Source organism: Helicoverpa armigera, chromosome 21 (genome assembly GCF_030705265.1).
Source record: "Helicoverpa armigera isolate CAAS_96S chromosome 21, ASM3070526v1, whole genome shotgun sequence".
NCBI lineage: Eukaryota > Metazoa > Arthropoda > Insecta > Lepidoptera > Noctuidae > Helicoverpa > Helicoverpa armigera.
The window spans coordinates 4,555,262-4,661,369 of NC_087140.1; the positions used below are offsets into that span (position 1 = coordinate 4,555,262).

At 34.8% G+C, this 106,108-nt stretch overlaps 2 protein-coding genes across 7 annotated transcripts; both read right to left on the reverse strand.

Annotated features, from left to right (window-relative positions):
- Positions 1–979: 979 nt before the first annotated feature.
- LOC110379181 (sodium-coupled monocarboxylate transporter 1) lies at positions 980–26,623 on the reverse strand. Its single transcript, XM_021338724.3, has 10 exons — positions 26,477–26,623; positions 14,035–14,249; positions 6,854–6,996; positions 6,303–6,505; positions 5,395–5,526; positions 4,873–5,232; positions 4,500–4,630; positions 3,984–4,234; positions 3,475–3,608; positions 980–3,108 (listed from the first exon to the last, which is right to left on the reverse strand). The coding sequence occupies exons 2-10, from the start codon at positions 14,243–14,245 to the stop codon at positions 2,706–2,708; spliced, it is 1,968 nt and encodes a 655-aa protein (XP_021194399.2). The 5' UTR covers positions 14,246–14,249; positions 26,477–26,623; the 3' UTR covers positions 980–2,705.
- Positions 26,624–34,691: 8,068 nt separating this feature from the next.
- On the reverse strand, positions 34,692–73,831 carry LOC110379175 (dedicator of cytokinesis protein 1). 6 transcript variants are annotated; one of them, XM_064040254.1, is made up of 39 exons: positions 73,655–73,831; positions 64,939–65,113; positions 62,669–62,771; positions 60,955–61,100; positions 60,303–60,426; positions 59,831–60,040; positions 59,209–59,303; positions 58,740–58,880; positions 58,376–58,499; positions 57,911–58,120; positions 57,522–57,620; positions 57,042–57,218; positions 56,503–56,692; positions 55,996–56,144; positions 55,536–55,705; positions 55,034–55,217; positions 54,607–54,737; positions 54,020–54,194; positions 50,038–50,142; positions 48,638–48,826; positions 48,078–48,298; positions 47,444–47,682; positions 46,961–47,113; positions 46,571–46,874; positions 45,996–46,167; positions 45,352–45,600; positions 44,888–45,023; positions 44,346–44,489; positions 44,064–44,165; positions 43,476–43,640; positions 42,833–42,982; positions 42,378–42,490; positions 40,502–40,623; positions 40,207–40,263; positions 40,040–40,121; positions 39,605–39,793; positions 38,652–38,699; positions 37,966–38,074; positions 34,692–37,230 (listed from the first exon to the last, which is right to left on the reverse strand). In XM_064040254.1, exons 1-39 carry the CDS (start codon positions 73,698–73,700, stop codon positions 36,983–36,985), a joined length of 5,946 nt encoding a protein of 1,981 aa, XP_063896324.1. In that variant the 5' UTR covers positions 73,701–73,831; the 3' UTR covers positions 34,692–36,982. The 6 variants fall into 6 exon arrangements, with proteins under 6 accessions (XP_063896324.1, XP_063896325.1, XP_063896323.1 ...); XM_064040255.1 differs by having other exon boundaries at positions 39,623–39,793; positions 40,040–40,124; XM_064040253.1 differs by having other exon boundaries at positions 40,040–40,124.
- Between the last annotated feature and the right edge of the window lie 32,277 nt (positions 73,832–106,108).

The window sequence follows — 106,108 nt, forward strand, 5'->3', positions numbered from 1 at the left end:
AAACTACTTAAACTGGTGCTAACAAATTGATACGATATACTAAAATAACTGTTTGTGAAAATTCAAAATAAAAACAATGTCAAATAAGTACAGCTTTTGTTACATTTTAATACAATTTTATGATAAAAAACTGCAACAATTAATGCTGCAGTAGTTTATGGGAATAAACATCATCATCGGCTTCCAGTCTAACCGGATTCAGCTGAGTACCAGTGCTTTACAAGAAGCGACTGCCTATCTGACCTCCTTAACCCAGTTGCCCGGGCAACCCGATACCCCTTGGTTAGACTGGTGTCAGACTTACTGGCTTCTGACTACCCGTAACGACTGCCAAGGATGTTCAATGACAGCCGGGACCTACAGTTTAACGTGCCATCCGAAACACAGCCAATGGTGTCTAAGATATACTTAGAAAGTACATACAAACTTAGAAAAGTTGCATTGGTACTTGCCTGACCTGGGATCGAACCCGCGCCCTCGTACTTGAGGTTGGTCCTTTACCCACTAGGCCACCACGACTTCTTTATGGGAATAAACAAAGTTATATTTTTATTAGAAAATTTTACTTCGGCATTAGATTTCTGAGCCAGAAAAATTGAATTATTTAGTAAAAAGAATTCTTAGAAAGAAAAATATTGAGAGCCAGTGATCGAAACAAATGTAAAGCTTGATCGAGACATTTGTGTTTCGGGGTTTTTCGGTTGGCAAGAAAAATAGGTGGAAATTTTTACTGAAAATCCCTACAGTACCCATACGAAATTGGAAACATAATATATGGGCTGAAACAAGGCATTAACGGTTGTTTTTTGATATAACTGACATTTATCCGACTAAACTTCATCATGGATTAAATCAACAGTCAAAAAATAAAAATACAAATAATCAAAACTGGACTAATTTTCAACTTTTTTTGTATTTTTTCTTCTTCTTTGCATTTTTGAATGTCGATAATATAGTATAGGTAATAAAACCTCATAAATCTATTTCATATTTTTATATTTTTCATGTTTATATTCGGCGATTTCTTAAATTACTAATTTTACGCAGTCCACGTCACAATATTTTACAAAAATATCATAATACTGTCAAACATCACGATAGTATTAATATCTATTATTTAAATTATAACTCAATTCGAACAAAATTAAAACCATAGGTATTTTTAATATTTTTCATAACGAATATCCATTACTCTATCACAATAATTTGCACGCAGATTTAAGAACATTAATAGGAGCTACATTAAACAAAAAAAAACTAAAGAAAAAGACGAAAAACTAACATTACGGGATTTTTTTTCATTAATGAGATTAATTATTTGTACAGATGTCGAATACAAAAATAAACTTAAGTACAGTAACAAAATAAACACGATTATAATGTAAAAACTAGAATAATAATCAACAATAACATGCTTATTTTAGAATATTTATTAATTTACGCACTCTTACGACACTTTATAATAACATTAACTTTTTATAACTAATTTAATTCATATTTACAGTAATACTTGCTATTATCACATGGATAAAATTCGTTAATAGGACAATTACATATTTCACATTTAATAAAATACAATAGATTCATATTTCACTTTTTGTTATTAATTTGTTTAAGTTATAAACCTAAATACAAAAAATAACATGATTGTATTTCACTAAATGCTATTATCATTAAAATAAATTATATTTTTCTACAGTCTTACAAATATCTCGTCTCTTTTAAATTAATTGAAACTTTTAACATAAGATGTTTCATTTCATTTATTTGGATCTTTTAGATATTATTATCATTAAACTCTGATTCATATTGCAGAAACTTTACAAGGCACGTCTTATTATAATCGTTAAAAAATTATAAACTTTCTCTAGGTTTTCAAAATTATAACAAAATAAAATCTACCAGTATTAAATAATTACAATAAACATAGAGGCAAGTTAGAATAAATGACAGAAATGTTCTGCTAATGATACGTAGGCATAATATGTGTTTTAACAGAGATATACAGTTACAGAAACAATCTCACAAATTAATACTAATCATATTTTAAGTACTATATCATAAAAATATAGTCGAGCTTAAAACCATCCATTACGACTTTATCTAACACCAAAATAAATTATTTAGATATGTTTTACAATTTTAAAAAGAAATAATTTTGGAATAATAAATTATGACTGCAAAAATCAACGTCAAAACTAAAGAAATAAAAACATATCTAAATAATTTGACATTATACAATTAAATGCCTAAAGCCTACGCCCTGTATTCCCGTTCAATATTAATATTTTTTTCCTTTCAAATCTGCCAATCGTAGATCAAAATAATTGAAGATATTTTGTGACTGATAACAAATGTATCGTCTGGTTTTCTCAATGTCATTAAGAAATTTTGCTTTTTTTTCATATATTTGATCTAATTTAAATTTTTGTTTAGTTTGATCCGCATCGCATTTTCACATTTGTATTTTTATTGCACGCACTTTATGGGTCAATTTCAACAATACAAGTACGATCTTCAACCATATAAAAATCATCTACATATATCTCATACATAGTCATAATCAGGCATTCTTATAACAATTGACTGCTTCATAAAATTGCAGCATAATCAAAGGTTACACTAAAATGGCACTCTTGTGCACTTAAAACTATATAGTCCTCCTTATCGGTTTTAATTAAAACTACGTTTAAACTTAACTAAGATCACAACCGAGTTCTCACAAGCGATGGTGTCGGCGACCTTCTTACGTCATACACGTCAAACAGTCGACTACCAGTCGTACAAAACACTGCTTGCTTCGGTTCTAAAGTCTCATTAGGCGTTGTATCCGTAACTGTTTCTTCTGTCTTCTCAGAAGATTCTTTTTCATTCTCAGCTTCTTTTTCTTCTGTAACCTGAGGTTTCTCTGTACTGTAAAATCTTTTCGGTCCTGGTAGTTTTTTGGCGATTTTGACAACTAGGGGATGTAGTAATCGTTCATCGAAGGCATCACTCTTACTGCCTGTGATGATGCCTATAATGTTGCCGAGGGTTACGCAAATGATGGTCCCGATGACGGCATACCACATATAAGATATGGAGTAGAATCTATGAAGTTCGAACATTCTGGAAAAGAGAATTTGTTTATAAATATTTAGGATCTGCAGTTTAAACCTAAGAATATTAGGAGAGTTGGATAATCTTGGGCATTAACTAAAAAATCATGAAAATACTGTAAAATACTAATAAATTTATAAGATAGATATCTTTGTAAACGCTTTTGTTTGATAGTGTCTCCACAAACGTGCGCGATTCTGTCTTAGAAAATTTGTCATGTCTTGTCAAGTTGTGCTCTTAAAATAAACACAAATTATAGAAATCTAACCACTTTTAATTAAAATATTGCCGAATCCCAATACATTTCATGATTTTTTTGCAATATTTATGACTTTCATGAAAATGAAATTTCCTTAGATATTAAAAGGTACTTACACAGGAGACTCCGTAGGTGTAGGATTAGTGAAGTTAAGGGTTTGCAGCAGTGGCGCAAGGTGGGTCAATGTTTGGTTCACTTCTACTGGTAGCGGTGGGTGCTTGAACGTTGATAGTGTTCCGTTTGGACATTGCTGGAAAGAAAAAGGTTAAAATTTATAAAAATGCAATAAAACTGCCAGTTTGATCACCTAACAAGCTTATGTCGGAGATTTTTTGAGTTCGCTTTTCATCCAGTAGGTATTAAAAAAAATAAAATAACGAGAAATAGCTTCAAGGTAGCAACTCCAGATGTCAGAATCACTGGTCACCATCAAAAGCTAATTATTTTGAAAACCGTAGATATTTCGATGAAATAGAGAAATAACCCGTATGTATGCATTTACCGAAATATACCAATAGGAAACTGTACATCTAAACTTCTTATTGAGAGACCTAATTTTTAATACTTCCCTAAATTACAAACAAATTACAACTGATATACCATACAAGAAACCTTGAAATCTTACCTCAGTAGACATAGGCAGCATAGCAACTCCTTTATTCACATACAACAGCCTCCCAGCCGCCATCCATGTGGTCACCACATGAGATGCGATCATGCCCCATAACGCCCCCTTCCCATTGGCTAGAGGACAGAGAGCTGCTAATATGAAGACTCCTAGTAAAGCTCCTGATGTTGCTGAGGTTACTAGTAAGGACCCTTCGACAACGCCCCCTACAATCCCCACGCAGAGTGATAGGCACATTATGATGATTGCTGAAAAGAAGAAAAAATAGGATGTCAAAAATATTGCTGAATACATAATTTTGTAGCATGTTTCTATTAAAATGATCCAATATTATGAGCAAATACATTTATATCTAAAAACTTTAGTCTTCGATCTACATAGGTTTTACTATCACGTAACGTGCATTTTACACTGTAAAACTCCGTAAATCTTAGATTTTCTTCTTTGATCCTTTATATGGATGACTTGATGTATGTAGCATAAGCTAAGGTCGTACTAAAAGGGAATTCTTACCATAAATAACACCAATAATCTTGATGACAGTCAGCTGTTGCTTATCACTGATGCCCTTGAAGGCTGGGGCGAAGGAGACGAAGTCTTCCCAAGTCACCGTCGATAGAGAGTTCACATTAGAAACCAGGAAACTAGAATATAAATAATGTCACTGTTAGCCCTTAAAACACCAGAAACTGGAGAATATGGTAAGATTTGAAGATTGTAAAGTATGAATGAAATGAACGAGGTCTTTCTTTTTCGACAAGGTCAAAAATTTAAAAAAAAAAGAACTTAAATAAAACGAAATGAAAATAGTACAAATCATCAGGTTAAAAGAAAGATCCTAAAACCTAAATTAGGAACATACAAACAGATTCAAATAGGTACTAACCTCAAAGCACCATTAAAGAGACTTCCCAAAAACAGTCCTAGCATCCCAGGCAAGAAACTGAACTGATCTTGTACATAAAATGGCAAAACTTCATCGGGAGCAGCGATCCGATGAGAGGCCAAAGGATCGCAGTACTGATACATGGCATATAACGTCATGCCGACGACCCAAGATAAGCTGAAGAGAACAGCTACGGCGGGTACGTTGGAGAGGAGAGTCCTTCTGACTCGAGCCTCACTGGACATGGAACAGTATCGTTGGACAAAGGTCTGTTGACAGCCGTAGATGGAGAGAGACATGAAGAGCTGCCCAATTATTGCAGAGAGGGTGTCGACGCGAACTGTTGGGTCTCCGGTGAATCTGGAAAAAGAAAAGATGATGTTAGGAAGTGACGAAGAGGTCTTTAGAAATATTTTTTTTTAAATGTTGATTAATTCCATAACTGTATAACTAAAAGTTACTTTTAGTACACGAGGTTGCAAAAAAATTTTTGAATATACTTTTTTTACTATCTATACTCACTGAAAGAATTTCATCCTTCCTCCTTCAATATTGTCGTTGACAACCTTATGTGGTCCACCCGCCGTGATAGTAGCCTGTATTATGAAGGCTCCGCTCACTATTATCATAGTTAGAGTTTGAATCACATCAGCCCTGGAAGACAGAAATAATTCTATTGAATACGAAATCATATATAAAATGAGTAAATTATATAAACTTCTAATGTGAAAGACACAGGAAATTATGAAATAAATTATTACAATGCTGGGTGATCGATTCACCCGGTATTGCAATAATTTGTACACACAGCATCTTTAAGGCGAGGAAGTGGTCAACAATAATTCCATAACCGGCACGCGCATCTAAGGCGCCAAAAGGGGTCGGAGCGTCTGAGCGGGGCGAGGATAACAATACGCGCGATAGCTTATAACTAAAAGTCGTAAGCGACAAAATGGTTTTGTAATTTTATTATTTAGAAATGATAATTTGATAAAAAATCCTACTACAATTTTAAAGAGTATGTATATACTCAACTACTAAAAAAGTTAAGAGGCTTTAATCGGTCCCGTTTGCCCATAATATGTGAATCTCTTTTTAAAAAGAGGTATGTTTGATATATTTTTCTCTGTTATAAAAGTTACCTAATCATGTTTCTACAACTAACAAAATAAGGTTTATATCATGAACTTTCAGGTAACCAAGTTTTATTTTGATCCGTTTTGTATTTACTGAGAAAAATTGACATCCTTGGCGCCAAAAATTCCAATTCGTCCTCTTAACTACTGGTAAAAGTTTCGTATCTTGTTCACAAAATGCATTAAAATACATAGTAGGCAGTCCGACACAGCTATAAGAGTCAATATTTTCATGACAAAATCATTTTGAATTTGGAACAATAAAAAAATGATGATGAATTATAAAAAAAATACCTGATTGCCGCAGCCAATCCTCCAAGCAGATTGAACACGATCCCTACTATAGTTAACGCTGCAGCTGATGCCCAATGGGGTAATGCCAGTACAGCATGAAGGGCCACAGTTGGCGTATAAACAGTCACTGATAAGTTCAGGACTTGACGGAGAAGGAAGGTCGCTGCAGCCATACGACGCACCCATCTGGATCCGAAGCGCATCTGGAAGTGACAATGATGAATTTTAAAAATGAAATAGGTCTTTGGGGAAAGTCAATAGCGATAAAGAATATTGATAACTGCAACCTCAAGTTCACTATGCCAAATAAAAGTTTTTTTTTTCATTTTGAAGTGGAAAAGGCCTTTTATGGAAAGTCGGAATATGGTGGCTGGATAGACCACCACAAACAAAAAAAAACATAAGTTATTGTATGTCGTATCCAGAAGTGGTGGTTACTCTGTCAAGCGTTTTTTACCGCAACTAACGAGAAACTTTAGATGCGGTTCACCGACATGGCTGACTTAGCAGCATACCTAATACTACAAATTTAATTTTCCCACATTATTTACCTGCAAATACTCATACACGGAGTTAGTATGAAGCCTGTAGTACACAGGCACGAAGATCCAGCAGACTAGAGGGAAGGCGATTATAATGCCGTACAGCGTCTCCCACATCGCAGACCCGTAGTAGACCAGCTCTGATGGGAAACCTGGAATGGGAGACAGTTTGTTAGTAAAAATTTGCTAGAATAGAATAGAATATAGTTTTATTTGCTTGAAATATGGTTACAGTTACAGCCTTTTACCATCCCACTGCTGGGCACAGACCTCTCATACTGAGAAGGATTGAGCATTAATCACCACGCTTGCTCAATGCGGGTTGGTGATTTCAGACTATATAGTCCAGGTTTCCTCAAGATGTTTTCCTTCACCTTTTTTTCAGACAATGGTGTCATACAACACTTTTATTTTTGAGTAGGTTTGCTTTCTTATCTAATTTTGAATTATTTAAGTTTTTGTTACTGTTTGATAGAAGGATTTTGTTAAAACAATGCAAGCGACACGCGACACGGACATAAAACTGCAGTGATTTATTTTGTTTTACAGTAAGTATGAAATAGCGATGAGTTGTATGTGGTTTAACATATAAGTATTGTAACAAAAATAGATTTTAAATCGTAAGTGTAAATAATAATGCATTGCTGAATATAAGGATACCACATCCTACATAAGTAATAATAATAACTCGATATATCGTTTGTATTTTATTATAACTATCTATTGTGGTGGTTTTATGAATTGGTAGACAGATTTATATTCTAAGCTATTTAATAAGATGAAATGGAGTATAACACATTTTTGACTAATCACATCATAGGACGTAGACGCAAGAAACAGCGAGTTTTCACAATTTTTTTAGGTCTTTCATAATTTGAGAAATATCTAAGTATAATAATAAATTCCGAAACAAAGAAGATCTTTAATTTAATCCATATTCCTTTTCTTGTTCAAAGAAAAAATATATAATTTAAGGAAAATCCACAAATAAACATGAAAAGCTAATTTCAGACTTTTGCCAAATATTATTTTGAATTCGTTGACTAATCAATCGTTTCAAAGAAGCGTGTTTTCCCAATAATAGTATTTTTAGTTTTCCACAAAATGCATATATTTATTGTGGCATTCATTCAAAGATATATTTTTAGCTAATAAATAATGTCGTTATGTACTGGTTTTGTCGTATAAAACAAACATAAAATCAGCAAAAAAAACCGGCCAAGTGCGAGTCGGACTGGCGCAACGAAGGGTTCCGTACAATTATTCATAAAATCGCATCTACCAGTTGCCGTTATAGTAACAAAAATCACGTTTTTTGTATGGGAGCCCCCCCAAAATATTTTTTTTATTCTAGTTTTTGAGTATTTGTTGTTATAGCGGCAACAGAAATACACGGTGATAATTTAAACTCTCCAACAATAACGGTTCATGAGATACAGACTGGTGACAGACGGACGAACGGACGGACAGAGGAGCCTTTGGGTACGAAACCCTTTAAAAGAACAGTTTGTTTTGTTTTAACGGTGGTTATTTAAGTTTTTTATTTAAGGCAAAATAACCTACAATCGTGATATTTATCAGCGCCACAAAGTGCTCACTCAGTACTAATAAATTACGCTATAAAGTGACTAACAGCTATTTATATAAAAAGTCTATAAAACTTTTTATTTGTCCCACACGGTTTCCCTATAAAAACTATTACTCAAGTTTATTTTATAGTTACTAGGTTAACGATGTTTATGTGTCATTTACACCTTGCGTGACAGTCTTAATAAATATTTATTTTCGTCGCATTTAAATTACCCTTCAATATTCAAAAGTCATTATTTATTTTTTAAAGTGGTCAAAACTTAAGGATATGTATGTGGTTTCAGTAGATATCATATAAAATTCTTTTAGAATGATTTATGTGCATTCTTTTATTTCTTAGATTATTAACAATCATCAGGTATTTATCAATTGCTGAATGACTCAAAATGTGACGTAACTGACCGTACGGTACCGTAGTACTATATCCTCACGCTCTTACGTTCAGACAAATAAAGTGAAATAAATAAAACCAAAAAAAGATAATTTTACAAAATGACTCATGAAATTGGCGGATATTTCAAAAGAAAATGTATGATATAATCACATAACATTTTATAAACAAACTTCAAGTTGCATCGGCTCAGGTGTCAGTCATCAGAGTTATTATTTGGCATCAGAAGTTCCAAGTCACGCCGAGAAATGCTTTACATTGCGGGGGGCGCCTCTTACGTTACTTTGACAGACATTCAAAAATAGAACAAGTCGTGTGATTTCAATTGAAGCAAAGTCTAAATTGATTTAAGCGCCACTTAAGATCGTGCATAGATCGATAATATTGTACGATCGATTTTCAATGTAAAAATATTGTGACTTAGTCATTAGTCATATTTTCACATTTGTTTGCATAGTGACTAAATATGCATCAATTAACATAATTCCCAGATGGATATGAACGTCAATTACCGATCAAGCTGCAATAACATTAACTTTTCTTTTAAGAAAATATTAATTTTACATTTACAACACATCATTAGTAAAATATTTACCCCTATAAATATGCATATTTGTAAGAATAGTAGATAGAATTATCAAGAAAAATTACTAACAAGTCAACTTAGATTTTTAGGCTTGATGATAAAGCTGTTTACACACTGAAGAGGTCACGGCTTTGTAAAGACAAGATGGAGAATTCAGCGCTCACGGTCAGTATGTCGCTTGCCTTAGAGCGCGTGTCCATTTTGGCTACCAAATAATTATCGTGCCGTTTACAACGATATTCCGTGACTCTTTAAAAATGTATGCATAAATTATTTATGGTTTTATACCTGTTTTATAGTATTACTTAACTATATATCCACTTTTTAAACAAAATATATAAAAAAATAGGTCACCATTTTTTTTGCATGAGAACGCAACAAACTATAATAATAGTGATTTTATAAGGTATATACATTAGTTACTATTGAAATATTGACATATAGGGACCCTTGTATACAACAATATTTTACTGTTGAGACATAAAGTTACAATATAGTGGGAACAACTAGTAACAATAAAATAAATTGTCTTGGTGTTATGGAAACGCGTATTATGAACATTATCTTTACAAGATTTACACATAGCTTACAAAGACAAACAGTAAATTACTAGCAGTTTTTATTCAAACCTCAACCGGTCAATCTTACATTTCCACTAATGACGGTAAAAGGAATTAAAGAATTACTTTAATGTGACCAAAAAATTTTACAAAAGGAATATGTCATGTAATTTAATATTTATTATGATAATGACTGTATTGAAGGAAACAAAAAAAATGTTGTACCTACGTCATTAAAAAAATATCTTGTGATATCAAATTTTATTAGTATGAAATTATGAAACTTAATCATAGTTTGAACCAATCCTAAACGATTGTAACCTATCTGCTCACGGGATTTTTTTTTCGATGACAAAAATCATCAAATGACCCCTCCCGCTGTGGGTTAGCAGCGGTGAGGGAGTGTCAGACTTTTACTGACTAAAAATCCATCGTGTTCCTTCGTAGACCTTTTACGTACCAGGGCCGCGGTAACTCTTTCGAACAATACCGTAGCCCTGCTCAAGTGATCCGAATGCTTTAACTATGTATATCAAACTAATCTAAGCGGCTGGTTGACGCATCCCGTGGCCCACTGACTGGTGGACTTCAGTTGATTTTAGATGGATTTTCAGACAAATTGCAACCTCCAGCCGACGAAAAGATCTCGTGTTTGTACACATTAAGGAATAGTTACTTGATCGTGAGTTCACGGTCATACGTTTGTAAGCCAATTAGGACTACGGCTTACAATAATCGAATTCCTTGTAATTTGTTGTCTTAAACATTGGCAGTTAATATCTTCAGTAGAAATTTCGGTAAAAATGTTGTATTTGGATGTAAACAAAATGGTTACTTAGCTGAAAACTTTAGGCTAGATTAATGTAAGTAAGGATAGTTGTAAGACAATTGCGGTTGTCACTCAATATTACACGGTCACATGGGAGAAACCATGACTTTATTACTATTATTGCTCTTCTGAAATTATTTACATTAACTTTATATTATAAGGTTATTACATAATTAGAGTTCTGTGTGTAGTGTTCGGTATGGTGGATGTTTAGGATAGATTCAAGTAGCCTTGTTTCACTCACGTTCCGAGGAAACTATTACTCATTTTCCTTTCCCTGCTTCCCTAATCACGAATAGTGCTCAGTATAATTGTATTTAAACCAATCGCCAACTTTTAAATGAGTCAGGTATGGTGAAAATGATTTAATAACGAAAATGATGTAACAGTTACATAGAACACTAGCCGTGTTCCCGCGGTTTCACCCGCGTCCGGACCGGGATAAAATATAGCCTACTCGCAGATAGTATAGCTTTCTAATGGTGAAAGAATATTTAAAATCGGTTCAGTAGTTTTTGAGTTTATCCATTACAACCAAACAAACAAAGAAACAAAGTTTTCCTCTTCATAATATTAGTATACATTATAATGTACTTAGCCAAAAGAGGACATAGGTCTTAAGACGTACGGAACCTATCGGAAAAGTCAACTTTTTTGCACAAAAAAAACTACAGTAGGTATACGCTACGGTGTTTCACAGTCCAGTGTCCACCGTAATGGCACCCACACACTTATGTTGCGACGTATTAAAATAATAATGACGATTATTCGTTTTGTATTTATTTATTTGATGCGATTGTTCGTAGCGATGACTGACTTGTGGTTAGTTATTATTGTTGTATTTTGAATGGTTGAAAGACATTTTGGATTAGTATTTGGTTCAGTTATAGAATAAGTGTTTAATCATTTTAATGAACTCTGTTTTTTTTTAAGAATAAGTTCTACTATGAATGACTGTACTTTTTACTTAAAAACCTACGACACATTCTCGTAGTGCAATATCATAACTATGAAAATATAAGTCTTTTCAAAGTCTCAGAGAATTTGATCAACTGAAGACGCGATTTCCGTGCTTTTACCTCTGCCAGAGTGTGAGAGCGTCGCTTATACCCCTACGTATTTCATCCGTGTGGCAAGTGTATGCTTACGTATGTCAATTTTGTTGCGCTATTGTGTAAAGATGTGATCGAAAATGCGAAAATAAGCTATCACTATTTGTTGCGTTGTCGGTCCATTGTCAAACTTTTTTAGCATGGAGATTTCTGCACTGATTAGTTAAATGCTCTAAGTTCCAAAAAGCGAACTATGACAAAGTTAGTACTCAGTTGCTACGCGAATTATTAGAATTAACATAATATATAAATACCAGCATGTTTGATATTCTAAGCCCAATGACTCAACAAAGCAAAGTGCATCATATTATGCAAATGTGAGTCAGTAGTTCACATCTTAACAATAATACACTTGTTCAGAAAACCCACTAGTCATTGGTAGGGGTATAGTTAACCTAGCCCTTCGGACTTATTATAATATAATAATAATAACCAATGTGTCACCCAACGTGGTTTTTGTAACCTAATAACCTATAAAGAAGTGTGCTTTCATAGTACCTAACTGATTTTGTCGCACGTTTGACTTTTTGAGAAAAAACGAATTTAAAAAATCTAGAGAGGTTAATTTATAAAAATGTCGTAACTGGTGGTAATTGGTCACAATAATTATACCGTAGATGTGACTTTTGAATTGTAATAATCTGTTAGGCCGACGACGCGACATCCCAAAAGGGAGAATGTTCTCTTTTCAGATGTTTGTATTGTTTTTAGTAACCAAACTGCTACCATGGTTTATAATTATACAATTTTAAGATTAGGGATTACTAGAATAGCATAAAAAATCCTTACTTAAACTACAATATGAAATTAATAACATAAAATCCTCTCAAACACGAAAACTGTTTCTGTTTGAACTTTTGAATTAATTAGTTATTTTAATTTCAACAAAATGATTAACTAATGAATCACGCAGATTCTTTTAAATTCACTTGTTTAAATACCTAAACGTACTTACGTAGAGTAGCTCAGGTGTTTAAAAATCTTAAGAAATCATATTCTCTAGTTGTATTTTAATGATCATTCTTTCATTTTTAATATTAGTTTATAACTACTTCCAATTTTTTTAATTGCTATGTAAAAGAGTTTATTCATTTTAGTGTATATCTTATCATCATCAGCGGTTTTCATCATACTAATAAAAGACACGTAAACCACAAAATTTAACTGAATGATAAACCCGGTCGATCACATGATTTAATTTGATAATAATTAATATTTAATTAAATCAGTTATAACTTTTAATTGTTACTCAGTTTTGACGAGAGATAGTGGCACACAGAAAATTAATTTTAAATCATTAGAATTGTCAATGAGTTGCTTATCAGAATAGAAAATATCGTATAAATAGTTTCAATTATAGTCATAAAAATAGTATGTATTCATTAGCTAATGACGTCAAATAGGGATATTTCATTCTGTTTTATGCAGGTATGCACGTCATTCTACGATATATTTTTACAAATTGAATGAGTAGGTACAAATAATAGGACGTATTGGTTTACATTCGCATTTACGAGTATAAATCGTAAGCATTAAATTTGAAAAAAGTCGTGGTGGCCAAGTGGGTAAAGGACCAACCTCTTAAGTATGAGTGCGCGGGTTCGATCCCAGGTCAGGCAAGTACCAATGCAATTTTTCTAAGTTTGTATGTACTTTCTAAGTATATCTTAGATACCATTGGCTGTGTTTCGGATGGCACGTTAAACTGTAGGTCCCGGCTGTTATTGAACATCCTTGGCAGTCGTTACGGGTAGTCAGAAGCCAGTAAGTCTGACACCAGTCTAACCAAGGGGTATCGGGTTGCCCGGGAAACTGGGAAGCCGACCCCAACATGATTGGGAAAAAGGCTCGGCGGATGAATCGTAAGCATAAAATTTTAGTGCCGATTTTCTCCTCCGCTCCTGTTACTTATTAATAATACTCAATGATGCCTAAAAATACATATATAGTGTTATGATTTGGAAGGACCTAGGTGTAGCATTAGATCGTGGCCACACTCATAAAACCTATATGCATCTTGCTACTCTGAGGATCGATGAAGTGGAATCCACTATTCCACTTCATGGAAGCGTGATACTCAACATTGAGATTGTTATCATTAAACAAACTTTAATCTACTCACCTAGAAAAGATCTGACTCCCAAAGTACCCCTAGCTACGGACAATATCATAGCCAGGGTAGATACGCCGCCTCCAGCGAAGATATACGCTTGCTTAGCGCTGCCCCCGGCTGCGTTCGCGTCTTTCCTTCGCCGCCAGAGGGGAGCGCATGAGGACGCGCATACGAATATGCCGAACACTATGCATTCCCACGCTAGCCACCCGGAATTCATTGTTCTGGAAAGAAAGGTTTTTAAATTAAAAATACATACACATGTCTGATTGGAGAACTTCCTCCTTTTTGGGAAGTCGGTAAAAAATTGGCCCATCGTTGATTACCGGTCAATAGCTAGAGACATTGACACGTTGAATGCCAATGTACTCAATCCAAGACTCAATCGTTAGGTGAAATAAAAGCCAGTCTTTGCTTTGCAAAATCGCCCCTGGTTCGGATATATCCTAAGCAAGTTGGTGGGTGCTTGGACCCTACGATCCCATACAACCCCATAGGCTTAAACATGTATCATATTAACATTGCTGGGGAGTTATTCGTTAATTTCTCCTTACCAGCAAAAACATAGTAAGTGGTGAATCACGGGTGTTTTTGGGTCTTTTGGGAAATTTACCTTCAAAAAGTGCCGATTTTCAGCCTACTTTGAATAAACTACTTTATATTCAGCTTTTATACAGTTTCCGAAACAGAAAAAATTCTAATCTTCATTATAAAATGCCTTCTCATAATCTAGTGCCTTAAAAATACCCACAGTTCACATATAAATCAAAGATGGCGGAATCACACTGTGTGTCATTGTTCACAGCTGATAATTAGCGCCCTCTATAATGTCTATGTACAGAGATTATTGTGATAATTATACGTTACAAGCTGAACTGTTGTCCGGATTGTGTAAAAAATACATATACCACTGTTTTGATCTTTGTATTTTACCCTATCGTTGCATTTAAAACGGGAGGTTATGATTTTAAGTAGAGTAATAGTATAAAACTCATAAAATATTGTAAACACTTCTTTTTTTGAAGAGTGTCTATGGAGTTTCTTGCCAGTTCTTCTCCATAAGACCCACTTTTTGGAACCGCGCAACTAGCTTGACGTTTTGTAAGAACCTGTAATAGGTCTATAGATATGAAATAAAAACCTTTGACTTTGAATACTTTGCAGCTAAAGCTGAGTGGAACAAAATCTTTAGTTGTCCGAAATTAGTAGGTAATAATCTTTTTCTCTAATCTATTCAGCATAATAAATCTAATTTATTCAGCAGCTCAAGAGCTAGTTACAAATCTTTTTTACAATAAAAAAGCTATATATTCATCATCATCATCACAAATACGAAAAACATTATAAATACGGAGTTTTTGTGAGTGCGTGTCACTTCTTCACTCACGGCAATCGATATGAGACCACTTATTTCATAAACAGCGCTCCGCAAATCGTGTGAATTCTCAATATGTACGATATTACAAAACAATTCCTCTTTATTTTAATAAAGTTCCGTCAATATTGCTAGTTTTCTGTTAAAAGGCATGTAATATTCAACATCCATTCCATTCCTGAGATGTGTGTAAGTTATCTGCACACAATCAGTAAAGGATAGTTTTTTAAACATAATCTTTGCTTTTCGATAATATTGAAATTTTATGTTGTACCTCGTATCTCTGACTAACCTACACCCACGGTTGCATACGTAACCCAAGGGGCCTGTTCCGTGCAACCGGTTAAAAAACCAAGTCTTAGCTGCAGCCTTCCTCCATAGGTAGGTGATTTAAACTTAACCCAAAAACATTATTTATAATTGAGCATATATCTCTTGGGTTTAGAATTTTCAACCAAATTAACATAATTTCTGCAGAGTTTCATCTTCATCAACTTTTTTGTTCATCATTAGTAGGATTTTTTACAGAGTTTGCGTAATATTTCCCTATGAATATTAATATAATAAACACGACTATCATTATTACCCCTATACAACAGTTACCACCACTTTCAGCGTGACGACTGAAACACAAAGAAATCATTTTCCTCATACTAAGTATTTATAAATAGTTAGGTTAGGTTCAGGAAGTGTGAAACTGACGTATGCTTGTTGTGAAAGGGTCATTGTTATGAGAATTTACTATGATAAATACAAGAATATACATTATTTGTTACTTTATACTTAATGTGTATAAACTAAGAACCTGCTACTTCATATTATAAACATTGAGTTTGTTTGAATGCGCTCCATCTCATTTGATCTCATGAACTCCAGGTTTTGAAAATCTTTAATTGGTAGATACCTAGTCTATTTTTCAAGGAAGACTAGGGTAACTTTTATGCGGATGCGCGGAGTTCCCACGGGACAACGATTATGCATAAACTACTTTCCACCCCCGGTTAAGAAATCGTCAAGTCAATTCAAGAAAAGAAAGGTCTAAGTAGGTGTTAATTGACGTTTCATTTTGTTCAGCTGTTAAAATGACTTTGAGAACAACATCCAAACAAGGAAAATATTTCGTTTTACGTTTATAAAAGTGTTCGTGGTGAATCGTTCCGACTTATTTGTTTTCATGGAATATCCCAAATAAAGGACCGTGGAAGACAGTTGAGCTTCGTTTAGAGTCAACAGTTAAGCTTCGTTTAATTTTTAATTGCTGTCTGGTCTCCCGAATGCACGTAAAGTACCTATAAGCTATACCTATGTACATGTTACCGTAATATTACAAACATCGTTAGATTACAATCTATCTCGAGAGATTGCAAACTGTCGAATTATTGTGAACCGTAACATCTGATTGCAATTTAACGCATTATTTTTCGCTATATTATAATCTATCGATGAGAAATTGTCAAATTGTCAACTGTCCGAAAGCTCTCTCTGATTGTTCAGTCTTTTTGTAAGATCGACCAATCAGAGAGAGCTTTCGGATCTCTCGAGATAGATTGTAATCTAACGATGTTTGTAATCTTACGGTGACATACATACATGAAACGTTGATACACTTTCGAGCGATAGATCTGAGTTAATAGTTAATAGCAGTACGAAGTCAAATTGAAAACCTACTTTTTTGGAAGTCGGAAAAAAATATTAATAGTAAAAACCGAAAGGCTGAAGCAGCTCTCACACAAAACTGGCTTCCGCCAGGAACCACATACCTACTTGCACAACCGTATGTATGCAGGTAGATATAGCGTTCCTCGATATAAATGTTCTGTCTAAAATATTTTTTTTAATGGACCAGTGGTTACTGGCTTTTGCGCGTTCAAATAAACCAACTCTTCAGCTTTACACAGCCGTGGTCGGTTATCCTGTGAAGCTGTTAATAATCCGCTAGCTCAATTACTTGCCTATTTATTATACTTACTGTCATGTGAAAGAATACCCCTACGGTACTTTCTGTATGGCCCACGGAAACGAAGTAGTGGACAGCGTCTAGTATTAAAATAGAATAAATCAAGTCTTCCCATCTCTAGACATAAATTGTACTTACTAACTTTGTATGATCTAACATTCCTGGACTTATATCTGAGTGTAACTCACTCATTCACGCATTCGTCATCATCAACCACAAGCCGACATTCGATTTGTTGCTACTTTAGATGCATCTGTCAAACATGCTGTAAGGATTTGGTTATATTGGTAGCGATTTTATACGACCTTACTTACAGTTGAGATTTAAAAATATTTTTAGACTGAGCCTTAGATTAGTCTGCCCATTTATTTCTAGAAAATTTAAGAATGGAAAAGATAATTTACTTATTGACAATTAGTATACAATATTTGCGGGAAAAATAGAAAATAACTTTTACTTGCATGTCATAAACCAACCCACTGACAGTTGAAAATGAATAGGCCAAACTCACTCGAAGTCCAAATATTATAAGAATTTAGTTAAACAAGCTATTTCCCGAATACGCTTGTTTAAAAACTTTAAAATGTGTTTTTTGTAACAACCATTCTTTGCCTTGTTGTCAGAGTGCAAGGTTATTTGAAAACAAATGACAGTTTTCAATACTACTTCTACGTATTGATACCGATTACGTTTCGTTATACGGAACAATCACGTTTTGAAACGTGTATCCCTGTTGTTACATCAACTGAAAGGCTAACGAAACACGTTATTGGAATCGGTTTTGTTTGTAGAAAATTAATTGTCTGCTTTCCAATTTTTTTATTGTTCTGAGAAACGATACTAATTGTCACGGATACTGAGAAGCCAGAAAGTCTGACAGTCAGTCTTATAAGAGATAGCCGGTTACCCTGTTAACTGATTTAAGATCAGGGGCCCGATTCTCCTAAGTTAATAATGACATAATCTAATAGAAATCGAATCGCAATATGATAGCAATAGCAGTTTTAACCATATCGGGCATTCTGCTACTAATAAAAGACCAATCGTATTCGATTGACATTGACATTAACATATGCAGACAAAATGATTCATTATTGAATGAAAGAAAAGGATAAAAACGTTTATTTCAAAGAAAAAATAGCGGAATGCCACATACGCTTCAATCGTAATCGAGTCGGGATCGGATCTCAGTCGAATCGAGTCGAACATGAATCGTATGACGCTTAAGTAAAATTGGAGAATCGGGGCCCAGATAAGCAATTGCTCCATTGAAAACACACAGTTGCATCTGGTTAGACTGGAAGCCGATCTTAACAAAGCATTGGAAAAAGGCTTGGCAGGCAGATAACTGTATGTATCTACTTTGAGGCTAGGCTTACAGAGCTGAAATCCTTCCTATAAATAAACACTTTGATCTGTAAACCTTCCTCAATATCCATCCCTCAATTCATATTTACATTTACTAAATAATTAAAAAATATTTAAAATTGCTCACCACGCTACAAAAGGGGCCGAGCCTTACCCACCACAAATGGCCTAGGAACAACTAGCAACCTGTTAGACCCGACATCTGTCCCGTTACGTTGACTTATCGCGATCGCGTCCATTTCTATAAATAGCACCATTTACTAAGAATTCTCTCCAAGTTTCTATGTGTATCAAGCCCTAAGAGAGGTCAGGTTGTATTGGGCATAATGTCTATAGTAGAAATAACCAGTTTAAGTAGATCTACGCATCTTAGCTGTAATTTGTGCTAATCGTTATACTATTACGGGCAAAGATGGATATTAATTATCCATCCCGCATAAACGTGGTGGTTTATTCGTACATTTAAATATCGTGTAATTATTAGTAGCCATTAGCCAATTTCCGACTGGTAAACTTATTTGACGAGACTTTGAACCTTAAAGTTGTCTGGAAGACATCGCTCTTAGATCGATGAAACCGCCCATTACATACCGAACTAAATTAATGTATGTAACATACTTTAATTTAGTTCTAAGTGTATAAATTGGCGTACCTAATAAAGTATACCTATTTATCTTGTAATTCTGCAAACAGCCGCTGAGAAGCGATGACTGGCTATCTTTTCATTTTGTATCAATTGTTTCACTGTATGAACGATTAAAAATAACAATTTCACTGACCTACAGACGCTTTCACCTTAAATTATTTATAGTAATTATAGTATTGAATATATTGGCTAACGGCCATAAGTGTAATGATTTGGAAATATATTAATACTCATTAAGGCAGAACAAAGACGGGTGATGGATTTTAGCGTTTTTAAGAAGCGGGCTATTAAATATTAATTTAAATAGTTGTGCTATTAAGGAATTGGATCATTATTTTTATTCAGATCTTATTATTAGCCAAAATTTAACTCAGTGTACCGAAACATAGGTAATATGTATACCGTCACCAAACTTTATGTCGTCATGGAACATTAAGTGAATCACTGCAGAAACCATGTTTAAGTTAAAGGAAGATTGGAATCCGAGGCGAACAGATATTTAAGTTCCCACAGTATACGGATAGCAACCAGCAAAATACTCTACACGACAAAACTATTTCAAGAGTAAACACTGCCCGTAGTAAAAGATGTGTTTTGTCAACAAATCACTACTGAATGTCAACTCGAGAATTCATTGGCTATTAAGAATTTTAATCGATCTAAGACTTGTGATTCTAATCGATTACAGTTTAATAGTTGTTTCCATTTACGCAACTTGGAGCTCCCGCACGCTGCAAATTTTTAGTCGGCCGATAGTTTGATGAAGATTAATAGTAGTAACACATTACAAAGATCAAATATATGACCTTTGTAGCCGGTATCAGACTGACTGCAAACTTTGATTGGAACCAAAATTTTCTTTGTAAATATCTTCCAACTGTCGGCCGACTGTTGAGACTGCAGTTTGATAGAAATTTTCATTGTTTACCAACAAATTCTAGTTAGGTGCTTGCTACACTAATATTATAAAGCTGAAGAGTTTGTATGGATTAATGCGTCAATGACAGAAACCTCATTTGCATTGTAGCATTGTTGTGATTTTTCAAAACAAAATATCATTGTGGGCCAGGAATTCGAATAATATCTATTAATTTACGACTTTATCTGAAGAAATTGCAATTAGGAAAAGTATAATCAAACTTTATTAAGAAGTATGTACTTATAAGAACTGAATGATAAACTTTGTTTGGTTTAAATATGCATAGCATAAAATTGGCCTTCAATAATCTTCATGAATGAAATGTTTGTATAATGCATTACAATTGTTAACTATGAATGGCAAAGTATGAACGTAAAATATAGATGCAGTATGTACAATCGCTTTGTACTTTTTTGTACTGACTGAAATAATTTCATTACAATTTAAATATGTAGGAACTTGCTGCTTGCATTACAGTTACAGCCTCGTGAAAATGCACATATAATCGAGTATATTGCCGTAATACACAAACTATTTGGTTAGCTACATAAAACATTATCGAAAACGGGAGATTTTTCAGCAGATTACGTAACACAAACATTTGTGTTTGTATGAACTACGCACAATTTTTATCGATGTATTTTTTAAGCATTGTAAATGGATGTATCAAATCGGAACTGAAGTTCCTGGCATTAAGGCAAAAAATCAATTTAGGTATTCAGCTTTAAAATTATCCAGATAGATGTAGGCCATGGCGGCTCTACTCTCCAAAGAGATCAGTCCACGGAGGACAAGGAGGACAAAATAACTAGGATCAGTCAGATTTCGAGGTCATAAAACTATTATAGACAAAAGTGCACTCTCTATTTTCTACTCTTTAAAGTCTTATGGAACGGCGATCCGACATATACGTGCTCTTCGAGGCACGGGTGTATCAATCAGGATTTTTCAGACTCCAGGCTGCTTTGTGTTTTCTTAAACTCTCAAAGCGATTTCGGCCTTTCCCTACTTTTGATTCTTAAAAAATTCTTTATTTAACCTTGCAATTGTTCAAGTATACAGACAGGTATTATTAAATGATTTATTATTCTAAATTTCAATGTTTTCTTAGTCTTTTAATTTAATTTTCTAATTTATAATGATTTTTCATTTTAATTGTATTAATTAAGTATCAATCATAAGCTAATTATAATTTAAAATTTTGTTGTTTTCTTCTTGCCAATGTTTATTGAATTTATTAATAATTATTATTTTCTTTATATTTTGTTTTTAACTGTGTATAATTATTCACTTTTTATGTGTGTTATTAATGGCCGTTTTATTATTCTTCGTGCATGCGCGGTGTCAACCTTTAATTAATTGTTGCACTCATACCTAAATGTAACCCTAATAAGTAAGTTAGCAATGTAAGGTGTAAACAAATGTTGGTTAACCTAAATAAATAAGTTTTTCACACTGTAATTTCCAGAACAATTTACTAGCAGTAGCAAAAAAAACATAAATAGTAATCAGTATCATTGAGCTGTTAACATATGGGGACCTGACTTTAATAGAGGGAAGAGAATACTTGTAACTCCTACACTAGGATTCCTAGGTATTTCTATACTAATCTATACCCATAAATCAGAAGAGTTTGTTTGTGTTTTGCTTGAATGCGCTAATCTCAGGTGCTGCTGTTTTTTCTTTGTTATAAAGGCTATTTTATATCCGGATGCGTAAAGTAGCTTTCGAGGGACACACACAGGTGAAACTGGCGGGAGCTAGCTGTAGTTCCTATTAATGAAATAGGCTCCACGTATATAATCTGCATTCCAAAATCAAACCAAGACAGGCTATTCTAAATGAAACTTGTCATATTATGTTTTGGTCAATGCTTTATCAGATCTGGCTCAAAAGTTATGATAATATAATTGATCATGCTGTTGGATGCCGGTAGCAATACCTATACATACATACATACTCCCACATATCTAATACCTGTGCATATACATAAGTATATATATCAATCCACAACGTCGTGTAGACCGGTAGACAAACTATCTAAATTTGGCACGAAACTTGCAACGTCATATATTATGTATTGAATGGACTTACGTGTATTATAGGAAGAAGCAATGACTTGTCCGGTGAATTGATTGAAAATGATGATGATTAAAAGTGGTTTACAAAATAGTCTTTGTAATAAAATAATACATTCTAGTAGGTCCTTATCGATTTATTAAATTAATGGATGGGGACCTATAATCAGCAGGGGACATTTTTAAATAAGCTCTCCTACAACATTGGCTGTTTGCGATAAAGTCAATTTGCTGAACAAAGAGGTATTTTCATAATAAGTAGGTACGGTTTTTTAGAAGGCTGAGTTATTAAGACTTTTCAATACTTCTATTTTAAGTACCTATCCATGCAGCCGACATACATCCTGTTTCCCCCAGGATAAAAGTGAATTTCTAGACATATTTTTTCTATAAAAACTACCGACATGCTCTTATATCCGCAATAATGGACCAACATGACCAAACATGACCTTTGCGTGCACATCAAAAACATCAGTTTTTAATTAAGCACGTCCCATATTCACGAGAAACATCGTCTAATATAATAAAGACAACAACATTAAAACACATAATTACTTATTATGAATTCTTCAAGCTCTTATGAGATAAGGGTTTATTATGCTTGTAATGTTTCTAAAGGTAGTATGTAGTAGCCATAAAGTAAATAACCACTAGAGAGCGCACTCGCCAATTTCTTCTAAGAACACGACTCACCGCTGCGGGCGGGGGGACGCGACATAATCCGCGGCTACTATTGGTCAGTTCAAGGTCGCTACTAAAGGATCATACTGATCGTAGCCTTATAGTACGCGCAAAATCACTAACTTTTGGCGAGCGTCGGGGCACTGTATGCGCAGTCAAGTGGTTTTATAGTCTTTGGTAGTAGCCTATGAGGTTTTTTTTCAAAAACTATTATGTTCCTGGTATAATCAGCGGGCAATTGTTATTCGATCTCCACTACCAAATTATTTTAGAGAGATAAAGATAAAAATAAAGTTTACAAAAATAAAGAAAATTTTCATTAAAGAGGGTCAAATCAATAGAGAGATGATGATCTATTTTATTTAGGCCAATAATTATAAAACCATATAATTTTTTACAGCGTTTTTAAGGAATTGGTTCCTGGATCCTCTCTACAACACTACTCTTTGGAATCGTGCAAATATCTTGACCAGTCCTGGTTATTAATTATAAGGATAACTTTTGTACCGAAAACTACAACTAACCTGTATTGGTAGGTAAATGCGTATGATTTCGCAAATAACAAACCTTGACATTAACAAAGGTTGGTAAACAGTACCTATTTCATAATACCTACTTGGAACTTACGTTCCTGGGTACCTGGTTGATGTACGTACCTTAAGTTTTTGTCGGGAAATCATCAAATGACCATGACAAAAAATCATCAGGTTCCTTCTCAAGCCCTTTATGTGCCAGGGCCGAGGTAACTCTCTGGAGTTTACCGACTCTCTTTACCTACATTTCACTGGTCCTACAAAAATAGGACAGACACAACAATCCCACGGACTGCGGTGGCGGTTTCAGATTACATAAATTTTTAAACATTGTATTCAATTTTTCATTTTTCACACGGTAATCCCCACGGATATGCGGTACCTCGCATATCAAGTGTCACCCCTAATTTCATTGTTTTTTTTGCGTCATATTCTCTCATGCCTCATATTTTGACGGAGAAGTCAAAATCAATAAATGATGGAAAACATCGGTCCGTTACCTAATCAATACGTAACATTATATCATATGAATTTATGGTTAATTTCAATTTAAGAAGAAGTAGATGTTGTTTACAGTCACCATAAAATGCAGCTGACATAATGTTACTCGTCAAATAATTATGAACTTTGATTACATTGATGTAAAGTCCAAAATCATTGAACGGTCATGAATGAAAATGACCAAAAAGGCATTATTTTCTCCATCAAACCGTCTAATGAGTTTGCTTATCAGCAACTCAACTGATGATTGGCCATCAAATTACTATAAAAAGCGAATTAGGGGAAGGTATTTGCCGACAGTGAAAAACAAGCAAAGGTACTCTTCAATATAACTTTCGAGATTCTCTTACTTCCTACCGGAGCTGCAGGGTTGGATTTCCCACCAAACAAAGGTCCTCATCCGTTATCAGACATACGTTTAGTATGCTGTTGCACCAGAGTACTTACATGTTTATCATTCCACAAATACACATACAACTTTTTGAGAACTCATTCATGGCTGTTACATCTAAGACTGGAATTCCCTACCAAAATCTGTGTTCCCAATTAGCTAATCTCCTTGAGTCTTAAACACCTTACTAAATAGGGAATTAGCTATCCTATTGCTAATCAAGAAAGGTTCGTACCTTTTGCGTAAAAAGTGATAAACATCCACACAAAGACATATCCAGAAAGAAATAATATCTCATTGTTGCAATGATTAAAGAAAAATCCAGAACAGATAAGTACCTTAACAATGAAGAAAGAAAAGATGTTGACAAGAAAATCGTAATGGAATGTTATATTATGACTGTGTGATACTATTACCTCACTACGGAAAGCTTATCAATGCTTTCCTTCCCAACAATACCTATTGTCATTCTTTCAAGGGTGACTTACATCATCTTTATATAAAAATGAATCCCTATATTCCTTAGTCACGCCATCACGTGAACGGCTGTACCGATTAAGCTGAGAGGGGAAGTAGCTTACACCCAGTAGAAAGAAGGACATACATAGAATATCCGGCTACGAAATGCGGGTGAAACCCAAACCATAGCCAGCCGGGAACTTATCGCCCATTGGTCAAATCTCGTTGACTTGACAACTGAAAATGATTCTTTATCGTTATAGTTAATTGCTGTAACTCACCGTAAGATGTTTCAGTAAAAGGCGGTAGGAAACATTTAAATGTAAATTGTTGCTAATTCAAACTTCGAACCCGTTTGAATTGCGAATAAAAAAGTGACAGTTAAGTTTTATTTTGTTCATTGGAAGAAAAAGTCTTAATTGGCTTTCAATTAGCGGATGAATTTACGTAGTTTTGTGTCAATTCTAGGATATCATACCTAATGAGACAATCAAAAGTAGAACAATGTTTAGTTAAACTTTGTAAGGCAAAGCTAAGATTCGTTCAAACAAAGATTTAGTGCTTTTTCTATCTTTATATTCCTCCTTGATTTATTAGAATTTATCGCATTCCGTGATAACATGCTGTATTTTTAATGTGAAAGTAATCTTTTTTCATTGACATCATATAAGTTGTTTCAGCGAAATAAGTCCTACTATGAAAACTTAATAGAAAATACTAGCAGGATCATTGTATGAACTTAAAAGTTTAATCCTTAAGGCCTTGCAAGGTAACTCTGAAAAACTATATTTACAAACAAAGCATTGTTTAAGCTTTCGCAGAAAATCAATGCGGATGGCCGGCTGAACTTTTCAGGGCCAGGCAAGCTGCCAATCTTCGTTCAAGACTAAGTTCAAGGCATCCATTCTTTCTTTCATGAAGGACTTTGCTGAAGTATACAGTATTTAATTTATGAATGTGTCTTTGGCTTTTATTGAAGTGCTGCAAATATAAAGGTCGTTTCAGAAATTATTTGTGTTTAAAATTAGTTTATTTGGGAAAACTTATTGATATTTATTTATTTGTATGTAAAATAATTCAGATATTTAATGACATACGCTTTACATGAAACGTTGATATATTTTTATTAGCCTCATATGAAAAATGACATTTTTTATGACTTAGCCTAAGAAATGCATCAGCCCTTTAATATTAATACGAAAATAATAATGTATTGTATGTTAAAGGAACAATAATAACAGCTTACATAATCTTTGTTGGGAAAACAACAAAACGGTATTGTTTTCATGAATGAAATACCTGTTTTTTATGCAATTTGTTGCACTTGGATATTTTTTCAGCAACCAAGTACCCTATTTTTATTGCCACCTCTTTTATGAAAATTATTAAATTTTTTGACCCCTAATATTTACAAATTGAATATTGTCACTGAATTCTCAAAAAATTGAATTTGAAAAAAATCACTAAAAAACAGAATCCTCAGAATCATATGTTTTCTTGACAATCACAAACAAAAACAATACATATCAACAATAATACTCACAATTTTACAAGATCCGAAAATACACTATTTTTGGCTTACAGCCACTTCGAGTCACTATAATGCAACGCGTGCGTTCGTCGCGACGGCACACGCGCGAATGCGTTTGATGCGGATCGCGGACGCAAGAACACTGTTGTCGGAATTAGCGCATGCGTCTTATATGCAAGAATTGTTGTTTGATATGTAAACATGGCTTCTACGGGTATCGCTCATGTGATTTGTATTAAGTTTAGTGGTTAAGTAAGGCAGGTCGCGGCTTCGTTTTAGGGAGTTTGAAGGTTTTTAGGGAAGATTATGGGGACCAATTTCTTTGTTAAGGGAAAAGATGCTAGTTTTCATTGAGAATGTTTTTCTTTGAGAATTTGGCCAATTTTGAAAGCACAAACATATTTTTTTCAAATAAGGGCTTAGGCTAACCTAACCAGTAACCGGTTAAGGAGATTAACGTTCCAGTCACTTAACAAATATGAATATGCATTAACTATATCTATTAGGTATATCGGGTGTGTCGTAGGTACCTAATCACATTAAACCCTATCACATATAGTTTATGATATTCTATGGCGAATAGGTATGTGGTTTGGCCACAGGAGTCATTTTTAGTTTTCATAATTTACAACATCATTTGTAAAGCAGAGATAAAGTTAGGAGTATCGAATGTTTTGACTAGTTGACAGCTGTCAGTTTTCAAGAGAGAATTTTCGTTGTTTGCACATTTATATTCTGTTTACTTTGTATTTTATTTTTTTCTTTGTACTAATCAACGAATATTAACCAGCATATTAACGTATTTAATTTAATGTGATTAGGTACGACACACCCGATATACCGCGTTTGTTACGGGTAATGTACTAAGCAACTGTTTGGTACTTTGTTGGTCTCGGATTCGATTCAGACGGGCTTCCACTATCAAAATTTTGGCCATATTTGATATGTGTGAACTTTCAGATCCCTTAAGGACACATAAAACCTTGCTTAATACTTAAATAGGGGATTTATCAACTTAAATAGGGGATTTACTTTGGCTTAACAAAACAAACAGAGTAGAAGTGGATTCATAATAACAACAATACCACGTGGGTTCGGTAATTACTACGCGCGGTAATTGTCATGAAAATTACCTTAAAGTATTTATTATGACGATTTGTAGCGAATGAAATATTGCATTGTCATGTCTGGCCTTTTCATCAAACTTGGGTCGAACTTTTTTTGGAGTTGGGAAATCATCAAAATGACCCATTCGCTGTAGGTGCAGCGGGAGGGAATGACAGACTTATACTGAAACTTTATTTCTTCTAGAGCTTTCAGTGTTATTGCCGCGTTAGCTCTGGCAGCAGGGTTATATAATTAGCCAGTAGATACCTACCTTCTGCCTGCGATATGACATGGGTAGTATTTGACCAAAAAACTACCTATACATACTTTGAAATAGTGTAGGTATCGCTTTAAAATTATGTTAGTACTAAGTAAATAATTTACGTCACGGCATTCCAACTTAGAATTTATCACAAACTAACTTGCCGAATTGCTTAACATAATCTAATAACATCACGTTGACTGCGCACACTTTTAAACGAAAACGCTTGCACTCGTCCACAGTTTTATAAGTAGCTTTACCTACCTAAGTAGGCAATTTATAATTGCTCCTTTATGATTAATTAACATACTTAATTACGCTCGCATTAATTTACAAATTGCTTTGATAAAATAATTGCTCTTATCTCTGTAATGTTTATGAAGTTGAAAAATTCGTATAGTAAGTAGCTAGTTATATCAATTATTTCTTAAATACACATATTAGGTATCTACCTACAGCTTGGCAAAAAAGAGTCTGACGCGGTGACAGTTGGAACTAAAAATCAAAATCAAATAAAAATTGTTAACATCGTTAATACTGGACATTGAAGTGTCCAAGGGACATCGCCTACTTAAGATTGAATATCTCCAAAAATAACAAATATCAAAATCTGTGAATCGTAGTATTCCGGTTGCCACAGGTGCGATAGTGCTGACCTCATTTATTCCACACTCTTTTTTGCCAAGCTGTACATGTTATATTGCTATCACTTTTTTCAACACAGAATTGGTCACACTACTAGTCTTACAGTATTTAAATAAAAATAGCCGTTTAATTCCATTCATAATGTCATAAAACTTCGAAAGATTATAAAATAAAATACCTCTTTAAATACTGACTGCAAAACAATCATACTATTTAACCACGAAATAGCCACGCGACCATGCACCAGATAGCTTGTATCTGAAAATTACAAAGTCATCATATTTTGCGCATAGGCTTAAAAAATCGTTTAATTGCACCTAATCAACACAGGCTTCTGAAACTTACAGTGAGTAGAAACATAGAGGTACAACAATAGCCAAACGTCAAATTGTTGTCCAATAGGCAAAAATCGGTGATTGATGTTTAGTTCCGTTAACGTTATAATTGTTAGTTATAGGTATGGTGCAACCCACTTCAGGGTTTTAAGTAAGACATAACCTAGGAGACAAAACTGAATGCAATCTTGTGTAAAATAAATTTTTCATTTCAGTAATACATAGGGAAATAAGTGACAGGTATAATTAAATGAGGAAGGGAAAATCGAATTATCTGTTTAACTACCCATTAATGGTTTTACCGAAGAACTTTAATACGTCAATGTTAACTTTTAAAAATAGATCAAGCCGGTGTTTCCTTGACTATCTTGAAAATAAACAATGTTATGGGTCTCTTTTAAAAATACATCCATAATACAAATATCATGAACAACGTAGGCTCGTGTCTAAAATGACTAAACTTACTTATCAATTAGGCATAATATTACTATCGACCATGGGGGCTATTATATTATCCATCTAAGATCAGCTAGCTGATCAGACATATTATTATAGTGTACCAGCATTTGTGAAGTCACAGGTGCGCTCTCTATTCAATCATTATCATTCGATCATTCGATGGTCGAAGATTTTTAGGTTTACAAATTTGAACAGCCGCAAGTGTTATTGCGTTATGACATCTCCTCTAGTCATTTTGTAGTTCATACGGGACTAATATTGATGTGCTCGCCAATACACGGGTGTAACACCCACCAACTTCCAATCTCCGGGCTGCTTTGTGAAAATTACTCAAAACCCATCAAACGATTGCGGACCGATCCGGGAGCCCAAACTTTGAGCACAGTCGCGCTTGGCTACTTGGATCAAAGAAGCAGTCTAAACGAGACAGTCTAAATCTAACACAAACAATACTGTAAACATACACCTATGAAATCTTAAAGCACACTGTCAGAAGCCATGTGACTGCACGTCACGACTTATTCATTCAAGCTAGACGGAGATTATCAGCGTGCCGTCTAGCATACATGAATGAATCACGAGATACGTTACACGATAACATGTAATTGTTAGAAGATTCACTAGTAAATTAAGAACTGTGATAATCTGAACGATTCAGCGGCCTTTAAAATGTTCCAGAAGAAACAATGGTGAGTTGTTGAAATTAATCTGATACTCCCTTTCGCTGAGGGATTAAAATAGACAATAACTGCCGAGAAATTCATAAGAAATCTCATCATGCAACCGTCCGCGAAAGAATCTGTTTTCTTTCAATCGTTTAAACAGTTCTCAGACTCACAATGAGCAAATCAGTACTTAAATAAATTGTACACTTCCGCGTGGATCCAAGGAATATAGGAAAGACCAGGACTGCCCTATTAGTCGCGTTAAGATTGCACTTACTCATCACAAATCTTGGCAGGATATGACACACGTCAGCTAACGACTAAGGAGATTAGTGAATGAATCATTGAAATTGTAGCTATTGAAGATTCGTTGCACTTTAGATGTGGGGTTTCTTTAACGATCTGGCCTTCGATCGATTCGAGATCTTACTCAGGTATTCCATGTTGCTGGGGAGTTTTTTCCACCACTTCTTCTGCCCCGCACACAAGAAGGGCTGTGCCATGTAATTTTGACGTTCCACGAAAGTGGTGTTTTCCAATCTACTTTGAATAAATGCTTTTTGATATTTACTCTAAAATTAACTAAGATTTTGGAAGGATTCCAAATTAATTTAATTACCGTATACGAGAACATTGACACTGAATAAAAAAAAAACTAACATTTTTTTCAGTCATGCAACCCGACCTAGAACTTCTGAAACTACATTGCAAAATTAACAATCAGTTTTATCTAAACAGTGAGTGTACCACGCTGTTTTTAGATGTTTCCGAAAATAATATAAATCTTAAATAAACAGTTTCGCGGTAGATTTCCGCGGTAACTTGGGAAGGGGCGATTGTTTGTTCTTAGAAGACGAACAAACGTCATTATGATAATCATGCAGAGATTTCAATGAGAGAGCCATCACGTGTGTGTCAAATGGAGTTCATGAATGACGTCACTTTGCAGTAAAATGTTCACGCTGGTGTTGAATGGGTTAAGTAGTGGAGTTAGATAGCGCCCTTCAGTTGTTTTAAGGCCGCTGATAGTTGAACAGTTCTTTAGAACGGCTTTTTTGCAGCATAAGTTAGGATTTTTATTTGGGGATTTTAGTACCTATGTGAGTTGAAGCCTTTTATTGATAGGCAGTATTAGTAGACAGATTAGTAGTCACAGGTATGATTTTTTGAGAATTATTTCATTGATTTATCTCGACCATGTTCTTCATTTTAGATTCATTGATTGAATATTCTCAACCAATCAATCCTTAACTGAAATCATCTAGTCACAATACAAATAACGGGGTTTTATAGGACATCTCTTAACAAGATGACACAAAAGCATAACTAATCTAGAGGAATTACATAAAGATTATTTTATTTATGTGAATTTTGTGCCATCAAGATAAAACCGTCTAGCAAAGCTAGTCTAAATCTAGACTGAAGTTTGATTAACATGTTACAGTTAATGCATTCAGGTAAAGAGATTAGGTATGTTGGAGTGAAGAGCCCTGCGTCTTTGGGTCATTGGAAGATCTCAGGTTACAAAACTTATTTTTATGGGTTTCAAGTACCTAGCGTCCATAAAGCAGCCCAGAGAACTTTTAAATGTCGGTCCTGCGCATGGTCTCCCTCCTATCGGATTGCCTTCCCGTCGGGCTAAGAGAGTGAGGGGTTGAGATTGTATCTGTTTCCGAAATGCTTGTGGAATATAATTTGTCATGCGCAGCAGAATAATCTCTTTACAGAAAATTTTGCTACCGTGGTCGTATATTGAAAATTCTTAATTTCAAAACTATTTTAATATTTTCTTCGAATTCTACGCAATCAAATTTATGTAGCCAAATGACAATTAGTAAATGACATTTTGAGGTTTTTCCTATTCCTCTTATATCTCAATTGCATTAGTCATTATGAAATATTATTTAGAATAACCAATTACAGTTTCTGAGATAAATTAATTAGAAAAGCTATTTATATCACGGGACAATAATATTTATGCATATATGACGATACCTACCTGAGTCAATACCAATTTGATTTACCTACCACATTAATATTGTTCAATATTATAAGTCCTGATATTATTTCTATTTTTGGGTACACTATATTACACGTATTTGTTTGTATCTTACAGCTAATTAGTAGGTATATTCTAATAATGATTGTGTAAATAAAATACGAAAGTTAAACACGAAACTTCCATTTAGACAAAACTGAGTCAGGGAACCCTAGAGTCAGGTCAGGGGGGATTTCAAAATATGACCCAAAAGTTGGGGTTTAAAACCTAAACCTACATATTTTTCTACTAAATCCGTTTTTAGTCTTTTTATGATACAATTGAGATGAACAACCATAACTGATAAGAACTGCTCCAATTTTAAAAATAAAACGTTGCACAATTTTAATATTTATTTACAAAGTAATGAAATCAACGAGTTAATTATTTATTCGTTTATTACTTACTTCATTAGTTATCTAATAATAGGTTGTTAACCCGTGGTTCTTAATGCTGAACCAATGTTGATCTAATTTGCACGTAGGCTACTGTTGTTTATCCGGGAAATTGAAGTGAATCTTTCACAAATACTATAATATTATTGCTATTGAGATTTGTGACGACAAAAAAAATTGCCGAGATTATTCATATACCTTTGTATAGTAGGAGCCTATGTCATGTTATTTCTTTGCCGCTGTTTTTTTACCAATAATGGAAAAGTTGACACTATGTTTACAGTTTCTTTATCAATGTAGGTGAAGGTCTTTAACCCTAGAAAGATAATCATATTTTGTACTACGGAAAAGATAATCATGCGTAAAATTGACGCATGTAATACAATTAGATGTAGCTCTAGGTTTATTAGTTTATTTTAATAAATTATATTTTATTATTTATACACATATATTCTAATTATTAAAACTGCAGATATTTTTTTTAACTTATTTGTTTATATTAAAAAAAACATCAAAAATCTAAACCTCTTCTATAAATCAGTGAAATTATATAACACTTACTCTTTCAAGTGATAACTAATTTATTTTTCTAATAATCGGTCTGTTTTTTAGGAAAATATCAACAATTAGCTTATCTTATAGTATAGGAACATAAATTTACATAAAAGTAAGTTACAAACAGCTTTGGCACATATCAACGTTATGCTCACGACATATCACTTTCCTATACATTTTTTGCAGGACGCATTTGCTTTTCGCCTTTTTTTAGTAGGGCAAAAGGTACAAAAAAATCGTTTTTTCGCTACTGGCTCACAGTCATTGTCTTCGGGTGTTTCAGGCACTTCATTTGGTAATATATTAGAGATATTATCTCGCAAATATCTCTGCAAAGTAGGGGCGTCTAAATCACGATAAAGATAATCATGCGTAATTTTGACTCACGCGGTCGTTATATTTCAAAATTGGTGGCACTTACCTTATTGAAACGTACACCATTCGGTTACTCCCAGCGACAAATGAAATGTCATAAACGCACAGCTATGAATTCGCGCTAGTTAAAAAGATATAGCAATTTAAAAAAAATGCATGCGTAAATTTTACGCAGATTATCTTTCTAGGGTTAATGTGTGGTTAAAATATAATTAAGTTTGCTGTCATACTTTACCTACTGCCTTGATCACGCTTGCGATGCGTGGGGAGCCGCATTTATTTTACATGGGTAGGTACCCAGTTACAGGATTTTAGGGATAGCCATCATTCTTGTATTAAGTAGCGATTCAAAAAAACCTTCTCTCTCTACTAATTATCCCTTCTTAGTTTCTGACTTTTACTGACTAACAGCCAGTTTCTTCATCAAAAGTTAAAGCCAAAGTAAAAGTCAAAGTAATGTCTAAAGTTAAAGTAACGGTCAAATTCAATTTTTCTATTAGTTTTGCTGTCACTTTAGCCTTGAAAAAACGAATTTGACCGTTACTTTTACTTTAGACATTACTTTAACTTTAACTTTTGATCAAGAAACTGGCCGTTAAGGTGGCATTTGGTATTAAAAACTCACGTGTTAGTCGATGCAATGGGGTCCCATCGCTACTTCTTCGTGTCTCAGACCCACGCGGTCAGGATACCTACTTACATAATTTATGACCAATGGTGAAATAAACAAACCCTAGTTCAAGACTATTAGGCATCTACTTAGATTCCTACATACATATATTATCTATTACATTTTTACTACCAAACTGGTTCGAACTAGTATCCATAAGTTACGCGAGCTACTAATTACATTAGGGTTACCATTTCAGTAGGTAAACAGTTCAGGCTCTATTTGCAGATCATACATTTTACAATGGCTGTAAACATCGCTTATGTTGACATAGTTTTTTTTACGAAATTGTTATACTGCGACGGTTATTGACCTCGTAAGCGTGATTTCAACGGGTCACTACTTCATATTTTTTGGTATTTCGTAGTAAGAAAGGATGACTTCCATATTCAGCAAGCAATGGTTTAGTATAATATCTTTATTAATTTATTGTTGATAAAATGATGCAGGATGATTTTTAGCCACTGTAAGATGTTCCCTGCTGATTATAAGCCTATGCCATTGATTGCCGGAAGGACCTGTTAAAAATAGCCTGCGTCTAGAGCCTTCTAGCGACATTTGTCAAATAGTTTGTCCTTGTTGTACTTGTGTGTTAAGCCGTAATATTAAAGTTTCATCTTGAAGATCTATGTATTTATAAGTACACATTCGTATGGTCTTCTAGATAGATTTTACAGGTTCAATGTGTAAGGCAACCAGGATCAAAATAAACTAATCTATATTATCTGTAAAATATTTATTTATTGCTGGTAATAATTATAATCTATTGCGCCGTGAGTACACAATAATATCGATATACTTATGTATCTAATAATATACAATACAATATTATACAAAACACAACAATCGTATATTTGGTGTGGTATGGCCGCGGAACGATACATTTAACAATATTTTTATTATAAATGTTGATACATTTTTATAAAAGAGGAAGACATTTTTTATTATTCTTATTTGAACTACTTTTTCCAGTACAATTTCGTCTTTATATTGGTAGGTACCTACGTAATATTATAAAATTGAATAAAAATATATTTGTTCCTTATAAACGGCACGCCCCGCGATTTACGAAAGAAAAATCAACAGTAACTTAAAATTAAAACTACAAGTTTAAAATCATCAAAATGCTACAAAATATATAAATAAACACTTCACTTAAACTAGTTTGATCTGTTTATTTATCAAATAATAAATAACAAAATGGTGTACAGTCAACCACATAATTTGTCTGAAATCATTTGACAGTAACCGACTGTATACAAAATTAATATCTATTCACTATTATTATAACTTACACATTAGTGTCAAATAAATCGACTTATGTATCTAATATTATACAATAATAATATTGTTATACAAAACCCATATTTTGTATATTTGGTGCTACTTATGGCCGCAAAATGGTAATAATGTGTTCATTTTTGTTTAGATTAAATCTTTATAATAACAGAAACAATAAGTAGATGTAATGAATGATCGGAATGATCTATATTTTTTTGTACAATTTGGCACAAATAACAAAATCATTAAGCATTTTTTATAAAATGAACTATAAAAAAATTATGAAATACGACAGTCTTTTAAATCTAAGAATTCGCTTGCTTTGAAAAATATGGCGCCAATTTTGAGTGAAATTAACCAAAACATTTTTAAATCTATGCAACAATTACGTATAAATAAAAAAATACTGATAGCCTATTTATAAATCAATTTATTTTCGTGATACATAAATATATCAGAATATAATATCTGATTTAAAAAATCCTTTAAAAATACATTAATTTCTATAAAATAAAGCTTATTTAAGCTTATCTCAAACAGTAATTTCCTTAAAATAATGCATTTCGGTAACATCTTTTTCAAAATATTTATTTTAAACTTTGGGTCAATGGCATCTGGTGAATTTTTAATATCACAAAAATATCATTTCTTATTATTTTAGTATAATAGGTAAACAACTGTAAAAATAGTTAACACGATTTAAATATTTCAAATTTTTCGGTGGAATTTTGTAATTCTAGCTGTCTTATCATTAACTCACTGGATATAAAATTAGCAAATTCAAAAAAAGAAAAGAAAAAAAAAACCTTGATTTTTCTTTAACCATAAAAAAGGTTTTACTTTTATTTAAATGCAATTGATACTAAATCATTTATTTTGTTCTTATAGATTTTTCTTTCTTCTGGAAAATAACTTAATTTCATCATTTTCATAATACTTTGCCTTGCTGTAGTTTGAGATATATATTTTGACAGCTATAAGCAAAACCTGTCTAGGATTGGTAACTGTATATAAGTACAGTACATAGCTAAGCATTTTCAACTAAATAAGCCGGAATATGCCCTATGTAAACGGAATAAAGACTAATTTTGTATAGCTTATTATAAGTTCTTTATCAGTTAAATATTATGTTGATTTTATTTATTGCCTGTCTTCAAGATATAAATGACTTACTGATAGTGTCAAGTATAATTTGTGTTAGTCCCAAAATAAAAGTTTGAAGCCTGTTCAAATTAAATGATTAAATTGGAATATCATTTATTTGTCTGGTTTCGACTCGATGATTTCGGTTCGAATCGATGGCTTGACTAACTGGCCTAAACTGGTTAAAAAAAATAATATCATCACACAATCTTTCTAAATTTCAAATAGGTGATTCAATTTACTTATTTTTCTAAAATAGCCATTTCAAATACTTTGTTCGCGTCTTACTAATCATTCTTGACGCCCTTATCGCTATACCGTATTTATCCAACAAAGATTATTATTGTAATTTTCAGGAGTCCTATAAAAATAAACTATTCGTTTTGCTTAGGACTGAAAGTTTTTGACATAAAGCCTCATAAAAATAAACATCAAAAATTACCCTATTTATATATATATATAACCAATTATAATAACTTCACTGGCCAATGAGTCTGTGATATACACACCGAATGTTTAACTATTGTGTCTGCATCGTTGACAGTGAAGAGAATAAACTTGTAAGAAATACCTGAAATACTGAATACCTTATTGTGCGTTTCTTTTCTTCGGAGGTGGTGTAGGGGCTTTCTCATTATTCGTGTTTCTTCTATTCGCTATAGAGTTGTACAAGAATGATCCTCGCGGCGGAAACACGGTGTCGTAGTTGTGTCTGGGAGGGAGCGGGTTCGATTCCCCGTTGTTGTTTGTATCGCTCTCAAGGTCCATGCTTCGGTGGGCGTATTTCTTTGGTAGGGGTGGGGGCTCTTCCTCTTCTTGATTTGAGTCTGTAGTTCCTGTTTTTGAGAAGTTATTAGAGAAATCGTAAATTGAATAGTCGTAGACAAAGAGTTTGAGTTTATATATTTTATTTTATAAACTTATATTCAAATTCTCATTTCGCATGTCTGCTGATTAAATAACAATATAAATTATCAACACTTTTGTACTTAATTATACTTTGATAATGTAAAATCTTGCTCTCTTTGATAATGAAAAATAACATAGAACTTTCGGTATTCATATTTAGATTAGGAATAATACCAATAAATTAGTTCGATTTAATCATAACGAATAAGGTATATTTATGGTGATAAGTGGTTTCAAAACTACTTCTACTAAAGAAGATTACCTAGGCACAGGATCTAAATACATATTTGTAGTAACGAAACACTATTCAGTATAATAGGGAAACCAATAGAAATAACAATCTACAGCTACTTCTTGCTACACATGAAGGGCTTTCGCTTAATCACTTCTATTCGTTCACTTATCGAAATTACACTTCATAATATTTTATTATGTGATAAATTACATAATTATGTATGATTCAGGTTGCTGAACTTTTCAAAAAAGTGACAAGTATTTTAATGTTTTAAACTAAAATTCAATTATTGTAGCAAGTAAAAAATGCTACAAAAAGCACGAGTTAATGATATTAGGTGTTAAAAATCTTCAAAAAAAAAATAACGCAAAAAAGCGAAAGCCCTTGGGAAATGAGAAAAATATACATATATTTTTAATACACTCACCCATAGAGTCTCGATTCGAGGGTGGTGCGGAGGAGGTGATCAAGCTAGTGCGTTGCGACAGGCGTCGCTCGCGCTCCACTTCCGCGCGGAGCGGACGTTCCGTCACCAGCTGGTAAGCGAATGTCTTATACTATAATTTTGACTAAATTTTTTTTTTTGGGGATAAAGTCGATAAATAGAAAGAATTTCAAAGGAGTCAACTCTATTTTCAAAAGGACATCTAGGAATATAATAAAACCAGAAAGGAATTTCACATTTATGACGTTAGAAAATACAGACAATCACAGACTTTTTGATAAGGGTTTTTTGGGGAGACAGTAAAAGTGATAATCTTTTATAAATAAAATAAAAAATCGGCCGAAAAGCAAAGCAATCAGCAAAATCACGTTAGTGAATATTAAGTTTAAGTTATATTAACTGTTGAAACAATTCGCTTGCGCGTGAGTATCGACATCGATATGTAAATATTGGTCGATTTCCAGTTATTTGAGAAAGCGCCAAAAAATATAATTAAAATAATTATTTCTTATTTTTTTAAGCCTGGCAATTTAGTTAGCCATTGTGTTACCATATTATAGTGTGTTGGCATTTCGAACAAGAGTTAGAAACATGTGTTATAAAATTGTAAGCCAAGCCGCACCAAATGCAGCTTACGAACAGGATAATATATAAAAAAATCCTTTTACCCTAAGAATAAACTTTTTTATTGCGACCTCCTCATGAATACACTCAACCTGGGGAAAATTAATAGAATTAATGAATGGCCAATGGCACCATTTTAATCTATAATTCTGTCATGCTTCTAATATCAATATATTAAAATGGTGACGGCTGAAAGGAGATGGTATAAAAGGAAAATAATAAGGTATGATCAATTTAGATTTTTATTCCTCCTTCGAATAAAATTGACCTGGTAAGACTCGGCAAACGGATGATCTTTAGTCGATTCGCTAAATCTTTGGACGGAATTTAACTTTCCTTTACTCCAAGTAATAAATACATGACCAGAAGGAAAGTTTATACCAAAGCCAAATCAATTCAATTCGAAAGAGGAATCCCATGGTTTGCAAAAGCATTGTGGAATATTAAATTATATATGTTGGTGTTTGGTTAATAACTTGCATAGCTTGAATGGAAGTAACCCATAATGAAATCTATTCATATACTTCGTAAACTATCCCCAATGTTTCGACAGGTGTTACAATGATAATGGCTTATGGTTATTAAAGATCATGGACGAACGAAGCGATAATTTTAACTCATTTATATTATTTGGCTACACATTGACTGAATGAATAACTGATTCGAATGCTGAATGCACTTTAAGAATCAGTTGCAAACTGAAAAACAAGACTGAAAAATCAACAAACCGAAAATACAACACGAACTTAGAAAAAAAAGATCCCGACGAATTGAGAACCTCCTCCTTTTTGGGAAGTCGGTTAAAAAAATACCAGTAAAGGAAGGAAAAAGTGAATTAAAAAATCTAAACCTTTCCATATAAATATGACATAAATTCTATCACAAACCACAGTTACTAGAACTGCATCTGGTGCGGCCAACACTCCGAAAAAATGTTAACTTCCATTAGACACAATTAAGTACAAACAACACATATAGAACTCTTGTATCGACTGACCTTAGTAAGTTGCCTCACCTCTTGCCGCAGTTCCCGCAGTGGGGACGCCGAAGTATCGGAGTTGATAGTCGCCACGCTAGTTGTTGAGTTGTTGTTGGTCAGTGTTGTTGAGCTGTTGTTGAGGGAACCGTTCGGTGTTGAGTGCGAGGTGTACCATTGGCTGCCGCTCGCTTGTGTGCCGACTTCACTCTGTGGATGAAGTTTATGTTGGTAAAGTTGATGTTCCTAATTTTGTTATTATTTAAATTGATTTCATTTTAGGTAAATAATTTGTTAATTTAATTTGAATACATTGAAAATATTTGCAATAATCTAACACATTTTGACATTAAAGTTTAGTGTTGGGACGTTGAGCGACGATGCGCCTAAAAAACGCAGAGTGCATAAGCCTTAAAACATGTCAAAAATATATGCTAAAAAACTGAGAGTACCTACCTTTCTCAAATTCCTTTTATTCCGTCTTCCTGGCGAATTTTGTAGCGTCGCAAAGCGGCTTACAACACCAGTACTGCTGTTTCTACTAAGTTATAAAAATAAAATATATTAGTATGCAATTCATCAGTCCTTACATACAAATGGCATATAAATAAAGCAAAAACTACCTTGACAGAGGATTAATAGCAGCGTTGAAGCTGAAAAATCTTCCCTTTGATGAAGTCCTGAAAAAGATATTGCAATGAGATACGACCATAAACATATATTCGACAGAATCTATTAGATTCTAATATTAGAAACTTTGATACTTCATTTGCTTGATGGTGCTTATTTGAAGAAATACTTGTCCGATTTGGAAAATGATTTCAGTGTCAGATAGCCGATTTGTCGACGGAGACTATAGGCTATTTATCCAGATGCGTGAATATGTAACTAATTTAAATTATCTCTTGTTGTACTTACTCAGTGCCAGTAGAAATGTCAGATATCCTATTATTGTTCGTGTTGTTGTTCTCCATTTGGAAACTATCGCGGAACGGCATGCGAAGCTGCACCTCGGGTGAGTCCACTTCTATGTCACAGTTCTATTGGAAAAACAATGGTTAATTTATATTCATGATGATAATGTATTTCCATTCATCAAGAGAAAATAAACTGACAACAGATCTGAAATGAGCACCCCAAAATCTATACTATCCCACTAATATTAAGAGGGCTATCACAAATTTTCGCGAATTTAAACGTTTTATACGAGTTTTGATGCTTTGGATATAGTCACAATAAAAAAACAAAAATAAGATTCAGAAAGTTTGATCATTTATCTTGAAAGTGTATTAAATAAATATTTTAATTTGTCCACGTACATCAGTAAAATCTTTGTCTCTGCAAAGGATGTTTCATAAAATGTTGCTTTTGGGTATCTTTTGATGCTTCGGTACTCCGAGGATATAGCAATTTAACCATTTATAAAAATGTTCAAGATACAACTATATCTTGTACTTGGAAGTGCTTAAATCAATTTATTACAATTCATACAGTATTACACCAAAAATAATTCTATAAAACTGAGAGTTACTGACAATTTTCCGTACGAAACTATATTTTTTATCTATGAAAGTATAATCCAAATTCAAATAAAAAACATTTAATAATTAAGGTGGTATTGTTATAAAGCTTGAAAAAAAAAATTGGTCTATTTAAAAGTAAAACAATATTTTAAAATAATTTTTGTTTGCAATGCAAAAATCAATATAAATCTTGTGACGCGCGGTGTTCAACTTTAGTCAGCGCCAGGCGCTTACCGAGGAGGGACGTATCGCTCGCTGTTGCGCCGCGTAAACTCGCCAGAGTTCGAAAAATATAGCGCAACCTACGCATCCAACACGTTTTGATACTAGTGAGTTTTATTTTATTTATTAGTTATAATGATCTGATTGAAATGTAATATACATAAGTATTAGGCCATGATATTCTAATTCGAAAATGTTATAGATTGGGTTCTCTTTTTTTTGATGTTGGTTATAAAGAAATATGTACGTAAATGTCATCGTCGTTAGTTTCGCTGTTGCATGATAATGTAATTGGACTTCTTTGATTCTTGCAGGATAATGAAAGCATATTTAATTCAGACTATCAGACTCAATTGAATACCAGTACAAATAATATGGTAAGTATTTTTTGTCACCCGCAAAAGGTATACGTGACATATTTGTTTTAATAAACTATCTACATTCCTAGTTTTCATTGTTGCAGGAAAATGAAGATACAATACATGGAAGACGAATTATAGATTTTAGTTTTTTTATAAATCAATTACTTATAATTGATAAACATGGTGAAAAGTTTGGTTGTCGATTAAATAATTTAAAAATTGTAAACGATTACTTGTTTATTGTAACTCAATCGAGCTATTCTAGGTTATAAAATTCATCGGTACAAATAATATTTCATAAACTATAAAAACAATAAATTATTTCGGAAAAAAGTGGCAAAGTCTCAAGTTTGTTTGTGCCGCGTGGCGGTCCGCAGGTGTGCGTTGCGTATTTCACTAGACGCACACATGCGCAAGTGCTGCCGGCTATCGTCTAATTTACCTACAACTGAGCAATTCGATTTTGTAATAGCGCTCTTAAAAAGGCGAACGAATGTTTCTTTGGCTGACTGGACACGCTCATTTATTTTAGGATCGATTTCGAATAATTTTCAGCGTTAGACCGCCCATTAATCGAGAACAAGAGCTACTTTTTACCCAGATGTGGGAAATAGGCCCCTTAGGATGCATATGAAACCTGATGATGCTAACAGAAGCAAGTATTACTAGAGATGGTATATATAATACCTTCCGTCCGTATCGTTGATGCACATGTTGTTGCACTCGTCGGAAGCAGCGCAGTAAATGCGCATGTAATTCTTCTAGCTCGGGAGGTGCTCGCTGACCATGTACGTCCAATCCTGTAAAAATACATAGTTCCAGGTTGTCATTTCAACATTTTTAGAAGCCCGAAAGTCTGACAACCATACTTAGCCTGCCCAGCCACGTCCGATTATCGGTGACCGACTTTTTTGTAGGAGGAAAAATAATACACTGATAGCAATAGTGCAACGCATACGTCCTACAAAACGTCGATTGGCCAGTTAACTGGGTTGAGGAGGTCAGATAGTTAGTCGGTCCATGTGGCACACTGGTACTCAGCTGAATCCGCAACCGACCCAACATAGTTATGAAAAGGCTAGGCAGATGATGAATTGACTCATCTGTTTAAGGAAAACAGGCGATAATATTTCATTTCTCACCAAACTTCAACAGCGGTATCTGGTCAGCAATGAGGTCCTTCAGTTCAGCGAGTAAGGTCGCGTGGTCGGGATGTCTTGCTTCATAAGCCGGCGTTAGGAATGCTCGCTCGTAGTTCACTATGCCGCCTTGGACCGCTGGGTCTAGGATACCTGTACACAAATAAAACGGTTAAAAATATGCACTATTTAAATTGCATAAATAATTGTAAAGAAAAGGTGCGTCAGCTTTCTAGACTCTATGATGTGGAACTGAATTCTAAGAGAAATGTAAATCATTTATTTGCAAATAATAAGTGTAACAAATATGCTGGATAAAAAAATATAGTGTCTCAAATAAGAGTATTCCGTATTATAACCACCAACATAAAACATGTTACAGTGTAGTTACCAACGAAGGCGATAGGCTAACATTTTATAAGATTGTTGAAGGAAGTAGCTCATGTTTTTTCTCATGGAAAAAGCCGGGGTCAGAAAGTAGTCAATCTATATTTTATCATCATTATCACCAGCTCTTCTCAACGCCAAGGTTCAGCCCACCCCAAATTTCCTCAACGATGTGTCCCTTCACCTTTTCTCAGTCATTGAAATCCAAGATAAAAACACTTTTTTATATATTTCAGGGAGTATTTCTCCAGTAACTTACCACTAAGCCTCATAGTCAACGGATGCAGCGGTGCATCAGGTCCTCTCGCCTCAATGATGAGCGACTTGAGTCGTCTGTTGGTGTCCTTCAGCGCTTCCACTGCGGCCGATATGGGGGATACCTCGTAAGTACGTTGCGATTCTACTGGGAACCAGCGGAGAATTCCTGCGGGAAAGGGCGAAAATAAATTGTTTGTTTGTGTCTAACACATTTGGCCAAGAAAAACTTATAACAAGGCTCACTTAGACACGATGTCATTCATAGGTTAGATTCGATCAAGATATTCTATCACGTTTGGCCTTCACCCTATCGAAAAATCACATTTTTAAAAACGTTTTTAACAACGTTTACGAGTTTAGAAAATCGTTTCGGCTAATTGGTCCAATACATAATACATGGTTACATGGAAATTAATTTTAATGTGGGAAACATTTTATAATTTTAGTTTGTCCAGATATACATTTTGAGAAAATGACGGTGAGGACAGAAATCAGTTGTTATTATATAGATCTTCCAAAAAAAGGTTCAAGTTTCTTTTAAAGTTCAACTAAAATATTCGAGGTCAGATTTAGTATTTTGGAGTCATACCTGGCAATTTCTCGCTAATTTCTAGTTCAGTCCTTTCGAGCCATCGGGTAGCGAACTCATTTTGATTCGATAGGTCGTCTGATGAACCATCCAGGGACTCTTCTGCGAACAAACAAGGTATAATAATTTACACATAAACAATTTCACCACTTATCCATATCGATATATTTTATCGATAAAACAAATGCCAAATTCCTCTAATTTATGTTCAAATCAGAGTCGTTGCAGCGTGTCTTTTAAATTTTATCGCATTTATTTAAAATATTTTCATGGTAGAGTTACCTGCTCTATGAAAAGGCCTGGAGAATTCGAATTTATCGACATTATTATGCTTGTAATATTGCAATATCTGTTCGGCTATCGGCTTGCCGGATAAACGTTTTAGTTTATCGCCCATCACTGGTTCGACTGCGTTAATTTGTAGGTCTGTGTTTGTGTTAAGGATATTACAGAAAGGAGTAAATGATTTTGAAAGTTGTTAGTGCACAGATGTTCTTGAATGGAGCCACGTTAAACATAGTTTTTTGTTTTTTACATATTTTTTTTTGTTGATAAATAATATTCATATCTCAACGTAGAATTGACGTCCATTTGTTTGATATACATTCTGAATAATAATGTGGCTATGTACCGAACACCCCCTTAATAACTATGTTTTTTGAATACTGAAACTTCAATCAATTTTTAGTGCTGTTCCAACATCATTCTATCACTGTCACACTTGAGTTATTTGCTGCGACAAAACGACGTTTAGGGACGTCTTTAAAGTTGAGTAACGTTTCAGTATTTCGGGATATTATAATGAAACTTTATAAAAAGGATACACTGTCCATCAGACTCGGTAATCTCCGGTCCAGGCGGGTCCAACTTGGGTAACACTTCAGCTTCAGGCCACTCGTCTAGCAGACGGTCTTTGAACTCCTGCAGTTGTTCATATTCGTTGCCGCGGTAGATATAACCCTGAAAATTAGTAGAAATATTATGAAGATAAAAGGGTTAAAAAATTAAAGGAATATCATTTAGAGAGGAGAAATCATCTTTTTATGAGATCATGACGCAATTTACTTGCAATAAAAATATTAAATAATTTTCTTACAGGTACAAACTTAAAGACGGCTCGCAACTAATTTTCATATACGGGTATCCCAAAGTTGTTCAAAGCCAGCATTGAGTTTGGTGAGAACGATACTATAGTTTTTTACTATAATGTAAAATATTTTACTTCGAAAGCGACTACAAATCTTGGTACTTTTTGATACACAAATAAACAACAATAGAAAAAACTTACATAAGGCGTCCTCAACAGCTCCGGGAATCCTTTCCCGTGATAAACTACTCTATAATACCCGGGATGAGACCTTGGGGTCCGTAACATAGCCTCATACAAACTCGCTAACTGCGTATGTAAGTCCGCTAGAGGTCCGTAACCTAGTGCTTCTTCTTCATAAACTGAGACCAATTCCTTGACTATCTCGACAGCTAACTCCCATTGGCGGCCGCGGTTTAAATAGTCTGCTATAACGAGGTAGAGGTATTCCTGTAAAGCAATATTTATATACAACATACGTATTTATTTTTTAAGGTACTAAAAACAAAAAAATATTTGCAACTAATTGCGTGTTACAGTAATATTGAATGTTGTTTATTTCCAATTACAAAACAGCATTGAAACAAAGCTGTAAGTTTTGTGAGTTAATTTGGGCAACACCGGCAATATATTATACTCATAGTAAAGTCAACTTACAAATTAGATCCGAAGTTATATTAAAATAAAATTTACATTACTTGAACGACCAAGATTCGTAACTTCACCAATCACTCTTGCCATAGTCAAACAAAACATCCGTTGCCATACAAAATTTGAACACAGATGAATATGATAAACTACGCGCTTTAAAGCAATAATTTCAACATAATACTTATACTACATACCTTCAACTCCCGATGCGTAGTATGACTATCATGTTCCATATTGGGATGTCTCAACCGCGGCGGCAGTGGGTCATGGCTCCATTGTAACAGTTTCGCGTGAAGACGCAAAGAGAGGCCCGCTTCAGCCCACTGTTGGGCCGCGAAGTGCATTCTAGCTAGCTTGTGGACGTAGCTGTAAGGGAAATTGAGCTGTTAGCACATTGGAATAGGGTTGAGATTTGTTTGGATGTACGCTACGGCGTAGCGTGGCTGCTCTAAATCGTAGCAACGTAGCACTACGTACATTACTACATAACGTAAACTCTCCTAAGAAAATAGCACGTCGCAATGCGGGTGTTCGGGAGACGAGAAACGTTATCGTTTCCGCCCTTGTACGTTTTCTTTTGAACCGGCCAATTTTTCGTAAAAAATCGTTGACAGGTGGCTTAAAGGACCCCAACGCTTCGTTAGTTCACTCGTAACTGATATTTTTAGTCATGCTCACCATACGTATTTGACCTAGAAGGAGGCGCCTGACCTACCTGCATAATGGCATCTCCGCTCATCTTTCCTTACTCCGTGATCACTACACGTACCGTATATACATGTGTGGGCGCTCGATCTGCTGGTAGAAGTGTAGCACGCAGGTGGTGAGGTGCATGCGGTGCGGCGTAGCGGAGCGCAGCGAGGCGGCGCGGTACTGTAGCAGCGCGTCCAGCTGCCGGGCGGCGGCGGCTACGAGCTGCGCGGCGCAGGTTCGTAGCGGGAGGGGGGCGGCGCTACATAGTGCCCCACATAGGGACACGAAGCGAGCCCGCCATACAGTGTCACCACATCCCCGTTCGACTAGCACATCTACTTTGTCGATCATCTCACTTTCCAAGTCTTTTAGGGGGCTCTCTGCAAAAAAAAATATGTACAGTTAATATTTAATATTTTTTTTCATTATTACTTTTCGTAAATCTTCATCACCAATATGTACTCACCGGATTCACCATTTAACATACTATGGCTGAACTCCGTCTGCATCATATCGAAGAACAGCGGTATGGTTGTATTCCGAACCTCCTCGTCTCTAAGGAAGGAGACCTCTAAGAAAGGCCCCACTATGCACGGAATGAATGAACGCTTGTGATGATCTGTGGACAATGATGAAACGTTTAATATCAACACTTATAGCATGCTATCACGATGTGAATTTATAGTAACGTAGCAGTCATTTAAACATATTTGGCAGTAGTTACAGGAAGTCAGAAGCCAGAGTTTGATAACGGGTTGCTCGAATAGGTTGAGGTCCAATAGGCAGTCGCTCTATGTAAAACACTAGTACTCAGCTGAATCAGGTTAAACTGGAAGTCGTCTCAAAAAAATTGGGCAAAGGCTAGGCTAGGCAATCGGAAAGTTGACGATACCTCGGCATGGATAAATGATAGCCAGGGTTTCTAAACCGAACGCAAAAGTTTCCTTACCCAAACTGAACCACATTTCGCTAAGGCACTCAGCGACCCCTCGTCTGACATCGCCGTACAAAGCACTGAGTCTTTGCTTCCGCGCCGCTGGTAATGTTTCTAGTTGGAGGGGTGATGACGTAGCGAGCGCGGCGCCAGCTTCGAACCATGTGCGACAAAGTGAATGTACGCCGCTCAGAGTTTCGGAATCCGCTTCTTCGGCCGCGTGGAGACGGTCGCGGAGAGTGATCGCTAGTAGTCTGCAATGTGTGAAAATGTGCCTTATTGCAAGCTGATAAAGTATGTATTTAGTTGAGTAATTGTATGCTATCATACAGAGGTATATTATAAATCTTAGGTATTTAGTTGTTAGCATTGTGCAGCATAAAAGAAAAAGTGACTATATTGACACGAATGAATCAGGGGAGCCAATACACAAAGTTTTAGCAGATTCAAAAAACAACAGCATTTAAACATTTTAGTAAATATTATTAGTAAACCAATCACAATATTCATAATTGGAGTCAACATTCTACATTCAAGCATGTGGTGACCTGTGTCTGTGTTTGAAAGACACTGCATTTCTATCGAATAATATAGGTAAACCAGAACTAGATACGATTATAAACATTTTATTACCCTTCTATAACCTTACCTCAAAGCATGCAGCATAACATAATGCTGTAGATGCAGCATATCAGCCCAATGAGGTCTGAAGACAGGTCTTCTCAACACTGCCAGGAACAAAGACAGACAGTCACTGACCAGCGTGCCAGGACCGCCGAGGTTCTCCGCTTCTAGAGCCCTGACTACCATCAGGTATTGGTGTTCCGACATCTGTCGTACCATATCTAAGAGGACTGATACTATTCGTCTCTGAAAATGGGAGGTTTTCTTGTTTTGCAGTGCGTTAAGAGAGACCTATTTACAACATTTGTATAACAAACATATTTATGGTGAACTCTTCCATGACACACGGGCGCTATGTCTTCTTATAAACCAATAATAAGAATTTGATAGCATTTTCACGCTAGCGGCTATTCAGCGTCACAACGCGCCGATTGTACCAGCTTATTCCCGCGTTTATGTACGACAAAAACCAATTGACAAAACCAGTTCAAACCAAGCTTAAATCCACTGGTGTAAAAGTAGAGTGTTTTCTAGAGAAAATCTTTGTAGTAATCAATTTTACCTAACAGCTTATTTAAAACTCACCAACAAAGCATCATCAGCACTATTCGTGTGTCCCTCACTCTTGCGATTCATGAGCATCGTTTCAGCAGTCTTCAATACTGTAGGCAACAGTCTTCTGGCCAACTCGCCGCGGTCCGCATCGACGGGCCCTACGTCATCTCGCGCGAGGAGTGTTGTCACTTCTCCCAATGTTTCCACGCAAAGCTCCACCTAGTGAAAGAGGTTGGTTTATGTGTGTTTTGTATGATGAAGAACACATTATAAGCTTCATATCCTAAAAGAAAATATGGAATCATTTAGCTTAATAGAACCATAGTTTTAACCATTCGAGTCTACGCAATCGTTTACTATTTGGACACTATATGTAGACGTAGGAACACGTTGCCATATAGGTACAAAGTCATTCCCTTTGTATTATGTTATCAATCAATTCAAACAGATCAAGAACTGTGTCCATGTCCAATTGAAATGTCTATAATCTTAATTTAAATGGAATGAATGAAATTACACAAATACTATTATGAGCTTATTTTTATGATAACTTTCACAGTAGCATGAAGTACACATATATTATTCTTGTAAGCCAATAACGTAAGTGCTTTTTAGATATTAAATAATATTATTGAAGCTGTTTATTATGCTCTTAAAACCCACCAGGATGCGTCCACTTTTAAAGTATTTCTAGTCATAAAATCCTGTTTTATTTCGCCTATAATACTTACACTATCCTCTTGTACGTGGAAGCGGCTGCATGAAATCAGAACATGATTACACTATCTGTACTGTACAATACATAGCTCCCTTTAAAAAGCTTTGTACAACATTATTTGATACACAGATAATAATTATGCGAAGCATACGATTACATGACGATGTAGTTTTCAGACACATTCCTGCTTCAAAACTGTACATATTAAAAAGCATGATTTATTTTCCAACGATAAGGATATTATAGTAAATGAATGACAATTATTATCGCGAGGATCAGAGATTATTTTATTAGAGGAAGCTGGAATAAAAAGCATTTCATAATTTACTGGGGAAAATGACAGTTACATCGTATATGGGTATGATTGATAAGTTCTTAATTAGCTTCCGCGGTCCGTCCTCGAATTAAAGTTACAGAGAGCGCGCACTGCTGTCATTTTTCAGTCAACGCTTACAAATAATGAATTCACAGTACAGTAAAGCTTTATTTGGACCAAATTGGACCAAAAGTCCAGTTACACTGCCAACCAGTCATTCTAAAACGGTGAATTCCGAATACAAACATTTCAAACAACATACTTTCTCATTTAAATACTTCAAACTGAGAAAAATGCAATTCAGAACAAAAATTTCACATAAAATGCCAGCAGTATGCGCCTCCTTTCAAATCGAAGCTGCTTTAAAATGTGCTTATTCTAAAGGCGTATACATACGATCTGCTGGTGATGTGTGTGGTCGTGTAGCCTCGCCGTATCAGCGCCGAGAAGTCGCGCCGCCTTGCCGACCGAACGCGACTTGTGGGCAGCTTCGCGATCCCACTGCCACACCCGATATTGCTAGCGGACGCTGACTTATTCCCGAATTATAAGGCTGAGATTATATTGTCATGTTACGATTACCAAGAGAAAAAAAAAACAGTTATTTATTTGTACTCTGCTTCAATTATGAATGTATAAAGTTGTATCGTATAATGACAATTCAACTTAAGCCAAAAGGTAGGTTGAATCGGGAATTCGTCTTAAGCGTACACCAAATTACTGATCATTATAAATTATTACTTCATTTTAATTTTAATATTCAGTTTTTTTTTCTTTTATAATTTCACCAAAAAGGAGTTCCAATACTTATAATGATCAGCGGCAACACTAACGAACTGTCAGATAAACTTTGACAGTGACAGATAATTGACATCTGTCATCTAACAGCTCGCTAGGGTAAAACATGCAACACATCAAGAGTTTGCACACAATTTAGTCTTCAAGCGACATCGAAGGCGCTTGTTAATATTTTCTAATTTATTTATTTAACACCAACATCAAAAAAATGTTGCAATGTTATTTTGAAATCGTAAGTGTAAAGTAGAATAGTTTTATATGTATGGATACTTATACTAGATAGAAATTAAATAATAAGAAGTATTGGTAAAATTAAATAGTTACATAAATAGTGCAGAAATATAGTCCATACATATTGTGAGAGTCACAGAATATTAGTAAAGGTGTTCACACAGACAGACACACATCTAATTGGCTTAAGTATGGTTCAAATACTGAGAAATAAACTATCGGCCAACATTGAAAGGGCCTTCTTTTTTTAGTAGATAACCCAAATATTACCAACTCACATTTTGTGACAAAAAATAATATTCTTTCGAAAACTTATATTACCCAACATGACTTTAAAAACATGTAATCTTAAATAGGTGTTAGAAAACCCCAAAACTGAAATCCAACCCCGTGACATTTAAAATATAACCCCATTATGAAAACTGAACCATCTTTTGCCTATTTCACCGTCAAATAGTGCGGCACACTACACACACACAGTGAACAACACTACATGCACACACACACAAACATATAAAGTGATGTTAGTAAATACATAATAATTAATAATGCCAATATTATTAAAAATAGAGGTAGGTGACGAAGTACTTACGGTATAATATTCTTATTTGAAATGAAAATAATTAATGTATTATTTATTTCGAGTGATGTTACTGAATCACGTTTTGTGTGCATATCTCACGATGCGGGTGCGACGAAGGCACGGTATTACATAGTTTAGAACGCGTAGAGTGATTAAAAAGTATGTCAGAAAATAGGCGAATATAGTCTTGTTAAGAGAGTTTATAGGTATCGATTTAAAAAGTATCGATACTTTACTGAGAGCTTATACTAAAATCGATAAATCCTTTTTCATATAATATGACCGCATCGCCTTTTCTCTGACAATTGCTTTTTGTAGTATCGAGTAGGTAATGCATATTATTATTCATGAAGTGACCTTTCCATGCAAGTCTGTACTTTATTGAGAATTTTCTTCCAGAAGTTTCAAGCCTTTGCTCCTTAGATTTAATATCGATAATCATATACAACCTTAGAAAAGGGTATAGAAAATGTATCTCTATTTCTAATATCACTGAAAGTATTAAAAAAAACGAATATAAAAATTAAGAAGCTAAGGCTTGATTGTATATAGACATTTTTGTGATGATATTGCGCAGTTAGTAATATACATTTACATATTGTTAGAAGCATGCCAGTTACATGATTTTCTTGAGTACATATGAATCTTAGTATGAGTTATTTGTAATACACTAGGTGTTACAAGTAGGTACCTATATCTGTTTTTGTTATGCCACATCAATGTTTGTATAATTCATTTAAATGGCAAAATATATTTTCCAGGTAGCCTAATAATCTAATTCTTTATGTTAGAGGATTTAATTTTGATAAATCGATTATATCTCAATATTGATTATATTCAATATATGTAGGGAGTTAGTATTTAAAATGAGAAGTTAGTTTTAGCCTAAGAAATGGTAAAGAGATACAACACCATTCTTCCATTCAAGTCTACACTATTTATGTTGGGAGACTGTCACTGCTGAAGTTTAAAATTACAAAAAAAAATGAATGCTAGTACATAGTTGATTATTTTAGAGTAACATCTACAATTAAATGCCCATTTTTATATTCAATCTCAATTTTAGTTCAAAACACAATTATGTTAAGATTTTTTTAAACTAACTTATCGCAGTGAAAGCCCTCACTCAATAATAATCTCTACGGCATACAACATAGGGTGCAAATCGGGCTGCATGCATCGGCGTGCGTGCTTACCTCGGTGATGCCGCGTCTCGCCAAACGGACACATACCTGACTGGCTCCAAGTGTTTGTGGGGAACGAATGATTTGAAATACTTAAGTTAAATATCGATATAATTACTGAAAAACTATATAATTTCATCGATGAAAATGTTGGACTCAGATTTCTACCAAGACCCACGACGCATTTTTAACACTTAAGTAAAAAAAAATGTTATTTAACCATAAAAATTAGTAAAACTTCATCGATATTTTTTATCGATAAAAGTTTTTGTACCAAATCGCGAGTTATCATCAAAAGTAAGGTGAATAACTTTACTAAAACGACTAGTAGATCAACTAAAATAATTTCATAATCATTCGTCCCCCACTAAACAATCCTTTGTAGTGACGACAGACGTTTAAACAAAAATTCACGAACACAAATACGTTTACATTACCTATGTGCGGTGCTCACATACCAATACACGAACCGGTGAGTTTTATTCACTACATTTACACAGGGTTATTGACGAAAGTGATACCTTAAAATTAATTTATTGTTTTCGAGTGCTGCCAGGATTATAAAATAAAAACTGTCGATAGAATTGTACTCAGTTGAATTTGCTGTTTTCAAAAAAAATCTTGGTTATTAATTCTATATGTATCTTAGGTCCTGGCTACATTCAAAGTATTTGCTAATGCAAGAAAACTTACCTATAGGTAGATATATTATTGTTGATAAGCGAGGCCGCATGATTTTGTCACTGATTAAGAAATCCGTATGGGAACTAATGGAAACGGCAAATATTGTGTTAAAAAAATCTTTTGCAACGTCACTTATCAAGTGTTTGTAACCATTTTCATGGAATGTATAAATGTGTAATAGATCCCATTAAATTGTGTACAGTTCTTGATATTATTGCACTTTTTCTTTTACACATAAAAATCAAAAATATTAGTTTTATTTTTGTTCAAAGAATTTTAAAAATGGGTATGTTCTTTGCTTAGTATTTTTAGACATTTATGGGATAGTTGCAGTACAGTGTTTAAGTAGATTGTTTTTTTATGTCAAGTTTGTTTGTATGTAATGTTTATGAGTAAATGTTTTGTGTTTAATGTGTTTATATTGTCATGTTGGTGATATTCGTGTACTGCGTTTTAGACTTTCGCACAGAAAATAAACCAGATTATAAACGACTTATGTACACAACTGCTGTAACTTTAGGTCCTTAAAATGACTCAGAGAACAACAAATCCACTAAATCAAGCATTGATAGACTTTACCCACTTTATCTAACTTGAATAGACTAAAACACAGTACACAAACATAATCTATCTGCAGATTACAACAACCGATTCATCCGTTGTACATAGAGATTGAATTTTGACATTAGCTTCATACAAATTATTTTATTTTATATTTTATCAAAAACTTACAGCTAGATAATATAACAGTAATTATATAAGTAGAATATAGCCAATTACCTACAAGTTTTCACTACTAAGTAAGTGCTTTTGTCAAATTTCAATATCTAACCAAAAAACAACCTATTGGTCGGTTATTATAATCCGCAGTATGTCTAACAATATTTTCCCCACTGACCTCTGCTTGTGTATGTAACAACGCTCGCGTAGTGGCCGCTAGATGTGGCAGCAGCAGAGCTCGGGCGGACGGCTGAGCGCAGAGCGGACCGCGGACCAATTCCAGTAAAGCCAACATCCGTTGTTTGCTGAGACGGCCTAGGGGTAACGCGTCTAGTGCTCGCACTATGTAGGCACTGGAAGTTGATCGAAGTTTTTTAAATGTGCTTAAAGAGCCTGTTTTGGCAAGAAAGTAAGTAATCAAAAATATTGAAATTTATGTTTACAAAAGATATGCTAGAAGACCGCAAAATAAAAAATATATATTTTGGGGACAGAGCGATTTGGAAGAAGATACGGAAAGCAGATCCGGTCACAATACAGGATAAACGCTAAGAAGACTAAGAATATTATAATAATATCCTGTACTTTACTGTCTTTATTGTTACTAATATTATAATTGCGGAATGATGTCTCAAACGTTTGCGATAAAAGTTTGGCACGAAGGCAGATAGAGATAGGTTACTGTTTATCCGGGTGTTATAAGTAGTTGAGTCCGATAGTAAAACCAAAGGCTAGTTTTCTATAATTAAATAAATATGAACAAACCTGAGTTCATTATCTGGATACACTTTGATGATATGCGGTACCGCATGCGGGAGGTATTTCAGCGCAGATCCTTGGCACGTTAGAGCGTGATCTCCGCAACGCATTAACCATACTAACTTTTCTAATAGATCCTGTAATAAAGATGTAAATACAATATATTTTAAACAAATCTTAATAAATTATCGTCATGTACTCTGTAGGCTGCATAGTATCCATGTACATAATATATGTATACATCATCATTGATAATTTTATCAATGTCTGAATTGTGTGCAATTTAGTCGATTTTTTCTCTCTAAGGAAAGATGACATGAATAAGGAAGGAGTGAATGTTGTTAGTATGACGGCTACCAGAGGGGAAAGAAAGTGAAAAACATTGCGTCGGCTTCACATAACTTAAGAAGAAAGATAATAATATACACTTTACCTCAAACAGACAATAGAAGTCATGATCAGAAGCTCTATCTCCCAAAGCGTTTCGTAATTGTCGACTTCTCACAATAAGTCTAATTAGGCTCTCTATGCACTTCATACACATCAACAGACGCTTTAACGCCGCATCGCCTGAATCCGCGGCAGATATCACCCAAACCATCACTGATATTAATTTCCTGTGAAATGGGTTATGTGAAGTAATTATAATATTTCACATTCTTTCTCAAATCAAGTAAGTAAACTACAGAACATAATTCTTGAAATAGACCTTGGACCTAGAATGGTACCTTGAGGAACACCCATATACTCATGTATGAATAGTAAAAAATCTTAAAATAACTTGTGTTCGTTTGATTTCATAACAGTTAAATATGTATCCTTTGCTGTTAAAAACCGGATACTACAGCAGGTTAAACTTATGTCTTAAAAATATAGTGATGAACTCAATCAAAAGCCTTTGTAAGGTCTAGAATTACAACTAAAAATGCACTTACTCGTAAGCCAAAGCATCGCAGAAGCTGTCATCAATATAAACGTGTAACACTGGTTGGAAATGTTGGTACTTATGATCGGCCACTAACGATATGACTCGAAGTAAACATTCTAGTACTAGAACTCCGTAGCTGTTGTCTGTGTATTCGTTGTCTTTGTGATCTTCTTGTACCTAGGAAGAAAATATATAAACTCGAGTGCGTTTTATATTTAGTCGTCCATTTGGTAGGAAAATTTTGTTACAACTCTGTAAAATTTCCTGTATTTGGTTTATATAGTAAAAAGACTCAATGATGAGTGTGAGTTGTGTAATTAGACGAACATTTTAACACTCAAGATCGACGATTTATTTTTGGACTTTTATATTATAACATTTTTAAACTGTAATTTTCACAAGGGCTAGTTTATTTAAACTTCTAAAAACTCAAAACTTTTTAAAATAAGTAGGTACAAATGTATTACCTGTGTAAGTATACTGAATAAAGCATCAAGTATATCCTGAAGGAATTTGACTAATTCTTCACTGGGCACGACTAGGAGTTGAGACAGCGCATTTCTTAGGGTACCTTCCGCGTAATGTGCGTTCCATTTCAACACGCCTAAGATCTCCTCTGAAATAACAGGAAATACCTTTTTATCTAATACTAAGTCGTTTTAGTAAGTACAAATTACTGAAAACATCTGGACTGATTTCAAGGATTCTAGGCCGGACAAGAACCAAATTACTAGTATTTTAAAATTGTACGTACTTTCCAAATATATCTTACAGCCGTTCGCTATCTGTTGTTTTGCCTACTAGCGGTAGAATTTTGACCTTATCCCAAATTTTGAAATAAAGGAAACTTGGACTAAAAATCCGAAATCATCAATCTGCATTGAGCAAGCATGGTGATTAAGCTCATGTATGGGAATCCTGGGCACTGGCACCATAAAAATCCTTACAAGGATGATAATGTATGACATATTTACCTCTCTGCGTCAACTTAGTAGAGCACAGCTTAGTATGTACAGTTAGACTATCCCTATGTACGAGAGTCAGTACACCCCGGGCGAGGCCATGTTCGGCGCCGGCCGGCAGTTCACTTCTCTCAGCCGGTAAGCGGAGACAGCTCGCACAAGCTTCTGCTTCTATGTCGCCGCCGGTTGAACGTTTGTCGATCTGTGGGGAGATTTCGTGTAAATAAGTGGATAAATAAAAAAGTTGGATAGTACTTGTGCCAAGAGAAAGAGATGACATGAGAGTTATAGTAACTTAAATAACGAGTACTATATTGGAAAACTAAATTGAGAACTAATGTTTGAAAATCATCTCCATATTTGAAATCCATAAAAGGGATACTTCTCTGTACATATATGTCCAGTGATGTTCTAGAGATTGAACAAAAAGTAAAAAAAGAAAAAACAGTGCCAAGGGACATAACTCAGCAAAACTGACAATTGTGGCACGTCATTATAACAACACCCCATTTGATGACACAATAAAATCATATAAAAAAAATATTGCATACCTTATAAACACACAAATTATGCTGTGTATCAGGAGTGGTAGTTCCCTCTCTTTGCATGAGTCGTAAGTATGAGAGAGCGAAGTGTCTCTCCGCCCTGTCTTTAGCCTCGTTCGACGAACGATGGCGGCACAGGAATACTAGGTGAGCTTCTTTGAATTCTTCGATGTTTAGACATACCTGGAAGAAAAAATAGTGTAAAAGTAAGTTAACCTGGTAACTAGGTTGAGGACGTCAGATAGGCAGTCGCTTATTGTAAAACACTGATACTCAGCTACATCCAGTTAGACCGGGAGTCGACCCAACACAGTTGTGAAAAGGCTAGGCAGATGATATTACAAAATAGACGACCTATTATGAATTATCACGTTCAATTTTCAAAGTAAACTATTACAATGTAAGTTTTAAAAAAACTAACGTTTATGTTATCCTAAAAGAGAAACATAAAAAACGTAAACGTAAATAAATGATGGTAAAACTTACCTTGAAGACCTCTTGCCACCTGGGTCGATCATCGTGATAATATACCACAGATGTGTATTCATTTGCTAATGGCACTCCAGCACCAACTGATATTACACCCTGCAAAATATGCAAGTTATGCGGTCATAAAAAATACAGCCACTTTTTAGTAAATAATGTCAAGTTTGTTTTGATGAAATAAAACTATTAAGGACTGCTTAGTTTTGCAATACTTCTTCGCCTCTCGTTTTTGTAGTATTTCTTTTAGTTTCACTATGTATGATCTTTAAACTAACGTAATACATTTCAGAATCCATGTTAGGTCTATTTGAGAGAACTAAACAAATTCTGAAAAATTAACTAAACAATTCGGCACACACTGCCGCAACAGCAAAAAAATTCTAACTCACAGGTAAAGTCCGTCCATGTTTATCCACAACCCTGGCCACCAGCTCAATGTTCCTCTCGGAAGACTTCCCGCCTCCCTTAGAGAACGACCCCCCACACACGGTGACATACAGGTCGTTTCGAGCGTCGCCCGGCAATATCACTTCGGGGAAACCCATCTTACGGGCTACTGCTGTGTTACCGACTACGAGGTGGGGATTTTCTTCGCGTATCTGTGGAGATAAATAGGTGATAAATATACATATCGATTTCACATTGAGCTGTACAAATAGTAGGTATTATCACCACATATTCTTATGAATGACGCTCCTTAGGCAAGTTTTCGTAGAGATAATTAAATAAGGTCGAATTTCGGCATACTTTGATGATTAGTCAGCATAACATATTTTTTACAGCCAATATGTCGGTAGTTAATATTTAATTTTAAATGGTGATAAAATGCCTTAATTGTTGAACTTTAGTCTTACCTGTTTCAAATCGCCTTCAACGAGTCTGACCGACACCCACAGTCCTTGTGAATGCTTTGCGTCTTTGAGATCACGGTTGGCTATCACTTTCTTCAATAACGAGTCCAGATTCTCCTTTTCATATCTGTCACGAAAAATTAAGTCGACATAAATAAAACTCACATATTACTAGTTAAATGCAGTCGTTTAATTTATTACAAAATAAGACTCTCAATACAATTAAAAAAAGAAAAAGAGTTAGATAATTTTATTAAATAAATTGTAAATTCCACAGCGTTATACATTCTTTCCACTCTTGACAAAAAATACATTTCATTTTTTGTACTTTAAGTACAAAACTTTAAAATTTTAATGCAATACTCACGCATAAAAAGGCACTTGTATATGTTTATCAGAAGCATCAACGGTGACGAATCTCTTGATATCTGCGCAGGCGACGCCAAAGGGACGCCGCATTATCCGACCCGACGATGAGATCGGAGGCGTTTGGGCCACGGAACTGCGTCTGAGAGGAATAACGTCATTTTGTACACTGGCAAAAATATTTTTAAAAGAATTAAAAAAGAGAAAATGATAAATTGAACAGTGATTTATGAATATTACCTTAAAATCTATATATAGGAAATATAATCTATATATTTCCTGATATGATAGAAGAATACCCAAGTATGTTTAGTTATTTACACGAAATGGCCATGTAAAAAACGGGATTCATAAAACAATGCAGATTGGAATTCCATGGTATGATTTATTTTATGTTCATCCATATAATTATCATTTACATAAAATAGTAGTGAATATTAAAACACATTACAGTTTGTTAAATTACTTACCTATGATCTATATTCTGGGCATCCATAGATCCTATCCGAACAATATTTGCCACCAAATATATTTTCTCGCTCTTCATAATGTCACCTCCAAAATCCTGAAACAACGATGAGGTCCAATTACTACTTTCATTACAGTAAATGAAACATTACGGGTAGTCAGAAGCCAGAAAGTCTGACGATCCGTCTTACGAAGTGGTATCGAGTTGTCTAAATAACTGGGTTGAGGAGGTCAGACAATTTGATGCTCCATGTAAAATACTTGTACCCAGCTGCATTATGCATAACTAGATCTCGACCCCAACATTGAAAAAGGCTTGGCAGACATAGACAGGCAGTCCCCCCATGTTAAACATTGGTACTTAGCCAGATAGACTGACCCAAAACGGGTAAAAAGGTATACTCACAGTAAACACAACAGTTTATAGTATGTGGACTAACCAAGTAGAGGTCAGATAAGCACTAATTGCATTATTTACACACGACGGTTCGACTCTTATAGTCGAACTTAAATTGCAGCTGTGTCAGCAACAGCCCCAAAATAGGGGGAAAAGGATTGCTAGATACAGGTTACACCAAAAAAAACTTTTTTTAAATGAATACTGTAAATATAGCTAATACTTACGGTGAAGACAACTAAAGCCGGACTCATATGGTTGGTAGGCCACCTCAGCAGCAGATGTTCAGTGAGTTTAGCGCCGGAAACGTCGTATAGAGCCAGAGCTAGTTCCGCCGGCTCCGTCATACGACACACGAAGTTGTGTACCCGAACTGCGATCGTGTACGTTCGGGCTACTGGTGGGGCGGCCGGAGGGGGCGTTACTGGTGTTGTTTCCTGAAAATATACAGTTTTGTTGTAATGGAGAATGCATTACCAGGCTGGTAAATTAATAATAACAAGGCGTATTTGACCATTTGTTGAGTTTGGTCAAAAATGTTGACTTCTCCGTAAACGTGAGAATGATACACCTAGGTATAGTTATCGCCCAAACTTTTGTCATCTCAGAACTTTTGACAATTTCTGAGTTAATCAGTATGTTCAAACTTCTTATTGTATTACTCATTAGGGTGTACCACAGAATCTTAAAGAAACTTACCATATTCTTCTCAATACGAGTATTAGCATCGTCGTGAAGTGCATTCAGTTTGTATGTGGAAACTTTTAGCGGATCAACGAGTTGACCGTTTGCTGTTCTCACTGCTAGCTCCATGCCTAAAGCTCTGGAAACAAAATTATATATCAAAAAATAATGTTCTGTGTATTTTTATAGGATTAGGCAGAGACAGGTTATCTCCGCAAAATATTGCGAAACACTTTAATTCAACCCACGTTTACTCACGTATCACGTATTACTCAGTTGAAATATTTCTAAATGATAAAATAGAAACACTATGATTTTATAATGTTTAAACTCAATAGGATTAAAATTATTTGTACACCAATTCCATTTGGTAGAACATAGAGCTCTGACATGTTTAATTTTAAGACCTTTCTGTATACCTATGCTCACAAATAAATACATTGAATTGAATTGAATTGAATTGAATTGACGTTTCTTATATATATTACAGATGATAGATTTTGCTACCATCTGTGCAACAGGCTACTTATCTCTTCTTAGAAATTTCCTATAGAACTTATAATGAATTGTACTTATAATGAATTGTAACAGACAATTCTATATTAACAGTTTCAGGATTTCGATAATTTCTTATTCTACTACCAAAATTAACAAGTTGTTTAAATACCTGTTCCCCTTATCGATGGTGAAGACAGCAGTCCTAGCAACTCTGCGCAGCTGGTCTTGAGGTAACGCTCCCGACGCCGCTTGAGCTCGCAGCTGGAGGAGAGCTCGCATGCTCACCTCCATGAACTTGAGACGCTCATCGTTATTCTGTTGAAAAAAAAAACATGAACAATAGGCATGGCGACTGAAAAAAGTAAGTAGTTTTAGATAACCCTAAAATAAGGGACACGTATTTTTTCTAATCTTTCAAATGACAATGAAGATACAACACGATTGAATTTTGTTACATAGACTTGACGTCACAAGCCCCCACTCTCAATCTTTTTTGCGTTATATCTTAGTAAATATTTATGGCCTTACTACAAAAACTTTAAACACTGTTTTACACTTGTCTAAAAAAAATGTGGCTCCAAAATGAACCATATGTCAACGTCATAATTTGACATTTTTTTAGACAAGTCTTAAACTGACGTTAAAAAGTTTTTGTGGTAAGACGGTCTATGTTTTGTTAAAAAAATAGCTCAGGTCCAATGTAAATAAAGCTAATGTTAAACATCCTATAGTTGTGTATAGACACTAGCTTCCGCCAACAGTTCCACCTGGGAACTACTCCACGCATCTGGATAATAAGCAGTCTGTAAGTATGGGCTTTCTTGAAAATGTATTAAATTATTCTAGCAATGCCTGGGAGCAGCATGTTAGCGAACAAACAAACATAATTTTTAAGCTTTATGGTACGTTCACACCCGCGCGTTCAAATCGACATTCAACGGGCACAGTCACGTTCACGAGCGTGTAAACGGTACGCCCGAGCCCGTGAACGCGCCCGTGCCCGTGAATGCCGCGAATCGGTCGAGTGTCGGTTTTTTGGCAAAGTTCAAAGGATGAATGTGCGGGCGCCCGGCGACTGTTTACACGCGCGCGGGCAGTCAGTCTCTCCTGCGCTTTCGTGACGATTAAACGTTCTAAGAAAGTCGCTACGATCGGAGATTACAACATGGCGGAATGGTTAACGTCGTTCATCATTTTGATTATTTTTCCAATAAGAATAAGTTAAGCCAAAGGCTGTGACAGCAACAACACCGAGATCCTCGCTGCTCGCCATTCTTGCACTGACTGAAACGACGGCGCGCGTGTGAACGTAGCATCATAATATTAGTAGAGATTTTCATTCAAATAGCAATTAGGGCATCCAACGGATCATAGAAAAGTGTCACAATATGCACCTGCATACCTCTTTATCGACACGTCATGTACCAATAATTTATTTACACCACAGGCATAAGTACATAAATATTCAAGCATTACTGGCCGAACAATTATACAATGATGTGAATGTGTACACTTTTACGCACATGTGACTGCGTGATTCTGATGTCCTTATTTACCGTTTCATTATATAAACATGAGTGTTTGTAATTATTTTGCCATTATTCCTTGTTATTGAAAATTAAGTGTATCTACAAAAGTCCAACAAAAAAAATGGATCGTAAATCGGTCTCGTAAGTACGGAAACCTACACCAATTCAGGATTCTACATTTAATTGTCGATTCTATTGGATGTTCAAAAAACATCTCATGTCTTCTCGACTTCAAAGACCCGGACCCATTGCTCGCCGTTCATAAGTTCTAACCTAATTCAAGGACTGGCCTCATGACAATCTTGTAAGAATTATAAACTCTTTTCACCATGAAATTCTAGTGCATTTACTTACGACGTAAAGTTCCTTGCAATGCTGCAACCATTCTCGGAGAGTCACAGCTATATCGTGAACCACGCCTTTGCCGCCAGCTGAGGCGACCACCGTACCGCCGCATCTGTCAAAATAGAATACGAACATTTTAGGGTGTTTTGGGTTTGGTGGATTGAAAATGTCTTACGATCGGTGCCTCAGGAAAAAAAACAATTTACTCAGGTATGTTTTGACATGAGCCTCATAAAACACCAAACATCTTAAGCATAAGCAAAATTAATCGTTGCAAGGTTCTGTGTAGACAGAAAAGAGTAGGCCTAAAAGCCTTTCATCAACCTACATTCCAATCTACCAACAAAAATGTTATAGGTATGTAAGCAGTAACAACACAATTAAACTTTGTTACAATACAAATGTTGACTCGATACCTAAAATGTATTAAACAAGGAAAGTTCCAGAAGTTAGGATATTAAACAAAACAATAATTGGCTTTCCCCGGTTATTGAAGTTGAGATGGAAACAAAACAACATCGCGAATAGTAAAATCATGTATTATAACTTCATTGATACATGATTGTTTTCAGTCTCTGCTATGCTCAGGGGACTATAGACTATAGACTTCCGGAATTTTGGAAACGAAAAAGTAATGATGACAGATCAATATTGCTTCCAGTTATTATTTATTATTAAACCTAAGCATACGTTATTATTTTGAATGACGAAAATTATGATAAAACCTGGACTTTTTAATAACGTTCTGAACGTACAACGCATTAAAACTGTAGTTTTCTTTAAACAGCTACTCTGGACGATAAAGATTAGATATCATATTAAATTTGAACTAAAACTGTCTTTATTAATGACAAAAATTCCCCATGGATTTCGAGAGCACATACAATAAGTTATATTAACTGCATTTATTTTACATATAATAATAGGGACATTGATCAATCGAATACGAGGGGAATTTTCAACTTAATGACGCAATAAACACCGCCCACATAATAACATAAATTCCCGACTTATTAATAGTTCTATTCTATGGGGTTAGCCCTTCGTTTAAATAAATACTTAATTGCCTTTGTATGTAATTATATTTTGTCATACATTTACAGTCAGTATTTCCTCTTTTGCAATCAACAAGCTTGTCAATATTATGTCCCTTCCTACTCTATGAGAACAGGCCTTTGTACTACTTATAGAACAAGTACTTAACATTTGAAAAAGGACAAATTACGGTGAATGTTATCAAAGCAAATTTTCGTAATTCGCTGTTGAGGAAAGTACTGTAATTATATTGATAAAAATATCCTGTACCCTGATTTCAGCGTGATTTTAAAACAATTTTGATGAAATGTCCGAAGAAACAACTACGAAAGATACGAGTTTCCTGGGCCAGCTAAGGCGTACTGAGTATTTCTCAGTTTGATTTGAAAATACATTTAAACTTAGTAGGTACTATGCGCGTCATTCTTTTTCCTGAGTCATACAACCAGACAATCAGTCTACACGAGTCACCTAAGAAAGTGATTCATGAATCAAATTGAAAACCATATGCCCTAAAATTCTCTTTGGCACAACGTAGAAAAACCCCATAGAAACTACACATTCCTAGTCTACAATTAACATAAAAAATACTACTAATTGACGGGGTCAGTGCCCGTGATTGATAATCGTTGCCCATTGCCGAATGAATCACTACTACACATTGTGTGAACGTTCCTGAGGAAGTGTGAGTGAGTTAGGTTTGTCTGTGTGCGTAAAACCGCTGCCTTTTAATTGAAATATTATCAGTTAGTAGTCATTTGCTACTATGTTGTATTGATTGTATGCAATTTAATATGTTGTAATCTCTTCTCGTGTTTTGTTTTAATGATGCGGGTGAAAATCATACAACATACGGGTATGGTGTTTTGGAACGCCATACATTGTTTCTGACTTTATCTAAAGGGGTAAAAATATGAATCCTGCACTAACATAGTTTCAATGTGCTCGTGCTATACTGCCCTAAAGTTATCATACTTAAAACTTTGCATTCACTAACGTAAAACCTGAGAGGAGTAGGTTGAGAGCTTGGACTCAACATTTTATAAACAAATCCTTGTCCTTTTGGAAAGTTTCATTTCATCCTACGCATGTATCACTTTCATATCCCTTTTAATTTACACAGATTTCCTTCAAGCATTTTGCATACTGATAGAATGGTGAGATATACTGTACTAAAAATGCACCTAAACCCCTGTAATACCGTATCTCTGCAAATAAACATTATTATTCTTCCAAGTTCTTACCTATCAACCACACAGTCCCTTATCTGCACATAGCTCTTAGGAAAGGCTCCGCTTTCGTCCTTCTTGAGTATTTTGCCCCAATACCAGTGATCAGTCTCCCTCTCGATGTGCAAGAGTTCTCCGACGTCGAATGATAGATGCAAGGAGCCGGGTTTGGCCGTATAGTTGTAAATGGCTGTGGAAGAAGAGAAATAAATAAGCATTGGTTGAGGTAAGCTTTTAGAAGATCATAATGAAGTCAAAATGCTTGATTGCTGGTCTTGCCTTAATCGGGCAAACGATTCATTTGAGAGAACTTGCTTAAGACAGTTTTGAAAGCTCAGATTCTAAGCAAAGCGGAGCAAATTTTTAAACTACAAATAGAAACGCCAAAATGCGAACTTTATCGAAATCTGGGCCTCAACAGTGTTTTTTGTTAGCTACTCCCAAAGCCCTAACGAGACCATAAAATTTTTAGAATGAGTCAATCAGCACTAGGTCAAATAATATCCACTGTATTAAGCAACGCTATACTTCCTAGAGAAGCAAGTCAAAGAAATGTAGTACAAAATGAGTTCTTAAGTCTTCAATTAAAGCTAATTGAGAAATCCATGTCGCAGTCGATGAGTAATAGAATTGATAGGTCATAGATGCCAGCTGTTCTTATTTCTTTCTAAAATACTACATAATATTATCGAAGCTTTTTACCGCAACTGTCCTAAGAAAGTACCTAAATATGCCCACAGCCTGAAATACTCCCACATTTTTAAATACACCTACAACTATTAAAAACAAACTAAATAGGGATTAGAACAATATTGCACCTATTTACATTGGTTCAATATTAGTTCCACGACCTTAAGCAATTAATGTTTATACGGATTATCCTGTGTGGTTTCCTCAGTTTATAAATGCGAACTTAGATAGATAAGTAGGTACATACTAAGTACGCGTGAACTTGTAATTGTAGATCCTTAGGTTTGCCTCATATGGAAAAGAGATACAATATGCATTTAAACGTATTTTTTCCACCTTCATTCTTGGCAATGAGCCAGCTCAGTCAGCCATACATATAAGGTTTATTTATACGATGTAGCTTTATGTGACAATATATTAAAGTTATTATCCAGAATATCCAACTTAATTTGCAACTGAACACAATATAGATACTCCCAATTTAGCAGCAACTGCTGTCAATAAATTATGGCAATACCAAATCTGTCGCTAATCCGCTATAAAAAATTACGTAAACACAACGCGAAATTCAAACACTGAAATGCTTGCAGACCGTTACCCACAAAACAGATGCTAATGACTCGACAAATACTATGACATAATAAGCGAAACCTTTAAGGTTAACGTATCCTGTTACAACAATCATGGAGCATGACTGCAATGCTTTCTAGTTTTGGCAAAACAATGCGAAGTCATCAATATAAAGAATGCATACAGTCGCGAGCGAAAATATTACTGATTTGACCCCACGTCAGTTCTCACGGGAATCGTCACAACCTTCAGGAACACACGCTAAATTGTCGTGGGAGCTAAGCCAATTCGGCAACCTTCATGGACTCACATAACCAATTTCCCGTGAGAAAAAATGTCATGCCATAAAGTAATCATCCTGTTGCATTAAATACGCACTACTTTGGCGACACCAATTAAAAACGTTCAATGACTAAAGCGGTAATCTTAAAAATACCAAGTCCTTAACAGGCCGTTGCAAATTCATTAAAAACTGACATCAAGATCAACTATAGCCTCAAACGGCTAACAGCTCACATCCTGTGCTGAGAAACGAGTGCAAATACGGAGTATAAATATGATATGAAGGAAAGTTAATGTTTAACATTCGTGTACTTACACAAACAATTAATCCGGGACAATAGGGTGTATTGGTGAGTCACGTAAGACGATACAACGCGGGCGCACCAAAATCGCGTTCGAACGCAACTTGAGCGCGTTGTGAATGCTGATGCGAGGGGCTTAGATCTAGTAATGGTTAGACGGGATAGATACTGTTCATTGATCATTTGCAGGTGCAATATTTTAAATAAACGCTTTATGGAACATTGAGGAATGACTTGAAGAATAGCGGTAAAAATTGAGATCTATTCAACTAAATGAAGATTCAGATCGCTTAAGCGTAAACCCTCCTGCAGTTTTTCCAATTTGTTTGGGTTCATAATGCAATCAGGTTTTTAACATTTCATTTCAACTTACACAATACACAATGACAAAACCAGACTTACTTTATTTAAAAGAAACATCTCTCATAATACCATTGGCGGTTCAGGTTAAAAAGATACAATAAATGTTATAAATAATATCCTATCGCTAGATGAAATATTTCAATTATTGACAAATCTATCAAACAAAACTTATTATCTACCAACAATCGGAACTGATTTGTTAAATTGTATAAAGACTCTATTGTCATAGCGGTAGCCCATAATTTTCAATGAATAGAGTTTTGCTTTAAGTATTTGAATTGATGACGGCTCAATTTAAGAATGTAAATAAAACATCAAACGATACTCTGGAAAAGTAATGAGTACTTTCTAAACGCCAGAAGCTATAAAGAATTTAACAAGCAACTGATGCCACTTCATCTTCGTTCAATATTGTATTAAAACCTGAAGATTTCACGACTTAAAAATTCCTTAGCTAAGATCTTTCAAGGCAAAAACACTAAATCTCTATTGAGCCACTTATCCAGGGTACCCTGAATCCATCAATTTTACGACGTCGTCTGTAAAACGGCGCGTCTAAGAGACTTATAAATCTATCAGACATCAGATCTCTGCACATGTCACCGATACTTGTCGTAATGAGATATTGGTGCTATACTAGAGCCCCACCTGGCTCCGCTCGTTTTCGGATGAGAGGACTAATGGCACAAGTGCTATAGAAGCCGTTTTATGGGTCATTAGATACATTGTTCGGGGTAAATTATTATTTCGTTTATGGCTCGGATTTAATAGATAGTGGTGCATTGAGATGTAGACGTATGAATGAGTGGATTCCATTACATAAATTGGTGATCTCATACCAAATGTCATAATAACATCGCCTTATTTAGAATGCACAAATAATTTGTCATTGAAAAGTTGAAATCATAGACAGGTTTAGATCTAAATCGTTATACTATGTGAAATAACAGTTGCTTTGCACAAAAACCGACAAACCAAAAGGTTGTAATGGCCCAGATTTTTTATCAACCGTCTCTTAAGTCAATCGATTTGATGCAGTTATTTGCGCTAATGTAACAACAAACCGGATTTATATTTTTAGCGTCACATTCGCCCAAAAGTAACGGCAAGTTTTTGCGAGCACATCAGAAAATGTGTCATCATCAGTCCAAAAAAAATTGCAAGTGGCATCCCAAATGTTAAACAGAAACATCTGTGGTTCACTTGAAGGCAAAGAGTGATCACGTAAATCAATTGAATCATTTTTATTACGCTGAATTGCTGATTGGATGACTTTATTGGCAGTGATGTTTTGACAGACATAATTGGACTTCCTCAGGTGACGGAAGGGGACTGAATGCGTGGATTGGCATGTAGGGACCTGTGCGAATATGTACTGCTTGCGCGTAGGCATCTATTAGCTTGGATTTTCTGATTAGCATTTAATAATATGCGAAATCTTGATATGGAACGGTCGTCTACTGTTACATGAAAGTTAACTTTTTTTATTCAAAAAATTGACGATCATAATGTAGAAGAAGTCAATCAACTTAATGTTCTAAATCTAATTTCACTTTGATCCCAACAACTAACCACTTCGGTCGATGACAAAAACGGATTAATGACGTTGTAAACAAGTTGAGGCGACTTCATTCAACAAATGGGATCCGCAAATAAAACAATAAGAAGATCTAAATGCCTAACGAAAAAGGTCTGTAAAATATCATTTGTTAAAACTGATAAAAGTCGAGTCGTTAATTGAGTACATCTGGCGGTCTGGCACGCACTGCCGCGAAATGTGTCGCGGATTTTGCGTGCTAAAACCTCTGTGGGCGGTAATATGCGATATCTGAGCTATATGACTGAGATGCTCATAGTACCGCCTCGATATAATAATAGACCTTCATGGACGTCTGGCAAATCGTTTTAACTGCTAAAAAACGAAATTTGGTCATTTCAGGAAACATACTGATAGAAATTAATTTATGAGTTCCTACGCTTTGTAAGTAATGTCATAAAATTCCACTAGATAAGAGCCACTCCAAAGCTAAAATGAAATAGGGTCATTTCGCCTGTTCGCGACCATCGCCCAGTTCGCGTCCATTTTGCCGATCTCCTTTAAAAAAACTTCGAAAACAAGATAATTAACACACCAATCAAACGAAAGATCATTACCGCTAATACGTTAATGTATAAGAAGCACGCACAGATAGACAAAAGTTCTGTGCGTCCAACCAATCCTTTTAGAAAAAATAATTAGTCTAGGCTCTTCAACAAGAAAGCGCAAACACGTTGAATTTTAGATAAAAATTAGTGTGCAGCGGCGTGTTTGATGGTAAGTTTTATATTATTTTATGTGAATTTTAGGATAGATAGCTATTTCTACAGTTTAATGATGAATAAAGGTATAATGTTTTTTATGAATTTGGTAATGTTTTTTATATTTAACGAATAAAATAAGGTGGACGCGAATTACTACATCGAATTTTACAAAACTTCCACTTTGCGTCCACAATGGACGCGAACTAAAACTATCCTCTATACTAATAAACCAAATTGCGTCCACTGTTTTCGTTAAATACTTGCTTATAAAAAATAATTAAAACATGGGTACTGTTTAATATATTAAGATTAAACAGTAAATTTTTTATTTTTTTTTGTTATTTGAATTAAAAATCAACATTATCATCATTTAAAATTCACTTTAAAAAAATAAAAATAATTTTTCTCAACATTGGTTTAAGTAACTTAAAATTAGGCAATTAATTTTGCAACTTGAAAAATAAACAGTAATCAGTTCTGTTAATTTTACCCTAAAATCACAGGGAAAGACCCGCGTTGATTATAGTAAGTTTTTGGCCATATTAAATTAACAAAACAATATAACAATTTTGTCTAAACATACAACTAAAAGAATTGTTGAGTTATCAGACAAGGCATATTCTTTGAATATTTTTTTTATCGATTTATTCTTCTCTCGAATATCATTTAATGCTTTCTTTAAGTCTTCTTCTGTGTATGTTGTCTTTTCCTTCTTTTTTCCTGTATCCGAAGAACTTATCTTAAATGAAATTACTTAATATATTAAGATTAAACAGTACATTTTTTTTATTAAGATATATACGTGGTTATAATTAAATTATATTTTTTTTATGAAGATATATACGTGGTTCTAATTAAATTATAATTTTTCTATTTTTTATTAAGATATATATATATATATATATATATACGTGGTTATAATTAAATTATAATTAAATATTTAAATTATAATTATAATTTAATTATAACCACGTATATATCTTAATAAAAAAAATTACTGTTTAATCTTATTTTAAGTTACTTAAACCAATGTTGAGAAGAATTATTTTTATTTTTTAAAGTGAATTTTAAATGATGATAATGTTGACTTTTAATAATTAAGTTTATTGTTAAATAAAGAAATTGATCTAATACAATCTTTCTTTATTAATTCTTAAAAAAATCACCCCTATATTCCTTTTCTAAGCTACTGGACGCGAACTGGACCATGGGTGGACGCGAATTGGATTTTGTGGACGCAAACTGGGTAAAACGCCTAATTTTGAGGTTTATCGATTTAAATAGAAAACGTAAGATATTTCTAATACAACTGAAAGTTAATCTTAAAATAGAGTATATAAGGAATACATTACACAAATTTGACATGGAAATGAGTGCTGGAGCATTTTTATTATCGCCGTCAAACTTGCCAACTGCACTAAATGGTCGCCAACAGGCGAAATGACCCTAGCATAGAATTTGAGGAAGCAAATCAACAAGTAAACCATTGATATCTCGAAGTGTTTCGCACTCGACTTCGAGTAGATCAATTAGAACCTTCAATGATTGATAACAAACATTCCTTGGATATGAAATAAACAAATAATAATCGGTCTGGGAATGAGCATAAACATGGATAGATGTAGTAGAGAAAGCGTACGGCCCAAACGATGGATTGCTTCCCTCAAACGTGATAGGGCAGACAAGATTGCTACATATTTGTGAGACACCTATCATCAGATGGTTCGTCTGTCTACCTCTACTTCTTGCCTCCTACCTCCACCTACTTACAGAAAAGGTCAGAAAGCTACGTCGATCGCAAATAAAATTGCAGGCGATTTCAACCCAATCCAAATACATATCTTCTCATACAGAGACGGAATGACCGTTAATCACGATCTATGATAGGCCACAAATAACATGGTTCCTTGTTCCTTACGGTCCAGAAATAGATTTAAATTGTACTGCCTGACCCGCGCTATCAAGACAAAACTGTGACAATTGAATGTGAAGATTAGCGGCAACTATCTCTATTGATATTGTGTTAATTGCAAGTGATAGGTCAGTGAAGACTTGCCCTCGCTTGTTCCAGTTACCCATTTGGGTTTCTGGGTCTTTTGTTTGTTTATTGATATTGTTGGTTTGTCTGCTCATAAAGATGTCAGCTCCCGAATAATCAACCGAACATTCAAATTGTAGATGAAATCAGAATGAGCTGTTTTCCATGATTTTTTTCTTTTTTTGTAACATTAAATATGTTGTGGTCAAAGTTGAGCTATCATGAATAAAAACTAGGGTACTATATTTATCTCTTTTTTTAACTTTAACTGTCACTTCGTGAAACGTAAACGTGGTAACGGATTCCATGAAGTTACTGAGAGGTAAATAGAACGAAATCTCCTTAATTCCTCGATTCCAAATACACGCTATAGTCCTATATTCCAAATATGGATCGAATAACTTAACTTGTTAAGCCAATAAAAAGCTTGAACACATTTTGTAGTATGCAGACACACATTTTAGGAGTAACAGGTACAACATTAGGGAATTCCCAATATTATAGTTCTTTGTCAACAAATATCTCAGTAGATTTGTCTACAGAGCTAATTGTCACTATAATAACCTAACAATTGCCTTGATACTCACATATAATCATTTGTAAATACAAGATTGTTTGGTATAAAAACATTGACATGACAAAAACATTAATGATGGTTTGCAAACACGTTCAGCTATTCTGTCAATTATATTTGAGTTATCTGTAATACTTCCATACCATGCAGATACTAAATGGATTTAGATGAAACTTGGCAGTAAGAGTAACCAGTCAATTGCCGTCCACTGCTGAACAAAGGCCTCCCCCCCCCCAATCAACGTCAACCATGCCTGTCATGAACAGCCCACGTACATCCATCAGAATAACATACAGGCTACTTTTTATTAATTTGATGAAGAAGTTCCCTTAGGACATGGGCGCAACCACCCGAAAAAAATCTCTCCTGAAGATGTTAAACTACCAAAACAACTGAGAGGAAACTTTATAATAGTTTATAGACATGCTTCAGTGATGTCGTTTAACTAACGGAAACTGTATCTATGGCAGTTTATTTAGTTATTTTGCGAGTAAAATTGATAAGGTAAGATATAGTTACTACAGTAGTAATTAATATTTAGTTTATTACTACACTATATTATAGAGAAGATGAATTCAACATTATCATTATTGTTTTGTTATGAACTTTTTCCCTATTGTATTTCCTTATTTTTAGTTCTGCAGATTTATGAGGCAAAATTGACACAACATGTTAGTGACCTTACTAAGTAAGCGACAACCGACATCACATATTTTCACATATTACACTGATGTCTTTTTTCAATTATATCAACATCAGCAAAGCTTAACGTCATTTTACAGTTGAAAATAAGCCTCCTCGAGCATGCGTCCTATAAGCCATACACTGTTTCAATATACTATTATAATGAAATGGCTGCTAAAACATGGTTCTTGTATGAACTACTAACCAACACATATTTATCTGATTTAAATGAAACTTAGCAGACTGGTTTGTAAAATCCTTAAATAAGTATGTGAAGATGCAACTCTTTATAGTGACAAAAACATGCCACCTTTCTGCCTTATCCTTCATAGAAAACTAGCATAGTATTATCTCTGTTGTTATTTTTATTTAACAAAACAATAGCTGTTTACTACATTTGGTACAGTAACAAACAACAGTATTGATGATCTGTTTACATACTATAACTTTAGTACATTCAAATCAACTGATTTCAATGCCAAGTAACATACTTATCTCCAATGATATAAGGAAAACATGATAAAACTTATAAATAAAAAGAATTTGCCAACTGCACATTATCTAAGAGTTAACTTGCTCATAACAATAGCGACATTATTTGTTTAAAGAAGGATCGATATTATAACATAACACTGTTCTCTCGAGTGCCATAAAGCATGCATAAGTTAGCATTGGACTTATTTAATCACGACTTTGGGAGTGGCCAGTGACAACAGACTAGTGAAAATGACATTTACTCGAACCAATTCTAACAAATTGAGGATTCATAACAGGATAACCGTTAGTACAGCTACAGGCAGCATTCAGTACATTCTGATACAATGTTTATATTTATCACTTCTCTGCGGGTGGTAAAATAGGAGACCACTCTTCGACACCAATGCATCAATTCACATAAAAAAGCGGGAATTAAAAACAAACACTTACCAACGGCGTACACTTCTCCATCTTCGAGTTTACGCCAAACAGTCATTGTGATAAACACACAATTAATTTTATATTATTTTTTTCACTGCACGTAAATTCTGTAGCTCGTCATTTTTAGTTTTTTATCAAACCAATTTGACAAATTGTGACAGCGTGAGCAGTGTTGCCATTGCGCATAAGCCAGAACCAACTGTGTGGACAAAATGGAGTTGTAGTTGGTAGCTTTTGGTAAAACATGTGTACATTATTTCTTATTTTTTTATTGACATTATTAAAGCTCCCCATGCCAAAAATACATATATATCGATGCCAAAATATCAGTAAGGATAGCAAGAATTGAGATAATGAATGAAAACGTTGAACATTTAAAACCCTTTAAACGTAAGTGGTTACTTAGTTTAAATGTGGGGTACATTTAAACTAACTGATTAACTATTAAAGTAAGCTTCTTAGTGAGTACTTTACCAATTTAAGTTATTTACTCCTTTTGAAAATCACTCTTTACCACCCATTTGTAAATATTATACCTGGCAATTCATACAAACACACCAGAGCTTTTTCACATCAGTCTCTTGGCCAGCGCTCTGGAACAACTGTTTTGAAAAATTATCTCATGTAGTACAATTTTGTTACAGATTGTGCTACGGGCATAAAGTTGTGATGATTGGAAAATTTAATGTTTTTATGTGATACTTTTCGTAACGGATAAATGGGGACGAACAGTATAAAAAAATCGGATTTCAAAGTTGCTTGAAGGATAATAATTTTATCGCATTGAGTAAACACTGTCTCAGATTAAGCTTATCCATTCCCTAACTCAGAGGTAGAATTATGCTTATTTTAACAAACAAACTTTACTGAACAAAAAATACTACCATAGATAACAAACAACCTCCAAAAAAACTTATCGAGTTATCGCTATGATAAAAATAAAACTTTAGATAGATTGATAGTTAACAATGTGGATGGTTTAGATAAAGATAGTGGTCGTTTATTGATAAACCTATTTTAAATAATCTGCCGACACGACCAACGGTTAGCTAGTTTAATTTTTATCTAAAGTGCCAGTAATGTTTGGTGTAGTTTTGATGTCGGTATCGACTGTCTATGTAGGTGCCGATCAAAACCCCCCAAGAGTCTGTGTGCGAAACCTATGAAGTGCTTCATTTTCAAAACGGTTTCATATAAATACATACAAACGAAAGGGTAGCTGTGGCAGATTTAATGCAGTCGTGGCATGTGCGATCGGCAGTTGCAGTCGGTAGCATTCGAAACGTACCTTTATGTGCAACCTCTTAAGTATTCCTCCCTATAATTACAAGTTGTTACATGTGTGTAGGTACCTCTCTAAATTGGGCAATAAAAAAACCGTCATGAGATCCCTTCTTCGTTGTCAGTCAGAATTCCCACCTTTCCTGACAGATTCCGACAGTACAAATATTACGCTAGATACATAATATTTTTTATCCTACTAACTTTGCACCGCGACCTTTGGGCTTTCGAGTCCCTTGCTTTGCGGCGAAAATGACATGTTTTAACAGTGATACGCAAAATATGAAACACCATTATTTTATGGTAAGGAGATACTAATATTTTATGTACATAACATCAAGGTTGTTCTCCTATGGGATTAGACGGAGGAAGAGAGCTCTATTTCGAATATCATTGGCTAAATGAAGTGTGATCGGGAGTCAGTTTAGCCGTCATTTCGTGTTTTGTCATCGAGGTTCAATTTCAGACAGCAGTATTATGTAGTAGTAAAACGATTGAAAAGCACTTTATTGGACAATTTGAAATATTTATTGCGAATTAAGTAACACCTAATACCTACATACTTCAATGGAAGCGGAAGCTAAGTAATCTAGGTACTTTTAAAACCACCAAGTTAGTGTGAACTAGAAAGCCAGATATGAAGTCTTATTCTCATTCGTATAGCCAGGATAATCCTTAGCCAAATAGCTGGTTTCAGTACAGTAACAATAAGAAACTTTCTAATAACACCGAAGTTATATCCCATAACACAAGTTGTACTAGCGCTCAGTCGCGTGAACACACATTGCTAACGCTATTTGTTCAGGCGTTGCAGCAGATTGCAGTATTTTACAAGGTGAATACCCAAATGCATATCTTGTATAGAAATGCAAACAGTTGGTTGAAAAGTTTAATTAAATTCAACCAGTTTGTATGTTTGCAAATGTGTGCTGGTAAAGAAGTTTCAACAGGAAAGTTATTTGGCGTATTTTCTGTCCCTTGAGATGTTTGTGCATCTAAATAGAATTTTCTACATATAATAATGCTAAATAGAAGCCCAATTTAGAGTGCCAGTGGCCATCACAAATCTTCCAGTACAAAATGGCCAACAAACGAAAGGCTACTATGCATTTAAATAATAAATGAATCAAGGTGAGAACATTTCCCCCTACGATTCTGCCTTAATTTATCAAGAAGATTTTGTTTCCTGAATTCGCCTACGGTTCCTTTCCGCAAATTTTAATGAAATTGTTGAAGCAATAGTACTTCGTGGGTACCTAATTGTACCTAGGTCCTGGAAATGTGTAGAATCCCATCGTAGCTCTAAGAAAACCCGGCCAAGTGCGAGTCAGACTTGGGCACGAAGGGTTTCATACCATTACCTACTTAGGTATCTATAAAACGGCCAATAAATCGATTTGTTTAGTAAATTTGTGTGTGACCCCTAAAATATTTTATTTTAAGCTCGTTTACGCGGTAATGTTAATTACAATACATACTTTCGTCACTTGTGAATATATCAACTTGTGTTACCTAGGTACAGCCTTTTAAGAGACGGACATGCGGACAGAGAAGTCTTTGTAAGCCGAGGGGGTGCTGCTTAAACCTTTGGGTACGGAACCCTAAAAACGGCTTACATGCTTAATGTTCCTGCAGTTTCAGGCCTTAATTGCTTTGATAAGTAAAGACCTGTTAAAATATTCACTCCGGCTGTATTTCGGGCAAAATTAATTAGTTGGTTTCTTCCACATTCATCTTTTGGGCAAAGATAGCTACAAATTGTTACTTTGTATTAAAAACATGTTTAACTAAACACAATGATGGTTCAGGGTTCAGGGTTGAGAAAACTTAACAATAGAAATAATATAAATACTTTTCTAGCTTTTTTCATTGCAGCTTGTGTGTGAAACACTGAAATCAAATTGGTTCATCCATTTAAGAGCTGGGTGTCACAGAATTGCATAATATAGACAAACTTATAACACCTCTCTTTTTCGTTATAAAAATATATCACGCCAACACACAGCCGCGGTAAACCAGGCAGCTCAAAATTTTACTACGTAGGCAAAATAAAAAGTTTTGTAGTCGGCCGAATTTCATACAATTCGCGGCTACCATGCGGCAACTCAAACAGTTTGATGTTTGAATTTCTGAACGCGACGCATTCCGTATTGTGTTTTAAACTCGCTTTTTAAAAGTACATAAAGGGTTTTTAAACGGTTTGTTTGAGTTTGTTTGTTTTAGTGTTATTTGTTTAATGGAACCGTGTTAGCTTGGTTCTGCGGGCGTTAGTTAGATATTTTGCTTGTCCTTTCTTTCCACATGCAATAGTGTTTGAAAGACTTTCTAATTTAGAACACTCCCTAGTACGTACCTACTTAGTAGGCACATTTATGTCAATAGTTGATTTACCTACACGATTTCGGTGTAGGAAAAAAGTCATGAATACCTTCTCCTATTGCCAATTGACCGTGTAACAGACGTCCCTTCGTACTCCCTAATAGGGTCACACTTTTGTAGTGCGAAGCATCCTTGAACATTTGTAATTTAAATGCAGAAAGTCCTTTCCGTCTTGATTGTGATTCAGGACCCTAAGCTGGGCTATAAACATCTCTTGACGAACCGAACTTCAATAGTCACCAACTTATTTACATAAAAATGCTTGATCTATTCGTGGTTTTGATCGTTTAGGCATAGGTTTAGGTAGGTACTTTTTATTATACGAATAAGTAGGTATTGAAAATTGAAATTTGAATTGAAAATTGAAATATCGAAACCCGCCAGATTCCATTAGTTTTTCATGAAACGTGGTGAGGGTAAATAAAAGCTTATAAGTAGACAGTCTTTTGTAACTGAGTACTGGAACTAGTTCCCTCACGACGCGAGTAGCATCGCGGGTAGGAGCTAGTCTAGTGTGGGCGGAACTAGGTACTTTACCTATAGGTTTGTGTAACATGTAAGCTAAGCTTTATCATACGTTTAACATGGTAAAATGGTCTCAATTATTCATTCATAATGAAAAAGCATTTTTGGTTTGTACCTACAATCTGTCTTCCGTGTCTACACGCTAGGCTCGTGTTAACCCTAAAATATTACAAAATTATTACGTTATGTTTTCAGAAAGTAAACCCAATTTCCTAGCGAACCGTCCTTACCTCGGCATAACCTTTCGGGATTACGACTGACATCTTCATTCGTATGAAATTCACTAAAAATAACACAAATCCTTATGTTCATATCAGCCTTCTATATTTTTACTGTTTTTACACACAAATCTTGAATCTTTTATATGAATCCTTTCTTTTATCTTTGTGTTGTTTCTTCTTTTATTATATTTACAATATTCAGACATCTTAGGTAACTAATATTATAGGTAAATTATTACCCGGTTGCGGAAAGTAGTTCTCTCGAGAAGTAATCTCATATTTAGACGTGTTTGAAAAATTTTAGGGTGCTCATCATCTTAAACCCCTATCCGCAAGTCCACTTACATCATACATCATTATTCTTCTCACATTGTAGCATTGGTGCAAAATAAACTAGTCTGTTACTACTTTGTCAACTTTTATGACATCCTCACGAAACTTTATTTTACGGCTCCACACTTCAAAATTCCAGCCACAGAAACCTGACGGAATCTCCAAGATTTTCAAAGCAATAATAAAGATATTCACATTCTATTACGTACTTCCATCTTCCATTCCAAGAAGTTTGGAACATACTTCTCCAATGCGGTGTTATTTCCGCGCCATTTTCTTTGGTCCACATCTAGTCTTGTCTATTACTGCAGATAGAACTTCTAAGGAGTTTGGGAAGCTATCGTTAACCGTCTAGCGGTTTGATGCTGCATCGTTTGCAAGTTAACTGTTTGGCAGAGGTATTTACTTACTGCGGATTTCAATAACTTACCTATATTGTTAAATATTAGACATAATGTATATGGACTAATGTTTTCGAAATTGTATCTCTAGGAAGCAGAAAAAGAACTGGTGTAGGTACCGATTTTATAAGTAACTAGCCGTTTTCCCGCGGTTTCACCCGCGTCCCGTGGGAGCTACTGCCCGCAACGGGATAAAATATAGCCTATGTTACTCGCAGATAATATAGCTTTCTAATGCTGAAGGAATATTTAAAATCGGTACAGTAGTTTTTAAGTTTATCCCTTACAACCAAACAAACAAAGTTTTCCTCTTTATAATATTAGTACAGATATCAGTTTTACCATATTTAGATTAGTTATGATAGAGTATTATACGATAGGACATGACAACAGATAATTCAATTTAGGTACTACCTAAAAAAAGACATTCCCGCAGCTCTTACTGCTTGTTTGTTATCCAGTTACACCTTTCCTCCATTATCTAAATTAAGTGTCACAAACACAGATTTATCAAGAAACTACGAGTATCTTCGTCTGTATTATTCAATAAACCCACGGTTCCAATCAAGTTAATGACAAAACGTAGTTCTAATTCAATAAGATAGACTCTCATGAGGTTTGGCAAATCGCCATATACACGTCTGGTTGTGATAACCATCAATATAGGATAGGTACCACTTCGATGAATAGACCCTTACGGCTTACAGCTTAGGTTTATTTGGAAAGTTTCCACACTACACTTGGCTTGATGGATTCAACGAAGTTTAATTGAGGTTTACTTAATAGAATTCTGTGTATGTGTCTCTTACCAGTGAAAACATTAGAAAAATAAAAGTTTGCTGTGATTAAATCAATTCTCGTCGACGGCTTCTAAACTTGTCAAGAACTTTAGGCTTAATTAATTTTAAGTGATTTCAGTTGTTTGTCTGGAGTTGGATGCGAGAAGCCGAAAATCGATCTCAGTGGCGTGCACTTGGAGAGGCTATAGGACTGCGATAGGCTGATGATGATGATGATGATGAAGTTGTTTGTCAAGTAAACTTTTTTGAACAGGTCGAGAAGAAGAATAAAATAATGCCAATATCTTTCTCAAAGATTACTCGTAGTTAGTGAAACTACCACTGTACGTCTGCTACCGAACAGTACATCAGACAAGTTCAAGTTTGCACCTAACTTTGTCTTAATTAACTTTTGTTTTGGTTTACTTTGGTCTTCAACTGTTTCCTTAATATTGGCGAAGTTTTGTGGCAAGATTTTTTCTAAGTTATTTATTAATCGTAAATTGTTTCTTGATCTTGAAGAAGATAGCTACTTTGATGCAATGGTATAATTAGGACTGAGTGAGAAATGAGAACAATCCATTTATGCTTATTGTTTACAGTTAACGAGTTTTTTTTATTTTGGTTGGACGCGCTAATCTCAGTAACCGATTTGAAAAATTCTTTCAGCGTTGGATAGCTCATTTATCGAGGAAGGCCAACGTAGGCGTGAAAGTCTGATATCTCTTTCTTATAGAACACCACAATCCACAAGACTTTCCACACTCATATGTGTAGGCATGACTTCGTAGTCATATCTGCATCAGAAGGAATATCGATAAGGCTGAATTGAGAATTCCCACTTCACGATATTCTAACCACAATTCTAATGAACAGGCTTTGGGCAAACTAACGAGCATAATTTGGCAAACGTCAGTACAGCTGGTTCGGGCTCGACTGTACATTTGCCAAGTTTCAGCGGCGCGGTACCAAAACTTTTCCTTGACGGAACTTTCATTTGCAAAGATATTGCTTGAGAATTGTGTGGGCTGTTGGATTAGAGGCAGATGACTTTGCATACAGTTTAAACGTGTATAAATCTGATGTAAAATAATCTAAAGCATACCTTGTCCTTGCTTAGTATCTTTTCTAAATATAATTCGGTCGGTACTTTTTCATTAAAGCTTTACCCACCTTTTAAAGTGTTGAGATTTTAATTATGTCTCAATATTTCACTACCTATCTATCAGAAACTTCTAAAACTCTTACCAGGTGTAGTTGAATATCAATGTTATAGGTACATGAAGCAACTGCCTATTTGACTTTTAACACCCAGTTATCAGGTACCAGTAGATTCAGATTCGTTAAATTCAGATTTTAATTAAACATTCCTGCTGCTGCTTTGGTTAAGATTTAATATCTTTTGTGCACTTAACAACTACTCAAGTAAATAATTCGACAAAGCTACCAAAAGAGGTTTCGTCCGAAAACACGATACTTAACATTCTTTAACCTACGTAGGTAAATTCCGTAAATTCTCTTCTCAAAGGAAGTGGTGAATATTTTGCGGCGTGAAAACTAAAACCATTATTTTGCAAAGAGGATTATTTGTAGTCACATTGTTTAGCGGTGCGCTCCTAACAGTTCGGTGGACCACAAGTGGGAACTATTTGTATAATGTACTGTAATTGCCAACTGATATGTGTTTGAATAGAATAATCTACTTTAGAGGTGGGGTTGGGTGTCAGGATACAAATAGAGGTGTCGTGTCGTGTCGTTTATGCTTTCAGTAGCTTAGTAAACATACTTGTAACATTTAGAACCGTCTTTAGAAACTTCGTACACAAATGAATATTTATCGTAAAAAAATATATTTCTTTTGTCTGATAAATCTAAAAAAAAAGTGTACTCTTAATCTTACACTCCACTACATAAAAGGTAGAGACACTACCTTAAAACGTAGTCTAAGATTAAAAATAAGCAAAGCGAAGCCACTGCGCCAAATTTTGTCAAGCATCTACAACAATGTTAAGTATCTTTTTAGGTGAAGATGCATTATCTGTCTTCTAAATCAAGACATACGCGAAACAATAGCTTTTCTTTGAGAATCGATTAAGTTACACGATTTTATATAGGAACGCGGGTATTAGGTGCTATTTGTTCTAGTCTGTTCTTGGGCTTGAGCCAACACATTAGCGCCAAGAGCAAAATAATGTGTTAGAATTACATCGTTATTGTGCTAATGTGTCTTATTTGCTGTGTAGGATTGTGTAGTGGGAATAGGGCTGCCATCCGTCCGGGTTTCCCCAGATTTGTCCTCGGAAAGAGTGTCCGGGGAAAACCCGGACACTTTTCATGAAAGGAAGCACCTCATTGAATTTAAGTATATGTTAATAGTAAATGGATTACAAATTAGGTATTATTTTGTTTTTAAAAAAATCGTACTCATTCGGGGAAAAAATGCAATTTACGCCAAATGTCCGGGTTTTTTTAATGTTTGTCCGGGTTTGGCGAAATTCGAGATGGCAGCCCTAAGTGGGAACATAGTGGGAAGCTTTACTCTGTTAGATAATTCTATACATTAGGTATTTAACTTGGCTTAACTCAATCTAGCTTTAATTTTATGATGCAGAGCAGTGTCGCACATTTTGTTGTATCATAATTGGGTCCATAATTTGTATCCAGCTCTAAGCTTTAACATTAAGGAGGTGTACATTAAGGAAAACAAGTAAATATGAATAAAATAGATTATAAACTGCAGACTGGTTTGGTGTTGAAGATATAATCCTGGGAAATGCAACTGTCATGAGGATTTAGAAACTATTGGTAGGCCTTGTAGGAATTAGTTCCATGAAAGAAAAATACGGTAGATGATGAGAAAATACCAAAATACGTGTAATCCAAAAAAGCTAGATTTAGTGAAGGATTACGTCACATAAACACATTGGTAATATCTTCACCTTCCTTACGAAACTTTTGTAATAAATTGCAAGTTTCAAAAAGGTGGGTCTAATAAGAAAAGTTTGTGAACTATTTCACAAATCAATCTATCACCTATTGAGCGGAACAATAATCACGAAGTTTTACTAATAAATCTACCACCTGGCCGTATGTCAACAAGTTTTTGAATTTATATCCTGTGGTTCCTGGATTTAACCCGGAACTAAATTGGATTCAAAACTAGCTAAAAACTACGTTTATATGAACCTATTTATGTTTGGGAGGAACACCAGTTTGTGCCGCGTTCTCTGCAGCTGATGACTAAATAGCAGCTAAATAGCAGCTAAAATAGAGACATGACAGATATTATGTTGTTTCTCCCGGCAATGATTTGTGTATAAACCTGATAAGTAGTAAGTGTTGAAATACCTAAAAGAACCGTGAAGGTCCATCACAAAATTAAGAACGAGTCTATTGATCCTATAGAAACAATACCTTGGGGAAATATCCAGAGTTAACAGGAAAATACTTAGGTATTATGTTTTGTAACATAATTTTTATTACATGAGTTGCTGTAGGTTTGAACGGGCCTGTGGGCCTATGGTGACCTTTGGTAAATCTATCTCTGTTCCACATTAAACAAACCTCAATTACATGATTATCTGTGATTACATAGTCAAAATAATATGACAATCGGGCGATATGATAATCTTAATAAAATAATAACGAAACCGTTCCTCTAACGTCTGCTTAAAAACATTCATTAAAGTTTTTATTTATTTCACGATTTCATCAAGATTCGCTATTCAAGGCAATCTTGAATGCGTGCAAATTCACCCTGGATTGCAGCAATACCTTTTCAAGATAACTGCTGGATACATAGGTACCAATACGCTCAAATTGTTGGAACCACGAGCCATATGTCGCACAGATGTGAAATACGTATAACGGCAAATATTCCAGCCAGTTTTTGGGTTTGTTTAGTTTGAATGGCTAAAGCTGTAGGCCCTGGATTTAATACTTACAGTAGTTATGCACTAAGTACTATAATTGAGGATACCTACTGACCCTAGTACATGTATAAGTAAATACACTTTTAAGTGTATTAATACTTCGCCATAAGGAAGTTACAGCTGTAGGTAACTTAATTTTTTTTTAAAGTAGTTACTTAATATTTATGTTTCCATACCTTTTTAAATCTTGTTTACTTTCAATAAACATCAAAAATTTCGCCATTGCTACTTTCGAAACTAGCAAATATAGGTACACTAAATCTACCCAAGACCGTGATGTCCCACAAAAATCCCGGCCTACCATCAAGCGAGCCACAATATTCTACATTACCCTCGGAAGGCAGTCGCCAAGTATTTGGGACCTCTACGCACGAGGGTCAGACCTCAGTGACCTTTGCTAGTTTATTATGTCAAGTTGTGTTACCCGTGTTATGTAATTTGGGGTCTTTGATAGTTTAGTTAGAGAATTTACCGTTGTGATTTTGGAAACAAATGCGACGGGACATGTTCCATTTCGGAATAGGTCTGTACCTATGTAGATGTCTTTGACCTGTACGCTGTTTTGTTTATTTCGACCCTTAAATAAAATATGGAAGTAATTTACTTTTTAAAGTAGTGTGCTTAATTTTTTTATAAGACATTTTATAAAACATTATATTTCTTAAAGTATAATGATAATAGTTATTGGCCACAGCTAGTTTGTAACAGAATCAAGAAAATAAGTAAATACGGCCATAATTTTTGCTCTCTTAAGGGTAGAGTAGGTACATGTAACTTTTTGATAAGTACCTTGGAGTCTACCAGACCTATTAAAAATTACGTCTTATTCACAACCGAAAACTTTGAATTTAGGTAAAGTTACCTATAATTTCATCACCACCCTATATTTGCCTGGACTATACCTACCCAACTAAGACCATCTTACGTAGGTAGGTATCTACATATTATGATACCTACTATCGTATGAACACACGGATAGACCAATTTCACAGGCACAATAGGGAACAATGCTATATGGAAGTGCCCAAAATTATTCAGCAGACAAACCGACACACTTGAGTAGTTTCATATAATAGATCGGTGGCATATGCTCGTATGTATTTGAACTGAACTGTTTAGGGAGGTTATCGAGAGAATATGAGGAAATGGTTAATTAATTTGAGATTTACATATTATAATACGATTTTCCGGCCTTTGATTACTTACGAGTTGTTAGGTATTACCTACTCGACTGTCAAGAAAGGTTATCTATGCAATCGCATCGCAGTTGAGGTCTGTTTCAGAGAACAGTTGCCTATCTAGCTAGGAGATTCCCAATCTGGGTTTGTTCAACTTGTTACTGCCTTTTTTCTTGTTTTTTATATTTTTAAAATAATATTTTTCATTTTCATAAAGGATAATTTCCTAATATTATAAAAGCTCTCTCTTCTTCGCATTATGAATCGCGCTCAAAAATACTTAAGTCCGACCCATCTCTTCAAAAAGGTTCTAACATAAAAAGCTTTTACTATTTTTAGCTGAGAGTTAGACCTAAATAGATTACACCCGTTTCAGAAGCACTCGCTTCCACTTAACATTTATCAAAACAAAAGGAAAAGTAAAAACAAACAAAACAGTCACACGAGTGTCCTTGTGACCACAAAACGTGAAGGGGTCCGTGAAATCGTATAAGTGTGATGTGATAATTTCACAAGAGTATTCTACAGAGTCAACACAAAATATGTAAGTAGGTGTTGAATTTTCAACAATACACAGGTTTTTAACTGACTGCCCAAAGAAGAACAGGCACAATTATATATTTTTTTTTGGTACTAATTGCCCATTTTCTAACAGAAAATTTTATTTTCATTTCTGGACAACGTTTCTGGAACAGAGCCCCAATCGTAAAATCTGGTGGCATAACATTATTACAAAACAAAAAAGGTAAAAATTAATAGCATTACAAATATATACCTTCGTAAAAATAAAATCATTCAATTGAAGATAATACAATAGTATTCCTAACCTAAACTGATCTAAATCCCAGTCATCACAAGGGTCCAACCAATTCCGAAAACAGCCGAAGTAGCCCGAAGTTGACCGAATACAGCAGCCGCAATGTCACCTGTCAAGAAGAATCGTATCTTAATTACAATCTTGTCTTTGTTAAGAAATGCTGATAAAGAGAAAAGCTGTTGGACTACTGGACTTTTGCTGATTATTACTTATTGTCATTTATTAAGGAATTAATGGATTTTATCTAATTTGATTGGATTTCTGAATCGCAAAATTATTAAGATTTCTAAGTAGGTATGTTTGCTATAGGCAGTCTTTACAGCGACTGCACACTCTTATATTTTCCAAGTGGATCATATGGGTTATATTACGAACAATAAATTGATAACTACCAGTTCAAGCGATGGCACGTGAAACCACGCGACAAATAACTGATCGGAAAATTAGCTGTTTGATACTCGTAGCACTTTGAAAACGGATTTTAGCTAAAACTAAACTTACAGAAAAGTGGCAATTTCCAAAACCTTTTAACAAAACATACATTTTCGGTTCTACCACTACTTAATGCACTCGAAACTGGGTAAATAAATTTGCCACTCAGTGTACTAGCTCTTAGAAATTGTGAACATCAAACTACATCAGTGATACTGTTTACTTTTGAACAGTGGGGTGTTTATTTTGGTCGCGAGTGTAATACCATGGCACACTAAATTGTTCTGACGGATTGTATTAACAAAATGTTTGGGCGAATACTTGGGTCTACTCCCTAGAATGTAAGTAATATCTTGACAGAAGGGTTCATGTGAAATGTGGTAGATTCAGTAGATACAAGTGAGGGGATTCCTCATCAAGGATGTCATTTGGTTTGAAGTTATTTACACGTTGAAATTACTGCCTGATTCAGTCGTTTTAAATGACATGACATACGTCTGTTTTCTGGGAATTTAGACGGAGGTTATATTGTATGGGATTGATGATATTTTACCTCTAAGATTCGTCACTTACTGTTGCCCAAATTTTGAATTAACAGTATAAGTAAAACATTATCCAGTACACTGAGTCGTTTTCGGGAAGTAAACAATTCCAATGCAAGCTAACTCGTAATCCACCAAATACCGTATCTTAGAATATTAAAATAATATGAATTTTACGATTTAAGTATACTAATGCATTTCCTCATATTCTACTTGGAGCTCTGCCCATTCAAATATAAAGTAAAATAAGTGCTATAACTGTCGAGCGCACTCAAGCTTTGTGACTATTATCTTCATATTATTTGATAACATAATGCTTAGCCTTTTGAGATAATAATATGATAGGAACCGTATATGGCAAGAATCCAAGGTTGGGGAAATAATACTTTTGTTCTATGCCAATAATTTAGAAAATCTTGGTTGTGATTATTGCATACCTCCATATATCTTGTTGGGATTCTGTAATCTTCTATTGTATGTTATACCTACCTACAATTTACATAACATTCATTAGGCTATTTTGTAAAAAGTTTGCCTCCGTTCCATTTCGCGGCGTTATAAATTGAGTCTAATATACTTGTTTTCAGCTGTTAGACATGACATTTCTGACTCTAATACATTTAGGAAAAGCTAAGAACTGTATTTTCTACATCAAATTAATATTACCCGAGACATTCTAGCTATTGGCCACAATTTCTGTTTCTCACAGTATTTTAATATTCATAACTTTTCGTAAAGTTATCTTCATCAATTTTAATTACCACTCGAGACGCTCCGAACTGAACTAAGTAGGCTTTACCTTAAGCGCTAAATAATTTAGAATGTACATCGGTCTTAAGTGGAATTTACACCTTGCGACTACGATACGATGTAGTAAGCGTTAACGTTGTTCGTAGTAGGCAACCTTAATCATAGCTATATACAGGTGTATCATTCGCTTTTCGAGATTTCCTACATTTGCTTACTGTAAGAATATTTACTAAACTTTAAAGGGGCCACAACACCCCTGTGTTATTATTATATGGTTTAAAGTTTAAAGTACCATTATTGCTTTCTCCAAAATTGATGCCTCATTTGACAGATTTGCTAACAGCTACTTCTCATTCAATGTCTATAAAAAAATTAATAACGCAATGAGAATTTAATAAATTATTTGAAGGACGCAATCGAAATTATTCAAAAAAATCACGTTCCCGTACAAAATAAAAGTCCGTTACCCCTATAGCCGTAAAATTAAAATTACTCGCGGCAGTGCTAGACATAAATATTCCGTGATTATCCTCCTTGGGACATAATAACACAATTTAACCAACTATAACTGGTTTTATAAAAATAAGCCACTTTTGCAGCTGACTTTAAGACCTTTAAATAAATGTTTTTGTTCCTGCAGTGACATTTTCAGGATTATAGCTCACCAGGATTATAGCTATATTTTCACCTTAATAAGGATTTACTATAACGAAATTAACTTACTATACATGTTCTTGAATAGAAAATCATTTCATTTGACAGGGTCATGCAAGTTATATGAGCAGAGTCATTATTTCCGAATAATTTAACAGCCTGATAATTTGATATGAATCACATTCTAATTAACAATTCATTTGGAATTACCTATATAAATCGTAATTGAAACGGGCCCTTGAACTCTAAGCCACGGAATGTACCTACTTATAACTTTAAAGGAAACGGCTTTTACTGTTCTAAGCTAATATTTTATTCAAAATGAATCATTTGTAATTTTTTTTTGGGTTTACTTATAGCAGAAATAGAAAAAACATAATCCTTGTTATCTGTCTTCATAAACATACACAAACCATTCACTATCCAAACGACAACCAACTGACATATTACATCTTTACACCGTTTCACGTCCACGTATTGATATAACCCATTCCTCTTTCAAAAAGGGTTGCCACATGCATTATTGAGCACCAAAGAGCATATAAAGGAGGTTGACGTTCCGTAGCAAATCCTCGATAGCGGCCTGTAATAAATCGTGGGACTAACCTGTCAAATGTAAGATTTATCTTGGTGGAAACTGGCAACACAGGGGATGGTGTTAATGTTGGCTTCTTGCTCGGTATTTGGGGGTCGGTAGTGTTTTGTTTTGTTAAGTATATAGTTTTGTTTTTTAGTGTCGCTGTTAGCGGTTGCAACAGGCGTGTTTCAACTTTATACACATATGCATGATTTGTGTTATTATTAGGCACAGATTACTATAATAGTTACTCGGTTAAGGTCTTAGTATATGACGATAATAAACTCTGGCCTAAATAGATTTTTTTCGAAGTCCAGTTTTATTGGCGCTACTGAGTCAATATTTTGTGTTCCTCTGTGTAATTTTTTTTTTTTATCAACTAGAATAGACAAAACGTGATTCTTGAGACCCGACATGAGATTCCATCAAATTGCAAATGTTACCAGTTCTTCACACCGGAGACATCATAAAATATATCGATTCTAAAATTGCATAGAATTCGCAAATACTGAACGCGCACGTGCGTTCGCGAACAGGTAACATGTTACTTGTACGAGTATGTTACCGATGAAAGCACGTGTCGACTCCACCGAGACTCCTGGGAAATATTGCATCGTTACCGATATCAATGCAGTTGGTAAACTTCGGGATTTTCAACGAAATTCTTTAAAAAGTTCTTTGTTGTTGTTTTTAATATTTTTATTGACTATGCAACCGAATAAAATTATATAAAAAATTGATAAACAAGTAAAGAATTGCCATAAAGATTCTTCAGAACATTTTTATCAGTTTGTGCTTATTCTATGCTTTATGTTTTTAAACAGATGAATGGCACAGCACCTAAGGACAAACATAACACTATAGTAAAGAGCGTTTACTAATTTAAAACCGTATAAGAAAAAGAATAACGAGATATAACTAGAGCAGATACAACTCCAAATTACAAACACAATAACCGATTAATATAAACAAAGTAATTATGTTTTCCAAGCATTTTCCACACGTGAACATTCGAACAATCCTTAGGGAAATATCGCGATGGTTCCCGCTACTAAATTTGTATGCCAGAGGAAATTAGTAAGGGTGTTCTGTTCGTGTAATAATTTAATTTGTAAGAGTATACAGCAGGGTAATTAAGGCTTGATAGGATGAGACCGCTTAGATTTTTTGTGTAGTATTTTTGGTTAATCTATTGTTGTTTACTTCATCTGAGAAGGTTATAGGTGTCTTTGCTTGCAATCCTCAGATATTATTGATAGGTAGTTTACAATTAGTCCACTAGGTATTCCTCATGCTAGAATTTTAAAAGTTTGTAAAAAGATATGATACTTTTCATTCATATTATTATTAGGATGGATACAATTTCTTCGTAAAAAGTGCATTAAATCGGTATATTGGTTTTAACTAATTAAATAAGCCTTCAGAAAAATAGAATGGTATACCTGCTAACAAAGATTGAGAACATGTTTTACTACTTAATGCGGTAAGCACCGTAGATACATTTTAGTTTTTCCAACCCCATATCTCTGGTACACTTGACCTCTATAAATTTCAGCAAGATATGTGGGCTTCGTAAGAGTAGTCAATATCGCCTTTCACGAAACAAGCTAACAAGATGTTTTTGGTTTTGCTTATACTCAGCTTTTTCATCTTATTTTTTTATACATTCTTATAGGTACTCACAGATAATATTTAGAATGTGGTGTATCTTCTTAATTTGATTATTTTTGACAGCAATATAAAACCGTAGAACATCAGCTCGACCGCATACAAATTTTTGTTTGCGAACAAGAGTGCGCGAAAAAATATCGGTGGAATCTCTCCTTAAGATTATTTTTTGTTTTTGGTAAACAAACCGACAAAATTATTTATTATCAATAGCTATATCTTATATTATAGCCTAAGGTAAGTACATATAAATCACCAGCTTATAGCTGAGCAGAGTCCATGCGGCGTATCGTTGTATATCAGCAGGCCTGGTATAAAGTATTATACTTTATACCCTTACCTTCAATTCAGGGAAAAGCTTAGCAGATATACAAGTCTCATCGCAATTTTCTTGTTTATTGCTTCAGGTTTTTATGGGAAGAAATATTTGTGAGTTCAGTTATTAGACTCGTACGAAGTGTGTTAGGAGTGCTTAGACTGCAATGTTATTTCGTACCTGCAAAATAAATAATGTACAAAATATAGCTTAGTGAAGTAGCTCTAAGTAAATACATTTTTGAGGCAAATGTGAAGACGTTTATGAGCTAATGCTTTGTTGCCCCTCTCTATCTTTCAAGAGTGGGATACTCATTGTCACGACAAAAAACTTGAATAGCTCTTTCCCTATATTATGTCCTTTCTGTGTATCCAATTTCATTTAAACATATTATAGTAACTTAAACGGTTATGTATTTCACGCATAACATGAGTATGCCTGATAAGCGATAGGTGTATCTTAAGTAGAAACTTAATCAACTCAAGTTTAGGGTCCTTTAGAACCTCAGCGGTTAAGGGAGATTGAATGTAAACATAACTTTATATTAAACGATTTGGAGATAATAGTGAATTGCGTATCATTGAGTTATAGTGATTTTGTGTTAAGTAAAGAGGGCGTAAAGTCTTCATCAAGCAATATGCTGTTTAGCCTATCCATTCACAACTTGGAAAGTACGAAAGGAGAGTGCATTAATCTTGTTTACTTAGACCAATATTATAAAAAGGTATTGTGAGAGAATGCAGAAAAAAAAGATAATAGAAAACTACTTAATTTGTGACTAAGGTTATACATATTTCATCCGAGCAGGTAAGGGAAGTAATTCCCTCGAAACACACAGTGAAACTGCGGGAAACGCTCATACCAAACATAAGAATAAGAAATCACCTACTCACTTTCCTCAAGAGATTAAATCACAAAGTTTCACAAACAACAACCATGCACGAAAACAAGGAATATTTATCATTCAATAAAAAAAACTTCCTTATTGTTTTACCGATGATTGGCGAAAACACCCGAAGCTTTAGTTAGCACCATTTTCCCTAATGCAAAAGTTTACGACATTCTCTTTAGAGCACTTGTACAAGCGACTTATGAGTTTCAAAATAACCACTCTAATGTTGCCGGGTCATGTCATTGGAATGACGTCATTTGTAAGCTAGAAGGGGTATTTTATTGTTATTTTTGTCAAGCTTTGAGTACAGTTCACATAACGTTACTGAAGTTAGCCATTTGAGAATTTGAGTGTTTTGTTCATGTTGTTGTAAATTAGACTAGCGCGAAAACACTAATAGCCGATTTTATACAAACAAAACTTTTTAACAAGATCTGTAACTTCAGGTTGTCTTCAGTAACTATCATATGCCTTTTCGCACTGCAGAAAAAACTGACCAGAAAATCCGCCAGTGTGAAAAGGATGATAAACTTAATTTGGCGCAAAGTGTAGTTGATACTTACCAGTTTTAGAATACTCAATCAAAACCGTTTAATTTCGGATATGGATAGGCATAGAATCTTTTTTACTGAAGAGAAGTGATCACACAGTAAATGGATATTGTGATATGGGACACTCCTGACATTTCTTTGTTGTCATCTTTCAGACTAGAAAGCTATGTTAGATTGCATATCTACCTGCAACCGATTGCATATGCCTTCAAGCTGGACACAGCAATACTGCTTTGAGGCACAAATGGTTCTAGTGTCAGAAATATTTCCTGTCTGTAGAGGTATAAAGGGAGACATCTAATCTTCAAATACTGTTTTACTGGTCTTTGAAGTTTTCAAAGTCTATGAACAAAATCGCATTTGCTTTTGAAAATGACTCACTTTTTGATATTTATTATTTAAAAAAATATTCATCCGACTAAATTAGATAACATAGGTCTTTCAATATTGACTACGTCCATGAATCGGTACTACGATATAATCTCGCCAAACCTAATGTCGGCTCGCGACTAACTTCCGAGTAACACGCATGTGGCCCATACTCAACGCGCACTCCTGCCCCTAAAGTTTCGCTTCGGAAACTAAGTTGTAGGTATCATGAAGCAGTTTACAGCACGACGAAAGAATTTCTCCATTGCACTGTGGATTGGGAATTAAAATGTCAACGCTGTGTTTTGCATAACAACACAAGTGGGATATCTTAAACTGAGGAACGAACAACAAACTTTGTTTTAAATTTTTAACTCATACTGAGTTCTTAACTCGTAGAATAGGTAAAATGTCTATAAATGATATTAGGAAGAATTTGTGCAGTAATAGTTCAATGGCTAACTCGTTATTGTATCAATTGTTATTATTATGTTAAACCCACTCCAGATACCTACAATATTTATTTAGCTTAAGTGCTTCAAATGAACAACTAGTAATATGCAAGCCATTGGGAGTTACTTAGTTACCTTTACAAATATTACAAAATATTTATGTAGGTACACAAATGTCCCACCGAAAGATTTGTGCTTAACAAAAGTGAAAACAGTATGAATCCTGTGTATTCTCCCTCTTAGGATTGGGGCTAAAATAATTATGTAAATAATGTCCAAGGGCTTACAATCCGCAGATACCTGTAAGGGCCCGACTTCCGACCTTTAGCAAACGAAGGGCGTCCCTAGGGCGAGATGAAGGGCCATTTACGGTGATGTTAAACATGGAAATATTTCACCGGTTTTTTATGATATTTTCCTTCGAAATTTAATATTTGAAATATGAATAATGTGAAGTATTTTCCATAAATAGGGTGCTACTTTTCAAGCCCGTTTTTTTTAAGGTTTGTTTCAAAATGAGATTAATAAATTCGAAAGGTCCCAGTTGAGCAATATAGATCCACTGAGCAATCTGTTTATCTATATTAGCGCTTCTAGCTTTAATATTTCCATATTTGAACATTAACGTCGGAAAACGGGATTTAAAAGTTCTCTGTTTATTAGCTTTACCTAACAAGTTAATCGAACAGTTGCACTCTTTTCCACAAGTAGGTAGAATGATAGTTTCCCAATAGTTTTTGGAATATATATGTTATGGACCAAGTGATAAATTGGGCAGTATACATAATGCCCGGTCATTATGAATAATGCCCAACATGAGAGTGCAATTTGATAATAATGATTCAAACAATCAAATTGACCGGGCACTATACATATTGCCCGTGACCTTTTGGGCAAAGTAATACAAACATATTTAATTTCATTTTTTTTTATTGTTATTGACATTTAACTTAAAATAAACTAAATATAAAACATCCCATATCAATTGACAGAGCATAGACGTAAGTATGCAACATGCAGCAAGCATGGCTTCTGTCACGGCTCCGGCGCCGCGGGACTCCGGCGGTCCCATGCGAGCTTATCGTCGCAGATGGTTTTCACGCTCACCACCGCAGCTTCGGCTTGCGCCTCAGCCGCGGCGGCGAGCGCTGAAACTACCTGCGCCTCAGCTCGCAGGCCGCCTCGCCCCTCCGCGCCTACACGGTTTTGAATTGCACTCTAGGGGTAGGGCAGACAAGACTACGTGGAGTCGGTTTTGCAGCGATTCGTTTTCGTCACTAAGTTCAGTTTTTAATACAATGTTTTGAATCCAAATTAAATTCAACCATAAAAAAAACGAGCCAAGAAAAATGAGATCAAGAAAAACGAGGCCGAGTTAGTAAATTAGATGACAATTGTCCAATTAATAATTTTGTGGCTAGACTTATAATTTCCCATTAAAATAGAACATATATAATTAAAAACAATAATCATAAAATATGTAGCAAGTAACAGGATCTATTTATTAGAACAACTGCCACCCTCGCACCGCATAAAATACAGCTTTATTATCAAATTGCCCAACTATCATGTAGCAATATAATAATGCCCGTGCAATGTGATAAATAATGAAGTTAAGATAGTTATTAATCACTTGGCCCGATGAAGCTAGACATTATTCATAATGCTCGGGCATTATAAATAATGCCCGAATTAATCACATGGTCCATAACATATATATTCATATCGTGCATAAACGATGAGTCACTAATGTAAATATTACACGAATCAAATTGTTTCCCCATCCCATATATCTTTCTCTACTACTACCATTCCTCCAAGAGACTTACAAACATATCTACATCCCTTCAAGATTCACTAAGTCAATATTGAGATATTAGTCACTCACTCTACATAAATATATGAGGCGTTCCCTTATCGGCTGTCAGGGATCAGATTGAGGAAAATGCATCAGAAATGTGTTTGTATATTGTACTACGTATCAAGCTAACATCCAATAAAAGCTGACCTCATATTGTATGATCTACTCGAACTATTAGAGGTCAGCATATACTGGTGTTTATGTACTTGAAGAAAGGTTTTGTTTGGGGTTGTTTATGTAATTTTGTATGTATGCCACTCACGTTTTCAAGTTGTGCTGAATCGAAAAGGGTGTTTGCTGACGTAGTGAGCATAACCTCTGTTTATATGACAGTTATTACATTTATTTGAAACTGTTGATTTATTAAATACTGAACATTTACCAGCTTTTGAGCAATAATCTCTTTACAAAAATGGAGCCTTATATCTATATGCTTAGATTTATTATGGAAAACAGGATTTAATAACAATTTTTGTGGCACTCTCTAGTACTGAGGCCGAGTATATGGGGATCTCAGAATGTTGTAAAGAAGCTATTTACTTAAGAAACTTACAGTGATGTTATTAGCAGAAGGTCATATACAGGTTTTGTGTTTAAACTATCAGGAGCTGCTATATCTTGGGAAAGCAGAAAACAAAAAGTTGTGGCACTCTCTAGTACTGAGGCCGAGTATATAGGGATCTCAGAATGTTGTAAAGAAGCTATTTAGTTAAGAAACTTACAGTGTGAAATTACTGGCAATTTATATTCTGTTGTTCTGTATAATGATAACCAGAGTGCACAAAAATTGTTATTCAATCCTGTTTTCCATAATAAATCTAAGCATATAGATATAAGGTTCCATTTTTGTAAAGAGATTATTGCTCAAAAGCTGGTAAATGTTCAGTATTTATGCACAGCTGATATGCCAGCTCATTTGCTTACAAAAAGCTTAGGTTCAATTAAGCATAGTGCCTTTGTGAATGCTATTGGTTTAGTTGAAAAATAAGTTTACTTGTATTATTTTTATAGTGGGGGTGTTGATTTATATAAAAATAATAGTGTCAATGGTACATCTAACTTGACTCTGTGGTGTTTTTGGTCTATGGATCTCTGGTTCTAGTTTTAAGTTGTCTATGATTAAAATATAGTTCGTTCCAAGTCAAATAAGCAAACACGCTGTTTTATTTCGTTTTAATAGAAGCAAAAACACACACAATGACATGCTGAGAGTCCACTACTTCGTGTAACCGAATGAAAATAGACTCCATAGACTGTTTTATTCCTGCAATATACTAGGCACCTGCCTGAACTAACGAAAATCTGCCTTTTAAAACCATTGGCCCATATAACGATAAGTAAGTATATACCTAACAAACACTAAAAATATGACCTGAATTCAAAATAAAACGAAAAATACTCACCTTTTTTCCACACAGCTCCCCATAATTCACAAAAAATGCAGAATTTAAAACTATTTAATGGCATAATAAACTCCTTTGTCGCAGTTTCGGTGCAGTGTCATAATGTCTCGCTATTTTAACCCTACGACACCCCAGAGCATTGTGTAGTGCCGACATGCAGTTAGTGGTGGGTTAAATAATAAAAAAGTATTTTGAAGAGAATTTTCGACGAGGCTGTAAACTGGTCTTGTACTGTAAAATTGCTGTTTCAAATATCCATTACTTGGATATATATTTGATCCCTAATTTTTTTTACATTTAATACCTAGAAGGACTGGGATTAATTAAATCATGTGGTATGCTAGATTTTCATGACTTTGTTATTGCATTTGATTTAACTTTTCAAATTCAATGAGTCGCACACAATTGTTTGTGGAATTGATAGTTGCATCAATCCTAATATTTTGGCCATGGGTTTTGTTTTGGTTCGATATAACGTAGGTAACATTTAAAAGGAGACTAGAGATAGTAGCTAGAACCTGAGAAAGGACAGAGGAAGCAGAAAAACTGGTTTCTGATATAAGCCAGAAATGATTCATTTTACTTTTTAGCTTAGGTATGTAGGATAAACGTCAAAAAACTACTCTGTAAGCGAAAAGAAAATGCCAGCGTAGTTTTGCCAATGGCCTAAAACCATAGTAGATTTTCGAGTAAAATACAAACATCAAAGAATATTCTCATATTTTTTCAGTTTGCCTGAAGTTATACTGAAATTCGTAACAGCGAACGTGTGGGTATCGCTACAGGGCATGAATGAGTATTACAATACGTGAGGTAACATGTATTCAAAATATTGTATGAATGGAGGTCTGGAAAATGGAAGGATTTTACCCTGTATGGCCGTGTTCGTTCTAATAAAGAAGTTTACGGATTTTGTTGTGCCTTGCGGGTAGGCAATCGATTTTATGGTTTAAAAAATACTGGGAAACATCGAAAAAGTAAGCGTGAGCGGAAGCGGAAAAATATATAAACATACATACAAAATATATAGGCAACCTGCGTACAAATAAAAGCGGGGCGACGCTGAAGTGAAGAAAAATGGGAAATATTGACCAATGAAACGATCTCATAAAAACAAACCCATCGGTTATTATTTCTCCATTTCTCTACAGGCCAGCCTCGCCTCGGTTTTGTGGACAGGCAACCTAAAAGTGTCTTCCTAAGAATTCGAGCGAAGCTGCGAACAGACGCTAACGAGCCCCATAATTGACGAACATCTTTAACTTCCCATTTCTACTATCACAAAAACAAACTCAATAAATCAACAGTCTTCGAATAAAATATCGTTCAAACCTACAATTGAAGTCACAGTTTTTGGACTTGAAACGCGGGTATGCTAAACACCCGTGAAGGGACTTTCGCGAAGATTACCATAGACGTGCTTCGATTTCAGAGCAGGGGTGGCCAGATGTATGATGAAAACTGTTGGTGGTTCAATGATATATCAAGAGTTTTTGTTATGATGAAACATTACAAACTAAACAGATTAAGACCAAGTAAGGTATAAAGGTCAAATTAAATCTATCTCTCTCAAAAGACGTACAGAAAGTTTTTGTAAGAAAGAAAATGCTATTTTTTTTTGCTGATAGAGTATGTATGATCTTTAAACTGGTCTACATTTATATGAATAGCTGTTACCTAAGTGTGCAATAAATTGTGATTTTGAATGTGATTTTACTAACATCATTAAAAAAAACTCCCTATTCACGTTCCAGTTCTCCCTACGCAAACAACCATTTATACCGAATTCTAACACTATTGTTTATAAGCAACGAGCGTTAAAATATTGAGCCAATATTTTGCCAATGAACAAAACCTCGTTCTAAAAAATACAGCCATTTTTTTATAGAATATTTTTTTACCAACTACATGGCAACCCTAGCTGCGAGCTACTATGCCGGTCAGACATCGGCAGTCCGAAATCCGTTCACCCTGTATACCGTGAAAATGAACGATAGCTACGATTTTTGCGTCGTTTTTATAACATTTATACTGAAAACTAACATAATATAAAAGACCGAGATTTTGGATATAAAGTAAATTCCGGAGAAGATTATTGAATAAATGCTTATTATAATATTTAAACCAAAATAACGATTTTAATACATATATAAATGTTTGAAAGAACGGCGGATTTAATTTTATTCCCTAGACAAACCCTACGTAACACAGGTAGGTACACCGGAGGCTGAAACGAAATACTCCTCATATCGATCTATATAAATATTTAAACCTTCAATATCGTAAAATATTGTAGCCTCCTAGACGTTTCAGCCCCATCATCCATTCACATTTTACCCATAAGACCTCCACAAATTTTAACATCTTCTTTCGGCCTTTAAGCCGCACTTACAGTACGTTTTCTACCTTACATCCTGGAAATATTTTTCCTCATAAAAATAAAGAATCCATTGAACTTCGCTTTTTTTAAAAGGTAGAAACACTTTGGGTTGTCTGATATCCTATACCTCGGAGATTACAGTCGCCTGGACTCAACTAAATGCTAAGTGCTCTAAGACATGCAAATATTTTAAACATTTGAAATGCAGTCCATATTTTAGTCCGCATCGAAGGACCAATTTCGAAAATTGAAATTTTGTCATAAATAAAAATATTGAAGTAGGTTAGGTAATGTTTAATATACACTCGTAGTAGCCTGGTGGTTTAAAAAATTTGCACGGGTGTGTGGGGTCGATTTCGGATCAGGCGAGTAGATACTAATGAATGACAATGTTTTCATACTTTCTGATCAAACTGAAGGAAAAGAATTTATGCAACCCTGGACATTTATATCTGAAATCGCTTACTACCAATATTTAATAAAATGGTGAGAGTATGGTGATTAATGCTTATTTATTTTCTGTACCAGAAGAGGTCTGTGCCCTGCAGTAAGATAATGCAAAGGTTGAAATAAGTCTTTTCACGAAACATAGCTTCACTTCTAACCTACAATCCAGTTTAAAATGCAAACAGGTTACAACAAATAAAACAAGTAAACAAGGTTCATTTGTCACAGACAAGACGGCTAAGAAACAAATGAATATTATTAACCCAGCTGGAAATCTGTAGCAAGCTTGCTGTCACACTAATCTCTTTAAGATGGAGTAAGAAGACGAATCAGTTCTGTTGGTACACCACAAGGGACTTGCTCTTTATTATATTACTTCGTTACAACAAACCTTCAAGGGTGAAATAAAACTGCAGTTATTGTATTCTGAGCTTAATATTGGGAAATATTTACTGTCAGTTACAGTTACAGCCTTTTTCTCGTCCCACTGCTGGGCACAGGCCTCCTCTCACACGGAGAAGGATTGAACATTAATCACCACGCTTGCTCAATGCGGGTTGGTGATTTCAGACTATATAGTCCAGGTTTCCTCAAGATGTTTTCCTTCACCATAGGTGTCTAAGATATACTTAGAAAGTACATACAAACTTAGAAAAGTTGCATTGGTACTTGCCTGACCTGGATTCGAACCCGCGCCTTCATACTCGAGAGGTTGGTTCTTTGCCCACTAGGCCACCACGACTTGATTTACTGTCACCTAGGCTTTATTTTTCATGCCTGGGGGAAGCGTTTGGCAGTATTTTATATCTTGGTAAGCGATCTAGTTCTTACTGACTCTGACTTGATAAATATCAGAACCAACACTCTACATATATGTCTATGTAAAATAGTTTGGTTCCAAATATCTGTTGATACTACACTCTTACAATAATATTTTTGGTAAATAAGATAAATTATTAACAAACATATTCACGTATTCCCGCAAGCAAAAATTAATTCTAACACTAACAGCATAAGGTCCAAATTCCACTAACTACCAATATATTTACGGTTTACCTGACATTTACATGGCAATAGAAGAATATGTTCTCCAACAAAAGATACGCAAATTCGTTGAGCAGTTGAAGGTAGAGTAATAAATTGTAATTTGTCAAATAGCAGCCACCGACCGCAGTGCGTGTCTGACTAACACTCGCGGTATGGTAGCTGAATTACGACCGTTCCAATATTTTAAATATCTTTTGATTTACTTACTGGAGATAGAAATGTTATGTTAGTACCGTAAAAGTAGCGTTAAATTCCTATCGGTTATTTATTTACATAACAAGTGACAGAGTGTGTATTTGTTTAAACTGTGAACTTAGAATGTGTTATGACATCAAAAAGTGCTAGAGTGAGTTTTCATGGCGAGAGAGAGAGAGATAAGGTAAAAAATATTATCAATTAATAAATCAAGAGTATTTATCAGCGCTATCCTTCATATTTAGGTACTTGATATTTACAAATGTAACATTAATAAGAAAAACTGTAACCTGCAACAGTGGGGCAGAACGTGAACGTTAGAGAAAAATAATGGATAATAATACGAATTATACAAAGAAATGGCGAATGAACTGTCAGCAATAAGAACTTCCCGTAAACGTGAACCACGTATTGTAAGTACAATGTAACATCAAATATTAACAAAGCAAAACAACCGAATACTTGCTCGTGTTACTGTACAACAACGAAACTATTTTTATTTAAAACGGATAAACTTTTTGCCGACTGAAATGCAATACTGCACAGTGGAGGTATTTTAAATAAAAGAAAAATGAGTCGTGAAACACAGAATCTACAGGCATAAAATAAAAAACGCAATGGAATTTGTGTCTATACCTATGTATTAAATCATAATAGATGTATTCAGCTAGGAATTTACTGATTGTCCTTTTCTGTGCAATTTATTTCAATCATTAATTAGGCTAAATACTAGTAAATAACAGTACTTTAAATACTGGAAAATTCAGTACGCAGAATAAGTGATGACGAAAAGTCTAAAACCGACAAACGTCCCATTATCAATTACACTACAAACCGACACAAACGTCATGGATTGATGTCGATACATATCGACTTGACCGACACGACCGACACGACCGACAATTTGTCGGCGTCGGCTGCAGCGCGAATTAGAATGATTACACCATTTATAACGCGATAGTGCCGAAACTATTTCTCTTGTGTGGTTTGGCAGCCGGACTTAATTGATGGAAATGGCCCGTTAATTTTGGTGGGACGTGTAATTTTGAATGGAAGTATTTGCCAGTGTATTAAAATTGTTATACTTACATACGTAAATTGGTAGGTTAGTAAAAAAATATTTTGTATGTGGTAGAATATAAAATTGCGCAACAAACATATTAAAAAGTGTGGAAATGTGGGAGGGACACAAATATCTTAATACATTCAGAAAAATAATTTTGGACAGTGAATAAAGAAGCAAAGAAATAAAAAAAGTCATATTCTATTACATTTATTTCATATTGATAAAATGAAATAAAGTTTTTAATATCCATGACCAAACCCTAAAATATATTCTTGTAACATACCTAGCATACGGCAAACCCCGCACTCTGCCAACAACACGCAAGACGCATAGTGTCACCCAGTATACTTATGTTACGTCACGTTATAAATAATGCTGTCCACGACGTGACTGCTCGCACACACTGGATTAAGATAATAACATAGGCACAAGGTACCTACATACTCTTTGTACGTACATGGTTGTGACAATCTTTGGTTGTTATTAAAATTCTGTAAGAAGAAAATATAACTGCTACGTATACCAACCGCTTTAATAACGTCTACTTTGTTGTGTTTTAATAAAAACGTGTCTTTTATTGTTACGAGTTAGTGTACTTGAAATAAAAATATAATAAATAAAGAAAATCATATCATATATCTGGAAAGGCTTAGTTGTATATATGTACAAAAAAAAGTATCACAATTTTGCCACACGATTTTGCCGAGACAGCCTAGGCACATTGTCGGCATACCACTTACATCAAAACCATATGACATAAATCCATTTTGTTATTGTCAAGGTATTTTTATAAAGCCATGGTTTCCCTAGACAAGGCGAGAGAGCAAGGTGCTAACCCATACGAAGAGGCTATGTGTACAATTTGGCGCCATGCCAACACCGTGCAGGCGAGATGCCGTAGTTGAATAGTTATTGTTATTGCTAGTTATTAGCGTGATGGGATGTCCAATTTGTTTGTTGAAAATCTAAGACTGATAAGTCACGGTGTTAGTTTTGATCGCTGAATTGCTTGGATTTATTGATATTCTTACAGACCTACTGATCAATAAGTGTTATTGATATTTGGTATAGTACGCGCCAAATAAGCGTGCAATAAAGTTTGTTCACCTCCTTCTACTAATGTATCCCAATATTTCAAAACGATACGAAAAAAATGTATGGGCAGTGTCGCTCAGGCAATGACGGAAGGACATTGTTACAAAATGGCGGACAGGTGATGCGCCCCTGACGGCAGGGCGGTTGAATGACCTTTATTGCAAGTTTATTTGGCGCGTACTATAGAGTAGAAGGATATGCAGGTACTGACTCTTTACTAGTGTAGTAAATTGTTAATTTGTTTACCAACCTGGGAGTAAAGAGGGCGGAGAGAGGGGAGGGTGTTCTTACAATGATTCATTGAAAGACCCTTGACTTCTTATAACTTAACTAGTTTCCGCCAGCGTTTCATATGGGATCATTTTGGGCCTACCGCAATAAATGGCCTATCGAACAATGAGAGCCTATGTACAATATTAGATTATATTGCAGTCTTCTATCCTGTAATATTTCTTCGATACAATTCCTGTGATACTTCTGCCTGTTTCTTTTGTGACTAACGTCAGGTGGTGAGCGACGCTACTATGATATAGCGGGTTGCTTGTTTTAATCTCACAGTTGCGTCACAGGTCTTACTGCCGACAAAACAGACCTGCTTAATTACAAGACAATGCTTTAGAACTTGCAGGAAGTGTGACTTGTGTACCTAGTTAGTTATTCCTAGGAAATGTGCATTGATATTATAAGAACAGTTGCAGTTGGAGGACTTCCTAACTATTTAAGCAAGTGTTCCTTAAAACAGTCTTTCAACAGCAATTATTCAGCTGGTTTCGGCCTTTTCAGTTTGCTAGTAGAGATTTTTCATGTAGAAGGTTTTTTTGTTTTTAAATAGGTACGAGCGCCCACACACTGCAAACTTTTTGTCAGTAAATGGTTTGATCTGGCTTAGTCATCGGTATTTAGATGAATGGTGGTACATTACAACGATTAGGTATACAGCCGGCATCATAATACCTACATATTTGATTCGATTTACTAACCTTTAAACTATCCGGCCAATTACTAATCGGCTGATAGTAAAATATCTAGTAAATGCCAGATATTGTTACTATTCTCACATAAATACACTTTCCATTGCACAATAATGAACTGAGGAACACGATAAGGCAGAAACTATTGCTTGCAATACGGGACTATTGTACGACATAAAAGTTCGACGCAGACTCGATTGTTTATCTTTTTCAATATGTTGCATCGGGTATGTAAATCTATGTGTTTGTAGACGACTGTATACATATGATTTTCAGCAGTTGACGGATTTTACAGTATGGAAGGTAAGATAATGTATAATAATATCAGGACTAGAAAACTTTGTCTATAGATCTACTTGTCTTGTTTTCATCCCAAACCACTGAAAGGTTCACAGATTTGATTCTCAGATGTTAGAGCGTGAGAAAAGATAGGTATACCTACGTAACTTTTTATCAGTTTTTTAGTGCGGAGAACAGAAAGCATACTTGTAAGACGTTGAAATTAGTTTCCAGCTATTGTACGTGACTAATTAAAGGTTTCACCACGAGACGAAAGCCCTTGAATATGTTCTCGACGATGTGTGAAAGGTTAAGAGGATGAAATGACTTAACTTAGCGACATATTTTCACGCAAGCAAAAAGTGTATATGCGTCACCGGTGGTAATAGGTAATCATCAATTGCCTATGTATTTCCCAACTTCCCTTTGGTTGTCTGTTGGTCAGAATTTCTGCCTTCGAACTAACCGTAACGACTGCCAAAGATATAAAACCAACAGTAGGGACCCATAAATTTTAACACTCCTTCCAAAACACCGAGGAACTCGTTATGACTTAGGTAGATGGTAACCGTAGACTGACCGCACTTTACGCACCAGTCTTGCAATCTTGTAACCCTATAATCGACCATTTTACCTGATTCTATGTATGCCTATCTACATCTATATTCCCTAATCTCGTCTTACTCCACACTATTAGTTAAGGGTACTTCAGCCTGCCACTTAGCGTCACGCACAGCTATAACATGTAGGGGTCTGTGGACCAAACTGCTTGTTGTCTTATAGGAAATCCACTGAATGACGGTCAAGTTGGTTTGGGGGGTTAAAGCTCCTTGTGTATCTGTTTTTGGATTCTTTGACCAAAATGTAGATGTAGGCTTTAATGTAATGGGCTTAAAATGTCTGGAAGAAAAATATTTGTAAAAAGACCTTCTAATAATTCAAATCTTTCAATTTCACCATTTTAAGGTGGACTCTAGTCGACAAGTACCTCAAAATGTATCATTGTCAATTTCGATTAAGTGCTACTTAACACAAAATATTTGCAACATAACCAAAATGTAAAGAACTATTAAATAATTCAGATCCAGGCTCTCAACAGCCAATAACTCAGGAATTTCGTCGGTAAAGGCACCGTCTTCCGATTTTTAACTTTATGAAAGTATTTTGCTGCCAAATTGGCTTGTTGCCAGTTTTTCTACTGAACCATAGTAATACGATGGCTACCTACAGTTAATATGTTCGAAAATATTTTAACTTTTTGATATATTGTTCGAAATATCTGTGTCGGTAAAATATTGGAGAAGAATATTTTATGGACTCATTGTCTGTGAGAGATTAACAGTTTTGTCAGTTTTCTGTTTTTTTTTTGGTAAATATTTAAATGAGAGAATTTCGTGTCACATTACACATATGCTAATGATGTTTGCCCAATGATGAGTACAAATAGAGTATCTTATTAAACAGGCATAAGTATTATGATAAAGCACGTATGTCCAATCGTAAAACAAGAAAAAGAATACAAAGTAAGTATACAAATTAAACTTCCTCAACTCAAACAGTACTATTAAATCAGCCTCACCAAACAATTTATTCAAATCACAGTAACATACCCGACTTCTTGCATTCCAATAAAAGAGAAACGAACATTTCTAGCCGACGCTGAAAACAAAATGCTGTAATACTAACCACGAACAACTAGTTGGGAAAATAATAGCGAAAACAACAGCTAAATACGATGGAATTTTAACTAGCCAGCTGACGGTTACAGCTATTGTATTAGGATTTAGAAGTATTAATATTTAGTTTTGTCGGCTAATTTATTATACTACTAGCTTTTGCCAGCGGTTTCAGCCGATTCGAAGGAAACATACTTACCGCATCTGCATAAAAACTAACCTATTTTTATGCTATATTTTTGCTAAGAGTTGTCAAATTCGTTCAGGCGTTTGCTCATGAAAAAGTAAAAAACATACTTACCTACACACAAACTTTCGCATTTTAATGTTTATTTTAGTTAAACTAATTTATTACCCTAAAAGCCTAGTGCTGAACTGGTGTTGAAATAATGTATTAACAATTTGTGGATTGAAATATAGTAATTGGTTTGCTTATTTATGTGTTTTAGGAAATGAGTAATAAACCAAACACGAATGCGGCAAATTTTATAAACTAGTACAAAAACTCAATGTTATTTTTCATTACCTACTCGAATGATAGGTAATTTGAAAATTAAATCATACTTATGACTTTACTAGCTACTAAAAACTATCCTATGTCCTTTCTCAAGTTCCAAACTATGTCTGTACCAAATTTCACACAAATCGGTTCAGTAGTTTAGGCGTGAAGAAAAGACAGACAGACAGACAGACAGAAAGACAGACAGACAGAGTTACTTTCACATTTATAATATTAGTTAGGATAATCATGACTTTTTCTCATGTAAATGTCAATAAAATGTTCCAAATCTTTGTACTTACATGAATTATCTTCAAATAACGTAATATGTTTTAATCCGCCAAGTATTATTTTAAAGTAATCCGTCAGAGAATTTGAAACTTTGAAATGTTTTGATTGACGAACAAAGAGATTTATTCAAAAGCTGATTGATCACTTTTGGAACTTAATTAGGAACTTGAATTTTCTCAATTTTCCTTAGGGGATTTAAAAAAT

What these genes read in the sequence shown, in the direction of transcription:
- LOC110379181 (XM_021338724.3), bottom strand. Translation starts at nt 14,245, where the DNA reads ATGAATTCCGGGTGGCTAGCGTGGGAATGCATAGTGTTCGGCATATTC. An exon ending in CCGTGTATGAGTATTTGCAG is followed by an intron (nt 6,506 to 6,853) that starts GTAAATAATGTG and finishes TGTCACTTCCAG; the next exon opens with ATGCGCTTCGGATCCAGATG. An exon ending in ACACCTACGGAGTCTCCTGT is followed by an intron (nt 3,109 to 3,474) that starts GTAAGTACCTTT and finishes TCTCTTTTCCAG; the next exon opens with AATGTTCGAACTTCATAGAT.
- LOC110379175 (XM_064040253.1), bottom strand. Translation starts at nt 73,700, where the DNA reads ATGACTGTTTGGCGTAAACTCGAAGATGGAGAAGTGTACGCCGTTG. An exon ending in ATACAAGTGCCTTTTTATGC is followed by an intron (nt 58,500 to 58,739) that starts GTGAGTATTGCA and finishes TTTTCGTGACAG; the next exon opens with ATATGAAAAGGAGAATCTGG. An exon ending in CGAAATGTGGTTCAGTTTGG is followed by an intron (nt 47,114 to 47,443) that starts GTAAGGAAACTT and finishes CATTGTCCACAG; the next exon opens with ATCATCACAAGCGTTCATTC.